Here is a 136,719-nt window from a genome sequence, read left to right on the forward strand (position 1 = left end):
TCACTGGGGGATTCTAGGCAGGTGCTCTACCACTGAGCCACACCCCAACCCCTCACTGCAGGGAGGGTGTTGCTGTACTGCTTAGGCCTGAATAATTTTTCTTTAATGATTTTCCCCTTGGTCACTGTGTTCCCAAGCCCCTGGAGCAAGTGCTGGCGAATCAGAGCAGAAGCAATTCCTTGGCACCCAGGGAACCACTTGTGAGCTTCAGCAGCAAGACTTCCCTTCAGACCTTCGCTCAGAGTGAGCAGGCTGGTGGAGCAGAGGTGCTGGGCTGACGTGGAGCGTGCCTTTGCCAGCGATAAGGTGGGACCTCACCTAAGGCTGAGTAACCACAGATAGAGCCGTATCTTAAATCAACTTCTCATCACAGGTCTTGAAACCTGCTTTGTTTAACTTCATGCTGCTTGGGTGAAGATATGATAAGGGCCCTGGGTTTAAATAAACTTAGAAATCAACAGAGTGTGTTGCTCTCCATTCTTTTGGGAATGCGGCCTACAGAGGCCAGGGGACTTCTCAAGACCCTCCTACTGCTGCTTGCCCATCTCAGCTCCACACAGACATACAAACAGGGTTTTCTTTCCTCCTCCTCCCCTCCCCCGCTTCCTTCTTTTCTTCCCCCTCCTTTTTTCTCCTCCCTCTCCTCCTTCTCTTCCTCTTCTCTCTCCTTCTCCCCCTTCTTCCCCTTCTGTCTTCCTCCTCCTTCATCTTTATCTCTTCTTTCCCCTTCCCCTCTTTGTCTTTTTTTCTCTTCCTCCCCCTCCCCCTACATTTCTCCTCTTATTTTTTGCTCCTCCCTATCCTTTGTTTGAGACAAAGTCTCATAAATGCCATGTTTGTAGCCAAGGATAACCTTGAACTCCTGATCCTCCTGCTTCCTCCTTGAGTGCTGGAATTACAGGTGTGCACCACCATGCCCAGTTTGTATGGTCCTGAAGATGAAACCAAGGGGTTCCCACATACTAGGCAAGCATTCTACCAACCGAGCTACATTCCAAGCCCCTTTTTACACTAGAGTTGTTTGGGGACAGTATGTACTGTAGCCCAGGCTGGCCTCCAACTTAGATCTTCCTGGCTTTCATCCTCCAGAGTTCTAGGGTTACAAGAATTTTTCTTTCTTTCCTTTCTTTCTTTCTTTCTTTCTTTCTTTCTTTCTTTCTTTCTTCTTTCTTTCTTCTTTCTTTCTTACATATAGTCAGGTACATATACACAGGAAATACAGTCAGTACACGGAAGAGGCATCTACGCTTCATGCTCTCTGTAGACATGTACTTAACAGCCGAGGCACGGAGACTGTCATGAGTGGAGAAAGACACTCGGGGCATGAGGGTGAACACCTATAACGAGCACTGGCAGGGAGCAGTAGAAGCAGGGAGAAGACCAGGAGTTCCTTCCTCCCTTCCTTCTTTCTTCCTTCCTTCTTTCTTTCTTCCCTCCTTCCTCCATTCCTCCTTCCTTCCTTTCTTCCATCTTTCCTTCTTTTTTTTTTTTTTTGTTTTTTGTTTTTGGAGACAGGGTTTCTCTGTGTAACAGAGTCTTAGCTGTCCTGGACTCCCTTTGTAGACCAAACTGACCTCAGAGTCACAGAGATCCACCTGCCTCTGCCTCTGTCTCTGCCAGGTGTTAAAGGTATACACCACCACACCTGGCAAAAATTCATTTTTCTTTCCCCCTTGGGTATCCATCATATAGAGCTGAAGAGGCAGACAATTTGGTGGTGGTGGCGGGGGGACCAATAGGAAGAGATTAAAACCCCAAACAGAGCTTGTTTTAAGTCTAGGCATCAGGAAAGAAATGGTGACCCAGACAGGAATTGATTCTGTTATAGTTAATCCTTACTGTCAACGTGACTAAAAAAATGACCCAGTGGGTGGATGTGTCTGCAGGAGTTTGTGTTGAGGAGGAAAGACCTGCCTGAATTCGGGCAGCACCATCCCAACAGCTAAGATCTTGGACTAAATGCAAAGTTAAAAAGAGGAGAAGGAGGGCAAGGAGGAAAAGGAAGAAGATAGAGGAGAGGAAGAGGAAGAAGGAAAAGAGGAAGAGGAAAAGGACAAAGAAGAAGTGCACACCAGCATGCGTCTCTCTGCTTCCTGGCTGCAGATGCCATGTGACCAGCTGCCTCACGCTCCCGCCTCCTGTCTTCCCTGCCATGGCGGACTGTATGCCCTTGAACTGTGAGCCCTTCCTTCCTTGAGTTGCTTTCTTCGCAGCAGTGGGAAAAATAACTAAGAAACCTTAGGAAAGTCGTGTGCAGACCCATACCAGTTCCACCAAAGGACAAGCAGGGGCGCAGATTCAATGTTTACTTTCACAAGGTGGAACGCAGCAAGATGGTGTCCTGACCTCTGCATCTCATGGACAGTAAGTCTTCTAAGCTCTGGAGGTATTGATAAGACTCTTCTAACCCTGCTAACCACTGGTTTGCTATCCTGGGAGGTCACCTTGCCCAATGATCAACAGAAACCTCCCAAGGGAGTTGGCACTCCCCCCCCCACCCCCCACTCAGCAGCCATGAGGAGCTACCTTCTTCCCCTGCTCAGCATCACTGAAGGCTAAACAGGGACCTGGTAGTCAGTGATTATAAGTAAACACCCTGCCCTCCTCCTGCTGACATGATGTCACAATAAAACTAAGACAAAAGGTTACAGTAATATCCAGAGTACCAGGTCATTAAAATAAAATTCCAGGGATTCAGTTGAAAACCTTCCCTTGAAGACTGGGGGTACATCTTTCTAGAATCCCCCAGTGAGAAGCGCAATAGAGACTAAGTTCCAGGGCCTTGGGCTACAGAATGAAATCCTCACTCATAAACCCAAAGCAGCCTTGGAGGTGTAGCTCAGTTGGGAGAGTGCTGACCTAGTATGCAGAAAACCTGGGTTCAGTTCCTAAGACTGCACAAAACTGGGTGTGATAGTACCAGCACTCCCAGCACTCTGGAGGTGGAGGCAGGAGAATGAGAAGTTCACATCATCCTTAGCTATTTAGGAAGTTGAGAAGCAGAGGTCAGGCTGGGCTACATGACATGGTCTTTTAGAAGCCTGGACTCCAGAAGGGAGTTGGATCAAATTTTCTGTCGCCTAGTCAGCTCTTGTTATTGTCAATGTTTTAAATTTCAACCGACCTTGGGTTTTTCTGTTTCTTTCCCTAATGACTAATGATAATAAACATCTTTTTATGTACTTAACTTATTGTCTGTTCTGAATGGCTGTTCATCTCCTCCCTCTCTCTGTCCCTGTCTCTGTCTCTCTGTCTCTCTCTATTTCTCTGTCTCTGTCTCTCTCTCTCCCCCTGGGTTTTTAGGAGGCTTGTATTTCCCTTTTTGCTTGCTTGTCCTTTTTGTTTATTGTATGAGTCAGGGTCTTCTGTAGCTCAGGATGGCCTTTAACTAGCAATATAGTCGAGGATGAATGACCTTGAATTTGACTCTCCTGGCTACACCGTCTGAGTCCTGGAATTAGAGGCCCCACCATACTCAGTGACTGGGTTATGTGTTGTTAGAGGAAGAAGCCAGGGCTTAATGTATGCTAGGCAAGCATCCCATCCCATCCCTACCACCCATAGCCACATCCAGGGCCCTCTGCTCCTGCTGACCCCCACCTCTCCATCCTTCCCTCTGCCATTGACAAACACCTTCAAGTGCTGGGATTACTGGCATGCGCCATCACCCGGCTTGGTTTTGGTTTTCAAGACAGGGTTCCTCTGTGTAGCCCTGGCTGTCCTGGAACTTTCTTTATAGACCAGGCTGGCCTTGAACTCAGACCTGCCTCTGCCTCCCGAGTGCTGGGATTACAGGTGTGCAGCACCGCACCCAGCCCTACTCTAACCTTTATGATACCAACTTTTTCGAATTCCGGATGGGAGTGAGGTCACTCATTTCCTTATGGTCCAGTGACTCGATGTCCTCCAGTTCCATCAGTGTTACTGGAACTGACAAGATTTTATCTGACTAACACTCCATAGTGTGTATTTTTTCCCTCCTCTCTCCTGCTCTTTCCTTTTTTTGTCAGTCTGTTTGCTTGTTTTGAGGACAGCCCAGGCTGTCCCAGAACTCACTATGTGGCCAAATCTAGCATGGCCTTGAACTCCTGGTCTTCTCCCTGCTTCTACTTCTCCCTCCCAGTGCTCGTTATAGGTGTTCACCCTCATGCCCAGAGTGTCTTTCTCCACTCATGACTGTCTCCGTGCCCCAGCTGTTAGGTACATGTCCACAGAGAGCATGAAGTGTAGATGCCTCTCAGTGGACTGACTATTTCCTGTGTATATGTACCTGAGGCAAGATAAAAAGATGGAAAGGTATGAGCACACGAAAAGGGAAAGGAGCCGTCTGCTCCAGAGTCTCCGAAGCGCCTCTGGCCATCCAAGGGACAAGAACTGCAGCACAGATAACCACCGCTCAAAGGCTTCTTCCCTCCCACCTGCAAGCCTGCAATTTCCCAGGAATCTCATCACAAGTCCCATTCACAGAGAAAGGTATACATTTAAACCCCATTCATATATATATATATATATATATATATATATATATACACACACACATACACGTGTGTGTGGTGTGTGTGTGCGGGGGCAGGGGGGTGTCTCTGTATAGAGAGACCCCATAATGTTATCAAATTATAAATTCATGCAAGGCATCTGTCTATCCCATCTACCATCTCACTTACCAAGAATAAAAGGGGATTTCTTAGAAATCTTTCTTTCGAGAGCCACCAATATTGTTTATGGAGGGACTGGAGAGAAGGCTCAGCAGTTAAGGGCCTAGACTGTTCTTCCAGAGGATGAAAGTTACGCTCAGCATCCACAACAGGCAAAGCACAGCTTCCTGTAACTCCAGCTCTGGGGGACCTGACACCCTTTTCTGCTTCTCATGGGCCTGTGTACATATGTGGCATACAGTCACACAGACACACAGACACACACAAAATAGATAGATAAATAGATAGATAGATAGATAAATAGATAGACAGATAAATAGTAGATAGATAGATAGATATTAGATAGACAGACAGGTAGATAGATAGACAGGTAGATAGGTAAATAGGTCCTTTAAAAACGATTTGTATGTCTAATGCTAACATGTGACTTTCACTGAGAAACTCCATCCCACACCTTAGAGTCTTTCTCAGTGCTTCTTTGTCTCCTAACCCTCATGCTTAAAGCCTTAAAATATCTCATTTATTTGTTTATTTACTTATCTGAGACAAGCTCTCTCTGCTAATGGTTTTGTTTTGTCAGTTGCTTGGTTTGGTTTGGTTTGATCTTTTGAGATAGTCTCACTACTCTATACTGGCCAAGCTGGCCTTAAACTCTAAGCAGTTATTGGCCTTTGTCTTTTATGATTGTTTTTGTTTTAAAGATGGGGTTTCTTTATGTAGCCCTCGCTATCCTGGAACTTATTATATAGATATAGACCAGGCTGGCCTTGAAGAGATCTGCCTGCCTCTGCTTTCCAGTGTAAGAACTCAAGGCGCCACTATAACTGCCTGGCTACGTTAAAATACCTTTTAATTATTTATTCTATTTCACATGCATTGGTGGTCTTTCTGCCTATTTGAGGGTATCAATCTCCTGGAATTGGTGTTACGACAGTTGTTGTCTGCCACATGGGTGTTAGGGATGGGACCTGGGTCCTCTGGAAGAGCAGCCAGTGCTCTTAACTATTAAGCCATCTCTCCAGCTCCTCAAAATAGCACTAATAAAATCTCCAACTCTGAGCCAGGCGTGGTAGCACACACCTTTAGTCTCAGCATCCAGGAGGCAGAAGCAGACAGCTCTATGAGTTTGAGGCCAGCCTGGTCTACAAAGCGAGTCCAGGAAACCCTGTCTTGAAAAACCAAGAAAGAAAGAAATAAAAATAATAAAAATCTGCAGCTCTGGGCCTGGTATGGTGGTAGCACCTCTAATTCCTGCACTCTGGAGGCACAGGTGGGTGCATCTCTGTGGTTCAAGGCCAGCCTGGTCTACAGAGCAAGTTCCAGATTAGCCAGGATCCCTATATAGATGGTTGTGAGCCACCATGTGGTTGCTGGGAATTGAACTCAGGACCTCTGGAAGAGCAGCCAGTGCTCTTCACCTCTGAGCCATCTCTCCAGCCTTGTTTGTTTTAATCTCTGATTCTGTTTCAAGCTGGCTCACCCTGAAATCCTTTTCTGCATCAAAACCACACACCCCTGTTTAGCCTAAGTCGAGGTCCCTAAAAGCTTAAGGGATTGCTTCGGAGGGTGGCAGTGTGGCCTCGTCCCAGTCCCCTCACCAATGGCAGACCCAGTAGTGGAATAGTTAAAGCCTCTGATCATTATCTTTTAAACTTTTCTTTCTTTATTTTAGTTTTGTGGGGGCAGGGTGGTGTGTGTGTGAGTGTGTGTGTGTGTGTGTGTGTGTGTGTGTGTGTGTGTGTCATAGCAAGCACTTTTCTTTTTCATTTTTCCCCCCTTTGGTTTTTTTTCGAGACAAGGTTTCTCTGTGTTGCTCTGGCTGTTCTGGACCTACTCTGTAGACCAGACTGGCCTCAAACTCATAGAGATAAGCCTGACTCTGCCTCCCCAAGTGCTGGATTACAGGCTGGAGAGATGGCTCAACAGATAAGAATATTCTCTGCTCCTCCAGAGGTCCTGAATTCAATTCCCACCAACCACATGATGGCTCACAGCCACCTATACTGGAATCTGATGCCCTCTTTTGGCATGCAGGCACACATGCAGATAGAATACTCATACATAAAATAAGTAAGTAAAATCTTAAAGAAAAAGAAAACAAAACACATTGCCACCGAGAGCACACAGGTTTCCCTCTTCTCTACCCACTCCCAGCACCCAGTATTTCCTGCCTCTTTGATTACAGTCCTTCTATCTGGAATGAAGCAACAGCTCGTGGTTTTGATTTCCTTCACCCATTTTTCAATTGGACCATTTGTCTTTCAATCACTGAGTTAGAAGACCCGAGGCTGATACTGAGCTCTGGGCTGGTTACAGGTGTTTACTAGGAGCCAAAGTCCTATTTCTGGAGTCCCTGAAGTTTGGTCCCTGGGCACAAAAACCATCCTGCTTGCCTCTGATCAGCCCTGTCCAGCAGGTCCATCTCAAAACCAAGCCAATTCTTTTTGCCCATCCCCCACCCCACTCTGTCTCAGAGCGATCCCTTGTGCCAGGTGAGGACACTGGCGACCAAGGCTGGCACAGGCCTTACTCAAGGTCTCCAGGTCTGATGAGCACAGAAATTACACATCATTTCTCTGTGTAATTTCGTGCCCTGCCCTGGTTGTTTCTATTTTTACAGGACAGATACGTGGCTGCCCATCTCTCCAAGGTCCTAAGACATGAGTCACAGGAACATAGTTTCCCCCATTTTACAAGGGTAGAAACTGAGGTTGGACAAGTCATCCACATTTTTCCTTGGCCTCAAACACAAACAGGAATCAAAGTTCATGATGTCAAGCCACAGCACAACCAGTCAGAGTGGCCCACCCTGCTCCTAAGTCCAAGTGACCTCCAGTGCACTGTTGAAGGCTCCCATCAAGCCTTGTTTTCTTTCTTTCTTTTTCTTTTTCTTTTTTTTTTTTTAAATGGGAGAAAGAGTTTATTTTGGTTTACAGTTCCAGAGGGAGAGAGTCCATAACAGCAGGACAGCATGGCGATAGGCATGGATGGTGACAGCGGGCAGGGAGGGAAACAGAGTTCACATCTGGAAGGCTGGTTTGTTTCAGGGAAGGTCTCACTAAGCAGTGCTGGATGGCCTGGAATGTTCTATGTCAGCCGGGCTGGCTTGAACTCACAAATACCTCCTGCTCCTGCCTCCCAGTCGCCATGATTAAAGGAGAATACTGCCAGTCCAGGTTCACCCCGCTCTGTTTTATATGTAGTATGTGTGCGCGCGCAAGTGCACGTACACATGCATGTTTGGGAATGTGGAAGCCGGGGAAGCTTCAGGTGCCTTCTTCAATCACTCCGCCATCTTATTCTCACTACACCTGGAACTCATCTATTTGGCTGCCCACCCAGCCCCAGAGATCTTCCTGCCTCTGCCGCCTGGGGGTTCAGACTGCAAGTAGGAGTCCTTGTACTCAGTTTTATCATTTTTTAAATTTGTTTGGTTTTGGAAACAGGGTTTCCCTGTGTAGCCCTGGCGATCCTGGAACTCGGAAATCCACCTGCCTCTGCCTCCCAAGTGCTGAGATTAAAGGCCTGCAACACTCACCACAGGCTATTTAATTGTTTTTAACGTGTGTTTCAGAGGGTAGGACCCAGATTTCATTCTTGTTTGTTTGTTCTTTTTGTTTTGAGACAGGGTCTCTCTGTGTAGCCTTGGCTGTCCTGGACTCACTCTGTAAACTAGGCTGGCCTCCAACTCACAGAGATCCACCTGCCTCTGCCTCTCTCTGCCTCCGTGTGCTGCCAGGCCCTCCTTCCTAAGTGGAAAGCCCTTTAAAGACAGAGCCACATTCCCAGCCCCCCTGTGCCCTCCCCATCCAGGGCACCAGCCCTCCAGCACTCCAGTACAGAGGACCTGGGCTTAAACTCCTTTCAGAGCAGCCCTGCCCCAGCACCAGCTGGGCTCTCTGGCCTGGCACTCCCAGCCCTGCCCATGAGGACCAGCCCTAGACCTTTGCACCCGGGAGAGACAGAGCCCTGGTTTCCATGTGCCTCTGGGACTGTTTATTTGAATCTTCTAGGCTCTTGGGGAAGAGGTAAAGCCTGAGTGTTTGTAATTTGAGAGGTGGGGGGTGTACCAGGAAAAAAAAAAAACAAAAAACCTAGGTGCAACTCAATGAAGCGTGTTTAATTAGTTACAGTGTGTGTGTGTGTGTGTGTGTGTGTGTATGTGTGAGTATGTGTTTGAGTGTGTATGTGTGTGTATGTGTGTATATATGAGTGTATATGTGAGTGTGTAAGTGTGTGTATGTGTGTATGTATATGAGTGTATATGTGTGTGAGAGTGTGTGCGAGTACGTGTGTATGTGAGTGTGCCACAGCAAGAATGTGGAGGTTTGGGAAAAGGGGCTTTTTTCATCTTTGGAGAAATGGGGATTAAACTCAGGTTGTCCATCTTGGCAACAAGGATTTTATCCTCCGGGACGTCTGCCTCCCCCAAGCTTCTTATCTGGCTGGGTGGGTCTCAGGTTCCTCACTAATTGCAAAGCCCCGGGGCCCTCACAACAACATCCTCAGTCCAAGAGCCCCGCGCCGGGCAGGTCGCAGAAACTAGAGAAAGTGCTAAGTCAATTACGTCCCTGCCTGCCCAGCCTCGTTCTAGGTGGTGGGCGCGCCACAGAAGAAAACAGGCAAAAATGTTCATCAGCCTTGGAACATTCTGAATGTCCCCGCGGCAGTAACAGACCGGAGCAGAGACAAAGAGACAGCAATCGAGGAGAAACCAAGCGTGGCCTCTCACAAAGCAGCTCAGCGCTCGGCAGGAAGGCAATACCAAACTCCAGTCTAAGGCTGCCGAATGCAGTCCTGTGGGGGAGGGGAGGGAGAAAGGAGGAAGAACAGGAAGGCAGGAAGAGAAGGAGGATGAAGCCAGGGGAAAGGAAAGAGCACACTTCAGATTGTATCAGATATGAAGGAACACAGAGGTATGAAAGGACAGAGCGTGGGGCATTATGGGCGAGTATGCAGGAACAAAAAAAAAGCAGTGCCCTAGCTGTGGTTAGGGTCAGAGTATGTGCCACCCCCTGTAGCAGCATGACTATTATTATTATTGTTGTTATTATTATTATTACTATTTATTCTTCCAGACAGGGTTTCTCAATGTAGCCCTGGCTAGAGCTCGCTCTGTAGACCAGGCTGGCCTCAAACTTACTGCCTCCCAAGTGCTGGAATCAAAGGCGTGCGCCACCTGTCTCACCGGCTCTTGAGAACCGCGAGGCAGAGGAAGCAGTGTTCAGAGGCAAAGGGGATCGGCATTTTCGGCTTTTTTGATTTGTTTGTTGTAGTGGTTGGTGTTGTTTGAGCCAGGGTTTCACGTGGCCCGCTTGGCTTTGAATTCATGCAGCCACGATGGTCTTGAACGCCTGCCTCTCTCCCCTTTCCCACCTGAGGGCTTTTGTCTTTTGAGAGTTTCACTGTATAGCCATTATGGCCTTGAACTCACAGCCTTCTTGCCTCAGCCTCAGGCATGGGCCAACACACTTGGCTTCTTTTTTTCTCTTCTGTATCACATCTCTTTCCCACCTCGCTCACCTTGCTCACTCTGCCCGCCCCCGGAAGAAGAGAAAACAAGACTCCAAGATGAGAACCTCCGTGGGGAGAGGCAGCTTCTGGATGGGCCGGCAGTGGAGATAAGACATACAGGCCTGCCTCCAAGCCCAGGTCACGTGAGGGGCTGGGCAAGAATTTAAACTCCACACCTGTCCGTGCGGAGCCGGGTGGCTTTTCAGGTGGCGGCCCTGGCCTCAGAGCCCTGTGTATGTGAGTACTGACAGCACCACCAACCTGCATCAGGCTGCTCGAGGGCAGAGCCAGCGTGCTCGCCTCGGAGGTGGAGGAAGTCGGAGCAGGTGCCACAATTCCACCCACCTCCAGCGACACACAGTCGCAGCCACGCCCCCACCTGGGTCCTTCCAGTCCCGGCTGTCCCGAGTAGTTGGCCGCGCCTCTATCCTACGCCTCCCGCGCTGGAGAGGACGGAGTTGGGGGGGAGGGGGCAGAGAGCCAAGCAGTTTAACAATTGGCGATTTGAACTTCAAATCCCTGCAGCGCCCCTCCCACTCAATTTGTCTCCAGAGAATTCGTTAGAGATGCTAAGGGAGGTTGGGAGCTCAGAGGACTCCGCCCTCCCTCCGTTCCCTCACCGCCCCCTCCAGCATTTGGATTCCGGCTAAGTCCGTCCTTCCACGGTGAAGGGGGTGGGGGAGGACGGACCGGACTGGACGGGACACACGTCACTGTCCCCGGGCCAGGAGAGCGAGCTCCACCCTCCTCCTCTGGCACCAAGCTAAGTCCAGCCCACCCCATCCCAGAGCCAACCCAGTCTCCGAAGCCAGCCTCCAGAGTCGCAGGCAGGTGCAGGGGCAGCCTCGGTCCGCGCCCCGGGAGAGGAGCCGTTAGCGTGCCCCGTCGGTCTCCGCGACAGCGGCCCGTCGATCTTTGCAGGGCAGTTGGTGCTCAGGTCCCGCGGCCGCGACCCCTCGGCTCCCAGCCCCCGGAGCTGCCCGGCCGAGCCGGTTCAAGTCCAGCAGCCATGTCCATGGGCCTGGAGATCACCGGCACCTCGCTGGCCGTGCTGGGCTGGCTGTGCACCATCCTGTGCTGCGCGCTCCCCATGTGGCGGGTGACGGCCTTCATCGGCAGCAGCATCATCACGGCGCAGATCACCTGGGAGGGCCTGTGGATGAACTGCGTGGTGCAGAGCACTGGCCAGATGCAGTGCAAGGTGTACGACTCGCTGCTGGCGCTGCCGCAGGACCTGCAGGCCGCGCGAGCCCTCATCGTGGTGGCCATCCTGCTGGCCGCCTTCGGGCTCCTCGTGGCGCTCGTGGGCGCCCAGTGCACCAACTGCGTACAGGACGAGACGGCCAAGGCCAAGATCACCATCGTGGCGGGAGTGCTTTTCCTGCTGGCGGCTCTGCTCACCTTGGTGCCGGTGTCCTGGTCGGCCAACACCATCATCAGGGATTTCTATAACCCGCTGGTGCCCGAAGCGCAGAAGCGGGAGATGGGAGCCGGGCTGTACGTGGGCTGGGCTGCCGCCGCGCTGCAGCTGCTAGGGGGCGCCTTGCTGTGCTGCTCCTGCCCGCCGCGCGAGAAGTACGCGCCCACCAAGATCCTCTACTCCGCGCCGCGATCCGCCGGGCCTGGCACCGGCACCGGGACCGCCTACGACCGCAAGGACTACGTCTGAGGGGCCGGTTGCGTGCAGACCGCACCTTCGCCGCCGCCAGCAGCCGAAGCGCGCCACCGGTCCAGCGTGCACCCTCGCGTCGGAGACCACCCCGCCTCCCAGATGGTCACAGTCGCCGCTCAGTCTGCTTGCTAGACTGGGAGAGGTCAGACAGCCCGGCGGCCCCTCTCTCCGGCTGCCGCCTGACTACCGGGCCTAGAAACCGTCCAAGCCGTCTGGACAGAGAAACCTCGCCCTTCCCAAGCACAGGGCCGGGGTGGCCAGCGCAGCTACTTGCCAGCCCCGCAGCTGGAAGGCTCACAGTGGGCAGAGACAGGCAACCATAAAACGGGCCGATTGGTATTTTTCAATAAAAGCCTTTCGTTTTTGCAGTCGCTGGAGCTTCCTTACCCTGACCGCCCCACAGGCCACCACCTTCCGTACCGGGCACCTGCTGGGGAGCGTCCCTAGGATAGCCCTCGCCACGGGCAGCGAGCTTTAAACAGCATACAGGTTCAGGAAGGAGAAAGTGGGGTACACAATGAGTTTGGTGCTCACTAGGTGGATAACACTTGAGGTATTCCGGGGCCGAACTGGACAGAGCAGATAGCAAGGCTTATCTAGCCGTCCAGCCAGAGGGCTTCCGAGGGACACGGAAGACAGGGATTCTTCTATTCCAGGATGTCCTAGCTGGTTTGTACTGGAGCCTTGCTCTGGGCATTTGGGGTAGCTGATGTGCGGGTTAAAGAAGTACATTCTCTCTACCGGGATTTCATATCTGGAGACATCAAACAAAAAGACCCATTGTTTGGATCAGAGGCCTCAGTACCAGAAGGACGGCTAAGCGGCAGGGGGGGTGGCTCAGGGTAGAGCACTGGAGTTGCAGGCGCAGGGCCAGGAGGGGGCCAATCCAGGAGGAACAGTTGACCTGGAGATGGAGAGGTGAGGAGAAAGGACACCCGACCCTCTTCCCGGTGCCCTCAAGGGAGGGAGGGGCCTAGCTTTAAACAATGTTGAGAAGTGAGGTGCTAGCTCTGGAAACCGGAAGAGAAGCAGGAGTCTTGAAGGGGAATTTTGTCTCCAGGTTCCTCTGCTTTCAAAGGGTGGGAGGGGCAGGCAGAAGCTCCCGGAGTTCAGGGTTTCCTCTACACTTGTTTTCCTCTTCTTCCTCTTCCTTTCTTTTTTTCTTTGTTTGTTTGCTTGTTTTTGCTTTTTGAGACAAGAGTTTCTCTACATTGAGGGCCAGTTACCCTGGAACGCACAATGTAGACCAGGCTGCCCATCATGCCTGACTCACATATCAATTTCAAAGCCAGCCTGGGCTACGTGAGTTGTCTCAAGATAAACAAGACAAAATAGGCGTGCTGGAGCATGTCTTTAATCCGAGCACTGGAGGCAGGAGGATTTCTCTGAGCTTGAGACCAGCTTGGTCTATATAGCAAGTTCCAGGCTAGCCAGGGCTGCGTAAGGGGACTTTCTCAAACAAAAAGCAGTGAGAGAAAAAATAAAAGAAAAGAAAAAGAAAGAAAGAAACTTGAGGGAGACACTCAAAGATGATAAAGGGACTTTATCTAGGGTGACATCATGGTGACCAGGGGTGGAACTGACAGGGTAAGGAAGCCAGATCCTCAGGACTCCAGACCACTAGGGTGTCAGAGTGAGGAGAGAGGGGAATCTAAAATAGGTTCGGGCAGCGGTGGCACACGCCTATAACCCCAGCACAAGCAGAGGCAGAGGTAGGTGGATCTCTGAGTTTGAGGACAAGCCAGGTCTACAGCGAGAGTTCCAGGACTACACAGAGAAACCCTGTCTGGAAAAAGGAAAATAAGATAAAAATAAAATAGCCTAAACTTTCTGCCTTAGGCCATTGGTAAAGGAACAACTACAGATAACAGCTCAGGTTCCTGGGGGGGCGCTGAGGAGGTTGGTCACACTAGGAACATCCAGGTAGGGCAATCCAGGAAACAGGAAGAGGATGACTGTACTGAGACCTCGTAAACCCCAGGTTAGCATACAGACGGCAGGGGAACAATGAGCTCAGCCTAGAAACCAACAGGAGAGAGTTTGAAGTGGGGGGTGGACAAGAGTGTCTGAGCGTGGAAAGGACCAGGATGGGGGCTGGGAAAGAGGCTTGGTTGTGAACAGCTGGGCACGGAGTGGAGGGAAAAGTGAGTAGGAGGCAGGAGGTTCAAGCACCTAGACATTGTGTGCAATCGGCCTAAAAAAGGAGTCAAGGGTGGAGACTGGAGCAGGATGATGAGCTATGGAGACTTGGGAGGGAGAGAGTCCCACAGATGTGACTCGAATGAACTCAATACTGGGTTTGGTCTGAGACTGTAGCCTGGGGCTAGCCTGATGTTCATCTTACCTCAGCAGCTGGAATTTGAGGCAGGTTCCAGTGTGCCCAGTGCCAAAAGAGTGTTTAAAGCCCTCCTCCTCCCTAAGGAATGCCAGTGTGCTGCACCTGGATGACCTAAGGAAGAGGAAACGGGCTGGCTTTTAATAGTAAGTACCCTAGTGTTAAGTTCATTCCTGAGAAGGATCAAGGAAAGGACTGAGTATGTAAATGAGAAATCTCCAGCAGTTTCCCTTCTGTCCATCCACCAGCAAAGTTCAAGTAACTGGAGAAGAACTTTGAAGAAAAGTATTGAAACCAAGTGTGTGCCATGACTTTCCTAGAACTTACTCTGTAGACCAGGCTGGCCTCAGAGATCCACCTGTGGCTGCCTGCTCACAGGCAGTGGCTCAGAAAGGCTGTAGGCATGGAAGGGGCTCCATGAAATGATGGGGGGGCTTAGATACTCAGGGCCCTTAGATGGAGAAAAGAAAGAACGAGGAAGTGGAGAAAGTGTCTCTAGTCCTGACTAGAATTTGAGGCTGACAGAGAACCAGAGGGCAGCGTCTCTCTCCAGCTTTGGCGCTCTCTATCTAGCCCAGGGGACCAAGTTGGGTTGAGGCAGAACTGAGAGTCATCTGTGACCTCATAGTCCCAGAGAGCTGAAGGTGGACACGGGTACTCACTGACAAGCAGCTTCCCAAGGCAGGTGCAGCCAGCTGTGTGTTACACGCCAGAAACCCCAGTTTCTCCGGAGGCTGAAGCAGGAGCCCAATCTAGGCTACAGAGTGAGTTCAAGGCCAGCCTGGATGGTTTGGTGAGACTGCTTCAAAACAGGAAATAAAGTGGGGGCTGGAGAGATGATGTCATGGGTAGAATCTACTGCTCTCATAGAACACGTGAGCTGCGACACGTGAGAGCTCACGCTCCAGCTCCAGGGAAATCTGCTGTCCCTGGTCTCCTTAGACACCTCTACTTCTATGCAGTACCCCCAATAACAGATAATAATCATAATTAGTGCCGAGCGTGGTGACACACGTCTTTAATCCTGGTACTCAGGAGGCAAAGGCAGGCTGAGCTCTGAGTTCGAGGCCAGCCTGGTCTACATAGAGAGTGGAGTTCCATGCTAGAAAGATTGGGGCTTAACAGGAGAGCTCTTGTCTAGGCATGAGTGAGGCCTTAAATTCAGTTCCTAACGAGAGGGGACGGGTGGGGGGGTGGGGTGGGGAAGAGCCTAATGGCGTATATGTGTAATCCCCTTACTTGTTAGGTAGGCATAGCAGGAAGATCTTCGAAAAGTCAAGGCCAGCATGCTCTACAAAGGGACAACCATTCTTAAAAAAAAAAAAATTAAAAAAAAAAAAGCCTCTAATAGTGGTACATGCCTGGGGAGGCAGAAGCAGGAGGATCTTTGTGAGTTCAAGGCCAGCCTGGTCTACAAATCGAGTCCAGGACAGCCAGGGCTACACAGTGAAACCCTGTATCGAAAAACAAAACAAAACAAAAAGGCACTTTTAATCCCTACAAAGAGAGGTGAATCTTTGGGAGTTGAAGGCCAGCCTACTTCTACATAATGAGTTCCAAGGCTGCCTGGAACACAGTGAGACACTGTCTCAAGACAAAGAAAACACAACAGAAGACTACCAGCTACCATGCTGGGCTTAGACAGGATTAGTTCATTTACATCTTTGTCGTTAATATTTTAGCACATCCAGGCAAGAGCCAGGAGCTTAGAAATACAAAGAGGAGATTGCCTTTGGGAGAAAAATCTCTGGGTTTCTTAAGAACGCACAGTTTTAGAGAGCCCTACCAGACTCTGCAGCCAGACTTGCCTCAGGCCATCCTGGTCTTGCCACACCAGTTTGAGCATTTCCTGCTGGCTGGACCCAAAGCCAAGGGCTTCCTCAGACACAATTGCGGTGTTTACTGTGGCTCCCTCATGGTCTCCAGCAGGCTTCAAACAGTAGCCCTTCTTTCTCCATGCTCTGCCAGTGATCCAGGAAAGGTCATCCAAGCCAACATGCTCTGGGTTTGCCAAGCTGGTGAAGAAGCAAGCCAGAGATGGGGCTCCTGATGCCTGCTGAGGAACCTTCTGCAGATTCTACGTACCTGTAGCTCGGATCTGTAAGGCAGGTGCTATTGTCCCAGTTGTACGTGTTTCTGCTCTTGTTTGCTTATTTTTGTCTTTTCTCCCTCATTAAAAAAAATGGTGGGGTGGGGTGGTTGGGCTAGGGGGCTGGAGAGATGGCTCAGTGGTTAAGAGCATTGGCTGCTCTCCCAGAGGTCCTGAGCTCAATTCCCAGTGCCCACATGGTGTCTCCCAACCATCTGTAACAAGATCTGATGCCCCCTTCTGGTGTGAGGGCGCACATGCAGACAGAGCACTCACGTACATAAATAAATACACATATATTTTTATAATACTTTTTATTTTTATATTAATCACTTTGTATACATATATATTTTTTAAAAGCCAGATGGTGGTGGCACATGCACGCCTTTGATCCTAGCACTAGGAGCAGAGGCAGAAAGATCTCTGTGAGGTCAAGGCCAGCCTGGTCTACAGAGTTACACAGGGCTACACAGAGAAACCCTGTCTCTACACTCACTCTAAAGTGAGTGTTTGCCCGCCTGTGTGCATGTGCGCTGCAGGCATCCAGAAGACTGTAACCCCTGGAGATGGAGTCACAGTGGGGAGCTACCATATGGGTGCTGTGAACTGGGCCTGGGCCCTCGCAAGAGCAACAAGTGCTCTTGCTGCTGAGCTATCTCTCTAGCCCTTTTTCCATTTTTTTAATTGATGTGTGTACATGTAAGGAGGTATATTGGAATGTGTACAGATGCCAGCAGAGGCCAGAATAGGGTGTCACATCCCTTGGGGCTAAAACTACAGGCAGTTGTGAGACACCCAGTGTGGGTGATGGGAATTGAACTGGGGTCCTGCTAGAGCAATACACACTGTTAACTGCTGAGTCCTGTCCCCAGCATCACAGAGTGGTTTTATCTCAGTAAAGGTGATGCTGGGAGGCCAGTAAGTCTCATGAATGATGAGGAAAGACTTCCCACTCTGGACCTTGGTTTCCCCATAAAGCCAACAAAGTAGTTTCTTCTATTTTAACTTCCCCATCCTTTGTCATAGATGAGCCCCTAATCCATCTACCGTCTTGTTCAACAGCACCAGGATCCGCAATAGGGCCTTGCACATGCAAGGGGGAGGTTAGGCAATTGCTCTACTGCAAAGCAATTCCCCTGACCCCTCACTGGGGAATTCTAGGCAGGTGCTTTACCACTGAGCCACATCCCCAACCCTCACTGGGGGATTCTAGGGAGGGGCTCTACCACTGAGTCACATGCCAGCCCCTCACTGGAGGAGTCTAAGCAAAAGCTCTTCCACTGAATCAAAGCCCTAACCATTCACTGGGGAGTCTAGGCAGGAGCTCAACTTCTGGACTACAGCCCCAGCCTCAGTCACATGTTTTTAATGATTTCTTCATGGCCACCATGGCTACTGAGGTCCCAAGTCTTTAGACTAAATGCGGGTGAGTTGAAGAAGAAATGACTGCCTGAAAGCCAGAGGGCCATGGTAGTTGTGTGGCAGTCAGAAGACTTCCCAAGACATTTCCCTCATCACAGCGTGTGGGTCCTCAGGCTTGGCAGAAAGCACTTTTATCTATCTATCCAGATATCTATCATCTATCCAGATATAACTATCATCTATCCAGACAGATATCTGGATATCTAGATATTTACTTTTATGTATATGGATGTTTTGCCTATGTGGATGTCTGTGCACATGAGGGCCTGGTCCCATCAGGGGTCAGAAGGGGATATCAGATACCCTTGAACTGGAATTACATACAGATGATTGTAAGCTGCCATGTAGGTGCTGGGAATTGAACTCAAATCCTCCGGTAGAGCAGCCAGTACTCTTAACCACCGGGCCATTTCTCCAGCCCCTATACTGAGCCATCTTAAAAGCCCTCATAAATAAGACTTTTTAAAAGTGTGTTAGTTGCATCAATAAAAAGCACATATATATTTCAGACATTCTTTTTTCTCCATGTTATCAAATTCTATCCCCCTCTCTACTGTATCTTTTAATCAAAATACAGTACTCAATTATTAGGAGTATGGTTCATTGCCTAAAACCTCCTAGTGAGGGTCTGGGACCGTGAACCAGTGAGAAGATGCTTTCCTACTGTCCTCCAGCGAGGAACTGAGTGCAAGCTAGACATCACAGCACTTACTCCTTGTTCACCAAACTCTGGATTCCAGCTTCTGGGCCACAGCAATATGGCTGCCAAATAAGACATGAACGACAAAACCAGTTGGCATGCCAAGGAGTACAGGGGACATATCAAGGAAACCTGACCTCTGGTTAAAGAGCTCCAGGCCATTGACACCTGCTGAGAGAGGGACAATCAGCCTTCTAATGTTCTCCAGCCCCCTAACTGGCTATCTAGCACGAAGTGCTCAGCCCTAAACACGTGTACAAATGGGCAACGAGGAGCAGGGAGCCGAGAAACACTAAACCTCAGCGGGTTGTATTTATATATTCATATAAATGTGCGTATGTGTGATATATATGTGTGTGCTCGTGTGTGCGTGCGTGCGTGTGTGTTGAGGGGCATACACATGACCCAGCACTCATGGAGGTCAGGGGACACTTTAGGGAATCGATTTCATTCTCTGTTATGTCGGTCTCAGGAATTGAACTCAAATCGTCAGGCTTAGCAGTCAGCATCTTTACCCACTGTGCCATCATCTCCCTGGCCCGTATTTTATTTTTAAGGGTCTGAGTGCTCTGCCTGCATGTATATCTGTCCCACATGCATGCCTGGTGCCCGAGGAGGCCAGGAGAAGGAATATGACCCTCGGAACTGGAGTTACAAAGTTGAAAGCCACCATGTGGGCGCTGGGAACTGAACCTGGGTCTTCTGCAAGAGCAGCCAGTGCTCTTAACTCCTGAATCATCTCTCCAGCCCCAACGCATATGAAATTTTTACAAAAGTAATTTAATAAGAAGAGAAAATTCTGGCTGGGCAGTGGTGGCGCACACCTTTGATCCCAGCAGTGGGGAGGCAGAGGCAGGTGGATCTCTGTGAGCTCAAGCCAGCCTGGTCTACAAAGAGAGTCCAGGGCAGCCAGGGCTACACAGAGAAACGCTATCTGGAAGAAACACCAACAAATACGCCACCGTGCCCCAGCCCACCCTTATGTTTTGAGACAGGCCTCCTCACTGAACCCGGAGCACCCCGTTTCAGCTTGAGCCCCTGGAGTTTGCTTGTCTCTGAATTCCCTTCCACCCAAAGCTAAGCTTACTGATTTACACCACCACGGGTGCTAGGATCTGAGCTCATGCTTTTGTAGCACTCACTGTGCCCCTCAAGGCAACTCCCCACCCCAGGTTGGGTTTTCTGTGTTCCATAAGGAATGAGGTCATGCAATTGCTGAATGCCTAGCTCCAAAAATCATCCCTGCATGCTGGGGTGTAGCTCCGTGGGGGAGGACTTGCCATGTGAGAGCCCCTGCGGCCACGGCCACATTTTCCCATGTTGCTAAAAAATAAAATAAAATAAAGGCCAGCACTAGTGGCATAGGCTGAGGCAGGAGGACTGAAAGATCAAGGCCAGCCTGGCCCACAGAGTAAGTTCAAGACCAGTCTGGAGAACTTTGTGTCTCAAAGTAAAAAGCTGAAGCCAGGGCTGGAGAGATGGCTCAGAAGTTAAGAGTGCTGGCTGTTCTTCTAAAGGTCATGAGTTCAATTCCCATGAACCACATGGTGGCTCACAACCATCTATAATGAGATCTGGTGCTCTCTTCTGGCCTGCAGGCATACACGCAGGCAGAATACTATATAAATACATACATATATAAATAAATAGATAAATAAGTTTAAAAAAAAAGTTGAAGCCAGGTGGTGGAGTTGGAGGCAGGGGCAAGGCACACCTTTAATCCCAGCACTCAGAAAGCAGAGGAAGGTGGATCTCTGAGTTTGAGGCCAGCCTGGTCTACACAGTGAGTTCTGGGACAGAGAAATTATATCTTGAAAAACTATTATTATTATTACTATTATTAAATATTATTATTAAATACCGTTCAGTGGTATAGCAAGCTGCTTTACAATTCCTCAGTAAGGGACCAGGATTGTGGCTCAGCAGCTACATACAGTGTTTGCCTGGCCTGCCTGAGGCCCAGGTTCAATCCCCAGTCCTGCAAAAACTAAATGGAATAAAAATGAAGGTCATCCTTGTCCTTGGCAGGCGCTCAGTAAATATTTGTCAAGGGAATGAGCAGTGGCTTGTTGGTTTAGAGGAAGTCGGAGGATGGAACGGTATGTTCTTAGAGCATTGCAGCACCCACCAATGACAGGCCACAGGCTTAGATGCATAGCGACATTTCCCGTAATTCCTGGTGAGGTGGCCCTTGATGCTCCATGCTGCTGAGACAGCTACAAACACCGTAACTGCAGTCCTCCCAAGTTTGGACCTCAAATCCCACAAGGTCAGGGGGACTTCACAACATTATGAGGGTTTATGCCTACCCTTCCAGCACATGGGAAACAGGCAGGAGAACCCCTGAAAGTACAGGGATAGCCTGTTCTATCTATCTATCTATCTATCTATCTATCTATCTATCTATCTATCCATCCGTCTGTCTATCCATACATATATACACATCTATGTAAGTATCTGTATCACTATATAAGTGAGTCCCCGGCTAGCCAGGGTTATGTAGCAAGACATATCTCCAAAAACTAAAAACAACAATAACATCTAGGCATGGTGGTACAAGCCACAACCCCAACAGTTAGGAAGAAGAGCAAGAGGATAAGGAGTTTAAGGTCATCCTTGGCTATGTAATAAGTTTGAGGCCAACCTGGGCTACATGAAATCTCATCTCAAAAAAAAAAAAAAAAATCAATGGCAGAAGACTAGTAAGATGCCTCAGTGGCTAAGGGTATTTGTCATCCAAGCCTGACAACCTGAGACCCACCCCTGGGACCCACATCCATATGAAGGAAGAGAACCCACTCCACGAAGCAACTTTCTCTCCTCCATGTGTGTGTCACAGCAAAAGTAACCCCTCTTTCTCACACCTACAACAGGAAAAAGAAGAAGCGAGGAAGTGACTAGTTTGAGAATGGCTAAGGGTTGGGAAAGCTTAACACATCTCAGAGGTCTCTTGAGTCTCCTTTGTTTATCTGTCTTTTCCCAAATGGCTTCAGCTTGGGAAACAGCCGTTTTCTGCTCCTAGAAAGGCCACATGTGGCCTGAGGCCCTGAACATAGACCCAGAGTTGGAGGGAAATACAGTTGAACGTGGGAAGGAACAAAACAGATCAACAGACAAACATGCTCGGGGTTTGGAACAGATGGTGCTAATATCGGCAGAGAAATGACTCCAGAGGAGCTGGGGGTGGGGGGAGCGTGTGTGACAATCAGAGCCATCTGGAAATAAAAACCAACAGAGCTAGGAGGAGTGGGTTGGAGAAAGAGACACAAGGAAGGAGGAAGTAGCTCTAATGGCCTCTGTGTGTGTCTGTGTATGTGTCACTGTGTGTAAGTGTGTGAGAGTGTGGGTGTGTGCATGCTGTCCATGGAGGCCAGAGGGACAGGTAGGACCTCTTCCTCATTGCTAGCCACCTCATTTTTACTCTCTCTCTCTCTATTCAAGGAATCCACGGAGCGTCAGATCCGCTGGAGTGACAGAGGACCGCAGGCCACTGTGAGACACTTGTGTGTGCTGGCAGACGAACTTAGGTCCTCTAGAAAAGCAACAGGTGCCTTAGCCTCTGAGCTACCTTGTTTGTTTGAGGCAGGATTTCTCAGTGGGCCTGGAGCTCAGCAGTTCTCTTAGGCTGGCTGGCTGACCTAAGAGTCTGCCTTTCTCCGGCTTCCCAGGATAACTTACAGAGGCGCTCCTCAGTGGTGTCCTCCCACATTTATGTGGGTGACAGGGATCTGACTGCAGTTCCTCACACTTCTTCACCATGAGACACACACTTTACCTTAGCCCCTCCAGAATGACTTTAAAAGCTGAACAGGGTCTATACACTTGTAATCCCAGCACTCAGAAGAGGAGAAGAATCCGGGGCTGGAGAAATGGCTCACCAATTAGGAGCAGCTGTTACTCTTTCAGAGGACCTGAGTTTGACTCCCAGCACCCACATGGCAGATAGCTTCAGTTCCAGAGGATCCAACACCTCCTTCTGACTTCCGTGGGTACCAGGCACACACATGATACACATACATGTACATGCAAGCAAGAACACTCACACACATAAAAATAAAATAACTACATCTTAAAAGAGAGAGAGTGTGTGTTTCAGACCACATACCTATAATCCCAGCATTAGGGAAGTTGAGGATCCAAAGTTTAAAACTGTCTTACACTATGTATCGAGTTCAAGGTCAACCTTGGCTGTTTAAAAGCCTGTCTTTTTCAGTGCTCTGCTTGTGTGTACACCTGCACGCCAGAAGAGGGCACCAGATCTCATTATAGCGAGTTGTGGGCCACCATGTGGTTGCTGAGAATTGAACTCAGGGCCTTTGGAAGAGCAGCCAGTGCTCTTAACCTTTGACCTATCTCGCCAGCCCAAGAGCCTGTCTTAAACAAGATAGAGTTTGAAGTTGGAGGGGACTTTTGGAGATGAGCTAAATGTCTTTTGCATACGGAGGTAGGCATAGACATTTAAGGTGCCTAGGGCTAGACTGTTACTGATTAATGTGAAGCATTGGGAGCCGCCAAGTAGACAAAGGATGGATTTGTGGCTAGTCTGCACTGCTGTCCTGACTGGATCTGGAATCATCTTGGAGACACACCTCTAGACTTGTCTGTGAAATCTAGAGAGATTAATCCAGGTGGATACACCCACCCTGGATGCTGGTGGCTCAGGTCCTGCACTGAATCAAATGGAGAAAGCTATGTGCACACGAGCATATGTTTCTCTTTGCTTCCTGACTGTGTTTTCAGCTTCTGTGGCCATGCCTTCCCTGTCCCGGTGAATCACATGCCCTCAAACCAGGGGCCGAAATACTCTGTACCTGCCTAAGGCTCATATGGAGACCCTGTCTCAAAAATAGATAAGGAGTAAGAATTGGATGTTCTGCCTGAGAGAGATAGTTAACACAGTGTTCTGGCTTCTAGAACATTCTCCTCCACTGTGGCGCCATTCACCAGTGAACACCTCCTCAGCCTCCAGGGCTTTCACTCAACTGTCTCTTGAGACATCATCTCTCAGGTGATCCAGGGTCAGGTCAACTTTCTTGCTTTTGGAGTTGTTTTGCTTTGTTTTTAATATTATATATATATATATATATATATATATATATATATATATATATATATATATCTCAGATATATTAGCAACTGTGCCATCTGAGCTGATCTGGGCTCTTCTTGCACCCCAGACCTCTGTATATGGTAGATCCTTGATAAACAAAGCTCTGGCATGCAGGCAGAGAAGACAGGATTATAACCTTCAGGCTGGCGTTTCCCGGGGGAACAGGTTGCTAGGTTTGGACAAGCGTAGACTCTGGGCATGCCTGGTGTGTGACATGCCTGCTGTGGCACCCCTGCGATTCTGTACTTGGAAGGGCGAGGGGGGCTGTGAGCCTGATGTAAAATACCTGACAGGATATAGACTTACCTAGGAGATGAAGCTCTGGGCTCGGAGGTTTCTAGATGGGGCTAATGGAAGTGAGGAGACCCACACTTCACTCACACAGCCTCACCCCATGGACTGAGATCCTGGCTTGAATCCTAAGCCAGCTTTCACCTGTCTTTGCTTCCTGTCTATGAACACACCAGCTCACGCTCTTGTTCTAACTCATGCTCGTGCTTCTGCTCCTGCTGCTCCGACTTCCCCACCAGGACCAGCTAACTGCACACTGGAACACTGACCTGCAATAAACCCTGCCTTCCTTGAATTCTCTTTGTTATCTGGCCACAGCAACAAGAAAAGTAACTGATAGACCCAGGTAACATAGTGACACCCCCCTAAAAAAAAAAAAAAAAAAAAAAGCCTGGGCTTCATTCCTAGAACCACAAAATGAATAAGGACCTGAGTTCTATTCCCAACACCCACGTCAGGGAGTGCACATGACCTGTAACTCTTGCTCTAGAGGATCTGATGCCCTTTTCTAACCTATGAGGACTGTTGCACACTGTGGCACACACTCACACGTGCTCATACACATGAATAAAAACAAACATTTAAAAATAAATAAAGCAGGGCTCAGTGGTGCACACTTGTAATCCCAGCACTGGGGGAGGCAGAGGCAGGCAGATCTCTGGGTGTTCAAGCCCAGCCTGGTCTACAAAGTGAGTCCAGGATAGCCAAGGCTACAAAAAAAAAAAAAAAAAAAAAAAAAAAAAAAAAACCCTGTCTCGAAGAAAAAGTAACATACATAAAAACAAACGGGGCTGGAGAGATGACTCAGTGCATTAGAGCATTGACTGTTCCATACCATCTGGGCTCAGTTCCCAGCACCCTGAACTACATGAGGCCCTGCCTTGACATAATATTCAATTTAATAATAACTATGTTCAGAAGCTAAAGAGATGGCTCAGCGGTAAGGGCACTTGCTGCTCGTTGCTTGTCCAGAGGACCCTAGTTCTGTACTAACACCCCCATGGTGGTTCACAACCATCTGTAACTCCAGTTCCAGGGGGAACTGATGCCTTCTCCTGACCTACTCTGCCATTAGGCATGCATACAGGGCCCAGGCATACATGCTGGCAAAAGACCCATACACACAGAATAAAATAAAATAAAAATCTGAGCCAGGCGTGGTAGCAAACTCCTGTAATCACGGCAGAGGCCAGCCTGGTCTACAAAGCGAGTCCAGAACAGCCAAGGCTACACAAGAAAACAAACAAACAAACAAACAAACAAACAAATAAATGTAAAGCTGAAGAAAAAAAGTTGTGGGTCAGGGAAGGTTCCTGTCATGCGGTTAGTGTATAGAAACTGTGTTGATTGTTGCAGGAAAAATGTGTTCCGAGTACTAACTGCGTTGGGGGGAGGGGTGGCAGTGGGGTTGAACTGGCCCAGGAGGATTACCGTACAGCTGCGCCAACAGCTGTGCAGATTAAACTAGAGAACGTATATGGGAAGCGTCAACAGGTTAATCAACCTAGGTTCAGATTGTGGGGAGAAATAGCTCAGGCGGCGAGGTGTGAAAGCCACACGGGTGGGGAGGACGAGCCCTACCGGGAAACTCCGGGGGCCCTGGGGAACCCCTAAACCAGCTAAGATCCAGATGACACCCCTACCACACCTGGGCCAACAGGCAAGAATTTGCCCCTGTGACCTCCGCGGGCACACTCCTGTCACCATGGCGACCGGTTTAGGGAACAAGCGGCCTGATTGTCCCTGCCCAGGAGGGCAGGTGAAACCCTGGCCACGTGACCGATACTGAGCCAGGTGCGGTTAGGGGAGGACTCTCCCGCCTCCAGCCTTAACCCGTTCGACGCCTGGCCGCCGCCAGGGTGCAGTGTCTCTGCTCTCCAGCCAGCCACACACATCTCTTTCTCTAGCCAGAAAGGCAATGACGAAATTATGAGGGTCCCAGACTAGGTGGAAAATGGAGTCTGGGAAGGGATTCAGCCTGAGCCACACTAGTGACTCGGGCTGGGTAAGAAAAAAAAGAAAGTTTTTCTTTCTTTCCCTCGGGATAAAATAAGAATGTACTGAGCGAGATGGCTCAGCAGCAGTTATGACTCCAGTTTGATCCTTGGGACCTACATGGAAAGACAGATTCGACCCCCACTTGTCTTCTGACCCCACACGCCGGCTTAGACACACAATAAATGAAAACGTAAAAAAAAAAAAAAAAAAAAAAAAAAAAGGTAAATGAGGATGAGGCCCTCTTCAAGTATACCATCCAGAGCTAGCAGCTATGGCTCAGTAACACACTGCCCTTGCCCAACAGTTTCGACGTCCGGTGCACAACCTGGAAGTCAGCCAACATAAATTCCCTGGCCGGGCCCACAAGCCGGGAAAGAAAGGGTGGGCAGCTCTGGAATGACCCTTCCCCAACAGGCCGCCCTCAGAGTCCTGCCCAGGGAGCCTTACCGGCTCCTCTGTCCCTGCCCACTATGTCCTCTGGAATGCTCACCTGGGAACTTCAAAACAACTGGTTTTTCTGCTTGCCAGCCTCTGGCCTTGAGCAAGCCATGTGACCACAAGGCTTGGGGCCCAGGACCAGCTAGGAAGGTCCTCAAGGCCGCTCCTGACACCAGACCTGGGCTATTTGGCTCTTGGGCATGTGGTCAAAGGTTGTGTGCCAGGTTGGGGTGAGCTGTGGAGACAGAAAGTTGACTGATCAGAAACTGTTTAACAACACTATCCATTCCCATCAGAACTGTAAACTCTTTGACGTCGGGGACTGGTGAGACAGCTCAGTGGATAAAGGCACTTGCTGCCAGCCAAGTCTAAAGACATGAGTTCAATCCCTGGAGTCCACACGGAGAAAGAAGAGACTTCCTCAGATTGTCTTCTGACCTCCACATGCATGCTGTGAAACCTGTGCATCCACACAGACAGACACACACACAGAGATGTACACTAAATAAAAATACATAAATACAAGTAAAAAAATGTTTAACCAGGCAGTGGTAGCCCACACCTTTAATCTCAGAGGCAGAAGCAGAGCAGGTCTGTGAGTTTGAGGCCAGCCTGGTCTACAGAGCTAGTTCCAGGACAGGCAAGGCTATGCAAAGAAACCCTGTATCAAAAAAACCAAACTAAACCAAAGTTTAAAAAGTATCTTTAAGAATCCTTCCTGAGCTTGGCCAGAAATCCCAGCTTTTCAGGAGGCAGAGGTAGAATTGCTATGAATTCTAGGCCAGCATGGGTTACACAGTGACCTCCAGGGTAACCTGAGCTATAGAAGGAGACTTTTATCTTTTCTTTTCTTTGTTTGTTTGTTTTGAGACAGGGTTTCTCTGTGTAGCCCTGGCTGTCCTGGACTGGCCTCAAACTCACAGGTCTGCCTGCCCCTGCCTCCCGCTACACTCGGCTGAGACTATCGAAGAAGAAGGAGAAGTTGTTCTTGAAGCAGCAGCAGCTGGTGGCAGCACACACTTTTTAAATCCCAGCACTAAAGAGGCAGGTCGATCTCTGAGTCTGAGGCCGGTCTGTTCTACAGAGAGAGAGAGAGAGTTTCAGGACAGCCAGGTCTGTTATACACAGAAACCCTGTCTCAAAAACCCCCAAATCAAAACCAAACCAAACCAAACAAAAGTCTGGGTAGAGGAGGGGAGCTGGGAATGCAGCCCAGCTGGTAAATTCTTGCTAAGCATGAAGCAAGCCCAGGTTCCCTCCCCAGCTCTGCAGAAATCAGGTGTAATCTCAGCACTCAAGAGGGGAAGGATAAGGATCAAGAGTTCAAGCTCACCCACCCCATAGGAAAGAAAGAAAAGAAGGAAGGAAGGAAGGAAGGAAGGAAAGAAGGAAAAGAGGAAGGCCTGGGTGTGGTGGTGAGGTGTAATCCCAGCACTGTGGGAGGCAGAGGCAGTCAGACCTCTGTGACTTTGAGACCAGCCTGGTCTACAAAGTAAGTCCAGGACAGCCAGGACTACACAGAGAAACCCTGTCTCAAAAAACAACAAACAAACCAGCAGTACTTCAAGTCCTCCAATGAATCCTTCCCAGGGTCAAGCCTTTGGATCTTAGTCCTCTTTTGTCCTAGTCAGTGCTGCTGCCTTCTGCCCTGCTGTTGCCCAGTCTCCTCTCTCTTTCTCTCTCTCTCTCTCTCTCTCTCTCTCACACACACACACACACATTTACTGTGTATGAATGTTTTGCTTGCATTTATGTATGTGTACCACCACACTCAGCCTGACACTACTCATTTCTAGCCCAAATTCACAATGTATTTGTCTATATGCAATTCTATGGCAATATCACCCCTGTATCCATCCTGGCCCACGGGTTCCCTGAGGACCCAACTGTCTTTTGTTCATCTGCTACAAAAATATAATTTCACTAAAGTGTGGAGAGCTGCTTGTTTGTCAAGCTGCTTTGTTATTGAGTATTCAGTGTTTTCATCCTGGCCTTCACCTTGAGACAGAGATAAGAGGATGTTTCCACAAGTTCCTTAAAACTTGTTTGTGTGACCTTGGACCATATCTGCTACAGAAAAGTAGTTTTAGAAAACAAGTTTGGCAGTTTCACAAACTTATTTTTTGTATTGATGTGACTTGTTTTTGCTTCGCCTATAAAAAGGAATTGTGGAATAAACTCACGCTGCAGTCTTACTGACAGCCTTCTCCAGATGGTCCTGTGTATAGTGTGACTTTGCTTTAATTATTTCAATCCTCATTCTCCACTCAGAAACTGTTTGACTCTGCCAGCAGGCTCCAGCATTAAAGGACCACCAAGGGACTAGAGAGATGGCCCAGGAGTGGGTTGGTCTTCCAAAAGAACTGGCTTCAGTTCTCAGCACCCATATAGCAGTTCACAACTGTGTAACTCCATTCTCAGAGGGTCCAATGCCCTCTCCTGGCCTGCATGGACACTACATGCATGTGATGTATGGCTCGGTCTACACCATGAGCTCCATAATATCCAGGGCTGCAGAGAGAGGCCCTGTCTCCAACAAAACAAAAAGAATATAGTTCAGTGGTGGAGTGCTCGTGAGATTAATTCACAACTCCTTGGGTTCAAACTCTATCTCCCCTCCTTCCCAAACACCCACAAAATGGAGTACTTAAAACACTGGAGAAATGCTTAGGCAAATCTTCCTCAGGAGTCTGGTCAAGTGCCCACTAACAGGAGACTAACCACTGATACACTAGAGACTACCCAGAGACACAATGGCCGCTCCCCTATCCCTCAAAGCAAGGCTGAAACAGGCTTTGTACCAACTCCCAGACTTCATCCTTCTGCAGAAGGGGACTGTTTTGTTCTATTCTGAGTGCACAAAGGTCAGGGTACCTGTGGGAAGTGATTTCAGAACAGAGGGACTGAGAGGATTGCCATTCTCTGCTGGTAAATGGCATGTTGCTAGTCTGGGTCCTTTTGTTTTCTTTCTTTCTTTCTTTCTTTCTTTCTTTCTTTCTTTCTTTCTTTCTTTTTCTTTCTTTCTTGTTTTCTTTTTGTTTGTTTTGCTAAGACAGGGTTTCTCTGTCTGTCCTGGAACTCTGTACACCAGGCTGATCTCAAACTCAGAGATCTGCCTGCCTCTGTTTCCTGAGTGCTGGGGTTAAATTCGTGCACCACTATTTTCCAGGGTTTGGTTTAGCTTTGTTTTTCTGAGCCAGAGTTTCTCCACATAGCATGGCACTCAATATACACTAGTCCTGCTTTGAACTTACAGAAAACAACTTGCCTCTGCCTCCCATATATTGGGTTTGAAGGCATATTCCCGGTGCCGTTTCTATTCAGGGCTTTTGAAACTATGGCACAAATCACCGGCCAGGGGTTGATCCTGGTTATTCCAATTGACCTGCATCAGGAACAGAAGACCTGACCAAGACTCTGGTTCTGCCTATTGGACCAATCTTTTGCCCTTCCTGCACCTCAAGTAAAGGTGAAGATGACCTCGAAAGCTCCTTCCTCTTAGCTGCTTCTTTTTTCTTTTATGTGCATTGTTGTTTTTTTGTTTTGTTTTGTTTTGTTTTTTTGTTTTTTGCCCGCCTGTATGTCTGTATTAGGGTGTCAGATCCTGGAGTTACAGCCAGTTGTGAGCTGCCATGTGAGTGCTGGGAATTGAATCCTGGTCCTCTAGAAGACCATTCAGGGCTCTTAACCGCTGAGCCATCTCTCCAGCGTGCCCCTAGTTGTTTCTTGAGGGGACTTTGAGAAACAAAGCACTCATGCTCTGGGGAGCCTGACAGGGCTCCCGGCTGCGGAGCACGGCGCCACCGAGCTGGCGGGAGCTGGAATAAGAGCTATTCCTGGCGCCTCTTGCCCTCGCTGGAGGCACAGAGGACATGGCATCCACCCAGGGTGGTGCCTGAGGACCGACGAGCCAGCCAGGTGTGGGGTAGGCTCGCCAGCCGAAAAGGGATGTCTCCAGTTTGCCAGGGACGCGCCCCATGCTTACTCCTTGAGCTGAGGACCTCTGGTCAAAGTGAGGTCCTTTAAAGGCTGGGACTTGGCCTACAACTTTGCCAAGGCCCTTCGGGAGGTGTGCAAAGAACTAGAAAGGATTAAGTAATGATACAAGAGGTGTGGTCAGAATCTTGGGTGGCTCCGCCCAGGGCGTGGCCAAGGGACGAAGTTCCGGGAGCTGCAGCATCTTAAGGAACTGCTAAATCATGCAAGGGACCACCCAGGTTCCCTTGTGTCTCCGCCCATGGTAGGGCGTGGCCAAGGAGCAGACTTGAAAGGTGGAAATTACGTAGTAACACAAGAGGCGGTCCCAAAGTCTCCGGTGGCTCCGCCTAGAGTGTAGCCAAGGAGCCCAACTCGAAGTGTTGGCCAGTGGCTATGTCCATTGAGTGATGGGGCAAAGAACATGCTAGTGGGGAGGGGACGTGGCACACCCAGGGTGTGGCAGGGGTTTACAGGTCTGAAGAGGCTCAAGAGGCGGGGCCAGTCTATGTAGCACCGCCCTCATCATGGTCAGGACCTCATCTCTAAACGGTTCTAGTGTCTGCAGGAATTGCGTATTGGTGCAAGGGGCAAGGCCAGCGCGTAACCAAGACAGCTAGTCCTACAGACCAGTCTTAAAGTGGCTGCAGGAAACACCTCTAATGTGCAAGGTTTGGAGCCAGCACTGATGGTTCCGCCCAAAAAGCTTCTGCTTTGGATAATGGTGCAAAGACGGGGCTGAACTGAGCTCCGGGATTCCGTTTGGCCATGTGACCTAGCGGGGCCCTCCGACCGGGTTGCGGGCAGGGAGATAGGCGGAGCCTAATTGGAAAGGGGCAGGGCTTGGGAGGCGGAGCATGCGCAGGACAGCTCTAGGAAGCACGCTTTGCGGGTGTGTGGGCAATGCTCCGCTGGGCGCGAGCGTGGAGGGTCCCCCGTGGGACACTTGGTGCCTCCTCTCCCAGGTGCTCGGTGGTGCCTATAGCGTTCAATAGCCGAAGTGGCCAAGGAATCGCCGATCCCAGGTCAGTTAAGGACACCCGGAGGTTTGCAGGCGTGCAAACCTGGCCTGGCTCGCCCCTCCCCTCCTTTGGCCTCGCCTCTTCTCCCCTTCACGCTCCCCTTCCTCCCTGGTGGCCCCCACTTTCCAGGCCGTTGCCGCTGTCCTATACGCTTCTAGATGGAGAGGCAACACTCCCAGCCGTCGTCTTTTTGCACGGACTCTTTGGCAGCAAAACCAACTTCAATTCTATCGCCAAGGCGATGGTTAAGAGGACCGGCAGGAGGGTGAGCTTCCGGGTGGGCGGTGGCTAACGGGGAAGTGGACCTCCCTCAGGTCTGGGCTCTTGATAAATGGAAAGTTTCATTGCACGGTAACCCGGAAAACATCTACGAAGAGACCTTATCCTGAAAGGTGCCTTCCAGTTCATTTATGTTAACGGTCTCCACGAATCGGACAAAATAATGTCTGTTAGACTAGCAAAATACACACTGGCCTCCTGGCTTATTCAGCGCCAGTGGCTCCTCTGTGCTCTCCTCACCCCACCACTTACGGTAACCTTTCTAGTCCAGAGGCTTCGCGTCCCTTCCCCCAGCTTCTCTTTGCTATATAAGCCAGCCCTTTCGGCCATGCGCGCTCTCTTGGTCCTCGGCTCCCCTTTTGGCCCGCATTCCCTCACTCCTTGGCACCTCAAGTTGTCATTTGCCATGGTTGTCTCTCCACAGTTCACCATGGCACGTATGCCCACACACAGACTTGCACACATGCATGCTTATATGTGTATATAATAAAATCAAGGAGTAAGTTGTGTAGTGACTAAGGAAGATGCTCAAGACTGACCTCTGGCCTGCACATGAAAATACACACACACACACACACACACACACACACAATTATGGCTCCAGACTTCCCTCCCTGGCTGCTCTGTAGTCCCTTCCAGGCTTTTCATTGTCTGTAATCAGGGTACCAGCATTCCTCCTGTTTTACCTCACTCCTCAGGTGCTGATGGTGGATGCCCGGAACCATGGTACCAGTCCCCACAGTCCAGATGCAAGCTATGAGGCCATGAGTCAGGACCTTCAGGGACTCCTGTCACAGCTGGGCCTGGTGCCCTGTGTCCTCGTTGGTCACAGCATGGGAGGAAAGACAGCCATGCTGCTGGCACTACAGAGGGTGAGCTCTGTTGGTCTCCTCCTCTTTTTTTGGGGGGGGGGGTTGAGACAGGGTTTCTCTGTGTAGTCATGGCTGCCTGGACTCACAGGACTCATGGCTGTCCAGGCTGGCCTTGAGCTGACAGAGATCCACCTGCCTTTGCCTCCCAGAGTGCCAGGATTACAGGCATGTGCTAACACACCCGGATAGGGTCCTCCTCCTAATGAGCTATGCAGCTTAAGTGCCCAGCTGATAGGGTGAGAATCGTCTGTGCCTTGTCTGGCCAGGCTTCAAAAGCTGTGCTGGAGGCCCAGTGTTCTGGTCTGATTCTGTCTCATAGCCAGACATTGTGGACCGATTGGTGGCCATAGACATAAGCCCAGTAGGAACCACACCAGGATCATACCTTGGGAACTTTATAGCAGCTATGAAGGCCGTCCATGTCCCAGAGAAGGTGCCACACTCCCAGGCTCGGAAGCTGGCCGACGAACAGCTAACCTCCCTTGTCAAGGTGATATACACTTCCCCTTTCCCCCATGGTGTTGGAGACTTAAGACATGGCGGAGGAGGAAAAGTGGTGGGTGGGCCTCCTCACAGAGAGGGCCCCTCACAACTGCCCCTCCCCACACCCCCAGGACCCAGGTATTCGCCAGTTCCTACTCACAAACCTGGTGGAGGTAAACGGGCACTTCTCCTGGAGGCTGAACTTGGATACTTTAGCTCAGCACTTGGACAAGATTTTGACCTTCCCAGAGCTACGTGAATCCTACCGAGGGCCAACTCTCTTTCTGCTTGGTGGAAATTCTAGATATGTTCAGTAAGCCAATGTGGGAGCACAGGAAAGGCATGCTTGACCCCTCCCCCCCCAGCTGTGGGAGCCTGCTCGGGTGTGGACGTGGGTATCTGGGAGTCTGGAAATGCCACTGGGTTTGTAGGTTCATGTAACTAATTCTCATTCTCTTGTTCTTTCTCCGCCCTACTCCCCATCTTTGTCTCTCTCCATCTCTCTCTCTTTATTGTGTCCCTAACCCCATCTCAATTGGCTTCACTATGGTGGCCAGACCCAGCCACCACCCGGAGATTAGGCGGCTCTTTCCTCAAGCCCAGATCCAGACTGTGCCTAATGCTGGGCACTGGGTCCACAGTGACAAACCTCAAGACTTCATGGATGCTGTCTGCAGTTTCTTGGCCTAAGAAGTGGCTCCTTGAAAGAACAGGCGGGGGATTCTAGGCTTGGTGTCCATGCCACCTGTCCCTTGCTTCTGCACAGAAAAACTAAGGTGGGAACTGAGAGGTCCCAGGGTACAGAGGGGCTCCAATACTTTAATGAATAAAGACAGTTCCCTTAAAGTTCTGGGATCTGTTTTCACCACCATTGTCCCCTCTGGCTCCGGGAGAGTTGGGCCCAGGAGCCCCTGCCAGCACTTGTGTTCTTTTGCGTGCCCAGAGCACCCCTGGAGTCTCCCTGCATTTGACTCTGCACCCGCTCCTGAACCATCCGTTGCATGTCTTCCTGGGTAGAGGAGAGAGAACTGGTTCAAGGGGATCCCTGAGGACTCAGAAATGTCTTCCAAGCTCCCAGGTCAGGCCCCACCCTACCTCCCAGGCCTCCACCTCCTGCTTCAGCCTCAGTTTCTCCTGCAGGACCTCCAGCAGCTGAGCCTCCACTGTGCGCAACCTGGCTCTGCAGGTGTCCAGCTCAGCTTCCACCGCTTGCTTCCTGTGGGCGACAGGGACAGCGGGGTGGGGGTGGGGTTCTGGTGGCTTTCTTCTGGGGATGTCTGAAGTCCCCTTCCTCTCCTCTAGCAGGAGTCTCCCCCCTCCTCCTCCAACCCCACTTGCAGTTTCTCTTACTTTGCAATGGCTTCATCCCTCTCCTTCAGGATTTGCTCCAGGGAAGGCTCTGGCCGGTTGGCCCCCAGGGCTCCAGCCGCTTGGGATTCTGGGTTCTGTTGGAGGGTGATGGGTGAAAAGGCAGTGGTCTGGGCTTTGTATGAATGAGAAGCCCAACCCTGGGTCCTTCTGCCCTGGCCTTGACCCTGGCTGGCCCTGACCTGCCTTCTGCTATTTCCATCCACTCTTACCACCCTTTGCCTCCAGGGGGCGCTCCACCCTCATCTTGTAAAGCCCCAGGAGCACCACAGCCGGGCGAGCTGAGTCGACCAGGGTACTTTCCGTCTTATTCAGGAGTGGCCTGGTTCAGCAGAATGGACAGTGTTTCGAACTCTCAAGGAGAAAGAGGTTCCCACACAGTCCTCAGGAAATAATAGTGAATGGGCTGGATGCTTACCTTTCAATAGTCCTAGAGACTGCCAGTCTAGTGACTGAGACTCCTGTCAGTTGTTGGAGGCTAGCAGAGGACCCAGCCCTTTGCCCTTCCAGGCAAGACACTCCCTAGCAAACTCCGCCTACGGAAGGACAGCCAGGGGCAAGGAGCAAACACACCTCCCTCCTCTTATAACTTGGAAGGGCCCAGGGCCTTTCCCCCAAGTCTTGCCTTCTTCCACCCCCAGGGGGCCCTCCACCCATGTCTTGAAATAGCCAACGTGGGGAAAACCTAGGCTTAGTCCAGGACTCTGCAAGACTAAGCATGAGGCATGAGGAGGGCTGGACTCTTGGCTGGCCTTTCCCGTAGATGCACTTCCTCTGCCTTCTGAGTGCTGGGTTAAAAGCAAGCATCACCAGCTCCTTACCAATATCTTGAATACCCACCTTCCCACTGCTATTGCTAGTATACCCCAAACATGCAGTGCCAGGCAAGCTTTCTAGCCGAACTACATTTCCAAGCTGAGGGACATTTGTTTGTTTGTTGTTTTGAGACAGGGTTTCTCTGTGTAGCCCTGGCTGTCTTGGAACTTGCTCTGTAGATCAGGCTGGCCCCTAACTTAGAATCCTCTGCCTCCTGAGTGCTGGGATTAAAGGTGTGTGCCACCACAGTAGGCCAGTTTCATACTGCCAGGCAAGTCTAAAAAAAAAAAACAAAAATAAGAAACATCCTTTTAGAATAGAAATCTATCATCGGGTGATGTTGCGGAGGGTAAGAGCACTGGCTGCTCTTCCAGAGGACCCAGGTTCAATTCCCAGCAGCCACATGGCAGTTCACAACTGTCTGTACAGTTCCAGGGAATCCGACACCCTCATACAGACATGCATGCAGGCAAAACACCCTGCACATAAAATTAAAAGTTAATATTTAACAATCTAGCATCACACCTATTTGTCAAGTCTCTAGTGTCAACCCAGAATAATTTGTAACCTGTGAGGTTTTGTGACCTTGACATGTAAACTACTCTTTCATTTGGGCCAGTCCAGTTTTTCCTCTTGATGGGACCATCCTTTTGCACTTCCAACAAAAATATCCCAGAAATGAGGCTGTTTTCTGGTGCTGTTCAATGTGAATTCAAACATGACGTTAATGCCAGTCACTTTAGGTTTTTGGTTTGGTTTGGTTTGGTTTTTTACAAGACAGTCTTTCTCTTTGTAGCCCTGGTGGCCTGACAGTTAGAGATCCACCCGCCTGCCTCTGCCTCCCAGAGCTGGGATTAAAGACATGAACCACACCACCTTGCTATGACTAAGATATTTAATCCATATTAAGGGAAAGAAGATACTTTTGAGACTTTGAGAATCTTTATTTTATTTCTTTCTGGAGTGCTACCTTAGGAATGAACATAGACACTATAGCACATGCTAGGCAAGTGTTCTGCTGCATAGCTATCTTCCATAAACAGGGAGATTCTAAACAGGTGCTCTACCACTGAGCCACACCCCAGCCCCTCACTGGGGGAGTCTAGGCAGGAGCTCTACCACTGAGCCACGTCCTCAGCCCCTCACTGGGGGATTCTAGGCAGGTACTCTACCACTGAGCCACACCCCCAGCCCCTCATTGGGGAATTCTAGGCAGGGGCTCTACTACTCAACCTTACCCCCAGCCCATAAAATAACTGGTTTTGTTTTGTTTTGTTTTTGGAGACAGGGCTTCTCTTTGTTGCCCTGGCTATCCTGGAACTTACCCTATAGACAAGTCTGGTTTGGAACTCAAGTCTACCTGCCACTGCCTCTGGAGTGCTGAGATTAAAGGCACGAACTGCCACCGCCACTACCACCACCTGGCTAGAATAACATTTTTAATATGTTAGCATCCTTGGATTGGGTGGTGGTAGAGGGTTCTTTTGTTTTTTGGTTTGGTTTGGTTGGTTGGTTTTTGTTTTGTTTTTTACTTTGGAGGCGGGGTTTGAGACATGGCCTCTCTGTGTTGTCTTGGCTGTCCTGGAACTCACTCTGTAGACCATGCTGCCTTGAAACTTACAGAGATCTGCCTGTGAGTTCAATGCAGAAGCAGGTGGATTTCTGAGTTTGAGACCAGCTAGTCTACAGGACAATCAAGGCTATAGAGAGACACCAAACCAAACCAAGTAAACAAAAAAGGCCCTGGGGTCTGCAGGTGTCAGGGAAGACACATGGTTATGACAGTAACTATGCAAAGCTGAAATGCAAATGAAGGGTATGAATAACCTTTCACAAGCCAAGAAAATGGAACAGCACTGTCCTTTAATGTCTACACACACACACACACACACTGTGGCTCCTGCGTGACTACACACAGCAATAATAAAGTTAGAAGTTACAAAAAAAAGAGAAACCTAGCTCTCTTTGTCGTCAATAGCTCATTATTTGATCAGTTCCTTAGAATGTCCTAATCTTTCCATGTGACTGGACACCTCTCATCTCTGTTTATAGACCAGGCTGACCTTGAACTCACAGAGATCCACGTGCCTCAGGTTTCTGGGATTAAAGGTGTAAGCTACCAAGCCCAGGTCAATTTTTGTTCGTTGGCTTTATTTTTAGATTTTTATTCTAGTTTTAGTTGTGTGTCTGTGTGGGGATACACACTCGTACAGTGCAGACCCTCCCGGAGGCCAGAAGTAAGGGGTAGGTTCCTGGACCTGGTTTTGAGTGGCTGATATTGAGAGACCAAAAAGATTAAAAATTAGCAGCTATTATTAAGGCCTGAACTAGGTGGGTGGAGAAGTCTAGTAATGCCCTGAGGGGAAGGACCACCTTACTGCATTCTTTCCCCACCTACTAGAGATAACAGTTGCTAGGAAACTGGCCCATCACCCTAGGGAGGGACACCAGGTCATTATGGTCTGAGAACCTTCCTCTAGCCAATCAATTCAAAATGTAGCATTTTGACCAATAGATGCTTGCCAGGCAGGACTTGCCCCTACCTCGGCCATGCTGGGAGGGACCAGAATCTATATCACCTAATTAACCTGGGCACCGGCCTCTCTGCTCCCACCGCTTCGGCAGTGGGGGTGTGTGGGCCCAAGCTGCAGCTTATAATTTACAATAAAAATAACCTCATGTATTTACAGCGGAGTCTAGTTATTCCTGGTCTTTTGGGGTTCGTGAACTGGGCAGAACAATATGGATGCCATATGAGAACAACAGCCAGCCTTAATCACTGAATCATCTCTCCAGACTCTGCCTGATTTTATTTTTTTAATTTTGTATTTTTGATGTGCAGCCCTGGCTGTCCTCAAACTCAGATATATCTGCCTGCCTCTGACTCCCAAGTGCTAGTATTAAAGGCATGCACTACCTCGCCTTCCTGTTTTTGAGGCAGGGCTTTTACATTTCTTTTGTGTCAGGCTTGATGGTTCTGTTAGGTTCAGGGTGGAAGCCAAGAAAACTCACTTCAGATACAGACACTTAGAACGAAATCTTTATTTTCTGAGCTCAAGGTGGTCAGTTTGGAGATCTAACCTGCGTCCTCAGGGAGGCTGTGTTGTGTATTTGAAGGGTGACACTGTAGAGCAAGGCGGAGCAGGGTGGCCTGTAGCATTGTATAATCGTATTTCAACCTAAGGGATTGAGCATGGGAGTCTCCATCAGTCAGGGTAGGGTTAGATTCCTCGGCCGGGAAACGTGAACTTCTTTGACCTTGCCAGCAAGATGGAGAAGTCCCTGAGTTGGCTAGGCTCAGACAACTGTTTTTTTGTTTGTTTTTGTTGTTTTTTAACAAAAGTAGCAGTTCGGATATTGGGAAGTCCCCAGTTCCCCTAGGGCCTGGGGCCTTAAATTAGTTTTTCCCTAAGGCTAAATGGAATCTGAAAACAAAATGGTAGTACTTAGAATAAATTTCTTTTGCTCATTCCCAACATCTCATGCCTTTAATGAGAAGGGAAGGTGTTTTTGGTGTTTGCCTTCCTCTGAGTTCTGAGGACACCAGGCATGTACCTGATGTACTCTGGCAAAACACTCATATGCATTAAAAATAAAAGAAATTGCTTTACTGGATTGTTTCATCTTCCTTTGTGTTTCCTTATGGCATATCAAAAATATTCTGATGGGGCTGGAGAGATAGCTCTGAGGTTAAGAGCACTGGCTGCTCTTCCAGAGGTCCTGAGTTCAATTCCCAGCACCCACATGGTGGATCACAATCATCTATAGTGAGAGCTGGTGCCCTCTTCTGGCCTGCTTATGTACATGCAGGCAGAATATTGTGTACATGATGAATGAATGAATCAATCTTAATATTCTTTCCCAGCACAGAGATAGCTCAGTAGCTAAGTGCCCTTGTTGCAGAAGATGGGAGTTTAGTTCTCAAGCATCCATGGAAGGTGGCTCACAGCTGCTTATAATTCCAGCTCCAAGGGGATCCCATGCCCTCCTCTGGGCACACATAAAATAAGAAAATTACTATACAGGCTGGTCTAGGTAAGTCAGGGTTACATAGAGAAGCCCCATTAAAAAAAAAACAAACAAACAAACAAAAAAAAAAAACAAAAAACACCTAAACCAAACAAACCCTACAATTAACACTTTTGGGGTGTAGCTCAGCAATGAAGTCCCCGCTGGACGGCTGTGGGCAAGGGTCAGTGGAGTGCTTGTGTGAGGCTCTGTTTTATCCCCAGCACTGAAAAACACGCCGAAAAAAAACCTTCCTTCCCCTGCTCCAGTTCCTGCAGCCTCTCTTTCTCCATTCCTCTCTACCAGGGTGTGGCTGCCACCATCTGGAAGGCTTCTGAAGGGAAAGCAGCTGGACAGTCGAGGCAGTTCCACCCCGACCTGAAGGTGGCAGAAGCCCCAACAGAGGCCCCATTGCCCCGGTGTGTGAGAGGCCCAGACGCTTGGCATTTCCCAAGGTTTCTTTAAAATATCTGCTCATCTGACCCTACACGTTTTCTACCCACTCTATTGACACTTCTGGAATCAAGGGACACAGGCCTGTAATCCCAGCACTGGGGAGGTAGAGGCCAAAGAAAAGGAGGGTCATTCTTGGTTACCTATCAGGCAAGTAACCAAGGCAAAGGCCATGCCGGGCATGTTGGCACATATTTTTGTTTGTCTGTTTGTTGTGGTTTTTTTTTTTTTTTCAAGATAGGGTTTCTCTATATAGCCTTGGCTGTCCTGGACTCACTTTCTAGACCAGGCTGGCCTCGAACTCACAGTGTTCCCCCTGCTTCTGCCTACATGCCTGGCTTTGGTGCACACCTTTTATGCCAGCACTCAGGAGGCAGAGGAAGGCAGATCTCTGTGTTCAAGGCCAGCCTTGTCTACAGGACGAGTTCCAGGGCAGCCAAGGCTACACAGAGAAACCAGAAAATAAGAAGGGAGGGAGAAGAGATGGAGGGAGGAACAGAGGATGGAGGGAAAGAAAGAAAGAAAAGAAAGAGGAAGGAAGAAAGAAAAAAGAAAGAAAAGAGAAGAAAAGAAAAAGGTAGAGGCTAGCCTCAGGTAAATGAGACTCCATCTCTACTGATAGCTTTCCCATGAAGCTGTGATTGGGAGCTCAAAAAACAACAACAACAAAAACCCAACCTCAGTCCAATTATCCTTTACCCTGCCTGATTCCCCCCCCCCCCAACTTCCGTCCCTGTAAGATACTCACCCTAAGTAGCCTTGGCTGTTCTGGAACTCCCTATGTAAACAAGGCTGACCTTAAACTTGCTCTATCCACCTGCATTTGCCTTCCCAGTGTCAGGGTTCCAAATGTGAGCCACACACAGAGCTTTACTTCTAATTTTAAGTATATGTGTATTTTGTCTGATGCCCATGTAAGCCAGAAGGGTGTGTCAGAATCCTTGAGCTAACCTTGTGGGAGATGAGAACCAAACCCATCTTCTGAAAGAACAGCAGGTATCTAGCCATCCATTCATTCATCCATCCATCCATCCAACCATCCAACCATCTGTCCATCCATCCATCCATCCATCCATCCATCCATCCATCCATCTATCTTCATGACAGGGTTTCTCTGTTTGTTTATAGGTAGAGCTTCTCTGGGTAGTCCTGGCTGTCTGGAACTCACTCTGTAGACCTTCGAATTCAGAGATCCACCTGTGAGTGCTGAGATTAAAGTCGTGTGCCACCTCTGCTTGGCTTTATTTATTTTATTTTATTATGTGGATGTGTGTCTGTGCACATAAGTATGGGTGCTGATGGAAGGCAGGGGTGTTCAATTTTTGCAGGTGGAGTTACAGGTGCTTTGTGAGGCGCCTGTGTTGTACCCGGAACTGAACTCAGGTCTTCTGCAAGAGTAATAGTCCCTGTTAACCACTGAGTCATCTTTTTAGGTCTTAGACCACTTGAAAACAATTTTTGAGATAGGGTCTTACTAGAGCTTAAAATCCTCCTGCTTTCAAATATCCACTATGATGCATATAGCTTTTCCTCATCTTTGGAAAAGCAATACCAAGGTTCTGGAGAGAGGGCTGAGCAGACAAAGGAGCCTGTTACTAAGCCTGATGACCTGAGTTAAGTCTTCAGGACTGACTTCTGCAAGCTGTCATCTGAAGTGTGTGTGTGACACACACTACTAAACTTTTGTTGATTTTTTAAATAAATTTTTTCAAGACAGGGTTTCTCTGTGTAGCCTTGGCTGTCCTAGAACTCACTCTGTGGACCAGGCTGTCCTAGAACTCACATAGATCCATTGCCCCTGCCTCCTGGATGCCAGGATTAAAAGGCATGTGCCCGGCAAAGTTTTTTTAAAAAGGCAATAGCCATTATTCAAGCATTGGATTCCGTTGGCTCCGCCTTTTACAGATATCCACAACGTAGTTTTTGTTTGCTTGTTTGGTTGGTTGGTTGGTTGGTTGGTTTTTTTGAGACAGGGTTTCTCTGGGTAGCCTTGGCTGTCCTGGACTCACTTTTATAGAGCAGGCTGGCCTCGAACTCAAGAGATCTGCCTGACTCTGCCTCACCTGGTGCTGGGATTGTAGGGGCGTGCCACCTGGCCTGGCTCCCTGTCAGTCTGTTTCAAGATGGACTGATCCTGTTAAAGCTTCTGGTGGATGATATTCGTGCCTCTTCTGCTCTCAAGCCCACCTGGCTCCCATGGGCCCCAGGGGTAGGCTAAGGATGCAGGTCATCACTTAGAGCTCTGGAACCCCACCCCTTTCTGGACTCTTCTGGGCTCTTCCTCATCCACAATGCTTCAGGCCGTCTCACCTCCCCACTGTTCCCACACACATGCTAGACGTGCTCCCTAGTTATTGCTGCTGTATACACTGTTCCCGCCGCCCCCAAGTGCTCTTCCATACACGGCTTAACCGTCCTGAAATATCCTCAAAAGCTGCCTTCTCAGCAGAAACCTTTGATTTAAAGTAGAGAAGAGCTGGGCATGAAGACACAGGACTTCAGTTCCAGTGCTAGGAGGCAGAGGCAGGGGTTCTCTGTGAGTTGAGGGCAGCCTACTCTACATAGTGAGATCCAGGCCGAAAGAAAAAACAGAAAATTCGGAGCAGAGTGTAGTGGTACACACTTGCAATACTAGATTTGGGGAGATTAAAGCAGAGGGACCAGCCAGGCGGTGATGGCACACATCTTTAATCCCAGCACGTGGGAGGCAGAGGCAGGCTGTGAGTTCGGGGCCAGCCTGCTATACAGTGTGAATTCCATGACAGCCAAGGCTACACAGAGAAACCCCATTTCAAAAAACAAAAGAAAACAACGAAAAACAAAAGCAAGGGGACATGAAAGTCCCTGGGCTACATACTGAGTTTGAGCTCCCTCTGGGCTACATGAGACCCTGATTTACTTATTTACTTATTAATTTTTGTTTTTTTGAGACAATTTCTGTGTGCAGCCCTGGCTGTCCTGGAACTCAGACTGGGCTGGCCTCTAACTCAGTGATCCCTCTGCCTCTGCCTTTGAAGTGCTGTAATTCAAGGCCTCCTAGCTGAGACTCTGATTTGAAGAAAATAAACATCAAAAGGAAGTGGGGGTGAGTTTGGCCCAGTCACTGAAGTGATCTGAGTTCGATTGCCAAAACTCGAATGAGAACCCTGGGCGTGGTGGCGTATTCGTGTAAGCAGCCCCGGGGGCTGGGGGGGCAGATCTCTGGCCACTCGGTATCACTGCTTAGCTCCGGACCAGTGAGAGACTATCTCAAAAGTGGGGGCTAGAGACTTGGCTCAGCAGTTAAGGGCTCTGGCTGCTCTTGCAGAAGTCCAGGATTCAACTCCCAGCAACCATCTGGCAGCTCAGAGCTGTCTGCAACACCAGTCCCAGGGGATCTGATGTGCTCTTTGGCCTCGGCAGGTACCAGGCATGCATGTGGTGACCACATATACCCGAAGACAAAATACTACACACATTTTTTTTCCCCCTGAGACAGGGTTTTCCTGTGTAGCCCTGACTGTCCTGGAACTTGCTCTGTAGACCAGGCTGGCCCTGAACTTAAAGATCCACCTGCCTCTGCCTCCTGAGTCCTAGGATTAAAGGCGTGTGCCACCACTCACCTCATAAAATAAATATTTTTCAAAAGACAAAAGCAAGTTGGAACAGAGGTAGAAATTATATAATAAAGGGTGCTTAAAAAAAATGCTGCACACTTTTAATCCTAGCACTGGGGAAGCAAAGGCATATGGATCTCTGTGAGTTTGAGGCCAGCTTGGTTTACAAAGAGAGTTCCAGGGCTACACAGAGAAACCCTGTGTCTTAGATAGGGTTTCATTGCTGTGAAGAAACACCATGACCACAGCAACTCTTATAAAGGAAAACATTTAACTGGGGCTGACCACAGTTCAGAGGTTTAGTCCACTGTCATCATGGCAGGAAGCATGGCGGCATGCAGGCAGACATGGTGCTGGAGGAGCTGAGATTCTACATCTTGATCTGCAGGGAACAGGGACTGTGCGTCACAATGGTCATGGTTCGAATGTATAGGAGACCTCAAAGGCTCACAGTGCACACTTCCTCCTACAAGGCTACATCTCCTCCAGCAAGGCCGCAACTCCTAATAGTGCCACTCCCTGTGGGCCAAACATTCAAACACATGCGTCTATGGGGGCCATTTGTATTCAAACCACCACACCCCGTCTCAAAAAAAAAAAAAAAAAAAAAAAGCACCTGAAGAACAATAGTAAAAGTGGATTCAGGCTTCACACAAAAACTCTGCACAGACACACACAGAGGAGGGTGGGTGGGTAAGTTGTAATTCTCAACCCAGAAAGCATGACTGGTACCTGTAGTCCCCATCACTTGGGAGGCTGAGACAAGATGGTTGCAACATTTGAAGTCAGTCTGGCTGGGCTACACAGTTCTAGGCAGCCTCAGTTACATAAAGAGGGTTACATAATGTAACTCCATGGTAGAACTCCTTAGAATCCCCCAGTGAGGGGCTGGGGTGTGGCTCAGTGGTAGAGCACCTGCCTAGACTCCCCCAGTGAGGGGCTGGGGTGTGGCTCGGTGGTAGAGCACCTGCCTAGACTCCCCCAGTGAGGGGCCGGGGTGTGGCTCAGTGGTAGAGCACCTTCGTAGAATTCCCTAGTGAAGGGCTGGGGTGTGGCTCTATGGCTCTTTACCAATCAAAAGAAAAAAAAAGTTTAAAGTGCACACTTTCATTTTTTCATTTTTTATGCTAATATTTAACATGTCTACAAGAGTGATGATGGCAAGATACCAGAGCTTTCTTCTGGAAGCAGCTGTTTTTCCTTTTTTTAAAAAAATTTTTTTAATTAAATTTTTATTTTTTATATTAATTACAGTTTATTTACTTTGTATCCCAGCTCCCTCATTCCCTCCCAATCCCACCCTTCCTCCCTCATCTCCTCCCTGACCCTTTCCAAGTCTACTGATAAGGGAGGTCCTCTTCCCCTTCCATCTGACCTTAGCTTGTCAGGTCTCACAGGACTGGCTGCATTGTCCTCCTCCGTGGCCTAGCAAGGCTGCTCCTCCCTCGAGGTGGGGGGTGGGGAGGTCAAAGAGCCAACCACTGAGTTCATGTCAGAGACACGTCAGTCTGTTTTTCCTTTTCTTGAAGTCTCTCCCCGCAGCTGGATACATAGGAAACCCACTAGGTCAGGGATCGGCAGCTTCGCCCGTCAGTCCAATGGGCCCCGTGGAGCATACAGGGTGGAGATTTGCAACTGCAATGGCAGTGTGGTACCTCAACTCTCAGCGCTCAGGAGCCCAAGGAAGGAGGATCTTAAATTTGAACTAGCCTGGGCTACATAACATAGTGTATTCCAGGCTAGCCCGAGCAATGTGAGGTGCTGTCTCAAAATACAAAGAAAAAAAAAAATAAGCTGGACTTTTAATTCAGTTGGCAGACGGCTTGCTTAGCATGCATGAAACCCTAGGTTCCATCCACAGCACTGCGCACAATGGGAAGGGTGCACACATCTGTAATCCTGGCGCTTGGGAAGTGGAGGGCCAAACTGGACTGTCCTCTGAGCCCAGCGCCTGCTCATGGTAAATCATCCCAGATGGGCAAGCTGAGTGTTGACCCTTCCTCAGAGAAGGAGGGAGCCTGGAGGCTCATGGGACCCTCACCTGGGCTTCCAGGCACTCCACTCTTCCCAACCAACTGCTCTCTGTGGTACATTGGCAGCGGGGGTGGGGTGGGGGTGGCGCTTTAAGGCGAGGCTAAAGTATAAACGTGGGGAGACCTAGGCGAAGGAGCAGTGTAGATTTTTTATTATGGTCTCTCGGAGGGGCCGGGGTGGTGTCTCAGGGTTTCCATGGCTGTGAAGAGACAGGACGACCACGGCAACTCTTACAAAGATAAACACTGGGGCTGGCTTACAGTTCAGAGGCTTAGTCCGTCCTCACGGTGAGAAGCATGGCAGCACGCAGGCAGGCACGGCGCTGGAAATGGAGAGTTTTACATCTCGAGCCACAGGTGGCAGAAAGGGAGTGGGTATCACTGGGCTGAGCTTGAGCATAGGAGCCCTCAAAGCCGGTCCCCACTGGGTGTGAGGGCACACGCCTTTAATCCCAGCACTTGGGAGGCAGAGGCAGTCAGATCGCTGTGAGTTGGCGGCAGGGAGTCCAGACAGCCAAGGCAAGGCTATACTTGCCTCAAGGCAAACTTGTCTCAAAAAAACAACAACAAAACAACCCCAAACAAACAAAAAAGCCCGTCCCCCCAGTGACACCCTTCCTCCACCATGGCCACACCTCCTAATGGTGGCATTCCCTATGGGCCTATGGTGGGGGGGGTGGGGGGGCATTTCTTTTCTTCTTTGTTTTAAATTTAATTTTATTTTACGTGTATTCGTGTGAAGGTGTCAGATCCCTTGGAATTTGTGTAACAGACAGTTGTGAGCTGCCATGTGGTTGCTGGGAACTGAACCCAGGTCCTTTGGAAGAGCAGACAGTGCTCTTAACCACTGAGCCATCTTTCCAGCCCTGGTGGGGGGCATTTCTATTCAAACCAGCACAGGGAGGGGGTGGGGAGGAGAGCATCCCCACACTTGAAAACCCCCTCACCTGTGCTCTGGAAGGAAGGCCAGTAGATTCATTGTGTCTCTGGGTGAACCTTCCTTGTGTCAGACCTTGATTTGTTTGGGGAGCCTTAGAGAGGGGAAAAAAATCTTAGCCATGCAGAGGCAAAAAGATCAGGGTTCAAGGTCATCCTCAGCTACATAGAAAGCTTGAGGCCAACCTGAGATACAAGAGACCCTATGTCTCCCCCCCCCCCCCCATATACACACAGGATAACATGAAAAGATAGTTCACTGGCAGCACTTGCTGCCAAGTCTGGTGACCTGGATTTGAGCCCTGGGACCTACATCATGGAAGCAGAGAACTGATTCCTGCAAGCTGTCCTCTGACCTCTCACCATCACACACACAAATAATGTGATAAAGATTGAAGATAAAATATAGCATAATGTTGGAAGCTGGGAGGGAAGTGGCTGTCTCCCACTCCAGGCTGCATTTATTTCCTGTCAGATTTTCTAGGGACTAAGGGAAGGCTGAGCCAGTATTCCAGCTTGCCTGCCAGCCAGCCATCTAACCTGCACTGAATGCCTGGGAGAGGTGCCAGGGCCAGACACAGGGCAGCAAGAGGCTGGACTGGATCCAGAACCATGCCTTAGCAACTCCAATGGCCAAGGAGGGGTAGGCGTGCTTGGCTTGGGGTCAAGAAGGCCTGACACCACTTCCAGAAAGGTGGGGCGGCTGTCAGATGAAGTGTGAGAGCATGCACATACTCTGTAACAAGAGGCCAGTGGGGACGGAAAGGCACGAGTCTCCCAACTGGCACATCGTTCACATCGCTCCACAGGTCCGGCAAGGTCTTTCCTCTGCACTTGGGTCTCATCAGCCTGCGACTTCCACACAGGAAAAAAGACACCAGGCCTGGCATTCCAGCTCCGGGGTGCAGGCACGAGGAAAGTGAGGAAAGTGTTGATGTGACAAGCCTTTTTTTTTTTAATTTAAAGAAAGCATTTTAAACATTTTTATCTTTATTTATTTGTTGTGTGTAAACGGAAAGTCAGTCGTCCTGAATCCAACAGGTGAGCCGAGAGACCCTGGGAAGGTAAGGAAGCAGCGCCCAGGGCTGGGGACTGCAGGATGCTTGGAGAGGTGGGAAGGCCTAGGACTGGCCACTCATTGGTCCTCCTGCGTCCTTCGTGTGTTGTCCATATGTGTGCCACAGAGCTCGTGTAGAGGTCAGAGGACAACTTACAGGAGTAGAAGACTAGAACTCCGATCTTTCCTTTGTTTCTTATTGTTGTCTTTCGAGACAGGGGTTTCTCTGTGTACCTCTGGCTGTCCTGGAACTTGCTGTGTAGACCAGGCTGGCCTTGCACTCAGAGATCTGCCCGCCTTGGCCTCCCGAGGGCAGGGGTTAAAGTCATGTGCGACCACAGCCCCGCTGGAACTCGGATCTTCAGGCGTGGTGGAAGCATCTGAGATGGCACCAGTCAGCCATCTCAGGACAGGACAGAGGGGATTTTGACTTGGGGAAGAGAGGGAATGCTTGAGGGCTTGAGACAATCAATTCAAGAAGGGACTTCCTGTCTTGGAGGCTCACGCCCGAAAAACCCTATCCGTACTTCTGAGGCTGAGGCAGGAGCGGGAGTTCAAGGCTACCCTCGGCTACACAGAGTGAGACCATCTCTATCTTTAAAACAAAATGGGTAAGATTCCACAGCAAATCCAGAGAATAGGAAGGGCTCTGAGGGTCAGGACGCGGGTTAGGGACCCTGGGTGGCTGAGCAGAGGTGGGGGTCTGGAGCAGGGGAGGGCGAGGGAACTGGAGCTGCATCGAGGCAGAGATCGCGAGTGGACGGGAGGAGGAGGTACCAATTCCGGACAGCTGGGTTTGTACCCTTTTGAGCCCCGCGGGGGCGGAGCCCTGGGCGGGATCTTTCCGGGCGCGGAAGGGTGATGGGCGTGGCCATCTGGGGTTGGGCTTGGGGGGTCCCAGGGACTGGGGCGGGGCGCGGGCTGGCGCTGCGCAGCCGCGGGGCGGCATCCGCGCATGCGGGGCTCACTCGTCTGCAGCCGGCGCCTACTGCCACTCCCGGGAGCATGAAGGACCGAACCCAGGAGCTCCGCACGGTGAGTCCGATCCTCCGCGCGCCGCTCACCCCGCGCCCCGCAATTTTCCACTCGGCTCCCGCAGGCCACCGGGGCGCCCACAAGGGAACGGAGGGAGCCTTGCAAGCGTGGGGGACCTCCGAACCCCCATGGGAGTCCCACCCCTCCGATCCACTTCGGGTCACGGACTCGAGCTCTTCAGCACCTGGACTGGAACATGGGGTCTTGAGGAACTTTTCGAGGCGCTCCAGTTTGGGGGCGACTGGAGGGCTGTTAATGGGGTTTCGGTGGCGGGATGCAAAATCGTGACCTGTTCTCCGCCTGCTTGTCGCCGTCCTTGCACTGTCCCCTGGAGGCTGAGCCTCTTGTCTCCCCCACCCCCTGTCCGGAGTTCCCCTCCCAGCCCCATCCCAACCCCATTCCGCGCTGCGGAAACGAGGCCGCCGGGTGGGGGTGGCCTCTGCGGGAGCCCGTCTCTTGGGGCTGCCCATCACCTGTGGCTTCCATCACCTGTGGCTCCCGATCCACCCCGGTCGCGTTAGGGATTCTGGGCTTGCTCTGGATTAAAGGACTCAACCATACCTACCTCTGGTCCGCCTCTGAGTTTCTAGGCAACCTATTGCCCGGACCCTTCCCGGATTTCCAGGTCTAACTGCGACCTGGATCTATTTCCCTACCTGTGTGACGGAGGCCTCTGGGGTGTGGCTCTTGGGGCGGAGTTTGGGGTTGAGTAGACGGCTGCAGAAAGGTTCTTTCTAACTCAGAGCCCATGATCCCTCAATCGTGAGACCCCAGTCGCCTCTCCTTACACACAGGGGAGTGTCTTTCCTCTGGCCTCGGACCATAGAGGGACAGAAATTAAGCTAGCCTGTGGGAGGGTTGAATAAGGGCGCTTTATCGGATTGTTTTACCTGATTCCCCAGCTGAGCAGTCTCCTGGCGGGCCCCACCCGTTGATTTCTGGCGGCCCTCCCCTCCTCTCCCAAGCTGCTTGGCTTCCTAGATCCCTCCTCTTGTGCCCCACTTACAGCCTTTCATAGAAAGTTTGGTTTGGGGGCTTTTGGCTAATGGCTGTGATTTCTGCCTAGCTTCCCCATTTGGGCCTGGATCCCCCTAGCATAATACCAGCCATATCTGTGTTCTCCTGTCTCGCCATCCTCTTGTTCCACCTGCAACCGACCCCCACAAGCCTTCAGACCTGTATTATTCTTGGCTGGGTGCCCAGTGCCTCATTCACTTCAAAGGAAATAGACAGTCTCTCATGTCATATATAGCCTTTAAACACTTCTCCTAACGCCCCTTCTCACTGCCCTCCAGTTTCCTGTGTTTTTATGTTATTTTTCTTTCTTTCTTTTTTTTTAATAAAATCTTTCTCTGTAGCCCAAGGTGGCTTGGAACTATGTGGCTCATTTGGGTTCTAGACTCAAAGCAGTCACCCTGCCTCAGCTAACATGGCGGCGTCCACCACTGTGTCAGACTGGTGACAGATTGAATCACGTAGCATATCCAGGTGATGAAAGGTGGTGCACATGGCTGTGGCTGTCTTGGGGCACGTGGTGTGTCTGCCGGGGGTATGTGAGGAAACCAAGTGCCCAGGAACACAGGCCTTTCCATATGATCGCAGCCTTTGGTTATCAGCCTTCACCTACAGCCTCTCTGCCATAGGTGAAACTGAGGGACAGCGGAAGTGGCCCGCCTGTTGGCTGGAGGGGTGGTTGATCAGGGTCAGACAGCGTGGGCTGTAAAAAGCTTGGACCTAGAGCTGTGCCCCCAACACTGGCCTGGGTGGCCCCATTGTGGGGATGCCTAAGTTGGCTTCAGACTAACCCTACATGCATTCCACCCCATCCAGGCATCAAAGCCCCTGGAGACCGACCTCTCAGCTGGCTGGCCCCATCCATGGTGGGGTCTAGTTGCTCCAAGCATGGCTGGAATAGTCTTGGGGGCTGCTGCCATTCTTAGAGATACCTTGCTCTCCTGACCTGGGGTTCCAGTTTGTGGGATGCAAAGAGGACAGAAATGAGCTAGAAATGTAGCTCGGATGGTAGAGGGCCACACCTGTCAGTCATCTCAGCACTTGGGAGGTTGAGGCAGAAGGATCCGCAATTCACCATCATTCTTAGCCCTGCTGGGATCTTGTTGCTATATAGCATGGGATATGTAAGGAAAGAGAAAGAGAAAAACTCAGAGCCCAGCTTCTTGGGGCTTGAGGAGAGGTCCTTAGTCTTCTGATTGTGACTGGATTTGCAGGAGCCCCCCGAAACCCAAGAGTCAGGTTAAACACAGAGTCACCAGGGATGGAGCTGCTGGTACCGATGCTGCTGGACATACATGGCAGCTGTGTGCCTGCTCCAGCCTTCCCTCCCTTTCCTCCTCCTCTTCCTCCGCCTCCTCTCTCTCCCCCACCCATCACCACCACATTTGGAAGGAAGGAGAAGGGAGCTTATTTATAAAAGTCACACTTAGGGAAGGAGCTGGCGTGGTTCCTCACTGCTGCGCTGTAGGCTGGTCCCAGCCCTCTAGCCTTCTTCAGCCCCACCTCTCTCATCTCTCAGCTCTGCAGATTGCACGGTGAAATCCATCATGAAGGAGCCAGCAGGGTCCCCTACCCCCAGCCTTGTAGGTAGGCCCACAGAGAGCAGAGGCTTAACCCCTCAGAGGCCAAAAGCTGGTCCAGGATCACATAGCTGGGGAGAGAGTTGAGTGAGGTATCCCCTGACATGTGACATGACGAGGCCTCGTCCCCACAATGCAAAGGTCTCCCTCTTTTTCTTCTTTCCCTTCATTTGTTAGAGAAGAGGTTTACCATGTATCACAGGCTGGCCTGCAATCCATTATGTAGCCAAGGGTGGCCCCAAACTATAAGCAATCCACCTCTGTGGATTATTGTTATTATTATTATCATCATCATATCTTTTTACATGGTTGATTGATTGTGGGATGGGTACATGTGTATAGAGGTCAGAGGACAACTGGAGAGAGTCAGCTGGCTTCATGTGGGTCCCAGGAATGGAACTCAAGTTGTCATGCTTGGTGGCAAGTGCCCTTACCTGCTAAGCCACCTTGTCAGCCCTTACTTTGATTTTGAGACAGGGTCTTCTCCCCACTGGCCCTGTGAGTCTAGTCTTTTGGCTCTCTAGCGTCGGTATTCCAGACATGCATGAGCAGGCCTGCGCCCTGATTTTCTGTGTGTGGGGTTTTGTTTCTTTGTTTTTCCAAATCAAGGTCTCCTGTACTTACTGTGCAGCCGAGGATGACCTTGAGTTTCTGATTTTCTGCCTTCACCTTCCTAGTGCGGGAATTTCAGATGTTCATTGTTGTAAACTCCATTACGTGGTGATTTGGATGTGCTTTCTGCACACTAATTGTGCAGCTCTACCAACTGAACAGCAGTCCCAGACCCAGGTCTTTGCCTTCTCTGGGGAATTCTGGAACCAGCCTTGCCCACGCTAACCCAGAGTGTTCCCAGATCGTTGGCCACTTCAGCTCAGGGCCAGCATGACACAGGGGGCAGAGAGAGGATAGGTGCAGAGGGATGGTCGGGGCAGCCAGCCTAAAAGTTGATGAGAAGAAGTGCAGATGAGAGGGAGCTAGGTTTCCTCAGACAGAGGCCATGATCCAAAAGGAGGGGCCAAAGCTGGGTGAGGTGCTGCACCCTGTCATCCCAGCACTCTGCCGGGTAGAGGCAGGTGGATCTCTGCAGGATCTCTGCAAGTTCAAGGACAGCCTGGTCTACAAAGCAAGTCCAGGACAGGACAGGGCTACACAGAGAATCTCTGTCTTGAAAAAAAACAAAACAACAACAAAGAAAGAAAGAAAAAGAAAAGAAGGGTCCAGCTGATGAGAGAGCCGAATTTAGACCTTCCTGCAATGAAAGATTTCAGTGCCAGGCCTGTGCTGTCTTGCGGTATATGCCTGTCATCCCTGTGACTCAGGAGGCTGAGGCAGGAAGATCTCAAATTCAAGGTCAGCCTGAACTACACTGAGGTCAACATCAGCCACAGCAACCTAATGAGACTGTCTCAAATAAAAATATAAAGGGAGCTGCAGGGATGGCTCTGTGGTGAAGAGCACTGTCCTTCTTGGACGGGACCTATTCTCTTCCCAGCACCCACTGGTGGCTCACAGCTGACCGTGACTCCAGTCCCAGGGAACCTGACACCCTCCCCTTATCTCTTCATGCACCAGGCACACATGTAGTACACAGATATATATGTGAGCAAAATACTGTCTCCAAAAGTAGGCCTGATGTATGTTTCCTTACTCCTCCAGCTCCCGGGGAGAGGGTCCAGAATGCCCTCTGTTCTTGGGCACTTACATGCATATCTGTGTGGCTTACAGGACCATCTAGTCCAGTTGCTCTCAACCTTCCTAATGCTGCAGCCCTTTAATATGGCTCCTCGTGTTGTAGCAACCCTGCAGCCATAAAATTATTTTTGTTCCTACTTCTGAACTGTCACTTCACTGCTGTTGTGAAGTGGAATGTAGACACCTGACATACAACTCTCGTGAAAGGATCGCTTGACACCCTGGGTCACGACCCATAGGTTGAGAACCACTGATCTGGTCAAGACACCTGTTTTACACAGTACAAACACAAGGTTGAGGGAGAACCAGGGGTTATTTAAGGGTGCACAGCCCCTTCCTGGGGTCTGTGGAGGGCACTGAGGCCCTGAGGGCAAGGGACCTTAAAGAGGAAGTGGAGTTGCAGGGCTCACATAGCCCCGGAGGTGGGGACGGGACACTAGGCAGAACCTAGGAGCTTGTTTTTCTGGGACCCAGCCTGGCTTCTCTCCGGACAACCCTGTCTGGAGCTCAGAGCCTCTCTGCACCTAGTGATATTGACTTTGATTAGTCACTAAAAAGAGGAAGGGGGAAAAATAGGCCTGGAGGCAGACAGCAGGGCTGGCTGGGCTCAACAGATGAATCAACCCTGCTGGCTGGCCCGCTGCCATTCCCCAGCCTCTGCGCCTCCCAGAGCAATCACACTGGCTTCCTGGAGAAAAAGTGTCCTGGAATACAGGCGTCTCTGCCAGGAAGGCTGTCCTCAACGCTGCTGGGGGCAGCCTGTGGCTTTCTGCCCACAGTGGCTCTGGTGAGGTCCTATCTTTCTTGGTGTCTTTGCTGGAAAAAGATTTGCTCCCAGCCCTGCTGTTTCCTGGAGGTTACAAAGTCAGAGGATTGGAGATAACTCTAGGGAGTCCATTCTCTCCTTCCACCTCTATGTGGGTCCCAGGGATCTAATTCGGGTTGCCAGGCTTAGGTGAAAAGGGTTTTTCCCCTGCTGAGCCATCCCACTGGCCAAAGCCAGCCTCTTGAATGGAAGTGGAGGGTGTTATTATTTATTTTCTATTTGGAAGGGAAGCACGTGAACCACAGTGTACTTATGGGAGTCAGAGGCCACTTATAGAAGTCAGTTCTTTTTTATTTTTTTATATTTTCAAGACAGGGTTTCTCTGTGTAGCCCTGGCTGTCAGGACTCACATTATAGACCAGGCTGGCCTCGAACTCTCAGAGATCCACCTGCCTCTGCCTCCCAAGTGCTAGGATTAAAGGCGTGCACCACCAAGCCCGGCCAGGGGTCAGTTCTTTTTATCCACTCTGTGGGTTGAACTTAGGTCATTGTTCTTGGTGGCAAGCCACTGAGACATTTCACTTGCCCAAGGAGGATGTGTGGAGCTTTTGTTTGTTTGTTTGGTAATTGATGGTTTTGTTGTTGTTGTTGGGGGGGCAAGATTTTGCTGTGTAGCCCAGGCTATCCTTAAACTTGTATGATCTCTCTGCCTCAGCCTCCCGAGTCCTAGGATTACAGTTAGTTACAGTGATCTCAGTAGAGATTGTCATGTTTGCTTGCTGGAGATCAAGCAGAGGGCAATTACATATTCATTCTAGGCTTGTGCTCCGCCACTAAACCATGTACTGGGGGGTTCTAGGCAGGGGCTCTCCATGAGCCATACTTCCAGCCCCTCACTGGGGGGATACTAGGCAGGTGCTCTACCACTGAGCCACACCCCAGCCCCTCACTGTACTACTGAGTCCTCCAGACCCTCACTAGAGGACTTTATTTTAATTATGTATATGTATATGTCTGTATGTGGGTAATGCATGTGTGTGCAGGTGCCCCAGGATTCCAGAAGAGGGTGTTGGATCCCTTGGAGCTGGAGTTACAGGTCCTTGTGAGCTATCCAGTGTGGGTGCTGAGAACTGAACTCAGTCATCTGAAAAACAATACTGAGTTCTTAACTGCTGAGCCAGCTCTCCAGCCCCCTAGAAGAGTATTTTTAACTTCTCCTAAGGGATTCTGGATATGAATCAAGGTAAAAATAATCAGGGGATAATCAGCAAACCCACCAGAAAGAATCAAATTGTTAGGATACATAAAAGAGAGGAAGAGCATGGGGGAGGGCGCCCAACTGGGCAGCTGTAAATGCCAGCATTTGGGAGGTGGAGGAAGAGGATTACTGTGCATTCAAGGCTAGCCTGGGCTACATAGCTAGACCCTATCTCATAGAGCAAAACAGGAAAGAAGAAAGGAAGGAAGGAAAGGGGTGAAGATGTTCCCATGTTTCTGGTTTGGGGGCTCATGGGCGCTGAGGGGTTCCAAGCTAGGAGTTTGAGGAGAGGGCTCTGGAGAAGGGCGGAGGCAGACGCTGGTCAGGTTGGATCTCTCTGGTGTCTGTCCATAAGACTGTTTGGGCCGTAGTCTGTACTTACCTCATTGGCCTAGCTGCTGCCTCCAGGCAAGGCTCACCAAGTCCGTAACCTATATCCTACCCCTTCTCTCAGCTTCCACTACTACCCATCTAGGTCTTTAATCACTCAACAAATATCTGGGTGCTCACTGGGGGCCGTCTGTTTGTGGCAAGGTCTCATGTAGCCCAGGCTGGCCTCAGACTTGCTATGTAGCTGAGGATGATATTGAACTCCTGATCCTCCTGCTTCTGCAACTCCAAGTGCTAAGATCATGGTCATGTACCACCACATTCGGTTTATTCATTCGTGGTCGGCAAGCACTCTGGCAGCTGAGCCACGTTCTTGGTTCGTGGGTAACCACTCTGCTCGTGTACCATGTCCATCCTAGTCAAGACACCAGGAAGGGGGTTGGAGAGATGGCTCAGAGGTTAAGAACACTGGCTGTTCTTCCAAAGGTTCTGAGATCAATTCCCAGCTACCACATGGTGGCTCATCCATGAGATCTGGTGCCCCCGTCTGGCATGCAGGCACATATGCAGGCAGAGTATTGTATAAATAATAAATTTTAAGGAAGGAAGGAAAAAGAAAGACACCAGGAAGAAGGGTTGCCAGGAGAGCCAGGTTAGCCACGTCACCTGATATTTTGGGGGTCAAGGATGTGTCTGGGAGAAACATTGTGGCCCATATCTGTGATCCTAGTACTAGGGAAACTGAGGCAGAAAAAAGGGAGGTGGAGGCCAGCCCTGTGTATTGAGACCCTGACACAAGAAAACCAAGAGTGACAAGGGGAACAAACAAGATGAAAGAGGGCAGATGCAATTTGTCTCCTTACTCCAAACATGAAGACTGTGGGGAAGAAAGGGTTTGAGGTTTTCCTTGGAAGAGAGTATTACATGATTATAATTTTTTTAAAAAATACTTCAATTTTCTGTCTTTTGTATACCTCATGTCTGTCTGTCTGTCTCTCTTTCCTTCTCTCTCTCTCTCTTTCTCTGAGCTATATTGTAGGGGTGTATGCTTGCCATGGCTCCTGTGTTGAGAGCTTCCAGACAACAGTTGGTATAGTTGGTTCTGTCCATCCACCTTTCTGCGGGTTCTAGAGATCCAACTCAGGTCACCAGGTTTTGCAGCAAGTGCTTTTACCTGTTGAGCCATCCCACCAACCCCCACCTTGTTTCTGAGGCAGGGTCTCTGCTGTCATTTCTGCAGCTTGGCTGCTTCTGTCTCTTTCCAGTAGGTTTTTCTGGCTCCACTTCCTTTATCCCTGTAAGCGTGCTGAGAGCTCAAACGATAACCACTGCATCCAGTGTTATTTTTTTATTTATTTTTTCTTATGGATTCCAGGAATTGAACCCAGATCATTGAACGCAGGTCGTCAGGGCAAGCTCTTTGACCTGCTGAGCCGCTTTGCCAGCTGCGCATTATCTGATCTCTGGCTCTATTAATAGAGTTAGACCATCCCTTTTGATCAGCTTTGCTTGTTTGGCTTTTTCGAGACAGGGTTTCTCTGTGTAGCCCTGGCTGTCCTAGAATTCGCTCTGTAGACCAGGACAGATCTATGAGACCTGGAACTCAGATCCGCCTGCCTCTGCCTGCTGAGTGTTGGGATCAGAAGTGTGCACCACCGCTGCCTGAGTTGGTGAACCTTTTTGACACTACTCACACTATAGCAGATTCAGTTTGTGTTCTGTACTGCAGTGGACAGAGGCAGAACGGAACAAGTCTTGGGTCTCTGGAGAAAGAAAGGAATGCATACTCCTATTGCTGTGGAGATGTAACAGCGGCAGGGGGAAGAGAAGAGCAGGCAGGGAGAGGAAAATGTGGTGAGACCGTCAGATCTCTAATAGGGCCACCCCCGGGAGAAGGCACAAATGGGCTCTTTATAGCGGAGAGCCAAACCACAGGAACGAAAAGAGACTGCCAGCAGCAGAGCCTTCCAGAGATGAGCAATGCTGTCTGGAAGAGGTAGTGATGGAGCGTCCTGTCATACATAGGCGGCATGTAAACAGAGGCAAAGGGGAATGATTCTCTACGTCCTTGAGCGTGGGAAAGTATGGCTGGGGCTCCAACCAAGCTATGAATAGTGTATGGGAAACAGGAGAAGTGAGAGACTAATAAAGAGGGAGGGTTCCCCGACAGAGGCAGTGTCTGAGGGCAAGGGGATGGGAGGTTTCGATAAATTGGAAGTGCAGGGGAAACAGTGGATTGCAGAGGCAGGAAGCTGCTCATAGGGGCCGACTCTGGGACAGGAGAAGGAAACAGAAGGGTACCAGTGAGAAGTCCTGAAGGAAGGAGGTTGTGATGGCTAGCTTTATTATTTTTTATTGGTTTGTTTGTTTTTGGTTTTTTGAGACAGATTTCTCTGTGTAGCCTGGCTGTCCTGGAACTCTCTCTGTAGACCAGGCTGGCCTTGAAGTCACAAAGATCCACCTGCCTCTGTATCCTGAGTTCTGGGATTAAAGGTGCCGGCCACTGCTGCCTGGCTGATGGCTAGCTTTAATTGACAACCTGACACAGCCTGGGAAGAGACTCAGTTCTTCAGATGGTCTGTATTGGCTTGGCCCATGGGCATGTCTGTGTGGGGCTGTGTTAAATTTGTATGGGAAAAGCCAGCCCACTGTGGGTGGTACCATTCCTTAGGTCCCGAACTGGATGAGGGTGGATGATTGTGAAGCACCATGTGGGTGCTGGGAACCGAACTCAGGTCTTCTGAAAGAGCAGCAAGTGCTTTTAACCACCAAGCCATCTCTCCAGCCCTTCTCGCTCTTTACTGGGTGTGATGTGACAGCTCCTTCAAGCTCTTGCCACCACTGTTCACAACAATAGGCTGTAACCTAGAATTGTGAGCTAAAGTAAACCTTTTTCCCGGCTGAAGTGCTTGTCTTGAGGATGTTCACCCCAGTAGCGTGAGAGGAAATTAAGACGGAAGCAGAGGGGCTTGGGAAGGACGATTTCTATGGGCTTTGCCCTCAGTGTACTTGAGAACCAGGGCAGGTTTTACCACACCTTTGGAGGTCTGACCCCCACTTTATGATTAGCTATGGGGCCACTCTAAATGACACCTTAAGGGTCTCCCCAGATGGTTCCTTCCCAGCTTTGCCCTCATGGACATGGTCTGGCCATTTCCGTGCCACTCTCCAGTTTAGGCTAGCCCTTGGGAGATGGTGAGAATAGTAACACAGACCCTAGAGAGGTCAAGTGCCTGTGTGAGGGATGGCCAAGTGAAGTAGAGAGAGGGACTAGCCCAGCCTCAAGGGTCCCAGGGGTAGAGCAGGGGATCTCAGCAAAATTGGCACTTGGGTTCTGAGGTGGAGGGGATAGAAGCCAGGGCTTCGTACATTCTAGGCCTCTTACCAACTGAGCTTCTTTTTAAGTGGGTGTTTTCTGTTTGGTTGGTTTTGGTTTTTCAAGACAGAGTTTTTCTGTGAAGCCTTGGCTTTCCTGGACTTGCTTTGTAGACCAGGTTGGCCTTGAACTCATAAACATCCACCTGCCTCTGCTTCTCTGAGTACTGGGATTACTGGCGTGCAACACCACGCCTAGCAGTTTAAGTGTTGCTTTTTATTATTTTAAAATTTCTAGTATATATGTGTGTCTTTGAGTGGGTATGTGCACTTGAGTGCAGGTGCCTGCAGAGTCCAGCAGAGGGTGCCAGAACCTCTGGAGCTGGAGTTACAGTGATTGTGAGTTGCCTGTTGTGGGTGCTGGGAACCAAAACTCTGATCCTCTATGAGAACAGTATGAGCTCTTAACTGATAAACCATCTCTCCAGCACCATTTTACACAGCTCAAGCTAGCCTTGAACTCCCCAAATAGCTGGGGATGACCTTGACTCCTTATCCTTTTGCTTCAGCTTCTGGAGTGTTGTTGGGATTATAGGCAAGTAATATCCTGCCCAGCTTTGGACATTCCCAGATACAGGAGCTGGAAACTGGGCATGATGGTATATGGCTGTAATTCTAGCACCCAGGAGCTAGAGGCAGAAGGATTAAGAGTTCAAGGCCATCCTCAGCTTTATGATGAGTTGGGTGTACCTTGGGCTACATGAGCAGGCAAGATGACTCAGTGGGTAAAGGAGCTTGCTGCTAAACCTGGTGACCTGAGTCCAGTCCCCAGAACCCACATGGTGGAAGGAGAGAACCAAACCCTACAGTTTGCTTCCTGACCTACAGGAGTGTACCTATCTACGAATGGTGTACGCATGTGTACCTGTATACACCATAATTGTATGTAATTTTTTTTACTTTTTTTGGTTAAAAATTTTAAGTAAATGAGAAAAAAGCAAAGGAGATGGCCCACTCTCATTCCACCTTTCCTATACCCCCATCTTTTTCTGGGTCCCAGAGCTTGCAGGAGGCTGAACCCCAATTCCACTGCTCAGGACCTGGCTAGTTACCTAGTAATAGGGAACAGAGCTCTTGCAGGCTGTGCCTTGCCTCGGTTTCCCTAGGGAGTGCCCCATGTGACTCAACTCCAGGTCCAGAAATGGCCCCTAAGTGAGACAATAGATCCCAGTGTCTCCTTGTCTATAGGTTGGGGGAGGGATGGCCACCTGGTGTGATCCACAGGCACTCTGGGGAGAAGGAACAGAGTCAGGGGGCTTATTTTAGCTGCCGGGGGAGGAGGTGTGAGCTCTAGATGGGAGGAGGCCCTTCAGAGCTGCCTCCAGACAAGCTTCCAACCGCCCCCTCGTGCATTCGGTGGGTCCTGCTTTGACTAGGTGATGGGGCCCGAGGAAACGCCTGTGTCTCATTCTTCTAAGTCCTCTGCCCCTACGGTCACTTGTCACTGTCCCCGTTTCATAGGAGAGCATAAGTCTTGGAGGGCTGGTATGTCCCTGCGCCAGGCTTTCTCAGCACCTTGACCTGAGTCACGTTGAGAGAGCAGACAGTACCCTCTGCCTTGCGGTTCTGAGTAACGAGCCATGGCTGAGCCCTGAGCTCCCGACCCCGTAGGTGACAGTACTTGCCCTAGGGTCACACTGGTGTACCCTGGCTGTGGAAAGGACATTGGCCTGGCCGGCTCATGATCCTGGCTGCCTTCAGGTGTTGTTAGATAGGATGACCATGGCCCATGCTGGGGAGATTGCTCAGCCGTTAACATGCTTGCCACACAAGCAAGAGAAGCTGAGTTCAGGTCTCCAGAACTCGTGTCCTGTGAGTGTCACAGCCCACCTGTAATTCCAGCCTGGGAAAGGAGGAGGCAGGGCGTCCCTAGAGCTGGCTAGTAAGACCAGCCACACCTAATCAGCCAGCTCTGGGTTTGATTGAGAGACCTGGCCTCAGTAAATAAAGTGGTTAAGCAAGGGAGGACATCAACTTCTGGCCTCCACATGCGTGTGCACTCACACATGAACACATATGCATACACACACATGCACATCACACACAGACACTCACACATTTGAAAATGGAAAAGGAAAAAGAATGAGCATGGCCAGAAGACAGAAGCCTAGTTAATTACTCCCTAGCTGGTGATTGGTGGTTTTTGTGTGACTGCTTTTGGGACATTGGGACCTATAGGTCTTGGCAACTCTGAGCTCCATTTTAATTGAGAACCAGGCATGGTGGCACACACCCATAATGCAAGCACTCAGGAGGCTGAGGTGAGGTCAGGAGTTTAACCTCAGCCTGGGCTACAGGTGAGACATCGTCTAAAAACAGAACAAAACAAAGACCGTTGGGTCTGGAGCTTAGGAGACGCTAGCTTGCAGATTCAGTCAGGCCTTGGAGACCCCGGTGGGGCTCACAGCTCAGTTACCTCACACAGCAGCCAGTTGGCTTCAGTTTTAGGGACCACTGGCATGGTAACCAAGCTTCATACCTGCTGGAAGGGGCCATGCCTCTGTCACCCGCTCCACAGGCAGATGGCACTGTGGCAGGAAGCATGTGGGACACAGTTTGTCTGTCCTTGTTCCTGCCCAGAGACTCCCAAGAGGGAGGTAAATGGCTGAAGGGCCTCCTTGTGCCTATGTGTGAAGTTGGCACACACAGTTTGGGAATCCCAGGAGACTGACACGTGTATACAATTCTGTCCAGGCCAAGGACAGCGATGACGATGATGATGTCACTGTCACTGTGGACCGAGACCGCTTCATGGACGAGTTCTTCGAACAGGTGGGAACTCTCACACCTAGGCCTTCCTTCCCCACCCCTGCCCTCTGGGGGTTTCAGCATGAGCCAGTTTGAGGGTGCATAGGTCGATGCTTAGCAGAGTTGTGTCCGTGCTTGGGACCCCCTAGGAGCTGTTGCCCAGCCCCAGTGGCGGCCCTTCTTCCCTCTGATTCCCTGCTCTGTTTTCCTCTAACTGCCCCTGCCCCAGGTGGAAGAGATCCGGAGCTTTATCGACAAGATTGCCGAAAACGTCGAGGAGGTGAAGCGGAAACACAGCGCCATCCTGGCCTCCCCTAACCCTGACGAGAGTGAGTGAGAATGGGGGTCAGCCACAAGGCAGGGCTCCTTGCACTGAGCCAGGCCTGGACTTACCTGCTGCTGTGACGATTTGCCATGGCCAGGGATGGTGGTACACATCTGTGATCCCAGCAGGTGGTGGCTGGAGGATCAAAAGTTCAAGGTCACCCTCAGCTACAAAGAGAGGTCCAGGCCAGCCCCACCCTCCCCAGTACGGGGAAACTGAAATGGCAGGCAGCTCTCCTGGATGCTAGTGAGGAGGGTCCCTGAATGGGTGGATGGCTGGCTGGCTGGACAGAAGGAGGGAGAGAGTAAGTTGTGTGATGAATTGGAGGCTGCCCAGCCAAGCTCCTCCCTCCTTGACTTTCCAGGGTGCAGATGGTAACTCTGAGGTAGCTCTCAGACCAAGCGGACTGAGAGCTTCCTGTGAGAGCTGGCGCCCTACAGCATGGAAGCTGAGCCCTGAATTCTCACAGCATCAGGAAGTCACTTACCTGTCTCTCTCTGCAGGCAGCCTGTGTCTAGCAAGGTCCTGCTAAGGACTAGACAGGGCCCCGTGACCTGGCCTCTACACTCCTGTTAAGATTGTGTGTGTGTGTGTGTGTGTTGCATGGATGTGAGTGAGCGTTCAGTACATGTGCCCATATGTGAGCCAGAGGAAGCTGTCAGGTGCCCCCTTTGTCCCCTCTGCCTTTTATTTTGCTTGCTTTTTATTTCTGAAGATTTGTTTATATTATGTGCTCTACCTGCATGTGTGCCTGTGTGCCAGAAGAGGGCATCCGATCTCACTATAGATGGTTGGGAGCCACCATGTGGTTGCTGGGAATTGAACTCAGGACCTCTGGGAGAGCAGCCAGAGAACTTATCTGCTGAGCTCTCTCTCCAGCTCCTTGTTTTTGCGTTCTGAGATAGTGCCTCTGCCAGGCGCTGGTGGCACACGCCTTTATCCCAGCGCTCCCAGGGAGGCAGAGGCAGGCAGATCTCCGTGAGTTCAAGGCCAGCCTGGTCTACAGAGCTAGGACAACTAGGGCTACACAGAGGAACCCTGTCTCAAAAAGAACAAAAAACAAGAGAGAAAGGCCCATCGTGCAGATCAAGCTGGCTTATTATTATTATTATTATTATTATTATTATTATTATTATTATTATATTTATTTTATGTGCACAAGTGTTTTGCTAGTATGTATGCATGTGCGCCATTTGTGTGCCTGGCGCCATGGAAACCAGAAGAAGACACTGGGTCCCTGGAACTGGATGGTTGTAAACTATCATGTGGGTGCTGGGAGTGGAACCTGGGTCCTCGTAACTAACTAATGAGCCATCTGTCCAGGCCTCTCTCTCTTTTTAAAAGTTGCATTTGTATGTGTGTGTGTGTGGGGGGGGGGGCAGCACCATGTGCGGATGGAGAGGCCAACTCGAACTTTCAGTCCTCAGTCTTCCCCATCGCTGTGTGGGTCTTAGGTATTGAACTCAGGTTACCAGCCTTGGCAGCCAGCACCTTTACCTGCTGATGCAGCTCACAGCGCCCCAGGCTGGTCTTGAACTCGATGTGTTGTGAATGCCTATCTCCACCTCTTACGTGCTGGGATGACGGGTGTGTGCCACCACACCTGGTGCTCTGTGGGGGAGAGCCACATGCATGAGCACCAGGTTGCCACAGCCAGGCCCAGCCGAGGCCCTCTGCTCCGGAGGATTTCAGCTGCAGGCCCATTGTGGCACCTGCTGGCCAGTCCTCTACCCCAGGGACCCAGGCTAGCCAGCCGCCCATATCTGCCTGCCCTCCGTGGGCCCTATTCATAGAAGCTTGCTATCCTATGACTTCTGGGAGGTCCCACCCCTGTGGCTCACAAAAGACTCTGAGAAGACTTTTTTTTAAGATTTATTTATTATATAAAATGTATACTATTTCTGCCTGCATGTACACCTGTATGCCAGAAGAGAGCACCGAGGCACCAGATCTCACTATAGATGGTTGGAAGCTACTATGTGGGTGCTGGGAATTGAACTCAGGACCTCTGGAAGAGCAGTCAGTACTCTGGAAGAGCAGTCAGTACTCTTAACCGCTGAGCCATCTCTCCAGCCCTCAGCAAGGCTTTTAAGTCAAACATGTGACTCCGTCATGCAGGACCCCTCAATGTCTGATCCAGAAAGAGGCTCCCTCTGGCCCTTTGGGTCAATGTGTTTGAACCAAGAGCTGCAACAGCAGCTGTGTCTGACATGCCCCTGGGAAAGCAGAATGGAGTGTTTGGGACTAAGGAGATGTCCGAGAAGGGCAGGGGAGAGGGACCACCAGGGCAAGGGGAAGGGCGTGCAGCCGTCTCTTCTAAAGATTTGTCCACAGTGGCAGGGATGACTCGCGCGTGCGCGCATCTGTGTCTGTGATTATCTAGGTCACCGTGCACTGGGCTGCATAACACGGTAATGTGGGGAGAAGAAAGCACTGAGCTTCGGTGTGGTTCTGTGACCGAGTGCTTGACTGGCATGCACGAATTTTGGGGTTCAGACCCCAGCCCCACATAATTGGGAGGTTGGTGGTACATGCCCACCGCCATTCTATCTAGCATTCTAGGTGGGGACAGGAGGTTAGGAGTTCAAGGTCATCTTTGGCTACACAGCAAGTTTTAGGATAGCTGGGCTACGCTTGACTGTATGTGAAGGGAAAGGAGGGCTGCTGGAGGTGGGGTGGAACTACGAAGCTTCTTTTCTTGGCATTCCTGTGCTGTCCGAGCTTACCCTGAAGAGTGGGTGTTGTGCCCAGGAGGTGAGCAGGAGAGCTCCGTTCCCGTTCGAGGGGAGAAGGCGTCCCATCGGGCTGTGGGACAGGGCAGAGCTAAGGAAGAGTGTGGAGACTGGCGGTGGGCCGGGGGCTCTCCTAGCTCATCGCTGCCTCTCCCTCCTCAGGGGCTGCCATCCGGCTGGGCTATTTTAGGTCTGAGCAAAAAAGGCTGAGAGCAAGAGCAGCTGGTGACCAAGTTTCCCTGCGTTCGTGGGAGGAAGGCTCCCTCCTCCGCTCTGCAGAGACCCCTTACTCTGCCCCAGTCACATTCCTCATAGGGGGTGACTCTCCTGTGTGTATGGTAGGAAAGGTGGCCGCCTAGCACCTGGTCCCAGTTTCTCCTAAGAGAGGGCGGTAACTGGTGGCTTCCCCGGAGAGCAGCAAGCTGAACACCCCAGGGTCCACCAGCCTGACGTCATCGAAGTCATCGATAAGGCCAGCACAGAGCCACTGCCTTCCTTTCCCTTCATTCACCTTTTCTGACCCCCAGGGATGTGTCACCCTCAGGGCTGTAGTCCATCCCCGGTGGGGTTTTACTCCACCCCAAACCAGGGTCCCCCCTGTCTCAGCCACTCAGGGCAGCTAAGCACCCAGGAAGGACTGCTTTGTGAGGAGTTCAAGGTCAGATGTTGCTCCAGCCTGGTGTGCTTCTGCTTCCCCTCCTGAGCATCAGGTAAAGCCAGGAGCCCCATTCTCCCCCCCCCCCCCGCCCCCATCAAATAAGTGGTTCTGCGCCAACTGCAGCCGACCAGCCTTAAATGTGGCCCCATCTGTTATCTGCAGGGGCTGGGGGAGGCAGCGACGGAGGAGGACCACTTCTTGGAAGGCAGTGGGGGGGAAGGGGGGGAGACTAGCTGCCACAGCTTTGGCCTAGAACTGCAGCGGTAGACAGACCTAGCCAGGAAGAGAGGAGACCACAGGCTGGGAGCTGTCCAGAGGGCCCCATCCCATTCCTGCTGCTAGCAGCTGGGTCAGAGGAAGAGGAGGAAACCACAGTATGCACAGCATGCGTCACGGCCCCTCCCTTTCTCCCTGTAGAGACCAAGGAGGAACTGGAGGAGCTCATGTTGGACATTAAGAAGACAGCAAACAAAGTTCGCTCCAAGTTAAAGAGTAAGTTCCTCTGGTGGCTGGGGCCGTGGCTCAGTTGATGCAGAGTTTGTGCGGCCTCCATGAAGCCCTGAATTCGCTTCACGGAACCCCATAGGGTGTGGAGGCTCAGACCTGAAATCTCAGAAAGTGAGGTATGAGGGTCAGGGCAGCCTAGGTTACGTGGTTCGAGGACAGCCTGGGCTATATGAGAATTATGTAGAATAGTAAAAACTTTCTTTTTAATTAAAAAATCCCACCCAAAGAGGATTCATGCAGAACTTCACAAACATGCATGCATGTCCTGTGGCCGTGGCCAAGTAAGGGCCATGTCCTGCAGACACCTGTGCCCCCCCTTTTCTGTCCCAAGCTGACAGGGGCGGCGCAGCAGGTACATCTGGGTGCACGTGACACCGTGGGTACTCAGTTGTGTGTGGGCTCACGCACGACTGCACATAGCTGCACACACCTCCCAGCTGGAAGGACCCTTGTGGACCAATGTCCATTTGACCCCGTCCCTAGTGTCACCGGCAGAGGCCTCGCTCCGGGGATCCGGTGGGGTGGGAGGGGAGTCCTCGATGCTGTGGGTGGGTCCGATGTTTGGGGGGGGGCGGGGGGGGGCGGGGGCGTGCCCCCTCCCCCCTTTCCCCCCCCCCCCCCCCCCCCCCCGCCCCAGGCATCGAGCAGAGCATCGAGCAGGAGGAAGGTCTGAACCGCTCGTCAGCCGACCTGAGGATCCGGAAGACGCAGGTGCGGCCACCGGCAAGGGTGGGAGGGCCCCGGAGTCTCTGGAACCCCTGTGGAGCCCGCTACCTACCGGCCCCCCTGTCTCCCCTCCCCCGACTCCCAGCACTCCACGCTGTCCCGAAAGTTTGTGGAGGTCATGTCTGAGTACAACGCCACGCAGTCCGACTACCGAGAGCGCTGCAAGGGGCGCATCCAGAGGCAGCTGGAGATCAGTGAGCCGGGGCCAGGGGCCGGGCTGGGAGGGGCCTGTGGCGTCGGGTGTGGCTTAGGCTGGAGGGGTGCTACCATGAGCAGAGCCTCGATGTGGGGCTTGGGCGAGAGTGGGACCTTGTGCTGAGGCATGGCCTGGGCTGGAGGGCCGGGGCCATCCGGAAGGGCCTTGGGGGTGGGGCTTGGAGCTAGAGGTGGGGTTGAGGGCGGGGCTTCGGCTGGCTGCTGCAAGCTCCTGCGCTCCCACCCACAGCTGGCCGCACCACCACCAGTGAGGAGTTAGAAGACATGCTGGAGAGTGGGAACCCTGCCATCTTCGCCTCCGGGGTGAGTATGAATGAACCGCCCTCCCGTTAACAGGACCCATGCCACATCCCTCTGCCTCTGCGCAGTGTGTGTGCCAAGCCCAGGGGCAGGGCAGTGTTTGAATGCAGCACCCAGAAGAGGCAGACCTTCGAGAAAGCCTGAGTCTCAAGGAAAGGGGGGCCCAGAGTGAGGGTCACATAAACGGCAGTGGCAAAAGTGAAAATCAAGACATGTTGAGCGTAACATGGTTCATCAGGTAAAGGCGCTTGCTGCCAGGCCTGACGCCTCACACTGAAGGAAGAGCGTCGCTGCCGGTTCCAGGACAGCCGGGCACGTGTGTAGACCAGGCGGGTGTGCTGCTGCACACGTGTCACCCCAGCACGGGCGCGAGGGAGCGATGAAGTCGCTTTCGTCCTTGGCCACACAGCACAGGGTAGGATGGGCTGGGCTGTGTGAGACCCATTAAGTGTCTACAGCTCCAGCATCGGGAAGGCAGACCCAGTGTAGACCCGAGAGCTTGCTGACCAGCCACCCTAACCAAAAAGCTGCGTTTCTAGTTCAGTGAGAAAGACTGTGTCAGAGGCAGGGCTGGCAGGATGGCTAAGAGCGGAAAGGAGCTTGCTGCTAAGCCCTTCGACCCGAGAAGGAGTGAACTGGCTTCCCCAAGTCGTCTCCGAGTACAAGCTGTGGTGTGCATACACTCCCTCACATGCGAGTAACTGAAGACAGATGTAAAATTTTTTAAAAACATCGAGGTAGAGCACACCCTTTCCAGCCTCTGCGTGTGTTCCAGTTGGTGCACATGTCTGCACACACACAAATAAAGGGATAAAAATGTTTAGAAAACCCTCAAAACAGCACTGAACTGCAGCTCAGTGAAAGTTCTGGCCTGCCACTCAGGAAGCCTCGGGTTCAGTTCCCAGCACTTTCTTAAAGCCAGCGTGGTTGCAGGCCTGTGATCCTAGCACTACAGAAGCAGAGGCAGGAGGATGGGGCGTTTCAGGTCATCTGACTACATAGCTAGTTCCAGGCCACGTCTCAAAACAAACAGGGCCAACAGGATGCCTCAGGAGGTAAAAGCACTTAGCATCAAACCTAACTACCTGGGTTCAATTCCCAGACTCCCTTTGTGAAAGGAAAAAAGTGACTCCTGTCTGGCTTCCACATATGTACTGTTGGGCATACTTGCATGCACACATACATGATAGAAGTATGTAATTTAAAAAAAAATTGCAAGCCAGTCCATGGTGGTACAGACCTTTAATCCCAACACTCAGGAGGCAGAAGCAGGCAGATTTCTGAGTTCAAGGCCAGAGGCCACACAAAGAAATCTTGTCTTGAATAATCTTTTCTTTTTCTTTTTTTTTTTCTTCTTTTTTATTTTTTATGTTTTATTTTTATTTATTTATTTATTTATTTTTGCAGCAGGGTCTTACTGTGTAGCCTGGCTATTTTTGTGTAGGCCTGGCTGGTTTAGAACTCAGAGATTCACAGCCTGCCAAGTGCTGGGATCAGAGGTGCACGCCACCATGCCTGCCCTGATGAAACAGTCGCTTGCTGAGCTCGGCTTCTCATCTTAAGCAGGAATTGAATCACACAGAAACCAAATAGCATCGGTGTCAAACAGGAGGTTGGAAAGGCTGTGCCTGCGGCTTCTTGGAAACCTGCTCATCCCAGCTTCCTTCCTCCTTGGCCCCTATTCTAGTTTCGTTTTCTGTTGTAGTGATAAAAGCCCTGACAGAAAGCAACTCAGAGGACATGGGTCATGTTTTAGCTCACAGGAGCTTGAAGCAGCTAGTCACTTCACAGTCAAAGCAGAGAATGAATGTTTGCAAGCGTGGTGCCAAGCTAACTTCTCAATAGTCTGGGTTCTTATGTGTAGGGAATGGGGCCACCCACTGTGGCCTGGATCTTGTCACGTCAATTACCCCCTAGCTAAGCTGATCTAGATAAACCTCATTGAGATGGGACTGTCAAATGGACAAAACTAACCATTTTTTTTTTTTTACTGCTGTGTCCTCCAGATCATCATGGACTCCAGCATATCGAAGCAGGCCCTGAGCGAGATCGAGACCAGACACAGTGAGATCATCAAGCTGGAGAACAGCATCCGGGAGCTGCACGATATGTTCATGGACATGGCCATGCTGGTGGAGAGCCAGGTGAGTGCTGCCCTCTTCCCCAGTGACCTCCGGCCCCCAGCGGCAGCCAGGGCCACACTAACCCCCTCCCTTTCCACCCAACATGCTGCCCCGCCCCGGAGGGACAGTGTCTTCAGGTAACCACAGACTGTTATGATGACCTCCAGGGATCCTGTTGCATGGCTCTGCTTGATCCCCCAGGCCCTGCATGGCCCCGACCCTCACCCCAGCCCTGTCCTGGCTTCATGAACTATGTCAGGGGTCTGCTATGGACTGGCTGCCTTGCTAGAAGCAGAAGGCAATGAACAGGGCAACTGAGCGGTGCTTACGTGAGGGAAAGGCTACGGGGTAAGAAAGGGCAGTGCAGCATCTATATAGAACAAGTGGAATATTCTCCAGGGGTGCTGGGATCTCAGGAGAGTTCTAGGTAGGCGTGTTCAGCCTGTGGACTGAGCCTTAGGGAACCTAACACAAAATTGTAAACTAAAACTTGAGATCGTGTGTGTGTGCGCGAGAGCGTGTGTACCTTATTTCTTTGAAGCAGGGTCTCTTGCTGAATCTAAAGCTCACCAAATCAGCTAGACTGGCTGGCCAGTGGGCCTCAAATCCTCTTGTTTCCGCCTCCCAGAAGTGGGGTTACAGTCACGTGCCACTATGTCTAGCTTTTTACATAGGTACTGGGGGATCCAAACTGAGATACTTGTCAACTGAGCCATTACAGCCCCATTACCTGACTTCCATTGCAAGTTTGTTTTTCTTTCTTTTTATTTTTGAGACAGCCTTTTGTTATATAGACCAAGTTGGCCTTGAACTCCTAAGATGTAATTGCTTCTCCCTCCTGAGTGCTGAGACTTCATCTACCTGAGGCTTCCTCTGCTCCTCATGGACATGCATTTATGGTTGTAAGGGACTAGCGAGGAGGCCTTCCAGAAGTGAGCAGTGCCTGGCTCAGAGACCAACAGGGTCAGGGGCTCAGCAAGAGGCTAAACTTGAGGAGAAAGGAAGCCTGCTGGACTCTGGGATGGTCAAGGCCAAGGCGAAGCTGGGGAGAGATGAGGTGGTGACTGCTGTGTCTGAACAGAAGAGTGAGGCTGTTCTTTTATCTGGGGCTTGTTTGTTTCTTTGTTTTGTTTTTCGAGACAGGGTTTCTCTGTGGAACCCTGCCTGTCCTGGAACTGGCTTTGTAGACCAGTCTGGCCCCAAAATCACGAGATCTGCCTGCCTCTGCCGCCTGAGTGTTGGAGTTAAAAGGTGTGTGCCATCACCACCTGGCTTTTGTCCTTCCTTCCTTCCTTCCTGGTTTTTTTTTTTTAAAGTATGTATGTATTTATGTATGTATGATATATGTATGATGTGAGTGCCTTCATGACAGAAGAGCATCAGGTCCCATTATAGATGGCTGTGAGCCTCCATGTGGGTGCCAGGCATTGAGCCCAGGACCTCTGGAGGAGCAGCCAGTGCTCTTAACGGCTTGAGCCGTCTCTCCAGCCCTCTTTTTTGGTTTTTCGAGACAGGGTTTCTTTGTGTAGGCTTGGCTGTCCTAGAACTCACTCTTTAGACAAGGCTGGCCTCAAACTCAGATCTACCTGCTTCAGCCTCCCCAGTGCTGGACTTAAAGGTGTGTTACCACCACTACCCGGCTTTCTTTCTTTGTTTTATTTTTTATTTGGCTCTCACTGGGTGTGATTTTAGTCTCATATATGCCATGCCAGCCTCAAGCTTGCTTTGCAGCTTACGACGACCTTGAACTTTTGTTTTAATTTATGTATTTTTTTTTTTAAATGTATGAGTGCTCTGTCTACATGTACACCTACAAACCAGAAAAGGGCATCAGATCTCTTTAGAAATGGTTGTGAGTCACCATGTGGTTACAGGGAATTGAACTCAGGACCTCTAAAAGAACAGCCAGTGTTTTAACCGCTGAGCCATCTCACCAGTCTGACCTTGAATTTAAAAAACTTTTGAAAATTTATTATTTTAATGTGTATGTATGTTTTGTCTGCTTACATGTCTGTACACTATGTGTCTGGGGCCCATAGAGGCCGGGTGAGGGTGTCTGATCCCCTAGGACTGGAGATTTGGATGGTTGGGAGATATAGATGGATGTGGGTGCTGGGAATTGAAGTAGTGCCCTCCGCAAGAGCCACAAGTGCTCATAACCACCGAGCCATCTTTCCAGCTGAACCGTGAGCTTTTTATTAAAACAACAACTTTCACATCTGTGTGTGTGTGCCAATCAGTGTCTGTGTCTGTGTCTATTTGAGATTGCAGGAGTCAGTTCTCTTCTATCACATGGGGCCAAGGGTTGGACTCAGGTTTGGCGGCAATCAGCTTGCTCCCTTGAGCCATCTCACCTCCTGGACCTTGAACTACCTACCTATCCTCTTGCCTCTACTTCCCAAATGATGTGATCGCAAGTGTGTGTGCCAGTAAATCCGTTCACACCGGAGCTTCCTGCGTTCTCGGCAACCATGAACAACAGCTCCATCTCCAGCCCTTTGCTTTTGTCTTGAGACAGGGTCTTCCTCTACAGCCTGCTGGCCTCAAGCCTAAGGTGATCTTCCTCCCTTAGCCTCCTGAGTTTTGGGATTGCAGGGGTGAGCCACCATGTCTGGCTTTGTTGATGTAGATTTTGTTGTTGACTTTTAGTTTGTTTTGGTTTTTAGAGACAGGGTTTCTCTGTGGAGTGTTGGGTGTCCTGGAACTCACTCTATAGACCATGTTGGCCTTGAACTCACAGAGATACACCTGCCTCTGCCTCCCGAGTGCTGGGATTAAAGGTGTTCACCACCACCCCACAGCACTGAGCTGTAGTTTTTATTTCGTTTTGTTCTGCCTTTGTGAGACAATCTCGCTATTTAGCCCAAGCTAGACATTAACTCCTCAGTGCTAGGATTTTAGCTGTATTACCACACCTGGCTTGGTTGAGGTTTTGTTATTGGCACTGTTTGTCTGTTTTGGTTGTGGTCTTGAGGAGCCATTGTGTTTTGTGATTTCTTTACCTCTGTAAGAAAGTGTCTTACTTTGTAGCCCAGGCTAGCCTTGAACTCCTGATCCTCTTCCTGAGCTTCTTGAATGCTAGGCTCACACATCCTGCCTAGCTAGCCCAGGGATGCTAGGGGTAGGTGTGACATAACCTTAAGAAGTGGGGAGGTCTGAGGACCTGCTGCCATGTCCTGAGGAGAAGCCATGAGGAGAAGCAGCAGACTGAGACCCAACATTGCTGTAAGTCTCGTGAGGCAGTGTCACAGCCAGGTGAAGACCGTGGGACCCAAAGAGGATTGTGGGCTGGCCAGAGGGTCACTAAGGAAAGAGTAGAGGCTTGCCCATGCTCACCTGGCAAGCCTTGGCCAGGGCAGGCTCAGACTGCAACCCACCCACTCCTACCTTCCCTTTGCCTGGCATTGTCCACTTCCTAGGGTCCCAGCTGCATAGTCCTCCCCCTTGCCTGAGACTGCATGGCCAGTTCCACCCAGGATGGTTGCTGTTTGGGGAAAGTGGGAGCTGCTCCTGGCATGTCTTGTACTCAGGATGCCCTGGCCAGGTGCCAGGCCTGGGGCACAGGTGAGAAGCTGTACGTCCTCCTCACAACTCTCTTCTCTCTCTCTCTCTCTCACTTCAGGGTACCTTCCCGAATGAATCCCGACCCTGAGCTCCCTTCTGGTTCTGAGGAGGGAGGCCTGGACCGTGGGTACCTGTCCTGCAGGGGGAGATGATTGACAGGATCGAGTACAATGTGGAGCACGCTGTGGACTACGTGGAGAGGGCCGTGTCTGACACCAAGAAGGCCGTCAAGTACCAGAGCAAGGCGCGCAGGGTCAGTAGCCAGCTCTGCCCATGCCCAGGCCCGGGAGAGCCCCAGACTACGGGACGCTCCTCCCTACCTGCCTCACTCCCGTCTTTAGAAATTCCAGCCATAGTCTTTACTTCTCCATCAACAACCTATTTCTAGTCCTGACTCTCCAAGACCTCTACCTCATTTCCTCTCCCCCATACTGGGGATGGAACCTAGAATCTAGCACACGCTAGACAAAAGATCTGTTGCTGAGCCACCCTAGCCCCTCACTGGGGCAGCCACTCCACAGCTGAGTGCCAGCATGAGCCCCATCCTGGCCCCTCCCCTTCGGTAACCGCACTGCCCTTCTGAGGCCTGCCCTTGTCTCCCTGCAGAAGAAGATCATGATCATCATCTGCTGTGTGATCTTGGGCATCGTCATCGCCTCCACCATCGGGGGCATCTTTGGATAAAAATCACGCTGCCCACCGCTCCATTCTGGATGGGTCCCCCGGAGGAGGTCCCTGGCTGCTGCACCTAGCTGGGTTGCCCTTCCTGACTCCTGCCTTTTGGCTGGGAGCCCTTTCCCTCCATCCCACACTGCTCCCTCTCTGCCATGAGGCTCCCGTTCCCACCACCCTGCCCCAAGCCGTGTCGTGTGCATGATCTTGTGACAGTGTGTGTCTGTCCAGGAGGTAGAGGGGAGCAGGATTGGGAATGGCCAGAGGGGCTGGGAATAAGTCGGTGTGGGTAAGACTCAGGCCCTGGCCAGGTCCGTCTTTCTTCAGGCCTGGGGTCCACCCTTCCCTAGGACTCAGGCTACTTTCTGGACCCTACCCTTACCCTCACCTGCCCTGCCCTCAGGCTTCTCCAGCTCTCCCCACCATGCCAAGGCACCTAGAGGGTGGGGTCCAGCTGGTCACATGGTGCTGCTTTTCAGGTTAGGGGAGGGAATGTCCTGAGGGATAGCTCAGCATTGAGTATTTGTGAGCTGCCCACTGCCAGGAGGCTCAGGGTGCCACACTGCTGGTGGGTTACAAGCACCCAGTACCTCCCACTTTGGGCAAAGCCTGACAGTGTCACTGGCCTCGGCTGTCCCTACTATAGCCTGGGACTCATGTCCCTTGAGCCTACTGACCTGCTGCAAGAAGCTTGGTGGTGCCATCTTTGAGCTGGAGGGGTGGAGCAGGCCACAGGCCTCTGCCCACCGTCTCTGACAGGCATGTTGGGTCGTGGCTGGCGTTGCATGTTGGAGACAGTCATTCCTGTTCTCTATGCTCTGAAAGCCAGGTGTCACTTTGGGCCTGCAGTCTCCCCGCCCTGTCTCCCACTAACGTGCCACGTGGTGTCAGGTGTACTGGATGCAGTATTCAGCAGCCACCCTGGGAGGGAACTCCCCACTTCCCTCCCCTGCCATCTTGGGGCTTCTCACAGTCAAAAAAAAAATGTACCCCCTGCCCCAGGACCCTTTTTCTCGTCCACAGGCAAGGAGTGTGCATGCGAGCGCATGCAGCAGGAATTGGGGCCATGTTTGTGTGCCCCTTTCCCTCAGCTTTGCTCCTGCCCAGTGACTGTGACCACTGTCCGTGCTGCCTTCTCTCATGGCCACCTCCCTCCACCCCATCACCAAAGGTCCTGGTAAAACCAGCTGCCCGTTTTGTGAGATTTTTATGTAGAATAAACATTTGTATCTGTAGTGGCTGTTCTGGAACTTACTATGTTAAGGCTGACTCCAAATTCAGAGATCCACCTGCTCTGCTTCTTGGGTGCTGGGATTAAAAGGGAGTACCGTCCTGCCTGGCTGTGTGTGTGTGTGTGTGTGTGTGAGAGAGAGAGAGAGAGAGAGAGAGCATAGCTGCCCGTGGAGGCCAGAAGTGAATCCTCCGGACCTGGAACTGTGGCTGGTTATGCACTCCCAGTGTGGGCTGTAGAAACCCAGCTCTGGTCCTCTGGAAGAGCAGTACATGCTCTTAATCACTGAGCCGTCTGTCCGGACCCTTCTTACATGTGTGGGGAGATCCAAGGACAACTTTGGACTTTGGTCCTCACTTCTACCCTGTTCAAGGCAGGCAAGATCTTTCACCTACTGTGTATTGCTGATGCATGAGTTTGGGGGAATTCTGTGTAACTCATGTCTAGCATCAATGCTGTGTCCAGTTTCATGTGGGCTCTGGAAATCTCAATGCCTCCTTTGCATGGTAGGAATTATACCTGGTGAGCCAAGGTCTTGGATCTGGCCCTTGGGAGATGGGGTAAGGCCTTAGGCTCCTTGCCCTCCCTGTTCAGCACCTTCCTGCTATGCCATGTTCAGGCCTTGTCTCCCTCTTAGGGCTCACAGAACATACCATCGAATATCCTCAGCCTGGTGGACACCACACCCCAGAGCCTGCCACACCAAGTGCTGAGATATTTAACCTGAGGCAAAAGGCAGAAACCTGAGGCAGTAGATACCCTGACTCCCAAACTCCATTCCCAACCCTGCATGACATGACATGCAAGATGAGTCCCCACTAAACGGCCCACCTGTGGCCTTGGAAAGTCAGAATGCGGTTCCAGTTCCTGCCTGGGAGCCATGGAGTGGTTCCCCAACAGAGGAACCCGAGACATAGGGTAACGTAGAGCCAGTTACTTAGAAAGTAATTAATGTATTTAGGGCAAAATAAAACATCCTTAGAAAATTTTTTCTTTTTGGCTTTTTAAGACAGGTTTTTGCAGTGTAGCCCAGACTGGCTTGGAACTTTCCATCTTGTTATCTCAGCCTCCTGGGAGGGTGTTGAGATTACAGGATCTGGCTGCCAAGCCCAGATTCCTGGAACTCTTAGTGAAAAAATATTTTGAGGGCTTCCCAACTCTTCTAAAGTACTGTGTTGCTAGCTGCTGAGGTAAATCTAGAAGCTCCTCAGAGGCATGCCCAGGGTTGGACAGCCCCAGCCGCTGAACGGTGGGCGGTCAGGGCCATCTGCAGGACTGAATGCAGGTGTGGTGGCCAGGCTCTCTGCTTGATTAGATGCAGTGCCCTCAGAAGCGGGGCTTGCGCTTGCGACCGGTGTACTGCGTGTCAGGTCTCACCTCCCTGCAGACAGAACAGACCCAGGAGAGTGAAAAGCTCGGAGACCGCAAATGCAGATGACTTCTTGGCAGACACAGCATGGCCCTCTGTGGTGGCTGATCTAGAACCACCATGTATTCACATGTTAATTGCTTGTCCCCAACCCCCAAGATTCTTCCTGTTCTGTGAGCAAACCCACACGTATACCAATTGATGCTATGTAACCTTGCCTCCAAAATTATCCCTGATTGGCTAAATAAAGTTCCTACAAACCTTGGTTCAGCATAAGTGAGGTAGTTGGAGCCAAGGCTTGAAGGCTTGGAGGACAGAAGGATCATGGGAGGGGAAGGGAGGAAGGAGAGAAGACAGGAGAGGAGGAAGGAGAAAGCGGAGTCGCCATGGGTTAGTGTAAAGAAGAACCATATGGCCAGGAGGAGCCTGCTCTGAGGATCGGTGATGGAGAGAAGCAGCCCAGATAAAACCATGTGCAAGTACTTATGGAGATTATGGATGGGAAGTAAACAAGATAGGAGTGATTAAAGCCAACAGCATGGGATATGGATCTGGGAGACAAAATAATAGTTTATGGGGTTAGTTTCTGCTCAGTTCTAGTGTATAGATATATTAAAAATCTAACAGGTGTCTACAGTCTTTTATTGGTGATAGTGGGTTAAATAACAACAGCCATAAAATTCTATGAATTAATAGTAAATATTATTAACACTATCCTACAACAGTGTTCCCTGCCTGCCCAGCCCCAGGCGGTACTCACTTGCCCTGGCGCCTGCGCCTCTCCTTCTTCTCCAGGACCCACTCCCGGCTCTTCTTCACCAGGTCCCGCCTTGCCTTCTTGTGTGGAGGAGCCCTGGCCAGAGACAGAAGTGAGAGGATGGCTCAGCTGTGAGAGGATGGCTCAGCTGTGCACAGTGGCAGCCCTAAGGCCCCTTCTCCCTTTCTATAATCTCCACTCTGAACACCCCCGCAACAGGACCAGAACCCTGCGTTAGCAAAGCTGGGGGGTGTGGTCCTGCCCCTGCAAGGCATCTCTGGAGATGGCCTTGTGTCTGGCCACCTTGTCCATGGGGTGACTCCAGAGCCTTGTGGTGTCCACGGGAAGCCACGGCACCTTCATAGTCTTAACGCGGCCACTTACAGTCCTAATGGAGGTTGGGGTTCAATGTGCCTAGAGAAGCCAGTGTCACCCCCCCACCCCCATACACCCCCTCCCCCACTCCAGCTTCTGTCAATTGTCTGAGGCTGGAAAACAAGGCTGCCTGCTCACAGCAGTCCTGACGAAGATGCACCTCACATGCTGATCTTGGCCTCCAGCCCTGGCTGAAGAGAACGTGAGCCCCACAGCCCAAAGGACAAGAGGCCCAGGGAGAGAGGGAGCCTGCTCTCCCACCCAAAGCCACATTCCCTTTCGCTGCTGGAAAGAAGTAACCAAGCCTAGCCTGAAGGAGCTACTAAGTACAGACTGAGGCCCATGGGTGCAGGCCAGAGCCATGGCCTAGCCCTGCTGAAACCTCTCTCAGCAGTGGCAGAGCAGGGGTCCAAGAGCTCCTCAGTATCTGTGTTGGGCCGGGCTGTATGCAGCCACTCAGGCCACCAGGAAAGAAGGCAGGCCGTGTGCCAGAGGTAGCAACAGAAGGAAGGGAAGGGCAGCCATGCAGGTGAACAGCAGGAATCGGAGAGGTTGAACAGTATGACACACAGCCATGCACACTGTGGGGTGTTAAGAATGGCTTGTGACAGGAATCTGGAGGGCCCCTAGCTGCCAGAAAGAAGACAAAGAGGGAAGGAAGGGACGTGGTGGAGTGAGGAAGAGAGGGAAGAGGGCGGGAATAGCCCAGAAGAGCACGGACGGACTGACAACCATTCCAGTCAGTCACAGACACTAGCATGAAGCTCAGGGACCCTAAGATGCACGGAGGGGATTTGATGCCTTAGCTGAAAGAGGCTGAGGGGTGGTAGTGTGGTGGACAGGACTGGAGGACCCTGCCAAGTGTGCCAAGAAGAGGAATGTGCAGGCTCGCACAGGAAGCTGAGGCACTGGCTGCCCCAGTGCCTGGCCTGAGGAGGAGGCAGACACAGTCCAAGAGGCACAACTCACTTTGGTGCTGCAGCTGTGTCTAACCTAAGGCTGGGGGAAAGCAGAGAGTACTAGCCCTGCCTCCACCTGGTCCCTGCAGCTACGCCCCTTACCTCTCATTGGTGAAAGTGGACTCGGTGGCCTGCTCTGCATCCTGACTTTCAGTCAGCCCCTGTGGGGAACAAAGCTCTCAGTCACCCTGGAGCTCACTGCCCCAGCACAGAAACACCTGCATCCAGGCCTGAGGAAGCCCAGCAGGCCCGAAAGACAGGCTACAGGGGTGGGCGTTCTTTCCTAGCACCCGCAGAAGGCCCAGATGGGGAACCCTGGCCACCGCAGCCCTCCCAGCATGCTCCTGTATTGGGGAAAACAAGGCACAGCCTGGAAGCCCAAGGCCCTTACCTTTGGCAGGGAGGTAGAAGGCCCAGAAAATAGACAGAGGTAGAACCTGAAATGAGAGAGGGCAACACGATGCCTGGCTAACAAGGCCTAGCAAGAATAGAGGAGTCTTTTCCTGTTTCTTTGGGGGCCCTGCCCTCCTACCCAGCATTCTTCTGTTTATACAGTCAGCTGTGTAGACAAAGGCCCAGTGCTCTGTATGTACATACACATGGAAGTCAGAGGTCAGCCTTAGCTGTCATTCTTCAAGACACTATCTACCTCATGTTTTGACAAGGTCTCTCACTATTCTAGGGCATATCACTAGGCTTAGGCTGGCTAGCCAGTGATTCCCCGGAGATCTGCCTAGCTCCCTTTCCCCAGCACTGGGATTACAAGAAAGTATCACCATGCCTGGCTTTTTGTGGTGGTTGTTTTTTTTTTTGTTTTGTTTTGTTTTTTGTTTTTTTTAATGTATATGAATATTTTGTCTACATATACACCTGCACGCCAGAAGAGGGCATTGGTCCTAAAGGACTACAATTATAGCCATGTGGGTGCTAGGAATTGAACACTGGACATCTGGAAGAACAGCCAGTTCTCTTAGCTGATGAGCTATCTCTTCAGCCCTTGGTTTTGTTTTTTGAGACAGGAGTTTCTCTGTGTAGGGGCTGTCCTGGATCTCTGTAGACCAGGCTGTCCTTGGGCTCACTGAGATCCGCCTGCCTCTGCCTCCCGAGGGCTGGGATTAAAGGCCTGCACTACCCCTCGGCATGCCTGGCCTTTTAACATGGGTGCTGGAAATGGGAGCTTAAGCTCTCAGGCTTGCACAGCAAGCACCTTACCCACTGAGCCATCAGGTCTGCCCCTGGCACTTACTTCTTTGCCTTCGCACTGTTGGGGAAGTCCACCACCACGCCGCCAGTGAAGCCTGCCCTTGTGGCTTGGACTGTGATCAGCTCCAGCTAAGGAGAGGGGTAGGGAGCGGATGGAGGGAGAAAAGCTCCAGACCTCAGCCCTCCCTGGACAGAGGCTAAAGTGCCCTCTAGCTGGACTTTTCCAACACAGAGGTCCAGAAAGGCACCCAGGCAGAATGTGGGCAGCATCCAGCCTCGGCAGCCCCACCCCGAGGGAGTATCAGAACAAGCAGTTCTGCTCATTCCCATGTTCTGGTGCAGGGACCCATCTCTCTGCCCTCAGGAAATGAGTGATGACAACTAGACCAGACTCCATTCTGTCACTACAGAACCATCACTGTCATTCTAAGCCCTAACGCATGCTACACAGGGCAGAACTGCTGGGGCCCTCTCACCTGCCCCATCTACCCACTGGACTATGGAAATGAGTAACATCATAGCCCATCTGGCACCACCTATCTGTTTTCATGTCTCTCAGTTATGGGATGGAGGCCTCGTGTATACATGAGTGTGCACCCACTGAGCCCACCTCCAGCACCCCCACCCTTTCATCTGTCAACAGAAGACACAGCAGCCTCCCCTTCACATACACCCACCTCTTGGGGAGCCATCTGGGGTCACAGTACCATCACTAGGGTGCCCTTTCTCTCTTCTCCACCAGGTGGCATGAATTCCTTGTTCTGTCATGGTACTCGCTGGCAACAGGAGAAAACTGTTCTACACTCCCCCTCCCCGCGGCCCTAGCTACCTGCTCACCTGCTCCCTACCTGCTCACCTGCTCCGAGTTCTCAGGGTACAGCTGCAGGACGGCTCGGGCCCCTCGGGCCTGTAGGCAACAGAAACGTCATGACAACTGCATAAGTGTTCTGTGGAATCATGACGATACTCCTTCACCTACTAAATATTCACGGAACTCCCATCACAGGCAGGGCACCACTCTTTCGGCTCAGAATATCAACAGGAACAAAAAGCTCCTGAACTTCTGGGGCACACAGCTGGCAAAGCTGGCATCTACCTTACAGTTGTGGTAAGAGGCAGAAAGACAACAATTGGGGCAGATGGTGCCTTCCTATAACCTAAGCCTTTGGGAGGCAGAGGCAGGAGGATCATGCTCAAGCCCAGCCTGGTCTATACAGTGAGTCTCTGTCTCAAAACAAGAGACAAGGAACAAAAATAACCCAGTGAGTGCTGGGATTAAAGGTGTTCACCCTGGGCTGCAGAGATGGCTCCATGGTTAAGAGTGCTGGCTGCTCTTCTGGGGGACCTGGGATCCATTTCCAGCACTAATGTGGCAGCTCACAACCATCTGTAACCTCAGATCCAGGTGATCTGATGCCTTCAGCTGGCCTCCCGCAGGCACCAAGCATGAATGTGGGGCACCGACATACATGCAGACAAAACATTCATACATGTAAAATAAAATAAGACAAAAAAGAAAAGAAAAAGGTACATGCCACAATGTCTGGCATAACATTTTTTTTTTTGGGGGGGGGGGGTGTTGGTTTGGTTTGGTTTTTGGTTTTTTCCCAAGACAGGCTTTGTTGGTGTAGCCTTGGCTGTCCTGGAACTCACTCTATAGACCAGGCTGACCTCAAAGTCAGGGATCCACCTGCTTCTGCCTCCCTAAGTGCTGGGATTACAGGCGTGCACCACTGCACCTGGATGAAATTGTTTTTAATAAAAAAAAAAAAAAAAAAAAAGGCAATGGAGGGACTTGCAGAGGACAGGGGCACGTTGGCAGGTGGCCTCTGTGTGCTGGGCATGGTGTCCCTGTCTTCACTCAACCAAGTGTCTCAGATGTTGACTGTGGTGGCCCTGGGCTGAGTGTCAGCCCTTTGCATGTGGGCTTTCTCTTTTGCATTTTGGAGAAATCTCTGGTTGACTCTGAACTTCCTAGGTAGTCAAAACTGCCCCTGAATTCCCAACTCCCCAGTCTCTGCCTCCAGGTGTTAGGCTTCAACGTCTCTATCACCACCCCTAGCTGAGTCTCCACAGGTTATGTATTCCCTCATGAGACCCCTCAACCTTGCCCCTGAACTCTCAAGGCAGGAAGGAAAAGGACACACAGCTATGCAGAGGAAGAGAGCCTATACTCACAAGGACAGAGTAGAGAGAAGAAAAGAAGCGGTAGAGGCGCCTGGCGGGGACATCCGACTTCTTGTTTGCGTTGCAGAGCCACTGCACGGCGGAGATGCTGGAAAGGAAGGGGCCAGTCAAGAGAGACCACCGCCCTCCCCAAAGGCTCCTGGGCACTCTGCCTTTAGCCACTATAATTTGCTGCCTGGAGCTCCCATCCTGTAGAGGCCAGTCCACAACACACTAGCAGACAGGCCAGCACTCACTTCCTTCATGGGTTCCAGGACAATGTTTTCTCAGCCAATGACTGCGTACCTCCAGGTGCCACCAATCAAAGCAAACCCACCGAACAGTGCTCACACCCGGCCACTCCTCTGCCTTTTTACACCCCTCTGCTCTATCTATTAAGGCCCCAGATTTCTCCTTCAGTTTGTTTATGTGATGGATTACATTGATGGATTTCCGTATGTTGAACCACCCTTGCATGCCTGGGATGAAGCCTACTTGGTCGTGGTGGATGATATCTTTGATGTGTTCTTGGATTCGGTTTGCAAGTATTTTATTGAGTATTTTTGCGTCAATGTTCAAGGCCCCAGATTTCAAATCTCCTCCAGCTGCATTCTTCACTGGATACCCTGGACTTGCTTTGTAGAGCAGGCTGGCCTCAAACTCCCAGAGATCCACCTGCCTCTGCCTCCTGAGTGCTGGGATCACAGGAGTGTACCACCACCACTGAGGACATTCTTCACTTCTGGCCCACCCCTACTCACTGCTTTGCACACCAGCCACAGAATTCCATACTACTGGGCTGGCATGAGCAAGACCTTCAGTTTGCTCTCTAATACTACAAAACAAAACCAACACTTTAGCCAGGTGGAGTGCACCTTTAATTCCAGCACTTGGGCTGGAGAGATGGCTCAGAGGTTAAGAGCACTGGCTGCTCTTCCAGAGTCCTAAGTTCAATACCCAGCACCTACATGGTAGCTCCCAACCATCTACACAGGGATCTGATGCCCTCTTCTGTAATACAGGGATACATGCAGATAGAGCACTCATCTATATAAAATAGATAGAGAGATAAGATAAATCTTTAATCTCTGAGCGCAAGAGGCAGGGTAGTGGATCCACATAAGGAGTTCAGGCCAGATAAGGCTACATAGTGAGATCCTGTCTTTAAAAACAAAACAATCTCTTTCTCTGACACACACACACACACACACACACACACACACACACACACACACTTCACATTTCTTTAATATTATTGCTTTAACTTTGAGTCAGGACCTGCCTCCAACTTGTGTGACAGAGGATGAAAAAAGCTTGAACTTTTTTTTTTTTCTTTTTCGGAGACAGGGTTATGGAATAGCCCTGACTGTACAGGACTCAATTTGTAGAGCACGCTGGCCTCAAACTCACAGAGATCTGCCTGCCTCTGTCTCTTGAGTTCTGGGATTACAGGCGAGCGACACCATGCCTGGCAATCTTAAATCTCCACCTCCCAAGTGCTGGGATCGCAACCATGCACAATAACATGTCATATTTCTAACAGTCATGTCAATACTCCAAAGCCAATTATTAAAGCTTAGGTGCTGGAAAGATGGGTCACTCATTAAGAACACTTGCTGCTTGCAGGACACAAGTTCAGTTCCCATCACTACACCGTACCTAGAAACCATCTCCAGTTCCACTGTCCTCTAGCCATAACAGGGACCAGGCATGCAGGTGGTACATACAGATACACACAGGCCATACGCACATAAAATAAAAGTAAATTCATCTTGCCAATGACAGCCTGTCTGAAATAAAAGGTAGAAAGTGTCTGAGGACCAGACCTGAGGATACTCTCTTGCCTTCACCTATCTGTACCCACATACACAAGAATGTGCACACACACAACCATTTTTTAGCAGACTTTGTCCCTGTAAATCTAAAAACCTTAGAACATGTACATTTGCTTAACTACATTTATCTACTGTGCATGCATCCTGCTTCCTGTATGAGGCCGGACAATGATTAAGAATCCTCTTTCTCTCCAACATCTGTGTTCCGGGTATCAACTCAGGCTTGTTGGGTGTGGTAAAAAAGCGCCTATGGTCACTGAGCAGGCTCATAAGCCCTGAACACGTAACTTTTTACATATCGTGTAGTGACCGCTGCACAGACAGGTTTAGGAAACACTAGTCTACGAAATTTAAAGTAGAAAGTAAAGACCCTCACCTGATGCAACCATCAAAAGAACCTGGTCTGAAAGGGACTCCTTGGCCCATGTCCCCTAGCAACAGGTCTCCCTCTGTGTCTCGGTCCAAGGCAGCATCTACATTGGAGGAAGAGAAAGTGTGGGGATGGCTGCTGCAACAAGGAGGCTGAGGCAGTACAATCCCAAATTGGGGACTGGCCTGGGCTACATGGGAAGACCTTTTTTCAAACAACCAAAATCTTTTAGCTACTCCACAGTCAAGAGGATAGTCACCTTAGTACAAGACACTCACCTAACATGGCAGGGCTGATGTCAATGCCCACCCAATAGTGTCCTTCGTCTGAGATAAAATCCCCACTCAGTCCAGAACCGCAGCTGGAAGAAACAATCCACAGGGCTCACGGAGCTGGGCAGCAGAGATACTGTACCCAGACAACTGGACCCTGGGCCCCAGAACCTCACCCGATGTCCAACAGATAAGAGGGCTGACCCTCTGGCAAACTGAGGAGCTCCAATGCCCGCTCAGTCATCTTGGTCTGGATGTCAATCATCCGTGAGCTGGGAAGTAGAAAAACATAGGCGTGGTTATGGAATTCTAGGTCATATTTCTCCTAGACCAAAAGAGTCAGGAGAATGAAAAAAGGAATAATCAGCTAGAAGTAATTTTTCTAATTTTAAATTCTTTCCAGTTATTTCACTTAGTGCACACACACATGTGGAGGCCAGAGGCCAACTTGCTCAATTTGGTTTTCTTCTTCCAACATGAAGTTCTAGGAAACTGAACTCAGTCATGAAGTTTGGGGATTACCCCTGAGCTATCTGGCCAGCCCTTGCTCAACATTTTAAACCTACAATTCGAACTGGAAACCAACAAACTCAAGTGCAGTTATTAAAAATAGTTCCATGATAGGCATGGATGCTCCCACAAAATTCCAGCACTCAAAAGGCTGAGGCAACACCAGGAACCTAGGGCCAACCTGGGCTAGACCCTGTCTCAAAACAACATCAATAAAGTAGTCCCAAAAGTCCACTTGATAGAGTTGTATGTCATTTTATTGTGCACATATTCTACTAAAGTTTTTACTATATTTATTTTTATTTTGTGTGCTTTTTCTGTTTTGCTGCATGTATGTCTGTGTAAGAATGTCAAATCCTGGAGTTACAGACAGTTGTGAGCTACCATGTCGGTGCTAGAATTGAACCTGGGTCCTCTGGAAGGGCATTTAGTACTCTTATCCGATCCATCTCTCCAGCCCCTGTGCACCAATTTTAAGTGCACTAGCTGCAAAGCTGACAGAAATCGAGCAAATCACTCCACAGATGACAGTCAGTGAGCATCTATAACTCTCCTGGGCTTTATTCCTTAGGAAAGTGTGCTCTCAAAGAGTCAGCTGCCACACTTACTCAAATACAAAGATCACCAATGCAGAACAAGAGTTAAGGATGCTTATGGTAGAGCACTTGCTCAACATACAAGAGGCCCTAAATTCAATCCCCAGTACCTTCAAAAAACAAAAGATTCACCTCAGTAGTAACAAGTGTGTGCCAGGCCATCCATTCCATCCCCAGTACCAGAAAACAAAAACCTTACAGACTTGGTGACCTTGAGAAACATAATGCAGGCATGAGGTGTGCCGGTCCACACCTCCGCAGAACCAGAACTTGGGAAGCAGAGGCAGGCACATCTCTGAGAGTTTAAGGCCAGCCAGGGCTATATAGTGAGAGTCTGTCTCAAAAGTGAGGTGGGTCAGAGACAGTAAATGGAAGAGCAGAGGAGAGCGGCGCAGGCCTATAATCTCCGTGTGCAGACGGCTGAAGCAGGAGAGTCATTACAAGTGAGGCCAGCATGGCTACAGAATGTGTCCATATCGGAAAATAAAAGGAAAAACAAATTACAATCTATTTTGCTTCACCCCTTATACTAAATAATTATTTTTAGGCCAATATACTCAAAGTGTCATTTCAATATGTAATCAGCATAAAATTTCGAGATGTGTTTTGTACATGTGTGCATTTTTTCTTTATATTTGGTTACTCAGATTTACAGAATTTTCATATCAAGCTACTGGCTGCCATTCTGAACAGAAGACCCACAGCTGGTCTTTCTCAAACTAAAGTAAACAATCACACAGAATAGTTTCTATAGAACCGTACATGCTGGACAGTGCCTGTAATTTTGTTACTTAAGGTGGAGACAGATGGGTCAGGAATTCAGTCACCTTCACTACATATCAAGTTCAAGAACACCTGGGCTTTATGAGACCATGCTTCAAACAAACAAAACCAAACAAATCATTGTGTAGAGGATTCAGGCATTATGTCAATGGTTGCCAAGACAATTTAGTGCAATTATACATTTAAGTAAGGATCGTAATAAACCCATGATGACCAATACTGCTAATAGTAATCATTGCTTTCTGGGGTTGTAGCTTGATGGCTGAGTGCTTTTCAGAATCCTCCAGTGAACGGCTAGGTGTGGCTCAAAGGTAAAACTTCTGCCTAGAATTCCCAAGTGAGGGGTGGGGGTGTGGCTCACTGACACCGCACTTAGACAATATGACAGTACCCTACCTGTACCCTGACTACCGCCTACTTCACCACATATTTCAAACACACTGTCAAACGACCTACTGTAAACTGGACGTGAATGACTATGCCCACTTTGGTATCGAAGTCCCAAGATCTCTCCAAGAATTCGACGGTTTCAAGTTCATGTTCCGGGTAGCCGAACTGCATCTGCTCGGGTTCCCTCCTTTACCCCCACTCCCAAATTCTACATGCTTTCCACACACCCATAACTGGGGCGGCATGCCGATCCCGACCCTTCCCTCCCCTTGCCGCTCAACAGCGATGCTCTCCTTACTTGCGAACGTATTTCTGGGCTTCATTCTGGTCATAAAACTGTTGGGAAGAAAAAGATACATGGGATATGAGGGGAAGAATCCAAAAGCAGCCATTCTAGAAATAGACCAAGATCTGACGGGCCTCTCACCAGCTCCGGCGGGCCGCTGTGTTCCGGCCTCCGACCACGAGAAGCCATCTCTAGTCGCTACACGCTACTACCGGCAAGCCCAGGCGCAAAATTCAACGTCATCAATTCCGCGACCGCCTCCTAGCGCTCACCCTAAACGTTCCCCGCCTTTCCTCTTATTTGATTGGCTCTAAGGCCGAGGGCGGGGCGCCGCTCCGGCTCGCGTCTTTCATTGGCCGGCTGGGCGCCGTCCTGCCACCGCCCCAACATGGCAGCCCCGCGCTGCTTGGGGTGGCCGCTGTCACCGCTGTGGAGATTGCGGCAGGTCCCGGGGTTGCCACCAAGTTCAGCCGCGGGCTTGTACTCGCGAGTGAGGACTTACTCCCGGACCGCCCTCTATGAACTGCTGGGCGTCCCGTCCACGGCCACGCAGGCCCAGATCAAGGCGGCGTACTACCGGCAGAGCTTCCTCTACCACCCCGATCGCAATCCCGGGAGCACCGCGGCCGCCGAGCGCTTCACGCGCATCTCCGAGGCTTATCTGGTCCTGGGCAGCAGCGTCCTCCGCCGCAAGTATGACCGAGGTCTGCTCAGCGACCAGGACCTGCGCGGACCCGGTGTCAAGCCCTCCAGGACGCCCGCGGCCGAGCCCCCTCCTCCCTATACCCCTCGTGCTCACGGAGGCTTTCGGGCCTCTCCCGGGGACGGCCGCACTATGTTCGACTTCGACGCCTTCTACCAGGCGCACTACGGAGAACAACTAGAGAGAGAGCGGCGTCTGCGCGCCCGGAGGGAAGCCCTTCGCAAAAAGCAGGAGGAAGGGGCCAACAAGGGTCTCCCCTGGGACGACACCAGAGATGCCGCCTTTTTTGTCGTCCTTTTCCTTATCTTCGTCTTCGTCGGCTTTCGTATTTAATCCGAGGAAAGGTGGGAAGAGGAGTCAGCCCCCAAAGCTTGCCTTTCTTGACCTTTGAACGTATTGATCTTGGGTTGACTTGACCATCTCTACTGGCGTCCTCTTGATCCTCCGAGCACCCTCCAGCCTGGCCGGTGATCAACATAGTCCTCTCCTGTGGTCCAGGAGAAGGGGCTCTTCGGTGGCCAAGAAAGAGGCCCCAGGAAAAAGAGTGCCATAAAGCAGAAATTGAAGTGCTTTCCGAGACTCCTGGGTGTCTGCTTATTTCTAGACGTTGCCTTCCAGGTGTCAACCCCGCCCGAACACTTGTTCTGGTTTTAGCCGGAAGCCCTGAGCAAGGTTTGTCCCCTGCCACGCGTGTTTGTACCATGGTGGGGCCCTTCTTCTGTAACCTTTGAACCGTGAAATACGACTGGTTGGTTGTCCGATGCCAAAAAAATTTAATTCTTGTGGGCCTTGCACGAAATTTGTTTTTCTGTGTTAACCCAAGCGACAGGTGAGACTTGATCAAATGATGCAGCAGATGCCGAAGGTCGGTGAGGGAATGCTAGCATGCAGAAGGCACTGGGTTTAGTCCCCTGCTTTGTTGTCTTCGTTGTCAAAGGTTGCCGTTTTTTCCTGATGACGTTAAAACCACCTCTGTCTTGGGGGATCGAGAAAACCAAGCCCTTGAGTATGAAGAATACGGTTCTGTGCCTATATTTATCTAGGGTGTGACCTTGGGGGAAGGAGCTGTGTGGGCATAGGAGCCGAAGCCTAAACGATTTGCTCTTCTGAGGTCTGTCACTATTACTCATATCCTACTCCACAGTGCTGATGGAGGGTGTTGCTAGCTGGGCCAAGTTCATCCTAGGCCAGTGTGCCTGTCCTTGGGCTTCCTTTTACTAGCCACTTGCTAAGTGTGCAGCTTGTAACTGAGGAGACTGAGCGTGGCCCTTGCAGCTGCCGTGTTGGTCACAGGTACCACAAATGAAATCCTTCTAAAGAGCCTGTTGGATTGTGTGAGGAAGTCCAGCTGTGGGGTAGCCAGGAGTAGAAGAAGCAAGCTCACTGGTCAAGGTGGAGATGGAGTCCAGAATGTAGTGTGGGCAGGTAATCCAGGGAGGCTGAAGCTGGGGGATTCTGACCAATTACACAGCAAGGCCTGTCTTTAAGAGGGTACAAAATGCTAGGTGTGGTGGCGCACCCACACCTTCAGTTGTAGCACTCAGAAGGCAGAGGCAGGTGGATCCCATGAGTTCAGGGCCAGCCTTGTCTATATAGTGAGTTTTAGGGCTACACAGTGAGACCTTGTCTTGGAAAACAAAACAAACAAACAAAAAAGATACAAAAAAAAAAAAAAAAAAAAAGGTTGAAAACCAAGCATTTTAATGAGTTTTCTGGGAGGGCTGTCAACTGGATTTTGCGGAAATTTTTGATGTTGTTTTATTGTTTTTTTGAGGCAGTGTCTAGTAACCTAGGCTGGTTGAGAACTCTCTTAGTGCCTGATCTTAAACTCCTGATCCTCCTGCCTGCCTCTACCCTTTTTGTTTTGTTTTGTTTTATTTTGTTTTGTTTTGTAGACAGGGTTTCTCTGTGTAGCCCTGGCTGTCCTGGAACTCACTCTGTAGACCAGGCTGAACTCAAACTGAGAGATCCATTCACCTGCCTCTGCCTCCCATGTACTAGGATTAAAGGCATATGCCACCATGTCTGGCTTTCTGCCTTCACCTTCTGAGTCCTGGCAGGACAGATGTGCAGGACCATGATTTCCTCTGATCCCTGGGTTTTATTGTGTTGTTTTGTTTCTTACACCAAGCAGCTAGTTGTTAGTTGTGGTCAGAGCTGCAGTGGTCCTGAAGTCTCCTTAATTCTGATCCGTATTGGGAGTGGGCTAGGACATCGTAAGTAGAGGAGCACACAGGGGCCATGTATCAAGCCAAGAGCATACAGAGCAGCAGACCTCAGGCTGTGTGTGACTTGGTGATAGAGTACTTCCTTCAAATGTACAAGGCTGTGGGTTTCACCCCCAGCACCGCACAAACCAGGCTTGGAGGTACTGTCATCACAGTTGGGAAACAGTATCAACTACCGATCACAGGCTGGCCTAGAACTTTCCATCCTCTGCCTCAGTCTCCCGAGTGCTAGGACTTAAGGCATGGGTCACAGGGACACAGGAGGCTTTCGGGACCACTGCCACCCAGTGTTTCCTTGGTAACATTTTATTCTTCCCACCTCCCAACTACTGAGTTTTCCCTTTCCCTACTTCCTGTGTGCCCTGGCAAGGGAATAAACTTGGCAGTGGTCATTATTCACTGCCTTCTTGGGTTATTCCTCAGCCCCTGGCAGTGGAGGGAGTGGCTGAAGAAGGGGCTACAAGCCCAGAGCAAGGCTAAGTAAACAGCCCGAGTGGAGCTCAAGTACACAGTCAAGAGACAGGAATCAGGGCTGGAGAAAGGGCTCAGAGGCTAGGAGCGTGGCTGCTCTCCCAGAGGTCCTGAGTTCATTCCCAGCATCCACATGGTGGCTCACATCTCTCTATAATGAGATCTAGTGTCCTCTTCTGGTGTGCAGGCAGAACACTGTATACATAATAAATAAACTTAAAAAAATTTTTTAAAGAGAAGATAGGAATCAGAAATACATGCATCTGGTGATGTCTTTTTGCCAGACTGGTAAAATGAATAAACTGAGTAAAATGTTTTTTGGGTTTGTTTTTTTTTTTTTTTTGGGGGGGGGTGTTTTGTTTTTTCTGATCACAGTGTTGATGCCACTGGATTCCCTCCTTCTGAATTCCTTTCCACATTCTGGCAGGTCATTCACACAGCGCATCAAGACAGACGTAGTAACATGTATGTAATCCCAGCATGTAGCAGGCTGAGGCAGGAAGGCCTCCAGCTTAAGGCCAGCCTCGGCTATATAATGAGACCCTGTCTCAAGAAAGGTAGAACCAAGGCGTGGTGGTGGACACATGTCATCCCAACACTGGGGAAGCGGAAGGCTCACCCACAAGTATGTGTACCAGCTGGTCTCCATCACGAGTTTCAGTCCAGCAAGGGCTACACAGTGAGGCCCTGTTTCAAAGAGAGAAGTAGGGGTATACCTATGAAGTGGCTCGGTGGATTAAGGAGTCTGTCTTGTCTCTAAGCCCTGACAACCCTGGGACCTACACGGTAGAAGGAGAGAACTTACCCTGGATGTTTTCTAGCCTCCACATAAGCACAGTGGCATGTACATGTGTACATGCGTGCACCCACATACCACACAAAGCAAAACAAAAATAAAGAAATGATGGAAAGAAATGGAAAGAAAGGCCATGGTTGACTTAGGAGATCCCTACAGCGCCATGTGAATGGCCACCAACACTCATGTTGGGAAACAAGAGGTCCTGTATCTTGAACCTGTGTGTCTCCTGGAAGGTCAGCAGACCCCACGAAGAGAGAAGGAACAGCTGGCAAGCTGCCGTCCTCCCTCAGCGGCCTGGCATACACAAAGCCCTGGGTTCTAGCTGCAACACCACACACACGGAGCATGGTAGTGCAAACCTATAACCACATGATCAGTGAGGGCAAGAAGATCTGAAGTTCAATGTCACCCTAAGACACATGGAGAGTTTAAGGCCAGCCAAGTCTACATGAGATCCTGTCTATAGATAGGAGATAGATACATAGATACACAGACAGACAGATGATAGATAGATATGACAATCCCAGGCTGGACTGCTTCAGCTCAGCTTCCTGTGAGGAAGTCACACTGGCATGTACTGTGGGTGATGGCATAGGGAGCACCCTTCCCCATGCAGCTCAGACCCAGCTTGCAGTTTAGGTAGTGTGCTGTAGAGCGTCTGAGTGGTTAGTAGAGCAGGGATGGAGCATGCCTAAAGCCCTGGTTTTCAACTCTCGTGGCAACGGTGGAAATGGCGGTGCCATCGGCAAGTCCAGTACGTAGGAAATGGAGGAAGAAGGATCCTTCTTCTCTGGATGCAGTTGAATAAGCCTTTAATCCCAGCGTTCAGGAGTCAGAAGCAGGTGAATTGGAGGCTAGCCTGGCCTACACAGTGAATTCCAGGAGGGCAGAAGTTTTCTACTGAGACACTGTCTCAAACCATAACAACCACAAAAAAAAAAAAAAAAAAAAAAAGGAAGAAAAGAAAAAGAAAGGCAGAATAGAGAGTTTGGGCTTGGAGAAATTTTTGTGGTTTTGTATGTACTGCTCTTTTTTTTTTTTTTTTCAGGTAGAATATTTTTAATTGTAACAAACTTGTGGTCAAAAGTAATTCTTCAACATGAAAATAATTTAGAAGGTTAAAACTTTACTTAATTATAATAAAAGCTTATATATTTCATGAATATAGATAGAGACACTGAGTTAATAATCAATTGGTGATACTAAATTTAATTATTTTAATGTTTGCCTTTATACTATTTGTTCTAAAAGGTGATTTACTTATTTGTATATATTTATTGGCTTTAAAAATGTTATACAATTATATTTAATACCCTTCTCATAAATTCTATTTTTCTTTTTTTTCCTCTTTTATTATTATTATTATTAATTACACTTTATTCATTTTGTATCCCCCCATAAGCTCCTCCCTCCTCCCCTCCCGATCCCACCCTCCCTCCCCTTTCTGCATGCATGCTCCTCCCCACGTCCACTGATAGGGGAGGTCCTCCTCGCCTTCCTTCTGATCTTAGTCTATCAGATCACATCAGGAATGGCTGCATTGTCATCTTCTGTGGCCTGGTAAGGCTGCTCCCCCCTCAGGGGGAGGTGATCAAAGAGCAGGCCAATCAGATTATGTCAGAGGCAGTCCCTCTTCCCATTACTATGTAACCCACTTGGACACTAAACTGGGCTACATCTGTGCAGGGGTGTATGTACTGCTCTTTTAGAGGACCCAAGTTCAGATCCTGGCACCCATATCAAGTATCACACAATGGTTTGTAACTCGGCTCCAAAGAACTCGAGTGTGTGCATGCACACACACATAAAGTTATATAAAATAAATCTTTTTAAAAAGGCTGGCCAGTTGGTGGTGACGGTGCGCACCTTTGTTGGCACAGCGTTCACTTCACTTAGCAGGATATAGTGGCACACACCTTTAATCCAACCCCGGGGCTTGGAAGGAAGAGGCAGGTTGGTCTCCATGAATTCACGGCCAGCCTGGTCTGAATCATGAGATCCTATCTCAAAACAACAACAAAAACAAACAAACAAACAAACAAACAAACAAACAAACAAAAAGTCTGCTTAATGCCAACAGATTTCCTACTTGAAAAATTAGGGACACTGAGGTAAAGATGCTTTCACCAAGCCTGACAAACTCAGTTCAATTCTCACTTAGGGGAGAGATCTGTCTCCAGCAAATTAACTCACTCATGCATGCACACCTGAGCACACACACACATGTAATTAAACAAAGAGATTTGGGGCTAGAGAGATGGCTCAGCAGTTCAATGAGTTTCTTGCTCTTCAGAGGACCTGAGTTCACTTCTCTAAAACTACTGGGTTCTGCTGCAAGGGATCAGGCACCCTCTTCTTACATCCAACGGTGCATGCACAAGCAGGTGCCTGGACATACAGAGACACATAAATAATAAAATAAATCTTCAACAAATAAACAACAACAAAAACAGTGTTCTGTCTGGGCATCCATATAGTGAACAGTCCAGAGACATTATTGCTATTATTATCATTATTAATTTGCAAATCCAGAGGAGTCTTGGAGGTTAAGAGCACATGCTCTGCAATCATGCTGAGTGGAGTCCACGCATCCCACACACTCCTGTAACCCCAACTCTGAGGGGGCAGAGACATGAGGATGGCTGGGGCTTGAGAGCTGAGAAAATGTGAGCCCCAGGTTCAGGGAGAGACCCTGCCTTAAAAGAATAGGTGGAGGACTGGGTGGTGGTGGTGCACGCCTCTAACTGCAGCACACAGAATGCAGAGGCAGTCAGAGCTCTGGGTTCAAGGCCAGCCTGGTCTACAGAACAAGTTCCAGGACAACCAAGACTACACAGAGAAACCCTGCTTCAAAAAACAAAACCAGCCAACCAACCCAAGAATAGGAGGAGAGTAACAGAGGACACCCGATGCCCTCTTCTGGTCTCTGCAAGCTGAGGAGCATGTACACATGTGCACACACAAAGAGAGACGGAGAGAGACTCACTCAGACACAGACACATGCAAATAAAACAACCAAAAACACCATGTTTACAAACCCAGTCTCCAACCCCTGTAAATCCTGGGTCCATCCCCAGCACCGCATAAACCAGGTGTGTAGTGCATGTCTGTAATCCCAGTATTTGGGTACTGGAGGCAGGAGGGTCAGAAGTTCAAGCTCATGCATGACTACATAGGAAGTTTAAAGCCAAACTGGGTTTGTAAATTATTAAGAGGCTTGGGAACTAAACTCCAGCCATCCCTCCAGCCCTTTAGACTAGCCCCAGACTCACAGAGTTCATCCTGCCTCTACTTCCTAAGTGCTGGGAATAAGGGCGTGTGCCACCACACACAAATTCTTCTAAATGTATTTTTAAAAGAACCACATTAAAGTTAGGCTAAAGGGGCTTTCATTCATCCACTGCAAGGTCACAGAATAATTTAAAAAATACACATTTAATGAGCATTCTGCAAGCTCAAAGTGAAAAATAGAATTCAGAATCTTCTAGCCCATTTATATTAATGTTATTTTAAAGCAATCTGATAAATGAGTATACTGATAAATGAGTATATATAATGCATTTACATAATTTCTCCCCCACTTCCACATCACAGTTCATCATTAAAAATAGTCAGACGGGAACTCAGGAGTTCCTTAATTAGTAGTTGATGCGGGAGGGCCCAGGCCAGTGTGGGTGATGCCACACCTGGGCCAGTGGTCCTGGATTCCACAGGGAAGCAGGCTGGGAAGCCATGATGAGCAAGCCAGTAAGCTCCCCTTTGTGGCGTCTGCATCAGCTCCGGCCCTCCACGAGTGCCCATCTCAGTTGAGGCTTCCTCCTCTTGTGTCACACCGCTTGTGTCACACCCCCCATATGAACCACTAGCCCAGCCAGATACGGGAACTGAGTTGTTTGGGAGCTGGTGAGATGAGAAAGTCATTAAGTAGAGAATCTGCTCAAAATCCACATCAAAAAAACTCTTCGAAACTCGGTCAATATCGGGGAAAGGCACAAGTTTACTGAGTAAGAACTCAGAAACAAGCTATGCTCTGGAAAAGACACACCTTGTTACTAGAGAGACACGAAGACACAAACACTGGAGTCCTGCTGTACCTTTCTCCAGCTCCACCGGGAAAAGTTCCAGCTTTTCTGCTCGCTTTTCAAGTTCATACTCAGATGCAGCCACACGGCCAACTTGATCATTTCTTCCATCATAGTCTTCATTGGAGTATGTGTTGAAAACCTTTAGTAAAAGGCCAAGAACAAATGAAAATACAGAAAAGATGCCATTCAGTATCCAAACTACATAATTTCATGAAAAAAAGAAACACTATGATGTATTTCTTCTATGTTTCTTTTAATTTTGTATGTGTATGTTTACATAAGTGTGTATGTGCATGAAAATGAGTGTGGTATATGTTGAATGTGTGTGTTTGTGCGTGGTGTGTCTATTTGTGTGTGTGGTATGTATTTGTGTGTGATTATGTGTGTGTGCTTGTGTATGTGGTGTATGTTTATGTATGTGCTGTATGTGTGTTTGTGTGTGTCTGTGGGGGTGGGAGGTTTTGTGTGTGTGTATGTGTGATACTCACAGAGAGTGTAGAGGAAGGCACTAGATATTCTGCTCCATCATCTCCTTACTCCCTTGAGTCAGGGTCTATCGCTGAAATTGGAGCTGGGTTGGCAGCCTGCAAGTCCCCAAAGCCTCCTGCTTCTGCCCGTCTCCATTTCTGAGATTACAGGTGCATGTTACAGTGCCTGGATTTTTATACAGTTTCTGGGGATTTGAACTCAGGTCCTTATGCTTGTTCAGCAAATTCTCTCACCTAGTGAGCCAGCGCCCCAGCCCCTGATGCATTTCTCCTAACAATCGTTTGATATTTAAAATTAATCAAGATGCTAGGAAAAGGAAAATCGGATCCAAATAAAAGTAACTCATTAAATTAAAAATGTATGAGTATTTCAGTAATTGAATTTCAGTAACTGAAGAGACAACAGTAGCCACAGACTGCTTTGTGTGACTAGTAATACCCGTCAACCTTTATTTATTCAGAATATAGTAACAAGTGCTATTCCTGGCCAAACTAGAGTAAACTACACGAAAGCTATCTTACCAAACCCAAAACTGAACCTGCCCTATGGTAAGGACTATCCTACCCCTGAGAGTGTAGTGAATTGATACTATAATTACATCTTAATCACAGAATTACCCAAATTGATTTCCATTCTACACTGTCCTGGTTTTTGCTAAAGTGCTTTCATCTCTCATTTTACCTATGTGCAGATTTAAATTAAATTTTCATTGGCTCTTTCTAGGAAACATCTATCAACATATCACTCAAAGGCTGTGAAACATATAAGATATTGACAGTCTTTATTTCTAAATTAAGTCATTCAAAAGACTATGTGTGGCCCTCAGACAGAACTATAATAAATGTGCCTATCTGGGACTAAAGTAGTTATCAAATCACTCAGTACACAGAAGAGCATCTGAACTAAAGAAATGTATCTATCACTAAGTGCAATCATTATCTAGAATAAAAGCTGTCATTATCAATTCAATTCAAAATTTATTAAACATCTAAAGTACATTTGGAAATGCTCTATAAATCTCTCCTAAAATTCTTAAAACCTGGTAGGAAAAAGCTTTTAAAAATACACTAAAACTATAATAGAAACAAAAAGGACTGAATAAAGAAAAACAATGTATTTCTTCCCTCCCAAACTGGCCCTCCTACTTGAGATAAAAGTTTAAATGCATTTTGGAATTTATGGTCTTTTCTTTGGAGTAAACAAGAGAACAGACATAGTGTCCACACAGGGGTAGACGCAATAAGGCTGCTCATGGGCTTCACTTCTCACATCCGTGTCCTTGGCAGCTCTGTGTCTGAGAGGACATGTTTGGACCAGTCCTCCAGCTGCACCCCGTGTTTTGATCTCATGAGTCCTGGAGTCTCACTTCCTCTCTACCAGGTTTCTCCACCATAGCAAACATTACTGTATTAAAATGCATGTCTCTATAATGGAGTTTTATTTATCTCTACAGAAAATATGCTTTCTATGCCCTAACAAATCACAAAACTCACTACTTTAAGCCCTTTTCATCTTTCTGTTCCAGCTTTTGGTAGTCATGTATTAACACTCATTCAACCAAATTTTAACACTCCAACTCAGTGCTAGACACTGGAAAAGGCACTTTCAAGCAGTTCACAAGGGACACAGATAGATTAATCAACTAACGATGAACGTGATGGCTGATATGACAGAGAGATATACAAAGTAAGTTTTAAAAGATTAAGTTTTATTTTTTTTTCAGTTATTTGTTTGCATGTCTATTTTGGGGAAGGCACACATGACAAAAGAAGCCAGAGGAACTGGATCCCCTGGAGCTGGAGTTACAGGCAGTTGTAGTTGCCCTATATGGATTCAGGGAACCAAACTTAAGGAGTCTGGAAGAACAATGCATGTTCTTGGCAGCTGAGCCACCTCTCCAGGCACAGCCTCTGCAGAGCAGTTTTAAAATTTGTCTGATAAAAGTAAAAATGTTGTAGAGAAGAAGATATTTGATTAAACAATAATTCACATATTCAAGTATAAAAAAAGACATATTTCAAGAATAAGACACACATACAGAGAGAGAGGGACAGAGAGGGAAAGAGAGAGGCAGAGAGGTAGAGACAGAGACTGGGGCGGGGCAGGTACAGACAGACAGCATTTAAGGGAAACACTGATGCTCAGGTGCACCGCAAGCACCTTGTGTGGGGGAGTCAACTTTAACAATATATACAAACTATTCTGTTCTGAAAATTATCCCATTAATATTTACTAATATTTACATCTAATTCCACCAAGAGGCCTAACATTACTGCAGCTCCAGGTTTAACTAATAGTTAAATACGGAACAATTTCATTAGCACACAGCAAGTAAATAAGTGTGTCTACGTGTGCAGACCCACGTGTGTGTAAAATAAGTATGGAGAACAGCTTCAAGTAAGTCAACGTCGCCTGGTATTTTTTGCAGAACCCTATACACCACTTCAATGTTCTCCTCCAGTTATAGTGCTTATAAGGTACAGAACGAATGAAGCCTTAAATACCAGAAAATGAGAACTCTGATGCATGTAGCCATCAGAGGACTACCAACATTCCTTTTTTGGAGAGAAAGAACTTTTCATTGTTAGCTCACTTGTGGTATGAGAAAGTACATGAGCATAGAGACAAAACAAAATTTATAAAGATTTGGAAAAATCAGAATTTTTTATTATGGGTTACCTACTACTGACTCAGAAAAGTCATGGAAATCAACAAAAAAATTCTAAACATAACTGGAGTTCAGTAATGCAATGCTGATATTTAAATTGGTTCATAATACAAAACATTAATAGTTTTTGAAAACAAAAATGAAAACCTATAAAATGCCCCAAGATTACTACTTATAATATTGCAAAATTTCCTTCTTTGTAAAACATAGAAAGCCCTACATATAATCCCATTCTATTTGCCTGAGGTAAAATATTTAATGTTGTAAAGACTACCATTGCTCCCAGATTGCTGTAAATGTCAGTTTACAGTCATTTTTAAATTCAGGGCAATTAATGTCAAAATATCATCCATCTGCTGGAAATTAAGGAGCTGAAAATGCACCTCTAACACCCATGGGTATGAAATCTGTAGATGTATATACAAGGACATCATACAAAATTGCTTGGTAATTAGAGATAGTCTACACATATCTTCCCACATCCTTTAAGCCATGTCTAGATTAATTATAACACAAAAGAATGCAAAAGCTGTATAAATAGTTGGTATGCTACATCACTTAGTTAATAATGGCAAGGGAAGTCCACAGTTCAGATGCATTTTTTAAAATATTTTGAGCGTGCAGTCATTGAATGGATATAAAATATGCAGATAGAGAGGATGGTTATATGTACTATAATAGTGATAGAAAGCAAAATAAGATGACTTCTAATTATCAGGCTACAGAGAAGTTTACAAATGCTACAAGTATTAAAACTGGTAAACTGGTTGATTAAAAATCAATGCTGAGAATCTGGGGATATGGTGGCAAAACCTTTGCCTGGCAATTATGAGACCCTTGGCGCAATCCTGATACTGCACAGAAATAAATAATACAAATTATTGAGCCCGTCTGTAATGCCAGCACTCAGGGCCGAGGCAGAAGACCCTCTGCACAAGACCAGCTTAGGGTTACACAGTGAAATGGTGTCACAAAACAAAGGGGAAAAAAAATGCTCCCTGACAATGAAATGCCTTGAGGCCGTAATGAAAGTATAAGAAAAATCAGGGGCTTTTTTTCCTCTGGTGGCAGCCATCAGGTGAGCCAGGATGGGTGCATACAAATACATCCAGGAGCTATGGAGGAAGAAGCAGTCAGACGTGATACGCTTTCTCCTGAGGGTCCGCTGCTGGCAGTACCGCCAGCTGTCTGCGCTACACAGGGCTCCCTGCCCCACTCGGCCTGATAAGGCGCGAAGGCTGTGATACAAGGCCAAGCAAGGTTATGTTATTTACAGGATTCGTGTCCGCCGTGGTGGCCGCAAACGCCCAGTTCCTAAGGGTGCAATTTATGGCAAGCCTGTCCACCATGGTGTTAACCAGCTAAAATTTGCCCGAAGCCTTCAATCTGTTGCTGAGGAGAGAGCTGGATGCCACTGCGGGGCTTTGAGAGTCCTGAATTCTTACTGGATTGGTGAAGATTCCACATACAAATTTTTTGAGGTTATCCTCATTGATCCATTCCATAAAGCTATTAGAAGAAATCCTGACACCTGTCGGGAGCCGCTCCCGTCATTACAAGATGGCGCCGGCTTCCTGCTTCCTGGTTCTTCTTGCCAGCATTTTCGCGCTTCTTGTCAGCATTGCTTCGCGATTTGCGCATGCGCAGCTTTATGTTGATGAGGGTTTAGGCTGCAATCCAATTGCCAGCCATATACTGATGAGGACTCGAGCAGAGCACCAATTACAGACGGACAGGTCGCCTTGCTGGCTATTTAAACGGGGCGCTGCCAGGGGTTTGGGTCCTTCACCATCTGCAAGAAAGAGCTGTACAATAAACTTGCCGCTGAAGAAATCCTCGGTTGTTGCGTCGTCCTTATCGGCAAAGGCCAGTCGCGACAAGTGGTGCCGAAACCGGGAGCCGCCGAACCCCGGAGTGGAGGATCGCTTCGAAGGACCCCGACTGCTCGTCGAGTAAGGATTCAAAGTCAGTGGCGTGAGAACCGCGGTACTTTTCTGCAAGGTATGATTGATTGGATGTGGGACGGATTGTTTATTGCTTGCTGTTCCATTTACATTTTGTTTTGCTGTCTGTGCCTTAATTGCGGGAAACGAGATAAAGTGTGTGTTTCTCCACCTTGTGATACAAACGGACTGTAAGCCTCAGGTAAATAACTGAGCCGTCCTTCCTACTCCTGTAGATAAAGGAAGCATGGGAAATCATCCAGTAAAGCCGTTTTTAGAAGCGGTGCACATATTACTTAAGGAGAAGGATTTGAAAATTTTGAGGTATGTGCTCCGTAATTTTATTAAGGAAGTGGATCGGGTGGCCCCGTGGTTTCAAATATCGGGCGACCTGACTACGGGTTGTTGGGACAAGTTAGGCCATGACTTAGAAGAAGAGAAAGAGAAGGGAACATTGAGGCCAGGGACTTTTCCTATCTACAAGTTGATTAAATCATGTTTGAAAGATGAGAAATGCAAAGACAAAGTGAAAGAAGGGCAGAGGGTGTTGGCAGATCACCAAGATAGTCTATCCGAAGCAGAAAAGGGAATTAAGACCGGTAAATCCCCTAAGGATGGGACCAAAGAAGATAAGGCTAAAGCGCCGAAGGCGCGAAAGCTAGTTAAGAAGTCAAAGAAACCAAAACAGACTGGTAGCAAGGAAAAGAAGAGTGGTGCCCCGCTATATCCCAGTTTAGCGGAGTTTCAGAATTTGAAAGTCGCCTCGTCATCGAGCGAGCCGGAGTCTACAGAGAGCGAAAACAGCTCTTCTGAGAATCAACAAACTGATGAGGAGTCAGGGCTCGACCCTGACGAGCAGGCAGAGTTGGATGAGGAAGCAGCTAAATATGAGGAAGGGCGTTACCGCCCGGATCCGACACCATATGTGGCCTATGCTGGCACTTCCGGGTTCTCCATGCGGAAGTCAGCCACTGAAAAACCCAAATCTGCAGAGACAAAATTTTCCCTGATATCAGAAAAAGAGAGAAAGCGGATTAAAACCGCGTTCCCAATCTGGGAGGACACTCAGAATAATAGACATCATTCTCCTTTAGATCTTAAACAGTTGAAGGCATTAGCGGAAACAGTCCAGACATATGGCGTCAGTGCCTCCTTTACAGTGGCACTGATAGAAAGGCTGGCTGACAATGCCATGACTCCAGACGATTGGTACAATACTGTAAGAGCCTGTCTGACTATGGGGCAATATTTAGACTGGAAGTCCATCTTTCACGAGCTGTGCTCAGCTCAAGCTAATCAGAATATAGCCAATCAACGGCCTCAATGGAATTATGATATGCTTACTGGACAAGGCCAGTGGGTAGTTAATCAGACCTTATACCCACCTAAAGTATATGAACAAATACCGGTAACAAATCAAGGCTTGGCAGCAGCTGTGCTCTCTGCTCTTATTACTCCTTACACTAGCCATCAAGTACAGGTGCTATGCTCCACTCTAGATGTATGGGCTGTGTTACGATGCACCTACTCCGGCAACATTGATAATCATTAAAGGACCGGATCCTATTTTAATAAGATCCAGGGGAGCTGTGTGTATTTTCCCACAGGACCAAGAAAATCCAATTTGGGTTCCGGCGCAATTGACCCGGGTGGTGAAGCAAGATGAGCCTGACCCTAACTTTGATCCTGATCCTGATGTTGAACGGACTGCTGACGAGCTTGGAGGTGGAGACCCAGGATCCTGTCAGCCTTTCCTCGACCCATGCCGGTGATGCATGATGCACAAGTCTTCCCAAGATTTTTCGCCACTAATGACTCTCTGGGACTACCTTATTTGCCAATGTCTATCTTCTGCCTTTTCCTATTTTAAGGAATGGATTGGTGTAGGAATGTTTGGCATGTCTATGCTCGCGGGGCTGTTCCTCTGTTTTTGGTTGCTCTGCCGTTTTAAGAGACAGCAACATCTTAAAAATGTGGCCATGGTGCAGGCTATGTTGGCTGTAGAGCAGGGAGCATCTCCCCAAGTCTGGCTTAACATGCTCAATCGTTGAGACACTGTCTGAACTTGTAGCACTCCTGACGGGCACAGGTTCCCATTGCACCAGGATGCTGTTCAAGACAGACTTCTGCACCTTCCAGGGCTCAGGTTCCCATTGCACGGGACTCAAGGTGCAGAGGGTCTCTTACACTGTGTAAATTCCTTGATCGCTGATGCTGTTGGCTCAGCAGGCTGATCGGTAAACTCATGGTGTGTTATTTTTCTGATTGAGATGGCCTTTAATATATATAAAAGGGGGAGATGTCGGGAGCCGCTCCCGCCATTACAAGATGGCGCCGGCTTCCTGCTTCCTGGTTCTTCTTGCCAGCATTTTCGCGCTTCTTGTCAGCATTGCTTCGCGATTTGCGCATGCGCAGCTTTATGTTGATGAGGGTTTAGGCTGCAATCCAATTGCCAGCCATATACTGATGAGGACTCGAGCAGAGCACCAATTACAGACGGACAGGTCGCCTTGCTGGCTATTTAAACGGGGCGCTGCCAGGGGTTTGGGTCCTTCACCATCTGCAAGAAAGAGCTGTACAATAAACTTGCCGCTGAAGAAATCCTCGGTTGTTGCGTCGTCCTTATCGGCAAAGGCCGGTCGCGACAGACACCCAGCGGATCACCAAACCAGTCCACAAACACAGAGAGATGCGGGGTCTGACATCTGCTAGCCGCCAAGAGCCGTGGCCTCGGAAAGGGCCACAAGTTCCACCACACTATTGGTGGCTCACGCCTTGCAGCCTGGAGAAGGCGCAACACTCTCCAGCTCCACCATTACCGCTAATACACGTAATGTTTGTAAAATTCATACCCAATAAACAATTTAGGACAGTCAAAAAAAAAAAAAAAAAAAAAAAAAGAAAAGAAAAAGAAAAATCAGGGGACTGGAGAGATGGCTCAGAGGTTAAGAGCACTGGCTATTCTTCCAGAGGTCCTGAGTTCAATTCCCAGAAACTACAAGGTAGCTCACAGCCATCTATAGTGAGATCTGGTGCCCTCTTCTGACATGCAGGTGTATGTGCAGCAGAATACTATAGACATAATAAATAAATCTTTAAAAAAGAAAAGGAAAAATCAGGATTTAAAGCAAAATATTAGGATAAAATCTGTAAAGGACTTTTTTAGTTCAAAGAACTGTAAACTAATTGAAAATTCAAAGTGATGCAATCTAGGTTAGAGCCAGGAGGAATCATGTATTCTTCCATAACAATATCCATTCAGTAGCTAAATAAGACCCTCAAGCTGGGCATGATAGTTCACTCCCACAATCCAGCACATGGGAAGCTGGTGAAGGATTGTCCAGGAGTTTTGAGGTCAATTTGGACTACACAGAAATTTCCATTTAAGATTATGCTAGAGTGTAGTAAGTCCCTATGAAAAATAAACCCAGACAGGCAAATTGGGTACAGCTGAGAAAACATTGCAGTTTCTGGTATTCTCAATTTCGATGGTATCACATTGGCATGACACTATTTTTAAAGCCTCCTAAATTCTCCAGCTATGTAGCTTTAGCCAGCCACAAGATCAGGCAAGACTTGGTTTCCTTATTTATGAAATGATGATGATGATGATGATGATGATACCACCCCCAGAGGGTTGTGAAAATAAAATGAGATAATCCAGAAAATTGCATTTGGCTCAATATGGACCTAGGAGAAGCTTTCCTGAGGCAGTACAAAAAAGATGATATTTCCCTAGACACAACTCACCATCTCCTTTTAAAGGAATTCTTAATATTTCATCTACCATCGTCCTGAATGCCCTTTAAGTAAAACTCTGCATAGGCAATTTAATATTAGAACGTAGGCTGGACTGTGAATATTCCTGCTTGTGTCTGGAGCAATGGTCTATCATTACACAACAGATCATTGCTTCTCACAATTTCTGTTTTGCCTGGGACAGGAAGACCCTGAGAGGTGAAAGGAAGACGGGGTTAGATAAATATCTCTCCTTCCATCTACATTGCCTTAATTCTTTCAATTTTCTTGTTATAGTTGTACTATTTTATGCTTATTTTACTCTGCAAAAACATGGATAATAATCAAGCAATGGGAAATTCTTACACCATCATGGCATTACTGCTCTCCCTTCCCCCTTTCTGAGAGTAGTATTGGGATTCCCAGAGTCAACAGCATCAAGATACATATATTTAGTTCAGTCACCTTCACCTTATTCTGTGATATTTCACTGATAAAAGCACACAAAAGGATGTTTAAATTTAAGGTTTCTTGGGGCTGGAGAGATGGCTCAGAGGTTAAGAGCACTGGCTGCTCTTCCAGAGGTCATGAGTTCAATTCCCAGCAACCACATGGTGGCTCAAAACCATCTAAAATGAAATCTGGTGCCCTCTTCTGGCGTGCAGGTGTACATGCAAACATACCCTGTATACATAATAAATAAATCTAAAAAAAAAAAAAAAAAAGGTTAAGGTTTCTTGAGTCAGTGCCAAAAAGCAATATTCTGTTCCTTGATCAACGCAAACAAAACATGACCTCATCTCTGTTTCCCAGCACTCAAGCTTTTAGCCATGATACTAAGCAAGGACACTTTTGAACTCCAGGCTGTACAATGTGAATGAGGTAAGAATTAGCTTATTATAAGTTAATTCATTATCTTATAATCATTATCTTATTTATACTGTAATACTCTAAACAACACTTTTATCAAAACAGCAATGATTTTATCAATGTTAAGTAATATATTTCCTTTACTTCCTTGTGATACATTTTAATCAATGCAGAACAAAAGAAATCCCACATTCTCTGTAAATACAGACTGGACAGAATCTCCACAGTGCTTCCACAAGTCTCGAATGCAGCTGCGGACTTCCTTCTGCTTAATCTTCTTGACAGATCAAATTCGGAAGCTGTCCCAGGTTCTAGCATGCTGAGTTCCAGAAGATGGTTCTGCACAGTGCCGCTGGGGATAAGCCAAATGCTTACACACTCCCACAAATGGACTCCATTCATCACTAGCTTTCTTGGCAGAATCATAGACTCGCTTAAAGATACTCTAATTGGCAACTACTGACAACCTCAAGAAGATGGTCCGCATCTGTACATTTTCAAAAGAAACTTGGTGGTAAACATTCTGAAAGGGGGTCCTAGTCATTGTGGAGTTCTGTGTAGCCCCAAACTTCTTCCTTCTCCAGAACTGGGGCCAGTGTGCTGCTTTGCGATCACAAGAACAGTGTGTAGTAGACTAGGGAATGGAGACATGGAGACGTTTGTGCTGAAAAGAAGGACAGATTGGCAGCCATGACTTCCAGATTGTTGGGGTTCAATGTTAACAGTCCACGGAGATTCTAAAGAGGTGAGGGTGTTAGTTTCCTCCTACATAAACTTGCACCATCTTACAATGAAAGAGAATCCCAAAGTAACTTGTGTTAATGTACAAACATTCTGAGCCAGAAAAGCAAAAAAGACTCATAAGCTTAACTTATAAATCCAGCAAAGCCCCAATTTCTGTGCTTAAGTCATTCTGAAAAGTAATTTGTGTAATAGGTTTTCATAAACCAGCTGTACTATTCTTCAGTAGGATGTGTCTAGCTCCTTATTTGCATCAATCAACAGATTCTTACATGCCAGGACACAGGACCAAAGACTCCAGTTAGGCATCAGTCCAAGAGCCAGAAACACACTGGCTTCTCCTGCTCGAAGTCCCTTTATATAAAATGTTTTTGAACCAGTTTACCCCTCTTCCACATCACTCATTTCACCATTTGTAACTTGCCTCGTTTAATAAGCTGTCTTAATGAATTTAAAAGACTTTTCTTTGGAGTGCAGTTTTAAATAGGATATTTCAAATGAGTGCTAGCTAATCCTAGTGTGTGGCTATGTGACTGGGGATCCTAGAAGGCGAACAGCTCCCAACACCAGCCAGATCCATGGATATCATGTCGTATGTACTTAAGTAATTTGGAAAAAAATATAAAACTACACAGATTCTCTTCAGCTCTTTAACAACTTTATACAAGTGATCAACTCTAAAATCTGACGCAGCAGGTAAGGCAGGTAGATAAAGACAAGGTCCATTTTCCAAATTTTACATGAAAAATGTGAAAGTCAGAAAATAATGCTCACTAGGAAGTTAGTAAGGGCAGATTTGCTTCATGAACTGTAGGTCGAGTGTAGGCCACTAGAAAAAAAGGAAACAAAACAAAACAATAAAACAGCCAACAATGCCCTGGCTTTCACATAATGAACAGTAGAAACAAAGTAGTTCAAAGGGCAATAAAAAAGCTGTGATTTACCATTGTTTCCAAACAGGAGAGAAAAGAGTTGGTGTTGTGGGTGAAGTCCAAAGGCAAAATTCTTTGTTTCTTAGATCTTCCATTTATCCACAAGCCCCCAGCATAGTATGAAGTACATTCCACTTTATCCTCCTGATTGAAATGTTAATATCATCTGGGAAAAAAATTGCCTTTCCAGAAACAGGTAGAATAACATTGCTCAACACTGGCAATCATTAGCCTACTGACCTGCCTCTTAAAGTTAGCTGTCAAAAAGCCCTCCAAATGGCTACAAAACCTGGACTTTCCAGCAACAGAAATGTGCTTTTCTTAAAAGCATGCAGAAATAGGACTGGAGTTTGCACCTACAGTGGGCTCAGCTCCTTCTGGCATTTAGAGCATTTTACATAGGTAGCATCATAATTTCCACACTTAAACCACTAAGTTACAAAAGCTTTTTGGCTTCTGAGCCAGGACTGCAGTTTGGACAGAGTGTTGGGAGCAGGTACAATTTTTTCTGATGTATGAAATACAGTGGGCCATGAATCTGGGCCACAAGCTTTGCAGTGTGGACAGTTCTCAAGACCTTATGCATAGAAGGGCTCAGTTCCATAGTCAACTTGCTGGCATCTAGACCAGCCCTCAAGTCTTTAAGACCTAGTCCCTGCATACCACTCTGAGGCCAAGCCTTCATTCATAGCAATAGCTGATGGTAAGTTTCTGTTTGTTTTGGTTTTGTTTTTTAACATTCCCCCATAAACAAGCAACTCTGTGGAGTGTGTGAAGGATGGACGACTAGGATCCACATGTTCATCTAGTTGAACTCATTGTGCTTTTTACATAGTCAAGCTATCACATTATCCCTCTACTAATTTTTCAAGTCTTTATTCCTACATGCTTTAGTAGGCATTCACATGCAAAACCAAAACTTTATTCCCTGTTCAGAAGAACAGAAAAAATAAGCAAAGTTGGTCTTCAGATTTAGTCAAAATTCTGAAAAGCATAACAGAATTTATATTGACTCCCCTTAATATATACAGCTTGATACTATTATTCTTGTATTATTTGAAATGATGAAAGTTGTCATTGCTCTCAATATAGTCATAGAAGTGGATTGACAGAAAGACCCTATGATAAAATTAAGCATAAATTTTGAATTGATGATGGCACTACTGTCTCATTTTCAGAGATAATTAAAAACCAAATATAGAGGATTTAAATTCCAAGTAGTTTTAGTGACTGCAAAAGCCAGTATGTACATATACTGCACATAAAAGGCTAAATTTTAATATATATGTATGTATGTGCATAGATACATATTTGTAAAAATAAGTGGTATTCTTAAAAGCATACACATAAAAATTTTTTTTTTTAAATGTATTATTGCCAGGCATGGTGGCACACACCTTTAACCCCAGCACTTGGGAAATGGAGGCAGTAGAGCGCTGTGAGTTTCAGGCCAGGCTGGCTTACATGTCAAGTTCCAGGCCAGACAGAGCTACATAGTGAGATTCTGTCTCAAAAACAAACAAGTTAATTAATTAATTAATTTAAAATGTGTTATTATTACAATTGCATGTAATGAACTGTGTGTGCTGGCATGCATGTGGAGGTCGAGGGACAACTTCATGGAGTCAGTTCTCTCCTCTTGCCTTTATGTGGGCTCTGGATGCTGACTCAGGCTGCCAGACTTGCACAGAAAGGGCTATTGCTACGAGCCATCTTGCAGGCTCAGACATTTTCAGTGAAGTAAAATTAATCAGAAAGTTTCATATCTCTTATTTAGAACAGAACAGAATCCAGTATAATCACTGCCATTATCTACACATATGTGTTGTTAAAGTACTATAAGATATTTTTAAGTTCTTATAAATGTAGTTCACAAAGAATAAAAACTTGGGTCCAAACTTATAAAATTCTAGGAATAGTCCAAAATAATGACTTTTCCCCTAGTGGACAGTTTAACAGAGAATTGGGCATTCTACTAATTGGTCATTTTTTTTCTTAGTGTTTTATAAACAATAACATTTTCATGAGAAATGAATAATGTTCTCTTTCAGCTCGGTGTTTTTTTAATTTTAAATAAGAGACATATGCTTTGCAAGCTGACAACTGGTAGCCAATATGGAGTAAATTTGTGGCCTTGGTACAGTTTCCAATGAACATGTGTCTACATCCAAAAAAAAAAAAAAGACTAATTATCCCAAATGATACCTCGTCTGGTGGGGGCAATTTAATGAAGAATAACTAATTGGTCACTACCCAAAGTGAGCGCTTTCTAACAAACACATTAGGGTGAGTGGTAAAGCAGTTTATGCTCTAGCATTTGTCTAGTGGTTGGCTTTAGCTGCTTCTTCCATTATAAGTGCCAAGAGGTGGTTCTAACAGCCCACAAAGGGAAGCTGTTCTGAACTTCCCGGAACTGGAAAGGAAAGGGAAGGTCAGACAGGGAAAGTGGGTACCAGCCACACCACACCAAGGTTCTCAGGAATGACTGACAAGTTCACACTTGACAAACAAAATTTCCAAGGGTATTCACATCTTTTATGGGGAACTAAGAATCTCAAACTCTGAGTTCTTAACCTTGGGAATGACACCTTAAATCCAGCATTAGACTGGAAACCAGATGCAACAGCCCATTCAAAGAGATGATCTGAATAAACATGTACTTTAAGCAAAAAGATACTTACCATGAGGAAGTCATAGAACCTCTAGAAAGTATATGTTGACCACCAGCAGTTGAAGAAACACCAAACCATGAATGAGGCTGAACTGGCAGCTACTGTATCTGAGCTATAATTTGGGTTAATTCCCTCCTGATTTACTGTGTTACATGTTTGATCCCCAGGGTAGAAGCATGGAAAGGGTGTACAACCTTTAAGGAGTAGGGTCTAATAAGAGTCTCTGATCACCTGAGGATGCTGTATTTGGAGAGGATTGTGGTATCCTGTCCGGTGACCTCTGGCATCTCCTGCCTGTGATGCCATCTACCTTAAGGCCTTCACCAAAACCACACTGAGATTAGTGGCATGTCCATGAACCTTCAGAACTGTGACCCTATCAAATGTCCTTTTAAAGTACCCAGCCCCATGTATTTAATTATAGCAAAGGAAAAAAAAAATGAGCTGCTGAATGAGCCAAACAGGAAGGCAAGGATCACAGGTTAACTTAAGGATGAGGAAGAAAGCACTGTGATACATGGTAGCGGTAGGTAAGCTAAAGTTGATTCTGATCCTCAGACAAACAGAGCTGAAGACAGACCCCTTCATTCCTGTGATGGTCTTTTGATGCGTTCAGGCTATTGCTCACAATTGTTCCCAGGCTATTGCTCCCAAACTCATACACAATGTGAAATGCCATCAAGAAGGTACTTTGTAAATACTATTAAAGTCCACATTAGTAGATTTTAGGGGAAAATATTTTTAGCAATTGTTGGTCCTGATTCAATCAGTTGATTAGTCTGAAGACCAGTTTCCTGGAGATAAAAAAGCCTATCTGTGATTGCAACTGCATCTCTGCCTTGGTGTTCCAGCTTCCCAGTTTTACAGTGGTTCCTGCACAGCCCATTTGTATGAGTCAATTACTTGCAAAAATCTCCTGGTATGTACGTGCTACTGCTTGACTCAACTTTGAAACTACTCCCTTGACTCAACTTTGAAGCCAGCATGTCAAGTCTTCATCCTGCAGCAAGGTAGATAGAGTTTTTATGGAAATAGCTTTCAAAGTGCTGACTCTCACCTACACAACTTGTGAATCGATTTAATGGGTCATGAATGGCATGAGAAAATTTGAAAAGTACAAAATACAAAACATTAGTACTTATTCATCTATAAAAAATACTGTACTTTAAAAATTAGTTTTAATTTTTTTCACTTTCAATTGAACATATATATATATATTTATATCATGTTCCAATGTAAAACAGGTGTGACTTGAAAACTAAAAGCGCAAAAGACTTTTAAAAAATTAAGTATAAGCATCTCAAAATACTGAAATTTCAAGTGGTAACTACCGATAGAGAAATAATTAACCTCCATTCTCTCTCATTTTCACCCCCACCACATACTCTGATTCATATCAAATTCTTGCTGAGCACCAGCTCCCTAGTTGACGCTGTGCTCAGCACTAAGAAGTCGAGTGGCCTATGAACTTAACCCACATGACAGCTAGGGAAGAGGACCACAACAGGGCAATGGCAAGCCCCTCCAGGGGAGGGAAGGAGAGGTAAGTCAGAGAGCATTTCCTGAGAACCTTAAACCCAGACACTGCACCCTGCTCTGGTTACAGTCAGCAAACCATAATTAGGCGAGAAGAAGGGAGCTGTGGTGTCTTAGAGAGAAGCACCTGAAAGGCAGAAATAAAGGACAAGAATAAAAGTGCAGCGGTTCAACCAACTGTGGCTGAAGTGGCACAGCAAAGAAAAGGGGCGCGCGTTCAGGATGGGGTGTGGCCTTGCGACAGTCTTGAGAAGCAGTTTATGAGAAGGGTTATCAGCGCTAGGATATAGAGGGAAAAGTAAGCTGGGTCCTTTTGGAGTCTGCATCTTCACCGCCCTATGGGGGAGTCTGTGGGAAGCTAGGCCACTCTCCGCCAAGATGCCCCTGGCGCTGTGGTCATTCACACAACTGCAAAGGGAAGGCAGGGATGGGGGCGCATGCCTCTAGCAAGGGAACAGCAGCAAGAGGGTAAAGGCGACATCAAGCTCAGAAAGCTAATGAACAAAGCGAGGTGCTGGGCACTAACGTTTCTAAGGTCAGGAAGGCACAGGAGGGCACACAAGTGACAATAGCAGTAAAAGGCCTATGCCTGTGGAACATGCTGTGCCACACTTCGGGGTGCAATTACACACACTACCTGCTATCTAAAATCTTGTCCTTAGGCCATATGCTGGTCTCTGGAAAACAGACTCCTACCTGGAGGTTTAGAACTCACTCAGGCCAAAGATGAAAGACCACCTGATTTTCTAAGCCCCCGATGAGGCTGGATGCCTATAGAGGTAAAGGGAAATCTTGTAACTATTTCTACCACCAAAAGAGATAGCTGCACAGCAGAACTGAAAATTTTAATTTCAGTAAAGGTCATGAATAAAATAGGTTTGGTTTTCACAGCCTGCAAACTGAGGCCAGATGCGGCATAGAGCACAAAGCAGACTGCCAGGGAAGCACAGAGGAGCAATAGTTAGACACCGCCTCTCTACACTGATGCTGAGTTGTGAGCCTGGCAAGATGGAAAGGAAACTTTCCTGACTCTGAGCAGCTTTGAGGATACACATGTGAAGCATGTTGCCCCACAAGGGAAGGACTCTGCTCCCTTTTACAAAAATTGTCCCTTCCATTTTGACTTACCTAAGAACTTCAGCCAGATGTAACTGATGGATTGTAGGTGGCACTGAAAAACTCAATACCTAGATAAATCTGTAACTGTCTCAAGGTTCCCTTATTTATAGGCAGAAGTGCTTTGCAGGAAACAAGACAATTGGTGATCTTTATCAAAACATGTGGAAGATGACGCTGTCACATTATTCTTGGTGTGTTTAAAGAGAAAACTGCCAAGACACCCATTATCGTGGGATTAATGATCAAATCTGGGGATCACAGACCCTTGAATCATACCAGCTCGAACCTCATATATCTTGTAATAAAACTGATGACTTTGTAAATACTATGAGAACCACTGATTTTAAAATCAATTGTCTCCAGGATCTCAGAAACTGTTCACACAAAATAATTCAGCAAAGCTCGTGGATAATTTCCTTGTTAAAATAAGCCAATGCTCCGTTAAAGAGAAGGGGATAAAACATCACTTCTGCCTTGGCCCCTGATTCTATAGAGCCAGGCTACATTTGTGGGCCAGCTTAATTTCTTCATAGGACCTTAAACTCAAAATTCCTCCAGGGAAAATGGCAGGGTCCCCAGGTCCACCACAACTGAGGGCAACAGGACCCCTCTCTTCACAGGGCTTTAGAAGCACCTAAGTCCTGCTCCTTTGCCCACCCATTCCCATAGACAAAACGAGTCTAATTCTCTCATAGATTCTAGGTCTGCTCATTTCCTAGGTCCTGCCTTTTCAGTCCCTATTAAGATATCTTGTTACATTCTGCCATTCCTGGACTGTGGTTCCAATCATGAACAGCTCTGAGAGAAGGGGACAGAGTCAATTTTAAGTGACTTAGAAACTCCTCTATGTACTTTTAAAATTATTTTTAAATGACATACATTGGACAAGACTTACTCTCTGGTGGGAATGGTGTGGAAAAGACACTGTAGAAAGCCTCCTAAGGTTTTCCCATTCCCTAGAGACTAAAGGCTTTCACTCAGGTGCGGTGGCGGGGCTCCAGGTTCTAGCTCCACCTTTACCTACGTCACTTCCTTTCACTCCTCCTTGTTTACTAAACCTGGCAGTCTTTGGGTGCTTTTGATAAAGCTTCTGTCTTTCCATACATACGTCCCATACATTATGCTACATTGTATCATATGACTGACCACACATTCTTCTCAGATAAACTGTAGGCGGCTTGGGGATGGAGCAGTTCCATTCATGTTTCTATCATCTCCTGTTCATAACACCATTTAAACCACTCTAAACAGAGTAGTAACCCTTAAAATATCATAAAAAGTATGTTTAATATGAGACACACTTCATGCACCTTTAAGCTAAAATGAGAGGCCCTATCTCCTTAATTCTACCCATTCGCCTGACCGAAAGCTCACCAGTGTCCTCTCTCCTCCTCCTCCTAGCGACCCTACCTACCAGCTGTGACACGTCACTTCCTTTACCAGCCTCTCAAGTGGACCCCAAGTCTGGGATGTCCCAAACCCCTCTCTTTTGACCCTGAATGACCTGTGGTCATTCTGCTACAGGACCCTACCCAGTTATATCACCCAAGCCCAATACCCACTTCCTCTCAAGAGCCTCAGGGGACTTAAGCCTATTATTTCTGACCTTCTAAGAAAAGAAAACTCCTTTGCCCCACTTCCTCTCCTTTTAACACCCTATACTTGCAGTTACAAAGCCCAGTGGAACCTACTGCCTGGTTCAAGTCCTCCAACTTCTCAGTTCTGCATTGGTTCCCCTCCACCCTGTTGTGGCTAATCCTATACCCTCCTCTCCACTCTCCCCTCAGGGACATCCCATTTCTCAGTCCCAGGTCTCAAGGATGCATTTTTCTCTATCCCCCTCAGATACCCAATCACAAAACATCTTTGCCTTCACCTGGACTGACCCTGACAGCCGCCTCTCTACCCAGCTTACCTGGACTGTCCTACCCCAGGGGTTCTGGGACAGCCCACACCTGTTTGACCAGGCCCTGGCCTCTGAGCTACTCTCCTCATTTCTACCTAAATCTAAACTTATACAGTATGTAGATGACCTTCTCCTCTGCAGTCCATCCCAACGAGTTAGCCCAACTAACACCTCTGCTCTTTTAAATTTCCTATCCAGCAGGGGCTATCAGGTCTCACCCTCCAAGATCCAATTGTCCACCTCTGAGGTCACTTACCTGGGACTAACAATAACCCCAATCCACAAGGGCATCACCCTAGATAGAAAATACCTAATACAGTCTCTGGCAGTTCCCTCCTTTACTAAAGAAGAAATTTTATCATTTCTGGGAATGGTCCTGGGTCCCCTCCTTTTCCCTTCTTGCCCACCCCTTAGGCCCTTTGCATGAACTCCTTCTTAAGCCATTACCAAGCCCTTTCGGGGACTCCAACAGGCCCTTCTTGAGGCCCAAGCCCTACATCTCACAGACCTAACCCGTCCCTTCTCCCTCTATGTAACAGAAAAAGAGGGATACGTCCTTGGAGCCCTGGGTCACCAAACGAGATCCTCCTTGCACCTGTAGCATACCTATCAAAAAATTAGACCTGACAATCCAGGGATGGGCACCCTGCATTCATGCTTTAGGAGCTGTGAAGCTCCTTATTCAAGAGTCCAAAAAACTAACTTTTGGGTTGCCTAATATTGTCTTCTCATTCCCATATTGTCTCACCTTCTAATGTATAAAAGCTTATGAACTCTACCTCATTGCACACACAATTCTGTGTGTCTATCCTGCTGTCTACTGTCATCTGCAAGGGTCAGAGGGGGCACCGGAGAGAAACTTGGAGCATCAGGCACAGTGTTGTCCAGGGAGCTGGGAGCAGAGACAAGTACTCGGGCCCAGCACTCAGCCAAGGCTTGGAAATACAGGACACAGGGATGGCTTCATATTAATTCGTTTTAATTAGTTAGTTTTATTTCATTGGTGGCTGTGTGGGAATGCGCACATGCGTGTAGGCACGTGCAGAGGCCCGAAGTGAATGTCAGGTGTTTGTGAGGGTGATGGGAACCAAATTCCCACCCTCTTCAAGAGCCATCTCTTCATCCCCACCCATTCATGCGAGCTGCACTTCCTGAGGAAGGGGGGGTTTGCAACAGCTGAGGTGAGCCAGAGAAGGAGTTCCCTTCTCTTTTGTACGCTGCTCTTGCAAAGAACCCACACGGGCAGCTCCCACTGCCCATCACTCCAGCTGTAGGGGATCTTCCTGTCTCCAAAGTCACCAGCACACAGTGCACAAGTAGACGGGAATGTGCGTTCACATGTGCAAGCACACACACGCAAAGGAAAAAACACAAAACAAAACAAATACTAACAAACGGGAGCAGGCTGAGGTGGGCCTCTGGCTCCCACTTGCAATGTGCACATTCTTGCTGTCTAGTGAGCTCCGGAGACGTGCCTGTGTCAACCTTCCAACCCCCAGGATTGCAATCCTGCACCACCACACCCAGCCTCTTTTGTAAATTCTGGGGCTTGACCTCAGGTCCTCGTGCTTGCTTGGCAAGCACTTTAAGGACGGAGCCATCTCTCTGTCTTCACCCATGGCCTTCTGATGGGACTGGTCAAGCAGGTTGGGGATGAGGGCCTCTCCCGGGTCCATGGTCTCCACTAGCTATGGGCTTCTGGTCCTGCAGGTTTGGCCTTACTCTGGGCCAGGGAGACCATTGTTTGATGAACAAAGAGTTCGGCATGGGTGACTCAGCAGGCTTCAACCTTTGAGTCTTAACATTTTACTTCTAAAGTGTGTCTTGGAGAAGCTGGGACAAGGGAACAGGAACACGGCTCATGTGGCCAGGTGTGGTAGCTCATGTATGTAATGCCAGCACTCAGGACATTAAGGCAGGGAGATTCTGAGTTCTAGGCCAGCCTGGGTTATACAGCTGAGACACTGCCTCAAAAGAGGTGAGCGTGGTAGGTCACATGCCTGCAATCCCAGCACCTCAGGAGGCAGGTGCAGGAGAATCAAATCAAGTTCAAGGCCAGCCTGGGTTACAAAAAGAGACCTTGTCAACTGGAGCTCAGGAGCTGACTCAGTTGGTACTGAAAGACTCAGACTAGCCCTGTACCCTATATTTTTAAATTATAGGCCCACGTCAAACTAAAGTCTCCCAGTACTCTTCCAGAGAAAGGAGAATGTGACAGCCCTGCTTCTCAGAGAGACCACAGGATGAGCAAATTGCTTTTCCCACCTTTAACAATGGCCTAGTCTGACCACAAAATGTACTAATCCTTTTCCCACCTTTAACAGTAGCTGAATCTGCACGTATCAAAAAGATCAGATATCCTCCAGACGTCTGGGACAAAGCTAGGGCAAAGCTGACTAGACCTGGTGCCCCAAATAGATCCTATATCCGCTCCCACGCTGTCAGACCTGTGACCCCCTCGTCTACCCCTTTAAAACCCCGAGGCTTCCGAGTCGATGCTGACTCTAGCCTGAATGCAGAGTTAGCCTCAGCGCAAGTTGGTATGAATAAACCTCTTCTTAATTGCATCGTCCGGCCTCCGAGTTTCCTTCGCAGGAAACCTCTTCAGTAGTTAGGCTCCCTGCTGGGCCTAACAATATCTTTGGAGCAGTGGGACCTGAGTTTGGCACCCAGCACCTATGTAACTAGCCAGGCCCAGCAGCCTGTGTTTGCCATCCCAGGGCTGGAGAAACAGCAGGATTCCTACGGCTCAGCGGCCAGATAGCCGAGAGGGACTGGTGAAGTCCACGTTCACTGACAGACCCGACTCGATAAAGAAAGTGCAGTTGGTGTGGTGGATTGAAAGAAAATGGCCAGCATAGGCCCATAGGGAGTGGCCCTAGTTAGGGGGTGTGGCCTCAGTGTCATAGGTGTGCCCTTGTTTGAGGAAATGTGTCGTTGGGGATGGGCTCTGATGCCTCAGATGCTCAAGCCTGGCCAGTGCGTCACTGTCTCTTCCTGCTGCTGTAGAACTCTCAGCTCCTCTCCAGGACCTGTCTGCCTGCATGACACCAAGCTTCCCACCACGACGACAATGGGCAAACCCCTCAACTGTAGGCCAGCCCAGTTAAGCACATTCCTCTATAAGAGTTGCTGCGGTCATGGTGTCTCTTCACAGCAATTTAAAAACCCTCAGACAGACGGATCGATGGCTCAGGGGTTAAGAACACTTGCTGCTCTTGCAGAGGGCCTGAGTTCAGTTCCCGGCACCCACACAGTAGCTAACACCTGTGACTATAACTCCAGTTCCGGAGACTGTGACGCCCTCTTCTGTCTTCCACGGGCACCAGGCGAATGTGGTGTAAACACACACATGCAGGCAAAACACTCATCCATATAAAAAATTAGAAAAAAAAAAAAAAGGCGGTAAGATGGGTTTCTACACACACACACGAACACACACACATACGGACACACAAAGAGAAAAATGGCAGGGGTGGGGGGAGATGAACCCAGGTATGTGCGAGGTAAGTCCAAAGATGTTAGGGGTATTTATTTATGACAAGGACTGGCTAGTCCAAGGTTCGTGCTGAGAACATTTTCCGCCAGGCAGAGCCCGGGTCAAGCTCAACAGCTTGGCCCCCAGAGGAGGCCCCGGAACCCCTCAGGAGCCGCCCGCGTGGTGGGCGCGGTATCGTCTCATGCGCACTTGCTCCGCTGGGCTGGGTACAGGAGTGCTCCCGACGCTTCCAGGGTTCGGGGAGAGCAATGAGAGAGAGGGGTCAGTGAAGGCCTCAGCTCTGCCTCCGCTTTCACGCGGGTTGCAGGGGTCTAACTAACGGGGGGGGGGGGGTTTAGACGGGTAACGGAGCTCTCTCATGAGCACAGGCCAGCTCGGTCCCCACCTCTGGAGAACCGCAGTGGGCTAGATAAGATGTTTTGAATTATTACTGTCGTTGTTGTTATGGGGGGCGGTCCACGAGTGTCACGGAGCACACGTGGGCCAGTGAGATGGCTCCGTGGGCAAAGGTGCTCGCTGCCGAGCCTGAGCGCTCGATTGGATCTCTGAGTCCCACGTGGTGGAAGGAGAGAACCAACCCCAGAAAGCTGTCCTCTCAATTCCACGTGAGTGCTGTGGTGCATGCATGCCCACACACAAAAGAAATAACTCAGGTGAAACATTGAAAAAAAACTTTACAGTTCAGCTCCTCCTTCCCTGGCCTTTCGTGAATTTTTCTGTCTGTTTGTTTTGTTCTTTTGAGACAAGGTTTCATTGTGCAGCTTAGCTGGCTTGGAACTTGCTTTATAGACCAGGCTGGTCTTGAATTCATAGGGATCTTCTGCCGCTGCCTCCCTGATGCTGGATTAAAGGCGTGTGTCATAGATAGGGTCTCATTTAACCCAGGTGGGCCTTCAACGCCTTATGTGCCAGAGGATGGCTTTGAACTCCTGATCCTCCTGCCTCTACCTCCTAAGTGCAGGAATTACAGATGTGCAGCACCATGCACATCTGTTTTAAGCAGTGCTGGGAGAGCGTCTGTGCACGCTACAGGCAAACACTCTGCCAACCGAGCCGCACCCCCAGCCCAGGAAGGGACACTTTGGCTATCAAACTATAAAACAGCGGATCCCAAGACATTCTTCAGGAATCTCCTGCTGGGAAAAAAAAATGGCTGAAGCCCCATGCCAGCCAAAGATGGTGGTCAGTGATGGCACACCTTCCCCAGGATTGCTTGGCTATGCCTCTTTCTTACCCTCCATTTAAACCTAAACCGTATGTCCAGACCTTGTCAGGATCCCAAAGACAGACTTAGCAAGTCACTGGGTCTGTAACCGTTGCCCATGTAGTCTAATTGAATATATCTCCTTTCCCTGCCTTTGACTAGTTTTTATTTCTTTTATTCTATTACTTTGAATTGTGTGTATGTGTGTTTGCACATGAGTGTGGAGGTCAGAGGCGTTGGATTCCTCTGGAGCTGGAGTTACAGGTGTTGTGAGCTGTGGGACATGGGTGCCAGGAACTGAGCTCTGGCTCTCTAAGCGTGGTTCATGCTCCTAACCACTGAGCCCTCTTTCCAACTCCTGTCTGTTTAATTGGCTCATCCACCATAAACGGTTGAGCCTAGCCCGTTAGGGCTTCGAGCCCCCAGGCTTTGACCCTAACAGCTCAGGCAATGCCCCGTAAATGCTTGCCCCACCCTAAACCCAGGGATCATCTAAACGGTGGGGCTCAATCTTTGCTGCCACCCTTTAATACAGTTCTTCATGTTGTAGTGACCCCCAGCCACAAAATTATTTTTGTTGTGAACTGGAGAGATGTCTTCAGGGTTAAGAGTACTGGCTGTTCTTCCAGAGGACACAGGTTCAATTCCCAGCCCCCACATGGCAGCTCAACACTAACTCCATTCCAGGGAGCCCGACACCCTCAAACATGCATGCAATACACATAAAATAAAAATAAATGTTAAAAATATTTCCATTGCTACTTCCTAACTGTAATTTCGCTACCGTTATGAACCGTAGTGTAAATATCCGATATACAGGCTACCTGATATGTGACCTCCGTGAAAGAGCCATTCGCCCGGGAGGAGGTCTCGGCCCACGGGTGGAGAACCGCTGCTCTAAATGTAATCGCCTAGTCTCCCTTGGTCGACTCCACTGCTGGTTCCCAGCGGCCTGTGTTCCTCTGCTGGACACCTGGGCTCCCTGCTCACGCCTGCTGGCATTACTGCTTTCTCCAGAAGCCGGCCCCAGTACCTCCCCGCTTTCCGCCTCTCCTTCATGGAGATGCCTCTCCAGGTCCACCCAGTCGTTGGGTGTCTTTTCCTTTGGGAAGTTTTGTGCCAGCCCCCAGTACTTCGGCCCTTCCGTAGATGTGAAAGCAAAGACTTTCAGCCCGCTGAACTTTCGGTTCACCTTTCTAGCCACGCCTCGCTGTTGGAAACGTTTCCTGACTAGCTGCTTGCAATTCCCGCTACTGCCGCAGGGGGGCAAGCAGCGTCCGCAGGGAAGCCAAGCCTTTGCTGGTGACCCCGCCCAGCCTTCAGGGGAGCAGACTTCATCAGAGGGCAGCAGGAAGCCACCAAGGCCCCCGCTGGGAGGCAAGACAGCACCACCTATGCACTTACCAAGCGGATATGACCAGCGCGAGGAAAACCACTAGCAGGATGGCCAGTAGAATGGACAAAAAGGCAATGATGACCACAGTACCCTTGCTCTGGGACCCTGGGGCTCCTTGGAATGCCCGGGCTGCACAGGCAAGCAGGAAAGAAGTTATTTAACGGAAAAGGGGCCCTTTGGGCAGCTTCCAGACCAACCATCCTACCCCCAAGCTGGGGTCACGTGAGAATCGAAGGACAGACTAGAGGAGGGGTACATGCAGAGGACAGGGAGTTGCTGCGCTACCCCGCTGGGCGAGACCTACTTTCCTCAGTGCCCTGCCGTCCCCAGGCCCCTTAGCGCACCCCCCCCATCTTTTGAGCTGCCCTTGTGTTCTCACACCTTGCTGCAGGTAGATGTCCTTGGACCACTTCGTCTCAGCCACAGGTCCCTTGGCACTCATGGCCAGGAACTTCACCCTGGACGGGAGAGCAGCTTTGGTGGCGGCGACTCCCCGAGCTTCTGAAACCCTCAGACTTGGTGCCTGGGAGCCTGTCCTCCGGAGAGGGCAGCCCCGGGTGGTAGCTGGGGACGCGGACTAGGGAGCACAGCTGCAGAGCCTGTCTATTCCAGCTGTGTGATTCGCAGTGGGCGGCCGCTTTCACTGCACCTCGATGTGTGTGGGCTGGACCCTCCCCGCCAAACACGAGTAAATCACATCCTAGTGAGAAATGGCAGGGCACTGAGGCACCCGTGGGTGCCTGCTCTGGATTAGAAACAATCCACATACACTGTCAGGACTCCCCACGGCATGCGGGGGCCTGAGTCAGGGGAACTGTAAGGAGGCTGGAGAGGTGGCTCGTCGATTAAGAGGAAATGCTGCACCCATGTCATGCAGGTCACCTGCATGTCAATTTAGCTCCTGGGGACCAGACATGTGTGGCTGCTGAGGAACCCCACTTCATGTGAACAAACCTACATGCAGACAGGCAAACGCAGTTAAAAATAAAATACATCTCTAAAAAAAAAAAAAAAAGAAAAAAGAAAAGAAAAAGGAAAGAAAAGAAGAGGGCTCGGTGCTTAGGAGCACTCGACGTCATTGCAAATGACCAAAGTTCGATTCCCAGCATCCACATGAAGGCTCGCCACTTCCTGTGATGGGCACCAGGCACGCATGCAGTGCACGGACCGACCATGTAAGCAAAACCCCCATGCCATAAAATACCAAAAGAAACCTTAAAAAGGAAGAGCGATGCAAGGACCAGCCTACATCCCCCGTGAGAGGGTGGGTATTCCAGAGCCTGCTCCTGGCCCCAGGTCCCATCTCTAGCACCTACACCACAAACATAAACAAGGAAGAAAGGCAGGAAGGAAGGAAGGGGAGAAAGAAAGAAAGAAAGAAAGAAAGAAAGAAAGAAAGAAAGAAAGAAAGAAAGAAAGAAAGAAAGAAAGAAAAGAAAGAAAGAAAGACGGACGAACTGGGGAGGCCAAGCACCCCGCTTGTCCCGGGTGAAGCACCCAGCGCTGCCCTGGGCCCCACCCCATCTTTGCTGCTCACCTGTAGGGCCCAGCCCCCGGCAGAGGCGCGTTACAGCTGAGGGACTCCAAGGAGCAGTTGTTATCATTGCCAACACGAAGAACTCGGAGTCGGCTGGCAGGCTGGCCACCCTCGTAGTGTACCCGGCTGGCCCTCAGTGTAAGGTAGTAGCCATTGCGGTCAAAGTTGGCAGGCGTGTGTGTGTCCAAGACCTTCTGTGGGGCGGCAAAGCTCTGGGTGGCTGAGAGTGGCAATAAGGGTCAGCCAGCGTGGCTCACGTGGGGAGGCCCATGAGAGTTCCATCCTATCAGGCTTGACAGCCTTTCCCAGCCACCCCCAAAGCAGCTAGCCCCCAACACCCAGGTCTGCTATAGCTCTCAGACGCCAGCCCTGTGCCCACTTCACAGTAAGAAAGCAAACGTACGCACCGTCGCTGTGAGCCACCACCAGCCAGATGGCGTCCAGGTCAGAGAGGCTGACATTCTTGAACTGGCCCAGGGGCTGCTCCAGCGTGAAAGTAGACTGTGTGAGTCTCCCCGCCAGGGTGTCGTTGGAGACCTGGGGGACATAGCTTATGCTCTCTGGGAAAGATGGGAAGAGAGGGCAAAGGGAGAAGCTGAGTAAACAATCCAGTTTCAACCGAGAGAGAACTCGTCTGTCTCCAAAGCCCTAGACCAAAAGAGGAGCTAAGAAATCACTTTTAATTAACTCTGTGTGTCTGTGTGTGTGCATGTGTGTGTGTATGTACCCATCTGTGCCATGGGTCAAAGGACAATCTTCAGGAGTTGGTTCTGGGGCTCAAACTCTGATCATCAGGTTGACAGAAAGTGTCTTTACCAGCTGAGCCATCTTACCAGATCCAAAATTAAGGACTCTTTTTGGGGAGGAGTCCTTGGGGGGCTGCGGAATGCCCAGACCCTCTCTTGATAGCCTACAGCCCAGAGGGTGGGGTGATACTGTGTTACTGGGGTGATGGACAAGAAATGGCAGGTGGACAGAGAGGGCTCAGGAGGCTCAAATTTGGGGCATCCAGGACCCTAGGCTGGGCTTGCCCAGAAAGCCTGAGCATCCCTCCTGCTCAAGCCGAGTGGGCCAGGCTCTTCTTGTTGGATGGGAATGAACAGGAGCTAGGGAGATGACTGCAGCGAATCGCTTCCCTCCCACATGAGGACAGGAGTTCAGAGCCCCAGAACCCGTATCAAAAGCCAGGCACTGTCTGAGAGTGCCTGGGACCCCAGAGATAGAGAGGGAAAGGGAGAGAGGGAAAGAGGAAAAGAGAGAAGAGAGAGGATCTGCATGGAAGGAGCAGAAGGGGAAACACATGAACTTCCCTGGACTGAAACCCTAGCTTGGAACACAGACCACCCAGTGGGGCCCGAAGCTGGCTCCTTCTAAGCTATTCCTTGCTCTCTCCTCAATTTTTACCACCTCCTGTCATCTTCCACCCTCATCATGGTCATGTAACCAACATCCTCATGATCATATGATCAACATCAATTTCAACCTCATCCCTTTTGTCCCTTTCTCAGATCTACGGCTTCATACACTATAGGGGAGCACCGTGGCTTGTCCAGCCTTGCTGTTCATATGAGAAGCTTGGTCCTCCCCTCAGTCCTCCCCGAGCAGGCCCCCTGCCAAGACCAGAGCCACAGTATGCCTCCAACTCCAGGCCCCTAACACTAGGGCAATTGGTGGACTTTTGTACAAGGCTCATATCAATTCAGGGTTGCAGAAACTGCTCACTGGGAAAACGGTTGCCTTGAAAGCTTGAGGACCTGAGTTCTAATCCCCAGAATCCACATGAAAAGCTGAGTGTGCTGACACACATCTGCATTCCCAGCTGTGGTGGAGACAGACTGACACTCGAAAGCTGACACCTGTTCCGCTGATCTCCACAGTGCACTGTGCACTGACACACCTGTATAAACAATTTTGAAAATTAATTTTCAACTGGAGAGATGGCTCAGCGGTTAAGAGCACTGGTTGTTCTTCCGGAGGTCCTGAGTTCAATTCCCACCAATCATATGATAGTTCAGAACCATCTATAATGTCCTCTTCTGGCATGCAGAGTACAGAGCACTCTTCTACATAAGATACATAAATAAATATTTAAATTTGTAGGCTGGGCATGATGGCACATACCTTTAACCCCAGCACTCAGGAGGCAGAGGCAGGTGGATCTCTGTGAGTTTGGGGCCAGCCTGGTCTATATAATGAGTTCCAGGACAGTTAGGGCAATATAGAGAAAACCTGTCTCAAAAAAAAAAAAAAAAATTCTGATAATCATCTCCAAAGGTTCAGACTAGAACATCAAGCATGGAGCAGGGGTACAGGTTGGACTCCTCCTGCCTCTAAGCCAGTGGTTCTCAACCTGTGGGTTGTGACCCCTTTGGCAAACCTCTATCTCCAAAAATATTTACATCATGATTCATAACAGAAGCAAAGTTACATCTATGAAGTAACAACAAAATAATTTTATGCCTGGGTAAGATGTTCAATCTTCATTCAAAAAGGCAAACAGGATAGACATCAGAAGATGGAGAAAACAGGGAACAGGATAGGAGCCTCCCACAGAGGGCCTCTGAAAGGCTCTACCCTGCAAGGTATCAAAGCAGATGCTGAGACTCAGCCAAACTTTAGGCGGAGTGGAGGGAATCATATGAAAGAAGGGGGAGATAAAAAGACCTGGAGAGGACAGGAGCTCCACAAGGAGAGCAACAGAACCAAAAAATCTGGGCACAGGGGTCTTTTCTGAGACTGATACTCCAATCAAGGACCATTCATGGAGATAACCTAGAACCCCATGTAGCCCATGGCAGCTCAGTATCCAAGAAGATTCCCCAGTAATAGGAACAGGGACTGTCTCTGACATGAACTCATGGGCTCTTTGATCACCTCCCCCTAAGGAGGGACAGCCTTACCAGACCACGGAGGAGGACAATGCAGCCAGTCCTGATGAGACCTGATAGTCTAGGGTCAGAGGGAAGGGGAGGAGGACCTCCCCTATCAGTGGACTAGGGGAAGGGGCATGGGAGGAGATGAGGGAGGGAGAGTGGGATTGGGAAGGGATGGGGGAGGGGCTACAGCTGGGATACAAAGTGAATAAATTGTAATTAATAAAAATAAAATACTAATTAAAAAAGAAAACAAAATAAAAAGATAATTTTATGGTTGGGAGGTCACATCACTAGGAACTATATTAAGGGGTCGAAGCATTAAGAAGGTTGAGAACCACCACATAAACTCTGCGCTGTCCGAGCCTGCAAGACGGCTCACTGGGAAAAGGTGCTTGCTGCAAAGCCTGATGACTTGAGTTCTATGGCCAGGATCTATGGACTGGCTCCCAAAGTGGTCCTCTGACCTCCGCACGAGCACCACGATGTGCATTTATAAACCTTCACACGTACACAAACACACCACACACACAAGTGAAGATAAAGCCCTCTGTCCTACCTCAGAGGACTAGGGTATCCTGAATACAATAGGTATTTAATATTTGCTTAATTTGAGGGGAGAAGAATGGAGATATGGAGATGAGAGGTTATTTAGGAGCCACTGGTAAAAAAAAATGTGGGAGTGAGAATCCGAAAGAGGAGAGAAGCCATATTCTTGCTCTTCAGTTGAGGGGCAGTGGCTGTGTGAGGTGGGCTGCTGCGTTGCTGTACCCAGGAACTCAGTCCACAATCAAGGGAGGGGCTCAGGAGGACCCTAGCTTCAGAGGAAGTGTTCCATCCTACAGAGGGCTGAGTATGTGGGGTACCCCCTCCTGCCCCCAGCCTTACTCACCCAGACCTGTCCCAGGCTGGACCCAGGTCACCAGCAGCAGCAGCAATGAAGGCAGTTTCCCTTGGAACCCCATGGCTGGGCTGAGCTCCCAGCTGCTGTCCTTCCTCCCGGAGCGGTCTGCAGGGCAGCCCCAGCTACTTTGTCTGGGCTGGGCTGCCGCTTAGGGGTGACCCTTCCCCCCACACAACTGGTTGGACAGGTTCAGGGGCTGAGTCTATAGGCTCTGGGGGTTTCAGCATCACCAGGGATGGGTCTGAAAAGAACAGAACAATGAGGGAGAAGAGCCAGGACATCTGCACCCCACTCCAAGAGGGCCTGGGAGGGACAAGGTATGAAGTAGGCAGCAATGGGTGTGGGCTGCCCCATAAAGGTCCCGCCTTACCTGTCTTGGGTCCTGGCCATTAGGACACCTCACAGTCTGCTTGTGAGAAAAGAAGTCCCTTTATTTTCTAGACAAGGCACACAGAAGATAGGTGTCCCTCCAAGATCATCCAAGCTAAAGGGCAAAACCTTGAGGTGGTTCCAGCAAATGTCATCTATCCTCTCTCTCTCTCTCTCTCTCTCTCTCTCTCTCTCTCTCTCTCCACACACACACAGAGACATACAGACACACACATACACACACACATTTTCAGATAGAGTCTATAAGCTGGCCTCAAACTCAGTATATAGCCAAGGATAGCCTTGAACTCCTGATCCTCCTTTCTGGGATTACAGGAAAGCATCATCACAGCAAGTAAGTCAAGATGATAGGTAGACTGATGATGGATTAATTGATTAATAGATGGATAAATATAGAAATAGTTATGGATAGATGATAAATAGAGGAAGGATGGCTAGCTGGAGATAGATAGATAGATAGATAGATAGATAGATAGATAGATAGATAGATACATACATACATACATACATACATACATACATACATACATATGTAGATAGATAGATACATAGATAGCCAGCCAGCCAGCCAGACAGACAGACAGACATAGATAGGCTTAGGTGTAGCTCAATGATAGACTTCTTTCCTGGCATGTGTCTGGCTCTGGTTTCCTTCCCCAGCATCACAAATGTATGTGTGTGTTTGCGATATACATACTCCATACACACATATCATACGGAATCTCTCTCTCCCTGTCTGAAAAATAAGTTGGCAGCAGTCATCAGAACAAGGAGTCAGATATAGGTTTTGCCTCACACCTATAATTCCAGCCCTCAAGCAGTCAGCCCTCAGGGCAATCGGGAGTTCAACGTCATCCTCGGTACTAGCCAGCCTGGGCTACAGCACACCCCATCTAAAAACAAATAAGACATGGCGGGGATGGGGGGGCACTCCTTGCATGAGCATGTTCTTGCTCATCTCTCAGGCCTCGTGATTAATCGTATCACGCGATGAGGAGATGGCTCCGACAGGAAGGTTAACTCTTGCAACCTCATAGCGGCTCAGCCGTGGCTCTGCTGTCCAGCACTCAGGCAGGCTGCCGCTCACTTCCCTTCCGTGTCTAACTCAAGGCGAATGGTTCATTTCTGTCTCTTCACGTTCCGTCTCCATTCCACTCCTGCATACTGCCGCGGCTCAGCAGACATCCTTGTATCGGCTCCCTATCACGGCACAAGTGATCCCGGAACTGAGAACTTAAAACCGTAGACACTTCTTTTTTTTCTTATGTGTGTGTTTGTTATTTATTTTCCCATATGTATATGTATAGCGTGTGTGCATGTGGTCACATACATGAACAGAAGTGCTGAGATTACGGATGTCTCCCCTTTTTGACCCACCCTGCTGCGTACCTTTGGGGGTGACTCACAAGGTAGGTGTGGCTCCCCACTTGCTATCTCCTCATACAAGTGAAATAGTTAAAGACTCTCAGAGACTCACCCATTTCTGGGTCACCAAACAAAGACTCAGTGCCATGGCAACTATCACACCCATGATCTGAGGAGGCACAGGGGAAACTGTGTGCCTCCAAGGGTTGACAAGGCTTGCCTCACACCCTCCAAAGAGAAGGGGTTAAGGGCTTTGCTTGTGCCCAGAGAGAAAAAGCACTGAGCAATCAGTGTCCTACCCGACCCCAAGCCCTGGTCAGTTGGGAAATGCTCCTGAGTTCCTCAACTTCACCCAAGTCTTGAGTCTCTCTACTACAAGATGGCTCAAGCCCTACCTGTTCTGCTATGTATCTCTCATGACAAGCAGCTCATCGCCTCCAAAGTCCCTCCAGAATCTTCTGCACCACCATAAACTAGGAAGCACTTTCTCATCAGGCTCAGCAGTGAAACACCTGCCTACAATCTCCCAGTGAGGGGCTGGGAGAGTCTACCCCTCACTGGGGGCTTTTAGGCAGGGGCTCTACCACTGAGCCACACCCCCAGCCCCTCACTGGGGGATTCTAGGCAGGTGCTCTACCACTGAGCCACACCCCCAGCCCCTCACTGGGGGATTCCAAGCAAGGGTTCTACTTGTAAGCAACACCCCAGCACTTCTTCACTTGCAAATTCTACCTAGGCGTTCTTCATTGAGCCATGCCCTTACCCTAAAAGATGATATATTATCACAAGCAACAATGAGGACAACATCCTTCAGACTCTTCTACTGTAGCCTAGGAGAGCTTCAAGCTCTTCCTTAGCCTCCCAAGTGCTGAGATTACAAGCATGAGCCTTCAAACCCAGCTCACCTTCCTGCTTTTTATTGCGTCTGCCTTAACCCACACAGCCCCAGTACACATGGAAGACTTCACAATTGCCCAGATACTTGAGGTAGCTTTAGGGCAGTCTAGGCCTTGTCCCAGGCTATCTCTCCTTCCTACTTTACTGTCAAGATTTTTGCTTACTTTTTATTCTGTGCCTATGTCTGTGTCCTGGGGGTTGTGGGTGGGTCTGCGCTCCTGAGTGCAGGCGCCCTTCAAGGTGGGAGGGCTCAGACCCTCACCATGCTGGAGTCCCAGGTGTAAGCCACCACATGTGGGTTTTGGGAACCAAACTTAGATCCTCAGCAGGGCAGATGTTGCTCATAAGGGGTGAGCCACCTCTCCACACCCCCTACCTTGTTTTCTTGACCTGCATGGTTTTGGTTTTGTTTGTTTTGTTTTTATTTTGGTTTGGTTTCTCAAAACATTATTTCTCTGTGTAGTCCTGGCTGTCCTAGACTGGCTTTCTAGACCAGGCTGGTCTCGAACTCACTGCCTGCCTCTGTCTCCAGAGTGCTGGGACTACAGGCATGGGATACCTCACCCAGCTTGACCTACACTTTCATACCCCATTCATGCAGCTGGTTGAGGCTCTCACCGAATCAGCAATGACACCCAGCTCCCACCTCTCCTCCCTCCACACTCACGCTAATCCCCAGCTCCCACCCCCACCCTGGGTCAGGTGCCTCACCTGCGCTCCCACTGTGGCTCATGCTGTCCCCGTCATAGCACCCCTCCCCAGCACTGGGATTTCTAACCTAGGGTTCCTCAGAGATATGTGGAGGACCAGTTCCCTCCCCGCTACTCCCAACTACTTCCACTGCCTGGGACATAAGTGGGGTTCCAGGCACAGGGGCTGAGGGCCCAAGCCAAGCCCAGTGCTGTGTGAAACACTTTGAGGAACGTGGGTTATTTTCAATGAGGAGCCCAGGAGTAGGGGACCGGAGCCAGAAAGGGAGGGGTGATTGATAGGACGTTCGTGCCTCTTAGTCCCTCACTGGAGGGAAGCCAGTCTGAAGAATGATTGTGTTTTCTTTCTCCAGGGCCTCTGGCCTGGACCACTCACAAGAAGTAGAGTTTGAGAGGCCAAGAGTGCAGTAGGGGGTGCCAAAGGGCCCTCGGCACCTTCTGCATTGATTGTTCACCTCCCAGAGGGGAAACCGAGGCCAGAAGAGCTGGGCAGAACTTCCTGGTGGGGCTAACACAGCAAATGAGGCACAGAAATGGGGGTGGGGGTTCCTGTCTTGCTCCCAGGGCTCACTTCACGGGACTCACGGACATTTAGGCTGGGACACGCAACGAGGGGTGGAGGAGAGAAACAGGGTCAGGGGTACAGGTCAATAGCTCTGGCTTTTCTCTTCTTCATCTTCGTCTTCTGTTGTTGTTGTTTTGTTTTTGAGACAGGGTTTCTCTGTGTAGCCTTGGCTGTCCTGGACTTGCTTTGTAGACCAGGCTGGCCTTGAACTCACAGAGATCCACCTGCCTCTGCCTCTCTGAGTGCTGGGATTAGAGGTGCGCACCCCCATGCCTTGCAGCTCTGGCTTTTCTAACTCTTCCTGTCTGACCTCTGCCCTCTAAGCCCTCATCCACAGCACATACTCACATGTCTTCTCTTTTATTTTTCTTTCCTTTTCTTTCTTTCTTTCTTTTTAAAAAAAAAAAAAAAAAAAAAAAAAAAAAAAAACAGGGTCTTATTCTACAGCCCAGGCTGACCTAGAAATTGAGGTAACCTTCCTCGTTAGCCTCCCCAATGCTGAAATTATAGGCATGTCTTCAAAAATATTTTAAAATTATTATTTTGTTCAATGACCATGGGGTCTCCTAAGTGTACGCATATACGCTCTACACACGATGTGTGCCCAGTGCCTCTGAGAGCCGGAAGGAGGCATCAGATCCCCTGGAACTGGAGTTAGAGATGGTTGTGAGCCACCACATGGGTGCTTGGAGTCAGATCAGGGTCCTTTGAAGCAGCCAGTTTTCTTAATCACGGTTCCACACACACACACACACACACACACCCAGACCCTAAAACAGCTTTTATTGCATTTGTTTATCGTGTGTGTGCACGGAGGAAGGGCGCTGTGCGCACGCCGCAGCACACGTGTGGAGCTCACGGGACAACTTTCAGGAGCTGGTTCTCTCTTTCCCCCGTGGGGGTTCGGGGGCTGAATCTTTGTCCTTGGCAGCAAACGCCTTTCCCAGCAGATGAGAGAGGGAGGGCGTCGCCTGAGGTCTGTTCCCACCCTGTGTCCTAACAGCTATGCTCTGCTGACTGATGAATCATGGTGCAAGCATGCCCCACCTCACCCCCAATCCTGGCTGTTTTTCCTTTTTCACAAAGAACTTGTTTTTGACTGATGAGCCATGAAGGTATGGGCCAATGGGTGTCATGGCACTTCCTTATATAGAGTCCTCCAGGATCATTTAATAAAAAGCTCTTGGCACTAGGGACATAGCTCAATAGTAAAGCAACTGCCCCAGTGAGGGGCTGGCAGTGTGGCTCAGTGTAGAGTACCTGCCTAGGATGGGGGCAGATGCTGAGTATAACCCTTAACAGCACAATAGAGTAATAATAAATACATAAAGTTCTTTGCATTGGGTATGGTGGCAACACTTGGGAGGTGGAGGCAGGAAAATCACAAATTGGATGCCAGCCTGGGTTACATACCAAGACCCTGTCTCAAAGAAATACAAGGAGGAGGAGGAGGAAGAGGAGGAGAGAGCAAAAGCAGGTGTGGTAACCCACACCTTTAACCCCAGCATTCAGGGGGCAGTGGCATTCAGGGCTCTCTGAGTTCTAGGCGGGCCTGTTCTACATAGTGAGTTCCAGGCCAACAAGGCCTACAGAGTGAGACATTGTCTCAAAACAGCAAAACCCAAAACAAACAAGCAAAAACCTTCCCAACCCGGTTGGCAGTAGGTCCCCGCAGCGCCGGGGACTGGCCGGCGGGTCTGTTGTGTGGAGCTCTGGGGCAGAACGTCCCTCCACAGCTTGTCGGGGTCCCAGCACAGCATCTGTTCTGGGCAGAGCCACTGGACTCTGTGACACCTCCACCGGCATAGCCTAGGGCAGGAGATCAGCGATGGGTGGTGCCAGCAGCGGCCTCCAGACGACCTGCCATAGGAATCCATCTCCAGGAAGCGTTAGCGATTTGCCAACACCCTCATGCCATTGACTGGCAATGAAAGCAACATTTCACGGCTGAACGGGAGCTGCTGGTGGCTCTCCTCCAAGCTCTCACATCGTTCCTTAGGCAGTTTCCTCGCTCCTGTGTAATCCCACCATGGAGTCGAGTCCTGGCAGGGCCGGGGAAGACCCAAGGAGCAGCACTGAGGCTGTGAAATGAGCACCTGTGAGGTTGGGATGTGCTTTCGAGGCCAGTTTTACATTTTTATTTATTTTCATTGCTCTAGACAGGGTGTCTTAGGGTTGCTATTGCTGTGATGAGACACCACGATCAAAAGCAAGTTAGGGAGGAAAGGGTTTATTCAGCTAACACTTCTATATTGCTGTTCATCACCAAAGGATGAACAGGACAGGAGCTCAAGCAGGGCAGGATCCTGGGGGCAGGATCCTGGAGACAGGAGCTGATGCAGAGGCCATGGAGGGTGCTGCTCGCTGGCCTGCTCATTCTGCTTTCGCACAGAACCCAGGACCACCAGCCCAGGGATGGCACCACCACTCATTGAGAAAATGCCTTGCAGCTGGATCTCATGGAGGCGTTTTCTCAATTGGGCTCCCTCCTCTCTGATAACTCCAGCTTGGGTCAAGTTGACACATAAAACCAGCCAGTACACAGGGTCTCCCTAGGTCACTCTGTCTGCATGAAACTTGCTATGTAGACCAGGATGGCCTTGAACTCAGAGATACACCTGCCTGTCCCCCTGTCCCTGCCCCTGCCCCTGCCTTCTAAGTACTGGGCTTAAAGGTGTGTGCCATACTTGGCTCAGTTTTTTACAAAATCTTTTCACTTCTGTGTGCGCGCGTATATATGTGCGAGCCTATGTGTGTTCCAGGGCACAACTGTGACACACGTGTGTCCGTGTGCATGCCTTTGTGCTTGCGGTTACCCAAAGATACCATAAGAGAACTGACTCCCCTGGGGCTGGGGTTGCAGGCAGTGTGAGCTGCTGATGTGGGTGCTGGGAGCCACTGTTGGGCCTCATGGAAGAACTGCAAATACTCTAAGTGCTGCTCGTCTCTCCACCTTTCGAGCTGCTACTGTTCTGCAGGGGGGAGGGGCGCGGGTGGCGCCCCTGTGTACATACGGAGGTCAGACGCCAACTCTGTGAGCGTCTTCTCTCCTTCCGTCTTTGCTTGGCTTCCCAGGATCAAACTCAGGCCTCCTAGCAAATGACTTCCACTGTCTGAGTCATGCTGCGTACACTTCATGGCCAGTCACTTCAAGTAAGTGCGTACACTTCAAGTAAGTAGAGTGCTGTGCCGATGTGCTGGGAACTTGGTTGATTTTAAAGCTCTCCATCTTCTTGCCCCTTTCCTCTGAAGGGACTAGGAAGAGGGAGGAGCCCCAGGAAACTAGTGCATGGTTAACTTTCGGCTTCCTTTGCTCCCTCTGGCTTGGGACCCAGGGCAACAGGGAGGGGCCTAGTTGTCTGTGAAGAAAAGGTATTGGTTTACTTTATGTGCTTGTGTAGTTTTAAAACGAAATTTAAATTTATTTATTTATTTTGTATGTATGTTTGCGGGCATGTGTGTGCCAGTGAGTGGAGGACAGAGGACAACTTTTGGGAGTTTCTTCTCTCCTTCTACCATGTGACCAAACTCGGGTTAACAGGTTTAGTGGCAAGTGCCTTCACCCAAGAAGCCATCACTGGCTGGTATCTTTGTTGATGCTGGAACAATTCAGGCGGCATGTAAACTGCCCCTCAGTTACTGGCAACACCTTCATGAAACTAGAACAACGACTGAAAAGTCTCCGGACTGGGGAGATGGCTTGGCAGTCAAGCACACTGGCTGCTCTTGGTTCATTCCCCAACACCAGCATGGGAGCTCACAACTGTCTGTAGCTCCAGTTCAGGGCATCCAGAACCCTTTTCTGGTCTCTGTGGGCTCCAGCACAAATGCGGTACACACAGACATGCAGGCAAAGCGGTACACACACACAGATGTGCTGGCAAAGCAGTCATACACGTAAAACAAATAAACCTTTGAAAACAATTTTAAAAGAAGGCTGTGTTGCTTTCTAAAGGGGTTGAGGGAGGCATTCTCAGGGTGATGTCCTGCATGCTGGTCGCTCCAGAAGTTGAGGAAGGAGAATTCCAGGCCAGTGCAAGCTAACACACCCAGAACCTGTCTCAGCTGCACTTGGTGGTCAGGCCTGTAATCTCAGCACACAGGGAGGCAGAGGCAGGCGGATCTCTGTGAGTTCAAGGCCAGCCTGGTCTACAAAGCAAGCCCAAGACATCCAAGTCTACATAGAGAAACCCTGTCTCAACACACACACACACACGCGCGCCTCAGAACTCCTTTTTCCAGGAATCTGCTGGAACTCTGAATGGGATGTGTGTGTATTTAGTTTTGTGTTTTTGAGGTGGTCTCAAACTTTGTGTATGTGAGAACGATCTTTAACTCCTGATCCTCCTGCTTCCATTCCATCTCCTGAGTGCTAGTCTCAGAATCACAGTAATTAAAAGAAAAAAAAAAGATTACACTAATTCTCGTGCTTCAGGGCCCCCACTCCTCCGCTCCCCCCCCCCCCCCCCATGTGTCCCTTCCCATTTTCTTTTCATTTCCGGCTTTGTAGAGCTTGCAAATGCATACTCGCGCCCCCGTGTGGCGGCGTGAGGAACCACAAGAGCCTTTGCAAAAGCACCTAGACCAAGCCAGAGCACCAGGATCCCAAAGTCTGGGGACCTTTCTCTAGTCCAGCTGATCCCTGAGCCCTGGGAGGATTCATTCATTCACCTGAAAAATAAAAATCTGATGCTTATCTTGTGTTCGCGGAGGGCGGGGGCGGGGGCGGCGAGCACTTGTGCCTTATTCATGGAGGTCGGGGTCAGAGGAAAACTTGCCAGAGCTGGTTCTCTCCTCCCACCTGGGAAGAACTTAGCCTACTTGCTCGCAAGTGCCTTGCCCTGCCGGACCGTCTCTGCAGCCCTTCATTCATCCTTTGACTTAGCAAATACCAGTGGTGCATGGAAACTGGGAGGGGTGCTGGGACGAGTTGATGGGGCGAGGGTAGGGGTGAGGGTGACGCTCTCTCTGTCCACACTCAATATCTCTCTAGCCGCGGGACAGCATCTGGCTGGGTGTGGCTTCCATCTACACCTCCAGGGGTCACCTGGATGCAGAGGGCGTGGCAGGACGGCGGACAGGACTCAAAAACAGGGAGCCACTGGCTTGATAAAAATCTGCCACTGAAGCGTGGGACAGCGGCTGGGGCCGCTTGGTCCTGAAATGAGTGGGTCGCTCTGTTACTCCAAAAACACAAGTCGGCGGCGACCAAGGGGTGCACAACAGTCGGCGCCAAGACCACATGCTGCTGTCGCAGAGCCTGCGTGAGTAACAATCCTGCCACAGTGACATTTATTAACTTCTAAGAGCTTGATCACACAGGGGGACGTGGGGCAGGGTAGCTGGACAGGGGCGAACAGTCGATGAGCCTCAGGTGTCGCCATCAAAGATGGCTTGGTAAGTCTGAGGGCTTGGCCTGACTGAGGTCGGGAATACATTCCCCCACGCCTGACCCCTGAAAGGGCAGCGCAAAAAAAAAAAAAAAAAAGACAAAACAAAAAAACCCGCCAAGGATTGGTGGTAAACAGATGCGCATGCGCCGGCCCTGCTGCCACGTAGTTAAAGTCCCATCAGCGTTGTCTCGTGGGGCACATAATGGCAGGTACGCAGGTACGCAGTACATGGCGCGGCGTGAACAGGTAAGCGTGTGAACCATCTCTCTGTGTGGAGGGTCTGGGAAAGGTAGCCGAGCTGTCGTTCATAGCCATTTACCTTCTCCAGCCTTCACGCTGCTGAGGACCATCCTCAGAAAGATCGAGGTTCCTGGCTGTCACACCACGGGCCCAGCCCAACCTCCTCACTGTAGCAGAGCCAGGCATTGTCTGAGGTTGTTCATTTTTTGCTCTGTGTTGTTGTCATTGGTTTGGGGTTTTCTGTTTGTTTTTTGAGAGGGGCTCCTGCTATATAGCCCAGGCTAGCTATATAGCTATGGAGCACATGACTTTTCTACATCCTAAGGGTGAGAATCACAGCCTTGGGCTACCACACTTCCCTCCTCCTGGGTCCTCTGAAGTCTGGTCAAGGTCAGGATGGTCTGTCCACCTCCTCCAGCCTGTAATTGTTTTTTGAGACAGGGTTTCTCTGTGTAGCCTTGGCTGTTCTGGACTCACTTTGTAGATCAGGCTGTCCTCAAACTCACAGAGATTTGTCCTCCTCTGCCTCCCAAATACTGGAATTAAAGGTGCGTACCACCCCAGCCTGGCCTTCCTCCAGTCTTATATGAAGGAGGCTAAGTAAAACCCTAGCTGACCTTGACCATCTCCAAATGCACTTACAGACAGAAGCAGAAGATAAAACAGCCGGGAAGATAGAAGGGGCCGTGAAGATGCAAGACACACACACCACCACCGCACAAGGCCTGTGTGCCTGCTCTCTGCCCCTCACTGTAGGCCAGGCTGCAGAGACCAGGCTATGGGCTGAGCCTGGGAAGGGGGTCCAGGCCAGGCTCACAGCCCACAGGCAGTGTAGCAGCCTCACTGGGGGGGATATGGTGAGTCATGTAACGTTTGCCCGTGAAGGAGCCAATCCGCAGATGCTCAGGGGCTTCCTCGGCCCACCATAGGCTGGAGCTGCATGTGAAAGAAAGTGGGAGAGGCAGGCAAGTTGCTTCCCTGTCTGGAGGCTGCGTGTCCCCTTCCCCGCACACTCATGCCTCAGCCCGTCCCCTCACCTGGCCCCCCTTTTTATTTGGTACAAGAAATGTTTAATGTGCATGCGCATGGGGACATATGTGTGTGTGGAGGCCACAGGTACAGCTCTGTACCTTATCTTTAAAGAAATTATCTGTTGGGGACAGGGCACATGCGCGGGTGGGGGCAGGCGGCAGAAGGCAGTTCACAGAGTTCCTTCTCTCTTCCACCACGGCTCCCGGAGATCATCAGGCTTGGCGGCAAAAGCCTTTCCCCACTGAGCCATCCCACCAACATAGCCTATCTTTTTGAAGACAGGGTCTTTACCTATAACTCTAATGACCGGCTGGCCATGGGTTCAAGGCACCCACCTCCCCTGCCACCATGGTTAGGCTACAGACATGAACAACCACATCTGGCTTTCATACGGGTGCTGGGGGATCTGATCTCAGGTCCTTGCTTGAGCAGCGGACCTTGAACTTCTTATGCTGTCCCCCACCCCCAGTCCCTCTTCCCTCTGCTTTGGAGCCGGCTGGAGAGGCACCTCTTCCGGGTTCACCCCGACTTACCTACATCAGTGGCAGTTACCAAGACACTCCAGGGGCTCGTGAAGAAAACACAAAGCCCTGGCAGAAGGCACAGCCCCCGACCCTGGCCCCAGATGAGCTGCTACAGCATCTGCCTGCCACCCAGGTGGCAGATGCAGCGTGGGAATTCCCTCCTCTCTGCCTGGAAGGGCGTCAGCCACCTCAGCAGAACTCATGAGAGGCTTCCAGGATTCAGAGAGCAGAACAGGGAAGGGGTTCGGGGTGGAAAGGGGGCCTGTGCGGTGCCATCACTCACAGTTGAATAGTGGAGGCTGCCAGGAAAGCCAGGAGCAAGAGGCCGGCCAACGCAGAGAGGATGGAAGTGATGACAATCATACAGCCGCTCCGCCGACCGGGCCACGTGTCGATGGAGCTGGGAGCCTTGCCTGCACACGTAGGAACCATTCAGAGGCCAGCCATTCATCCACAGACTGTCTGTCCTCCCCACTCAAGTTCAGCGCACTGCCTGATGGCCCCCAGAGTGTCCTGAGCCCCACCAGCCCGGATCAGCCACTGTCCCAACCTCTACCACTGGACTTGCCTTCTGGACTTTTCCTTCGTTCCCTACCACGAACATCAGGCAGATCTCAGTGCTAGGCCCTTACCTGCTGCAGGGTGGGACTGGATGTCCTGCCCTCTACCTAGGGGGGTGGGAGTCTTTCCTCTCCCAGAGGGCCTTCACTGTCTAATCCAGACATTCAGGTTCCTCTGGCCCTGTTGCCCCTTTTGCCCTTGCCCTTCTCTCTCCCCTTCCCTTCGCCCCTTTCTTCCCTCCCCCTTGTCTCTTTCTCTCTCTTCTCTCTTCTCCCCTCTTTCTGCATACTCTTTCCCTTTTCTCTCTCCCTCCCCCCACACCCACAAGGCTTCCAGTAAACCTGCATTTATATAATATAGCCTCATCTCACCATTAGCTCATTCCATTTTACTTAATCAATCACTCAGGACCCACCCGCCTTGTCACTGCCTTGGTCCCTACAGCCTGGCATTGAAGGCCTTCAGATAACAGTCATCTGTCACCCCACCCAACTGCCTTGGTAGTCTGTCTCTAAGGCAACTGCCACCCAACACTGGCCCCTAGGTGGAGGGTAATGCTTGAGCCCTTCTCCCTGCCTGCAGTAGAGAGGACCTGGTGCTGATGAGGCTGGGGCCAAGCAACCCAAGCAAGGGTTGGTGGCTGACAAGATGGAACTGGTGGAGCACACCTGTGATCTCAGCTACTTGGGAGGAGAAGGCAGAGGATCTCAAGTTGCAGGCTATCCTGAGCCACAGAGCAGATTCAAAGCTAGCTCGGTCAACTTAGACCCTATCTCAATATAGAAAGTAAAAAGAGGCCTGAGAATGTACTTCAGTGGTAGAGCACCTGCCTAGACCCCCCCAGTGAGGGGCTGGGGTGTGGCTCAGTGGTAGAGCACCTGCCT

General features: G+C 49.3%; 7 protein-coding genes, 1 long non-coding RNA gene, 1 other non-coding gene and 1 pseudogene across 10 annotated transcripts in view; 5 read left to right on the top strand and 5 right to left on the bottom strand.

Annotated features, from left to right (window-relative positions):
- Nucleotides 1-10,937: 10,937 nt before the first annotated feature.
- On the top strand, nt 10,938-12,209 carry Cldn3 (claudin 3). Its single transcript, XM_055605879.1, has one exon. It carries the CDS (start codon nt 11,179-11,181, stop codon nt 11,836-11,838), a length of 660 nt encoding a protein of 219 aa, XP_055461854.1. The 5' UTR covers nt 10,938-11,178; the 3' UTR covers nt 11,839-12,209.
- Nucleotides 12,210-31,065: 18,856 nt separating this feature from the next.
- On the top strand, nt 31,066-33,701 carry Abhd11 (abhydrolase domain containing 11). The gene is made up of 6 exons (XM_055606347.1): nt 31,066-31,224; nt 31,351-31,486; nt 32,199-32,372; nt 32,692-32,862; nt 32,987-33,168; nt 33,413-33,701. Exons 1-6 carry the CDS (start codon nt 31,103-31,105, stop codon nt 33,543-33,545), a joined length of 918 nt encoding a protein of 305 aa, XP_055462322.1. The 5' UTR covers nt 31,066-31,102; the 3' UTR covers nt 33,546-33,701.
- On the bottom strand, nt 33,655-34,742 carry LOC129676070 (uncharacterized). The gene is made up of 4 exons (XR_008720018.1): nt 34,642-34,742; nt 34,206-34,300; nt 33,951-34,071; nt 33,655-33,864 (listed from the first exon to the last, which is right to left on the bottom strand). It is a non-coding gene; the product is annotated as an uncharacterized LOC129676070 (long non-coding RNA).
- A 13,242-nt stretch (nt 34,743-47,984) lies between these two features.
- Nucleotides 47,985-73,978, top strand: Stx1a (syntaxin 1A). Of its 2 annotated transcripts, XM_055606452.1 has the most exons (10): nt 47,985-48,157; nt 60,867-60,944; nt 61,150-61,249; nt 65,053-65,127; nt 65,780-65,853; nt 65,954-66,062; nt 66,314-66,387; nt 68,391-68,528; nt 72,214-72,324; nt 72,678-73,978. In XM_055606452.1, exons 1-10 carry the CDS (start codon nt 48,128-48,130, stop codon nt 72,753-72,755), a joined length of 867 nt encoding a protein of 288 aa, XP_055462427.1. In that variant the 5' UTR covers nt 47,985-48,127; the 3' UTR covers nt 72,756-73,978. The 2 variants fall into 2 exon arrangements, with proteins under 2 accessions (XP_055462427.1, XP_055462428.1); XM_055606453.1 differs by lacking the exon at nt 72,678-73,978 and having other exon boundaries at nt 72,130-72,277.
- A 929-nt stretch (nt 73,979-74,907) lies between these two features.
- On the bottom strand, nt 74,908-86,082 carry Bud23 (BUD23 rRNA methyltransferase and ribosome maturation factor). The gene is made up of 12 exons (XM_055605866.1): nt 85,987-86,082; nt 85,858-85,895; nt 83,457-83,552; nt 83,287-83,369; nt 83,015-83,111; nt 80,816-80,912; nt 79,494-79,544; nt 78,681-78,766; nt 77,826-77,871; nt 77,537-77,595; nt 76,104-76,196; nt 74,908-75,355 (listed from the first exon to the last, which is right to left on the bottom strand). Exons 1-12 carry the CDS (start codon nt 86,032-86,034, stop codon nt 75,301-75,303), a joined length of 849 nt encoding a protein of 282 aa, XP_055461841.1. The 5' UTR covers nt 86,035-86,082; the 3' UTR covers nt 74,908-75,300.
- On the bottom strand, nt 76,577-76,708 carry LOC129676190 (small Cajal body-specific RNA 20). The gene has a single exon (XR_008720047.1). It is a non-coding gene; the product is annotated as a small Cajal body-specific RNA 20 (non-coding RNA).
- A 96-nt stretch (nt 86,083-86,178) lies between the features above and the next one.
- Dnajc30 (DnaJ heat shock protein family (Hsp40) member C30) lies at nt 86,179-89,563 on the top strand. Its single transcript, XM_055605867.1, has one exon. The coding sequence runs from the start codon at nt 86,234-86,236 to the stop codon at nt 86,879-86,881; it is 648 nt and encodes a 215-aa protein (XP_055461842.1). The 5' UTR covers nt 86,179-86,233; the 3' UTR covers nt 86,882-89,563.
- An 8,747-nt stretch (nt 89,564-98,310) lies between these two features.
- Nucleotides 98,311-102,112, top strand: LOC129676164 (60S ribosomal protein L15-like; annotated as a pseudogene).
- Nucleotides 102,113-116,256: 14,144 nt separating this feature from the next.
- Nucleotides 116,257-127,543, bottom strand: LOC129675899 (uroplakin-3b-like protein 1). Its single transcript, XM_055606040.1, has 7 exons — nt 127,522-127,543; nt 124,147-124,263; nt 120,789-120,941; nt 120,382-120,601; nt 119,226-119,302; nt 118,853-118,973; nt 116,257-116,470 (listed from the first exon to the last, which is right to left on the bottom strand). The coding sequence occupies exons 1-7, from the start codon at nt 127,541-127,543 to the stop codon at nt 116,389-116,391; spliced, it is 792 nt and encodes a 263-aa protein (XP_055462015.1). The 3' UTR covers nt 116,257-116,388.
- Nucleotides 127,544-133,380: 5,837 nt separating this feature from the next.
- Nucleotides 133,381-136,719, bottom strand: part of Upk3b (uroplakin 3B) — a 6,014-nt gene continuing 2,675 nt past the window's right edge. Inside the window, exons 4-5 of the mRNA XM_055606041.1 lie at nt 135,558-135,687; nt 133,381-134,654 (exon numbers count right to left, since the gene is read on the bottom strand). Coding sequence (XP_055462016.1) covers nt 134,495-134,654; nt 135,558-135,687 — 290 coding nt within the window. The 3' untranslated portion in view covers nt 133,381-134,494. The remainder of the gene's footprint in view (nt 134,655-135,557; nt 135,688-136,719) is intronic.

The sequence above is a fragment of the Psammomys obesus genome, unplaced genomic scaffold (genome assembly GCF_907164565.1).
Source record: "Psammomys obesus unplaced genomic scaffold, mPsaObe1.curated_primary_1811, whole genome shotgun sequence".
Taxonomy (NCBI): Eukaryota; Metazoa; Chordata; class Mammalia; order Rodentia; family Muridae; genus Psammomys; species Psammomys obesus.

What these genes read in the sequence shown, in the direction of transcription:
- Cldn3 (XM_055605879.1), top strand. Translation starts at nt 11,179, where the DNA reads ATGTCCATGGGCCTGGAGATCACCGGCACCTCGCTGGCCGTGCTGGGC.
- Abhd11 (XM_055606347.1), top strand. Translation starts at nt 31,103, where the DNA reads ATGCTCCGCTGGGCGCGAGCGTGGAGGGTCCCCCGTGGGACACTTGGT. An exon ending in CAAGGAATCGCCGATCCCAG is followed by an intron (nt 31,225 to 31,350) that starts GTCAGTTAAGGA and finishes CCCACTTTCCAG; the next exon opens with GCCGTTGCCGCTGTCCTATA. An exon ending in TTAAGAGGACCGGCAGGAGG is followed by an intron (nt 31,487 to 32,198) that starts GTGAGCTTCCGG and finishes CTCACTCCTCAG; the next exon opens with GTGCTGATGGTGGATGCCCG.
- Stx1a (XM_055606452.1), top strand. Translation starts at nt 48,128, where the DNA reads ATGAAGGACCGAACCCAGGAGCTCCGCACG. An exon ending in GAACCCAGGAGCTCCGCACG is followed by an intron (nt 48,158 to 60,866) that starts GTGAGTCCGATC and finishes AATTCTGTCCAG; the next exon opens with GCCAAGGACAGCGATGACGA. An exon ending in CTGCCATCTTCGCCTCCGGG is followed by an intron (nt 66,388 to 68,390) that starts GTGAGTATGAAT and finishes TGTGTCCTCCAG; the next exon opens with ATCATCATGGACTCCAGCAT.
- Bud23 (XM_055605866.1), bottom strand. Translation starts at nt 86,034, where the DNA reads ATGGCTTCTCGTGGTCGGAGGCCGGAACACAGCGGCCCGCCGGAGCTG. An exon ending in TCTTATCTGTTGGACATCGG is followed by an intron (nt 83,370 to 83,456) that starts GTGAGGTTCTGG and finishes TGTTTCTTCCAG; the next exon opens with CTGCGGTTCTGGACTGAGTG. An exon ending in TCCACTTTCACCAATGAGAG is followed by an intron (nt 76,197 to 77,536) that starts GTAAGGGGCGTA and finishes GTCTCTGGCCAG; the next exon opens with GGCTCCTCCACACAAGAAGG.
- Dnajc30 (XM_055605867.1), top strand. Translation starts at nt 86,234, where the DNA reads ATGGCAGCCCCGCGCTGCTTGGGGTGGCCGCTGTCACCGCTGTGGAGA.
- LOC129675899 (XM_055606040.1), bottom strand. Translation starts at nt 127,543, where the DNA reads ATGAGCCACAGTGGGAGCGCAG. An exon ending in GAGCCACAGTGGGAGCGCAG is followed by an intron (nt 124,264 to 127,521) that starts GTGAGGCACCTG and finishes GCTGCCCTGCAG; the next exon opens with ACCGCTCCGGGAGGAAGGAC. An exon ending in GCGCTGGTCATATCCGCTTG is followed by an intron (nt 116,471 to 118,852) that starts GTAAGTGCATAG and finishes GAACCCTGGAAG; the next exon opens with CGTCGGGAGCACTCCTGTAC.